Genomic DNA, 144,179 nt, shown 5'->3' with positions numbered 1-144,179 from the left:
TATTAATGTGTTCTAGACAAGCTCATTTGTCTGTCACTGCGCACGCTTGACTAGGAAAGATGGCGATTAGCGGCGTAACCCTTCCCTCTCCCTCCTTTATATAGCCAGCTTTGGTGTTTCTCTCAGAACGCGTACACGGCTGTGACCGTGAACCTGGATTAAGGAAGGTCCTTGAGAGACAAAGAGCTGTCGAAGAAAGAAGATTCTCACTTTAGTGTCTTTGAACTGGAACATTTTGAGGAAGATTGTGGATAGATTACTGCCTGCCAATGTATTCTTAACCTGTACAGGGGAGAAATGTATTACTGAGGACAGGCATGATCTGTTCATTGATTTATTGATGGGAATGAAGTATCGATGAAGTTTAAAGTAGGTCTAAATATCAAAGCAGTGAAGGCGCGATAGATGTTTGCTGTTTGGCAGCAACCATCATACGATAATAAGGTTGTGGTGTACTTTTGGATCAGAACACTGAACAAGCATGTCAAACATTTCAATTTCAACAATGATTCAGAGAGACTGTCTCACACTTTTGTCATATTTTACGAACGAAATACAATTACATCCTGATGTCAGAATCTGTCTGCCAGCGCCTCGATCAAATCCACCAAAATTGCCTTCTCCCACCAGTGTCACCTGTCAAGACACGGTTTCAGCAAGTCTAAAATGTCGTCTACTTTTTATCACCAAATTGCCAGGCTATGCTGAGGGAATGCTATAGAATACACCGCAGCGCATGATCTACCAAATTCACCAAACACACAAACTGGACTTGCCCCAAAAAATGAAGATGAGTCCGTTTTTACACCGAGTATAGTCTACATCTACTGGAATACCCAGCGGGGTTCAACTCAGTCCCAAACACGGGAAACTAGACTTGCACAAAAATGAAGGGCCCATATGCTAGAGATAGACCGATAATCGGGGCCGATATTTGACATATTGGTACATATCGGTATCGGTCTGTTTTATTAATCTGACGGCCGATATGAGCGATCCATTTAAAACTCTGTCTTTTCGCTTCGAATGCAGCACAGAGCGTCTCTGTCTGTTATGGAGTCCAACTCCAGCAATGTAACGCCCATAGCAGCATTTGATTGGTTAGCCGTGCAAGAGCCAGAACCAATCAGTAGTGTATGCCTGTATCACAGTAGCCGGTCACACACGCACCCACGGACACAACGCGACAGACACATGCTTCGAAGGTAAGTTAAAAGAGAAGAGACTCCGCCGATCGTTTCACCATGATAAGCTAAACACATTGAATTATGTTGTGTATTAAATGCACTATATGAATGGAGCTGCAGTGCCTTGCATTGAATCCCCGCTAGCTAACAGTGGTGTGTTCAGCTTAGCATGTAGGCTAACACCCAGTAGCTAATTCGCTACTCGGGGAGGGAATCACACACATTTTCACTTAATTAAGTAAATAATGTTTGTTAGAAAGGTTCCAAATATTAACAGTTGTCATTATTATATTGTCTAGTTCCATGTTAAGAGTAGAGTAATGTCATTATATTTACCTCTCGTGACGCACACATTGCATTCTGGGTCACGTCCATTACTTGTTGCATAGCGGTTATTATGCAGTGAGATGCCACAGTGACACGAAATAGCGTTTAGTTACTTTATATTGTGTTTATTTGTCGCACTGGTTTGCCATTGTGTGCCTTAAGCTTCGACGTCGATTTGATTGACAGCTTGTTGTGCACCTCGTTAAAGTCCGCTCCGTAACAAATTAAGTGTCTCAAACACCGTTTAACTACACGAACGTGTTCTCTTCCGTATGTTTGGCATTAGTAGAGAAGTGCACTAAAGTATAGTGTGCTTATTTGCTCGTTTTGTCTCTCTTTTCACGTCATGTCTGCCGTCATTTGGGACATTATCCTCTCAATGGATGCCACTAATATGTAACATCTACGGCCGTACACGGCTGCAATTAATGTTCAGTGATGTAATTTCATTACGTGCATCATACTTTGAATAATGAGCTCATGTTTGGTGTGTTGTATAACTTTCTCGTGTGTTAGTAACTATTCATGTGGACAGCTAAGACAGTGCTTGTTAATGTGAATTAGCAATGTTGCAGCCCAGTTATTACTTAGACAAGTACATCTGTGCCATTAAGTGATACAGTACAGTACAGTAGTGAGAGAATAGTGTGCTCATATACACACACGTGTCTATAAGTGTAAAATACATTAAACAGCAGAAACTGGCAGCGGTCCACCGCAACAATGTCTGTTTAACCAAGTTATTCTTACTATTATTATAACCAAGTTATTTTACTCGACCTTTTTCTGCGTTGATTGGGGCATCCTAAGTGGCAGTAAACTACATGATGAAGTGTCTTTTGACAGTTCTCTTGTAGAGAGGAGTAGCATGATATTGCTGTTCTCGATTTAAGATCCTCAGCTTATCAAAACTGTCTATATGGTAACAATAACAATAATCATAATAAGGTCTACAAGAACTGTATGGTGTTCAGGGATGAATAGTTTTTCTCATGGATTTTTTTTATTTATTTTTGCTGTAGTAATAAGTAATGCCACAGCTGATGCACATTTTGAATGACAGGGTTCCTCCTATTACTTCAAAATATAAAAATATAACATTTATAGAATAAAACTACAAGTATCCCAAATGCTATAAAAGGTAATGTCACATTGGCCCCCACATTTAACTCCCCCCGCCACCAACGTCTTATTGCAGATAGAAGGATGTAAAATGAAAAGTGTAGTGTGAGAATCCATTGTAAAGAACGGTTAGGGTTTGCATTATTCAAAAATTTGGTGCCAACATTTTAACTTTTACTGCAAATGAATATCGGCTTCAAATATCGGTTATCTGCCTCCTTGACTACCGATAATCGGAATCGGTATCGGCCCTGAAAAAAGCATATCGGTCTATCTCTATTATTTACACCAAGTGGACGGGCAGTTGTCTATGAAAATAGGGTACTTCAAGTGTCCCATATACTGAACAAGTGAACATCAAACCCTGCAATAGCTTTTGAACCCTCTAGGTTAGCGCTTCATCTTGAAAATATCAACTTTTTGTTGATGACACTCTTTCAGCGGTGTTCCCAAATATATTTATATTTAAATATATTTAACAGTGGCTGTCTGTCAAGGACTTCTCTGCTGGTCAAAACACATCAGTAGCTACTTGAATTCAACTATTACTGTAACATTTGCGGGCCGCCATCCATTCTTCAGCGGCCCACAACGTATACTAAAAATTACATTTGACAAGGCCTACAGGGCTCGTTTAAATGGGTGGGATAGTGGAACAAGGCCATCCCAAAATCTAGAAAATCTAGAAAACTATTTGCTTTGCCACATTAAAAAAAAAAAATTTTGTTTTTCAAAACAACTGAAAATATAAACAATAATCACATGCTTGCTTGCTGGGTTCCAGCATGTTTAATAAATGAAAGTCGAAATTCAAATTGGCCCTTGCATCTGTCCATTTTTCTGTATGTGGCCCTCAAATGAAAACGTTTGCACACCCCTGCCCTATGTGGGTTAAACAATTTTGCAAACTATTTGCAGATTTGACAAGACTCACTTTGTTTTTCATATCAAAACGTGAGGTCGAAGCGTATCAAAACATTTTTACAGGCAGATGCTTGTAATGATCAGCAACAGTCAAACTGGCAGCTTAATTGTTTTGGATGAGCAATTATATCAACAACACTCCCAGTGCTTCTTCAGCTTTGTGTTTCTTGTCTGGCAAATAAGTCCTGCATTGTTCATTTCCGTTTTCTTCCCTCCGCCTCGCCAGAGAGCAGGACAACCGCGTTGGCAGGGGAACTGAGCCAAGTGTGAGCAAACAGTCTCAGCATGATCAAAGCTGCTGAGTGGATGAGAACACGGTGTACAGTGTGGAGTGAGGGCGAGAGGTGAAGTTCTCCCACCCTGCGGTTGGCGGGATGTGATATTTTGCAGGTCTAACTTTAGAGAACGCCGAAACGTGACAGCTGTGGATGCATCTCATTTAATGGGGGCGACTGCGTCGTTACCCAACGCGCGAGACAAACACGCAAAACAAGATGTCAGAATAAGACAGGGTAACAACCGCCGTGCTGCGTCACGTTCCAAATCTGCCACCTCGTGCATGATTAGCACGTCTTTCCCCTGTAGCGAGCGTCGCCGCATCCCAGCGGAGGCACAAAAACATGCGACACCACCGAGCACTGTCATTAAACGCCACAGGGAGCCAAAGTTCAGCAAACGCCGTCTGCGGCGGACTAATGGTTGCCGATTGTTGGGAATGAGGAGCACAGCAACGTATAATTGCGTGGATGAATTAAAATGGAGGTGGTGCCAGTTACTAATCTGCGGGTACTTTTTAGTGATCAGATTTCGACTCCACACCGTGGGCACAGTTATTAGGCAAGGGAGTATTTTGACAATATCTTTTTGGGTATATTTCGGCCCTGAACACACACTGAATGGCCCCTTGATTAATTAAAAAAATTAATAAACACATTTTGGGGGTGATTTTTATTTATTTATTCATTTATTTTTTAACAAACCCAAAACTCTTCCTTAAACACTGATATACATTCAATATGAACTCGTAGGCAATTTTTTTGGGGAAAAAATCCCGGGTTAAAACAGAAAATATGTATGGATACTGTGTGGAATCTGCGAATCTGCAACTTGCGGGTGGGCGCCGAACTGCAAAGATGCATCGACTGTCGTTAAGTTGTAATATTACCATTCACCATTAGATGGCAGACATCTATTAGTTGTGCCTTCATACTGCCCTAGACTACAATGCGAGTATGCCTAATAATCAGAGGAGGGCATTCTGCCAATATTGATGTCAAAGGTCAGTCAAAAGACGGACAGCCATTTTGTTGTTTAACGATCGCTGGAAATGGGTTTTAATGCTCTAAATGCTGCCACTATCATGTGACCGATATAGAAATCATCAGTGCTCTCACAAAACTATAATATAACAGCATGCAACTGTCAAACATAATCTGGAACAGTTGAAAATCAGCATTTATCTAATAAATGTCAAAATTATAAATAGATGATAGTCATCAGAAATGTTGATTATTACATGTATTCATGTGTGCATATCACTCGAGACGTGTCAAATTTTGGTTGCTCTGACGAACCAGTCAAGAGGATGGTAAAACTGGGATGTTATTGTGGGTCAGCGGAACCCCTGAGGCAAATTTGAACTGATTTGGAAGAAGTTCAGCCAAGACAAACACAAGCAAATAAAAAGACTTCACTGTTGAAGAAATATTGGAATTTTGGTTGTAAATGTGTTTCTGGTCATATTCTAGGCCAGAAGAAAAGACCTTGCTGGCCCTCTCGACCCACTTTCTCACATTATCCAGTAGCTTGTCAACAACTGTATGTAGTAACTTTGCCTTAAAATAACTGCTTCATTATACACTCAGAATACCTTCACTCTTCAGTTTAGTGGGCTATAATCCTGGTGATCCAGCCCTGGCGCCGCTAATGCTGGCTGTTAACTTAACAAGTCGACCTAGAAAAACCCACTGCAGTTCCAGTCCTGCTGTTGTGAAATGACTACATACATGAGGGAATTCAGGCCTTTACATGCTGTAAAAGCACACACACCCATAATCTCTGTCTGCGTCTTTGGCAAGATGCTGTTCCCTCTGTATGCAATTAAAATCCCACTCAGGAATACGGCACTGCGTCCCTATTAAATGCTATTTTTTTTTCTTTTTTTCCGTACACTACTGCCAACAGTTCTGCAGCGCTACGACAACTCCTCCCACTGAGTGGTCTGAGTACCTGTTCCACATTTCCTGAGCCGCCTTCACTGCGTGCAGCCATGACCTTGTATCCATAGCGCTACCATACAATAGGAAAGGGCCGCTGGTGCGTGGGCCCCCACCATCGTAAATCCGGAACAGTCTAAAGCCGAACCCCTTTTGTGCTCGGCTAATGGCACTCTAATCGTCAGTACCACCACTTCCACCGTGTGGGGGTTGGTGGCTTTCGAAAGAGCAGGAGTCAAATCGAGCATTTCTATCTAAGCTCCAGTGAGCCCAAACTGATCAGCCAGCCTTTTTTGTCTTTCTTACAAATGTTTTAACAGTTTTAGAAACACTTCCTTTGTGGAGATACTCATATTAATCATTGTCTTAAGGCGCACTCTGGCACAACGGTAATATCCCCATGAATAAAATATAGACTTCCCATAAGGGATTGTCAAACCCCTGCTCGCATTTAGACGGATCTCATTGCAACCTAGTTACTGAAGTGGGTCTATGCCGTCTCACCTCTCTGCTCACCTGTAAGAATAAAAAAAAAAAAAAAACTGCCATAAAGCAGCACTGCTCACAACCATATCCAATTACATGTGCTTGGTTATATCCCGGCCCGCTCTGGTAACCAGCCCGTAACATGATGATTACTCAATGGATGTGACCAATAACAGGCATTAATGTTTACAGCATCTGCAATATGAAAAGATATGAAACTTAATGGTGATTCATGTTTTTTATGGCATGTATCAGCGCTTAATGGTAATGGCAAGAAACAATATGTAGTTATTTGCCCTGAAACCAGCCGCTAAAAAGTGTCTGTCGTTGCCATAGCGACCCTGCATCACCTATTTCAGCTGTGAAAATGGGTTTCAAAATTCATATTCACACTTCACAACTGTAGGAAGAGCCTGGATGGTAAAAACTGAAGAAAATTCTTCCTTGGTGATGATTAGCACTATAAATAACTGGACAAAAAAAAATAAAAATAAAAAAAATAAAAACTGAAGAAAATTCTTCCTTGGTGATGATTAGCTCTATAAATAACTGGACAAATAAGTAGTTCTTTGTTGTTTATTTATTTACAGTGAAAAATGTTTCGTAGTTGCATATTTGTATTCTCACAATCCATCAAAAATCGCTACCATATCAGTGGTCATCTGAATGTATTGCTAAAAGTGCTAAACAGCCAATGGAAACATTTCTATGATTCTTTTGATGCCCAAACTGAAATAACAAAACATGTACCGGTACTTCCACTTCCATTGCTAAGACAAGATCGAGCCAATACATTACATGACAATGGATGAATGTTGTGATTTACGAAGATTCACCTCTAAATAATCAATTACACTAATTTCAACAAACTTTGATGACATTGTGAGCTTTGTAGAAAGGTTACTTTATCGTGCTACCCAACCCTGACATGAACATAAACTTGATTGAAAATAAATGTCTTTGATAAACCTTGCAAATAAGAGCACTTAGCTAGCATTGTTAGCTTAGCTTTCCAGTGCCACAGACAGTAACGAGAACAACAGTAGCATTTTGGTAAAACAATGACCATCACATATTTCACAGCTAATATGAACATAAGGCTTACATTAGAAGAGACAAAGATGTCACTAGATTTTTCTGGGGATATTAAACTGACTCTGCAGATGACCGCATGCTACAATTTCACTGAAAATCAAATATACAATGAAGTGATCATCAAATTGGGGGGCCGAGACGGACGATGTGTCGAATCCCTCTCAGTGACGGGGTGGTAAAGTTGTTGGTTGTGTTGTCACTAGCTAAATACTATCTTGGTTGACAGTTCAACAGCGCAAAACAATGCAATGCACTCACCATAATCCAATCTTCTTTGCTTGGTCCCGGCAGCTATTGGAAGTTAGCTGTGCCATTTTCACGTCTGTTGCCAGCTTGCTTTGGGTCTGACCGGTGTCCGCTGTATCAGGCTAGTATGACTATTTTTCCAATTATTCTTACATGCTGAAGCAGGAACTATTTTTTAGTTCCGATATGACAAAAACACGCCTGCTCGCGTTCAAAATGAAAATAAGAACTGTAATGCACGGTGGCTGGACGGCACAGTGGGACAGCAAAAAAAACTGGAGAGCAATTTTTAGTTTATTTTTTTCATTTTTAGTTTTATTTTTTCCTCAATAGACCATTCCAGTGTGACGTCGTGTTGAAGTGCGCCCCTAGTGGTGGGGATCAGGGCGTCAATGCGAGTGAATTAGAAAACAATCAGTGTGAGCTAGAAAATAGGTCAAACAGTTGATAAATTAGCTACCAATACTATGGTGAAATTGTGCGTGGCCGACGGATGCTCTAATAGCTCAAACAGAGATGAGATCATTCTTTCGGCTGCCGGTAGCGATTCTAAACCAGACGCAAGACAGTGAGGAGTGAAAGACAAGCACGATGGCTAGAGCGACTGTGAGCGAAACTACGACGCAACTGCTTTGCGCCCACAAAAAGTACGAGGATATGCTCGGATCATTTTATACCAGGTAGTTTTTCTCTTTTTAGTATACAAGCTGGTCATAACATTAACCTCTGATTGTAAATTCGAGGCAGATGTGATGAATGAGCCATATTATCTTTCGTGAAACAATCATGCTTTTTTTGCACAAGTATTCAAGTCATTCTGAACAAAAAGTTAACGATTTAACACGATTATTACAATTAACACTTTAACTCAGGCTTGATTTCTGCTGAGGAATGTGTAGTAAACGTCTGTTTGTTAGCAGCTAGCAAGCTAAGATAGCTCGAAGACTTCGATATACAGCAAGATGACACAAACGGACACAAACGATTTCATGAATGACAATTTACACCATGAAAGTAGTGATCGACATACTGTATGGATTGTTTGACCACCAAGAGGGTAATCTGTCGCTAAGCATTCTGGGTAAAGTGATGTCAGCTGGAAGGGTCTATACATTTCAATGGACGTCAATTATGCAAATTTTGGGTATTTGTGGGCTGGGATCATCTGAATCGTCTGCGGAAATTGTGACTTAACTGTACAGGATATTAACAGGTTGTTTAAATGTCAGGATTGGTCCATCTTCGTATTGGATTGTGATTGATTCTCTTTTGTGTGTGTGTGTGTGTGTGCGTGCGTGCGTGCGTATGTGTTTTATGCTTGCTAATCAGTGACCGGCTCTAAAATCCTTTGGTGTTGATCTTTATCCAGAAGAATTTGTAAATGTGACATGCATTCTTGTCATGTTGAGTTCCATTTGAACTATAGTGGACATTTCTTTCAAGCTGGTGATTAATTTAGACACCAAATAGCAAGGGGACATTTAGAAGTCTTTTACAGTAACTGTCAAGTGCTTGCCTTTGTGTTGTGCAGCATCTTCTTTGTTGGGTTATCGAGAGAAAGCGAAGCGGGATAAGAGCATCCTGCAGTCTGTTCTTTTCTGGCTTGAGCAAAATTATTTGTATCTACCCTGTCATCCTTTCTCCACCTCGGCTTTGTAGGCGGCTCCGTCAGAACGTCTCCCACCGGAGTCGGTGGGAGTCCTCTCAAGTCAGGGCGAGCTTCCATTGGTTTCGCTCCTCTATCCTACCCACACATATTCAAAAAGCTGCTTTTGTCTCAGCCAATCAGTCCCCCAGCAAGCTTTGGCAGCGATCACAGCGTTTCAAACACAAAAGAAAGGAGTCCACCTTAATACTGTCTTGGCAGGCTTGGCAAATACAGAGAAGTGCCTCTGCTTGAGGCCCCCCCCACCTCTCGTTTCTAACTTCCCCACTCAGTCCTCCTCTCACGCTAGATGATCAAGCCTCGGAGGAAGAATTAAGTCAAGAGCCTGATGGGATTTTTTTTCTTTGGCTGCCAAACCTTGCACGGTTGCTGATGGAATGCAGCCCATAATTTCACATCAATTACACCATTTGGATACGTGGCTGTGCCCAGTGCGCGATGCCCAGTCATTTGCTTACAGAGGCCCACTTAACCGGGTTTAGGCAAATTCACAGCGAGCTTTTTCGTTTTTGAGTGACACATCATGATAGCTTTGAAGCCGCCGTCTACACAGCGAGTGGGTGTTTCCATACGGTTAAATGCAGTGTAGCGTTTCATTATGCATCTCTCGGCGGCGCATGTTTTTATTGACATGCAAATCACAAACGAGAGCTTTTTTGATATTGTCCTTAATAAGATGCTTTCTCTGATGCAATCTTTTGTGGACACACATTATTACCCCCGCGGCTTATGTTGTAATACACCAGAAGGCGTTGTGTCAGATATTCAGCCAAGGTAATTTCCAGTGCGTAAACACAAATGTCATCCTTGATAAGGTTGTGCCCATTAGTCCAGAAATGATGATAGATGGCCGCCAATGCACCCAACAATCCTCCAAACGTGCTCATCGGCCCAAAGCGACAAAATGAGCATTTGGATCTCATTGCTCTCATCAAAATTAAGAAGCGCTGTAAAATGTTGAATAGATGTGCAATTAAACACGCTGTGGGGATGTTGTTTGGGAATATTTGCACTCACGTGTATAATGGGCTTTGTTCAAGGGATTCCAAATTGCGCTTGTTGAGATTGTTAGTGTGCACCTGGCTTTGTGCTTAAGTGGTCCACGTCGAAGTTTACAACTAAGGGGCTCGACACACGTGAGGTGACGTCGCTCGCTCTCCATTCATTTCCTATGGAAGCAAGGCGACAAGGCGAAAATCGCCTTCCTCCCTCCCCCTCGGCGACACGCGATATTCGTGCATGTGAAAAATTGCGTGCACGTGTAGGTCCTCGACGCGATACTAGAAAGTTGAAACATGTTCAACTTTTGTCGCTGAGGCTTTCACCAATCAGCGAAGATTTCATTGACGAGCCAATGAACGAACACAGGGCATGCGAGGCAAAATGGGAGGATCGAGTTTTAGCAGTCCAACCATCCTGTTTTATATGATACTTGATGCAATGATTTCCGTGACGTGGAAAGGACACTCAGCAACAAGAGTTCAGTTAATTCCAGTAATATATTGTGATCTCCATCCTCGAACTATGTAGTGGAACGTCCGTTTACAATGATTCCCTCCAATTTAATAGCCAATCAAATCTGTTGTCAACAAGCCGCGCTAGAGGGTGACGTTAGGTAATTCGCTGTCGCTTGTCGCCTACCGTGCGTCGAGCCCCTAAAGCCTGGTTCACACGGTAAGATTTTAAAATTGTTGGACGATTTCTAAACTGCGAGACTCCACACATGAAGAGAAAAAAAAATAACGGCAGTAACAGTTGTACCATGTGTCCTGTGCAGCCACTCCGCACAATCAACACAACACACACGAACCGAGTTCATTCATGAATGTGACAGGAAGTCTCGCAAAACCTCTCGAGATGAAACGTGACTTCCGAGTCAAGACTAGTCACGATATGTTCTGGTTTTCAGACGAAAAAGTGGGATAAAAAGAAAAGGCGTTGTTTATAGGAGTGTAAATGGGCTCTGTGCGGCGAGGCTTTGCTTCCCACCCGGAGACCAAGTTTGGTCGTGTAGTACGTGTGTGTGTTTAAAAAAAAAAAAAAGTAATGTACGTAATAGCGAATTCATAGACTTTCAACTGCGTCGTGGCTGTTTTGATTTTGGATTCCCTTCCGTTTTCCTCGCCGGCTCACTTTCTGATTGGCTACATGGTGGTTTGTCCTCAGGGCAAAGTCGGGCCAAAACAATCCAACATGTTGAATATCCCCAATTTCAAGTGGGAGGTCCTTCCGAGGGCCGATATCGGTATGAGCCGTGCGTGGTGTCGACACACACGGCAGGTTTATCTGTTGAGATTATCGTTTGGATATCGACGCATCCGTATGATTGTCAGAAGGGGAAATTCAGGGCTAATATCGGGACAATTCTCCTGCCGTGTGAACCAAGCTTAAACTATGCTAATGTGGTCGTAGAGCTTCAATCTATCGCCGGGTTATCATTTGTGACCATAAGTTCATCGATTGAACACTTGCCTCGCTATTGTTTTTCTTCTAAGTCAGACCAGTTTAAAAAAAAAAAAAAAAAAAAAAAAGGGCGATGGGAAAGACAATAAACAGTAGCCAACAGCTTTGGTCGGCTATTCAAAGTGCCCCAAAAAAAGGCGTACAGTGCGTCACACAGTATAAGGAAACTCAACAATTGAAGCACAAGCTGCTGATTATAAGCTGCGATCACGAGGATGATGAAACGTCTGCTAAATAGCTACGTTAAGTTTTTCTTTTTAGTTTAAAATGACTTACATTACGAATTTATGAAGGTACTTGTTCGGTTTTATGTGAAAACCAAAGTTCCCATGAATATACCCTTCTTCTTCTTCTTCTTCTTCTTCTTCTTCTTCTTCTTCTTCTTCTTCTTCTTCTTCTTCTTCTTCTTCTTCTTCTTCTTCTTCTTCTTCTTATTATTATTATTATTATTATTATTATTATTATTATTTATTTATTTATTTATTTTTTCTTCTTCTTCTATGACTTGAAGACAAAGAAGAACGTCCACCCGAAGTACAAGGATTTACAAGGATTTATTTTGCATTTTAAAAGTTACATTTATTGAATGTTTTAGAAGGGTGGAGACCATGTATGGGAAGGGTTCGTAATGGCTTAAATGTTGTTGTGCTCAGGCCATCTGGTGGCTTTGTAGTGCCAAGGAAACTATTCGAATAAGGTGTGAAGCTTTATTTACTCCTTTGTTGCCATTTTTTGGCATCCACAGTCAATTGCAAACCCTTTTAGGGGAATACAAATATGATTTTTTTTTTCTCTCTCATTACGCTGCCATCCACTTGAAAGCAAAACATCAAGATTGTTTTAAGCACGTATTCTAAGCTAAGTGACACTTGAAGTGAGGCTCTGCTAAACATCTCCCATCAAAAATCCTGTACAATTCAGTAGCTGTCTCCAAAGCGCTGCATCAGAACTATCAGCCCATTTGTATAATGTGGAAAAACGTTGAAAGCAGCCAGAAGCATAAGAGAGCAGAATGAGAAAATCCGCTGAAGACGAGCTTGCATCCTCTCTTTACCTCCATTATAAAATGTGATTGATCACTGTATTACGCCATTAATGGTGTCGCAGCTCACATTGAGCCTGCGGGATAACAAGGTCACACCCCCCCACCTATTTTGTGCCGGCAGGGAGGCAGATCCGTCTCACGCCTTTGAATCAGACCAACTGCAGTCACAAATTTGGATACTTAAACCCCATTGCAATGTTCAAATTCATCCGAGAGCCAATTTTGCACATAACTGCTTAATGACTCGCTCCCAGCCAACGATAACCAAGGAATTATTGGCTTTGCATAGTCGGTTCTTGACTAATGTGCCCTAATGGCATCTCCATGGTTCCTATTTAAGACGCTAATTGGCAGTAATGCATGTCAAACTGTGGTGTCTTTTATTAAATTAACTATTGATCTTGGTCTCATATGCAACTGACGTCTCAGTCTATGGACACCTTGTTCTACATGTAATACTGCTGTGGTTTGAAAAGGCATGTCTGAAGCCAAAACGTGAATTCATGTGAATAGCAGTATTGCACATACTTTAGATGCAGATGGGGTTGAAATTTTTAAGCTCGACTTGTGTTCCATGCGCCCGGGTCATTTCAGCACAGCGCGACGATGAGTGCTGGCCTCTCCCCAGAGCAGTTTGGGCGTGCGGTCTCAAATTTCAAACACAATGTTAGTCAAGATGGGCAGAGATACAGCCGATTGTCATGCACGCAGGGTGAGTTCGATCAAACAAAAAATGGCCTTTATGCAGTTGCTCTCAAAATGAGCAATTTCTATCCTGTAACTCATTATTGTGTTTGTTTGCTTCCAAAAAAAAACAAAAAACGTTTAGAGTGAGTGAAACCGCAATTTAAAACCTGGTCTGTGGGATTTTAGTAAATCAGGCCGATTGTGTCTTGGTGGAGGATTACATTAAAATGTCAATTTTCCATTTTGTTCACTTAATTGCAATGTACCCAACTTGGCTTTCTATGGCTTTTTTTTTTTTTTGCCTCCAATCAAAATCCTTTCAAGTAAACTGATTGAAAGCAATTTTGAGTTTGTTTGGTTTTTTTTTCCCCTCGGGGGGGGCTTTGAAAGCTACAAGTGTAAATTTACTCCTTTTTGGCAAGCATGTAATTCTGTTCATAAACTAAACAGTTTATGTGCTTCTCTGTGAGGGAACCTCATCTATCAAACAGTTACAGTACCTTAAAAAAAAAAAAAAGATTGGGTGGGGGTGGGCAGCTAACAGATATTGTCTCTTTGAGTTCTTTTTATTTTATTTTTTAAACAAAGTATTCAGTGCCGTTAATGGCTTGTAGAAAGCTGCTATAAAGTCTGACCATTACTGGGTTTTGGGGCCAGTGTTTGACTGCCCTGTTCAATAAATGGCAGAAAGTGCATCAGCGAGTCAGTGTGTTTTACTTCACTCGAATGGTGATGTATCTGAAGCTCGCTCATAAAACACATTTTGCCTCACAACACAAATTGTATAACCAACCATGCGTCAGAGCTTGTAACTTGAAAAAGTACTATTGTTGGAAGTTTTTTACAATCTAAACTGTCATGGTGGGCATGGATCCTCACATTTCATTAACTCATTCACTCCCAGCCATTTTCCCGTTCGCTCCCGGCTGTTTTACTGGATTTTGACTGATTTTGCAAGTCCCACAGAATATTGTGTTCTATTGCTATAAAAGCATGGAACCTATCAAAAGAAAGAGAAAGTCTCTTCTTTCATCAAGAAGAAAAAGTATGTTTCTGTTTCCGTTTTGCAGCAATTAGCATTAGAAGAGAGCTAAGTTTCATCAGTTTTCACAAATCTATTCAAAATTGTAAGTAATTGAGCTTTTTTTCTAGATGGCCCTGGTTGATCTCCTTTGCTCTGCTGCCACCTGCTGGCCGTTTGTGTAATAACTACCATTTCTGCAACTGTTCTTTGCGGTTGAGAGGCTGCATCAAAGCCTTCTGTATGCTTTAGCATCAAAACAAAACGTATAAATATGTCTTTGGGACACTTATAACATAAAAAACGTATTTACACGTTATTGGGAGCAAATGAGTTAATAAGCCTCAACATATTTGTTGAGACATTTTTTTTTAATTTATGAAAACAAATATAATTATCCATCCATCAATCTATTTTCTGTACTGCTTATTCCTCACAAGGGTCACGGGGGTGCTGGCTAGCTATGGGCTATGGTTGCCCGTCAATCGCAGGGCACACAGAGACGAAAAACCATCCACGCTCACACCTAGGGACAATTCAGAGTGTTCAATCAACCTGCCATGCATGTCTTTGGAATGTGGGAGGAGACCGGAGTACCAGGAGAATTGCTAATGCAAGCACACATTGAGTTCCTCCACATATTGACTCGCTTAACAAGCGATGTTATGTTCATCTGACGATTAATGTGGATTTTAAACATAGAAGGGCCAAAACATGCCTTGTGAAAATTAAACTGCACTAAAAAAAACTAGAGGGTTCTAGAACTGCACAAATGGAAATTAACCTGGCTTTTTTTTTTTTTTAAACATGTTCTACTTTTAATATCGTAACATGATGACGATGATATATTGTGGCAGTTTTAATATCGCAATATCACAATATTACCGTTATCGTTACATCCCTAGTACTATTGTTGGTTTTAATTCGTGTATACGTATTTTAAATGCATGGACTACAGAAGAAGACAAGAAGAAAATTGTCATTGTATAAGAATACATCAAAATTTCATAGCGTTGCAAAATCACAATAAACAATAGTTACATGAATACTGTAAAATCCCATAAATAACACATACACAAAAAAATGATCTTAAATCGAGAGGAGGTATTATACAGGGGGCTTAATTAGAAAACAAAACTAAACAGTTGTTTACCAATATTTATGCAGTGCCCAGTTGGAATATATATATAAAAAACAAAACAAAACTGATTTATAGCTCATTTTATACACATCGTAACTCAATATGCTTCACAATACTATGATTAGAAGTACAACATATCAAATTATTTAGAGGGTTAGAGATCTAAATAAAGTTAAGGAATAAAAAAAATTGCTTCCCAAAAACAGGATGGTTGAAAACATGATTTTAAAAATACTTTGCAGGCATAGGAAAACAGCATAGTTTTTTTAACCTGGATTTAAAAGCATTTACACTTAATAGATCCCAGTACATTGCAGGACTGTGTTATACACAAGTTGGGGGAGGGGCTTTTTAAGTGTGATTTTGGGGGGGGGGCATATTATACACTAGTGGTTGTTATTCATGGGATTTTACGGTAGTTAGAGTTCCATTGCAGGTGCAGGCAATCATGTTTCAAGTAACTTTCAAGTAACTGTAGTCCCGTCTGCTGTTAATGCAGCTGGAGAATCAAATCAGGGTGGGGTCATCCTGAAGCTTTGTGGCCTGTAAGCCGTGACGCCTCGTATTTTGGGCTAAATTATTATGTCCCGTACGGGACCTTAAAAGTTCCGTAAAATAATTCTCAATTCTTACACGAAATGCAGCAAACGGCATCTTTGCCATTTTTGGACCACGGCTGCTCCCATAGGTTGACAAGTGACAAGGAAGTTGCTCGTAGCCAATAAAATGAGTGGTTGGCTGTGACGTTATTTAAAAAAAAAAAAAAAAAAGAGAGAGGGAGAGAGGCGCTTCCTGGTTTCGTCACAGCTTCATGTCACCTACACTACGACGTCAGCTGCGAACGTATCAGCAGAAACAATACAAGAATATATTCTCGTACTATTTATGAAGAAATACTGCGAGAACATAGTTTGCTGGCAAGTTTTGCAATCAGCGTTTAACACAGCAAACTGCACTCTACAGGTCCTAGATCAGCTAAAACGGCAATGTCATGAAGCACGGCACCTGTCAGCCAATCACAAGCATCGGGCATCGTCATGTTCATTTTGTTGTAGCGGCTGAGGCTAGAAAATAATAATAATAATAATAATAATAATGTGTAGTGTCCACTCGGCTAGAGGAAGAGAAAATGGATAAAACCGTAAGAAAGAAACGACTGTGCTGTTACAACAATTGTATCCATGGAAAAAGTAAATTTGATGAGTCATGCTGATCTTTTGCATTTTATTTATTTTTTGCACCTGTTTTTTTTTTGTTTTTTTTTAGGTAAAGAGACAAATTGTGGTTTGAGGTTTTGTATGAGGTTACATAATGATGGCCTGCAGTAAGGATGAAAGGGAATGTACAAACTTTGTGCATTTCGAATCTAATCAGAATATACACTGATTAGACACATCATGCTCACACCACCACGGCACCGTGCCGTGCACCTGCCCCTTATTTCGTGATGAGAAAGTTGGCAACCCTATTCACAGATAACATGCCCATACATGTTTTTATGTTTGTGCTCTGCGACTTTGCTAGCATCTGTCCTCACGGTGCGTTTGTTTACCCATGCATAATACAAAACATCCATGTTTTCAAACCTGAAACTCTTTGTGCTGCTACTCATGGTGCACTGTTCTAAAAATACATGAATGGAAAAACAGAAGAACCATTCCAAGAGTTTTTCGAAGTACTGTGAAAATGCTCTTATTTTACTCTGTAGGAACTTGGAAGTAGCAGGGTGTTGTCATGTACTGTATGTGAAAATAGTAAGGCGGCCTAAAAAGTCATTTATCTTTTTAATGGTAGACTGTATAGCGCGGACTCTCTAAAGATTTCATCCTCAACCGCAATAAAATGGAAGCCTTGTTTTTGTGTCTTTCCCATCCACAAGACGAATGCAAATGAGCCAAAGCCGCGCAGGTTTGCAATAATGCCCACTGCGACGCCTGTGAATTCTCCCCCGAGTGAAAATCTGTGCTCAAGACTGTAACCCGCTTGAAAATGTTTCCTGCCACACAGAGCGAGCATCATCGCGACTCCTCACTCTAAATTAAGGGGCGAGCAGTCACACTGGGAGGAGAAACCGTTTGTGACAAAGAAAGATGAGTCAGCGTGGGGTGAAACCCATTCGACATCATTCAACTCGCAATCTCAATGTGTTTTACACCTCCGCGGTTAGCCCGTCTCTCATTAGCATGAAAAAGCAATTTATTATAATGCGGGAATTCCGTCACTCGTGAGCAAAAGGGATTAGAAGCAGCTTATAATCGCTTGTGTTTATCACGACTTAACAGTTGATGGCTGCTGAATATGTTGGAGCTGACTAATGATTTTTTTTTTTGGAGATCCACTATCCGGTGTGGAACACAAATGGTGTGAAAGGAATCACATCTTCTTTGAGAAAGTGTGACTCAGAGTTGATGTTCTTTAAGACGACGACACGATTTTGTTCATTCCGGCTGATGGCCTGTCACTCTTCGCCGTGGGCTCTGGATAGCCTTGCCTGATTACAATAGGCTCAGCAGACAGGAAAGACTGGCCTACCCAGTGGCCTCTTTTCTCCTCCATGCGGACAACGCTATAACCGTCTTATTGTACTAACAGCGGCACATTGATCCAGGCGGCAACTCGCCTTAAGCACATTTATTAACCACTGATCGTCAAGTCGCTGACCAGACCGCCTGAGACCATCACGACATTATTTGTTCTCGTTGTAAGAAATTTTCCATTGTTGAGAATGTGACCGGGGGATCTAAACCCTTAAAGACAAGAGGGTGATGGGATGTCAAGCGTATAAAGGCATGAATAAATCTAAAAGCACTTCAGGGATTCAATAGCCTTTCTTTCTCCTTAGTGCCAGTTCATATATTTAGCTTGGCAGTAGAGAAATTATTTTCTCAGTCTTATTTCCATTTTCCGAGTTAGATCTGCTCACTCTTGATTCAACTCTTCATCGTGTTGTTGCTGGTACCAGAACTCATGAAGTAATTCATTGCCCTGGACTGGAATCCCTATTTTTTTCATTTTTACATTGAATTGCTCATTCAAATTTCAAAATGTCATCTCCGTTCATGTCGAAGGGGGGAAAAACACAAACATCTTACCAGCTAGACATGCACGAAGCGCCTCTCGCTGTTCAACATTCAACCAGGAAACGGTGAGTCATTCTGCGAGAACAGAATTAATTGCAGCGTCCATTCGTCCATGTTAGGTTTGTTTGTTAGCTCCGGTGTCAGCGCTGCTTCCTGGTTTCGTCACAGTTGCATGTTCCGCCCCCAAACACAATGTCGCTCTGTGATTGGTCCGAACCACCTGTCATGACTAGGGTCATGCAAGGGTTATGCCTACTGTGACTACGGTCATGCAAGGGTTATGTTTGGGTCATGACCGTGAGGTCAAGTGTCTGTCATCACAGTTGTGATGTTGCATCGTTACTTATAAAAACATTCACATTTGGATGTAGTACATTCAAGTTGTCAAGCTCAATCTTGGGATGATTGTGCTTCTCTTTCCTCCAGGGAGGGATGGCTCACTCAAAATGTTCCTGTAATAAGAATGTTTTCTGACAGCAAACATGAATATGGTTAAAGAAGGCAAATTCAGAAGCAGATTTTTGGTCTCCACCACAAAGGCATTTCTTTTAAATCTATTTTGCGCACACCGACCATTTTGTATGCGACTCGGGAATACAAGCACTAGTGGTGACTGGCATGCATATTATCGTCGTTTGTTGTTTCTTTTGCAGGCCCAAGTGAATGACAATTGTTTTGTCTTTTTTTTTTTTTTTTTTAAACCTGTCCAGCTGGGCTGCTAAGTCACGCTGTATGATGGATCGGTATGCCTTTTTACACCGGAACAGTTTTGTTGTGCAACAAGAAAGTTTGATATACACCCTCTGTTATTTGTATTGTGATGGATATTTATTGGAAATGCTGTCAGACAGAATGAGGATTGAGAGGGGACAGGCAGAAAGAAAAGAGAACACATACAAAAAAATAAATAAATAACAGAACAATAACCACAGATCAGCAATATATGGCAGCACTAACATTACTGTTATTCTCGGTTTGTGAAGTTACGGTTCAACATGACAGGTGAGAATCTGCCATTTTGTCAAGAACTGTATGAGAGTTAAGACCCCAATGCAAGTGAAAAAGTAGGTGGGCGAGGTATTTGGTAGCGATTTTTGCTCACCCTAACCAATTGCGCTAACGTTTGTTGATATATTGTTTCTACTTCTGTGGCAAATTGTCTTCAAGCACATCTGAAAGCTGGAAGCCCTGTTGTGTCCACATCAAACACTTAGCTGGCTGCTCTTGGAACTACCAGGGGAATGCTAAGCTAATTCTTGCTAGTTAGCGCAGCTAAACGCTATCCTTCCATGGTGTAGCGACGCTCCTTTAAGATCCTCACCTCTGACGAGTGTCTCAAAAGGAGGGCAAAGACTAAGTAACAATGCTAACTGCGAAGCTAATGTAAAAGCTAATGTAAAATGTATGAGTTTGGTGGTGCAGTAGCTACATGGATCGATATAAGAGAAAATATATCTGCCATCTAGTGATGAACAGTTATTATAGTTTAAAACTGCTCTGCAACAGTAAACATTTTTTTAATTTAAAAAAAAAAATCATCGAGGACCACTCTGAGGAAAGGAGGAGAGGCCAGACCGTGCGTTCTGTATGTGGTGAGACGGACATTTTTTTTTTATTTTTTTGTCAGTGCATTCACAATTAATTGAGTCTCCCATTCTAATGCTCAATTCACCTCCCACCGGATGTACTTTCTGCTGCCAGGTGTCATAAAGGGATTTCTGGTGTCCCCCCTGGGCTCTTTCCAGGAGCCACTGCCTTTTCTTTTTTCACCCACTCCAAATTGCTTCTCTTGTCACTGTTATGGCATTTCACATCGCTACATGCAGGGGGCATTAGTGCTTGAACGTCATATGCTGCACGTTGTCAAGCTCAATCTTGGGAAGATAGGATTTCTCTTCCCTCCGGGGACAGATCGCCCTCTCGCCGACCTCGCTGTCGCCACTGACGACGCCTCGCTTCTACCCTCTTGAGTAAGGCAACAACCAGCCGTCCTTGTCCGTTCACGTTACTCCACCAAGTCCTCCATTTTATTGCTCACAAGGTTCTGTCTGCCTCCAAGAAAAAATGGGAAGGACTACAACATTGGTTTTAATCTAAATATAAAACCTCCAGACAACATGAAAATGTGCTCGCCAGGGGATGTGTGCAATGTAGGTATGACATTTGAGCAATATCATTATGTTCTTTGGTGTAATGCCATGACATCATTGCTGCATCATTGCTTGTTTTCTGGTGATGATGTCACCTTCCTGGAAAAGTTCTCAGATTTGGGCACCAGTGCGTATTTGTCTTGGAACTGTCAGCTGAAAAGTTGTCGTGAAAGATGTTGTTCTTTGAGTTCAAAATTCATTCAACTATTCGGTATAGAATAATACACCCAAACAATTACTAACAATTACAATTCTTGGCTGGTTCACACATGTTGTTATATGTTTAAGACAGCAGCAAAAGACATGTCAGTGTACAAGCCTTGCTTCTGATTACATGTCCTTTGTGAGGCAATTCATGCGCGAGGAGTCAGCGTCAAATGAGAAATGACTTACTTAACGCCACGCTGGCGGTACAGCCCAAAGTGACATTGAATACACGACGCGCTGAAATCTGCCACCCAGCCCCGCGCGCATCATACAAAGGGAGCATCGTTGTCCCCCGGGGAGCCAAAACCGACGCCCTCGCTTTTTCCTCACGCTGCCGTTTTGCGGTCACAGTGTCACATCTGTGCGGACTCCGGGGGATGTTTATACAGGACTGTTTCAACAGACACTGGACTGGTGTTTTCAGTGGTGGTCTATCTTCTATCTATCCATCTATCTATCTGAAATGTTCAAATCACACATTTATGCTCATTTTTGTTGTGCCTGATTAATGCACGACCTTCATTAACTTTGTACTGGCTGCTGTACGTGCCATGACCTCTTGGGGGCAGTGTGGTTCATTCATGCCGATAACACACCTACTGTCTATTTATTTAATAGACCAGAAGAAGAAAGTCAAGCTGTAACTAGAAATATAACATGTTTTTCAGAGTAAGAAGGATAAAGTATCTATCTATCCGCATATATGTGTTTGTACAGTGTTTGTGATTTGAAAGTATATGTGATGTTATTAGCCTCTCAATAGGATTTTACATTGTGTGGTAGTATTAAGTTGGCAATTATTTTGTTGTAAACCTGTCTAGTGTCTTGGAGTGTGAATCAGTGGCGATCCTAAGCAACTTGGCACCCTAGGCAGGATTTCTGGGAGTGCCCCTCCCCCCAACCTAATAAGCGGTTGGGGGGGGATACAAACATCGTCGACTTCTACCTTCACCAAAATGTTACGATGGAAGCCAAGCAAGTCACATATGACGTCCAGGAATTTGGGTGTTGGAATGTCGCACCCTACCTTGGTCCTATGCTTGCCCGGGAAAGGGAACTACTTCATCAAATGATGTCAAACTTTTAATAAGAGTCAATAGGTAAAAAAAAAAAAAATGTACAGCTCGGAAATGAAAAACAACTTTACTCATATTGTATACTATTTATCTTACCCATCTAGAAATATGCATGTTTATATTTTGAAATATTTGTATTTTACTGCTGCGATTGCCTGGCAACCAGTTCGGGGTGTGCCCCGCCTACTGCCCAAAGCCAGCTGGGATAGGCTCCAGCACCCCCATGACCCTTGTGAGGAGCAAGCAGTTAAGAAAATGGATGGATATTCCCATTGGTCTACCGTCTTTGTTACGAAGCGTTACTATTGGCTGATTTATTTATTTTTGTCCAATCAGATTTCATCCTTTCTGTGTTGCCATGCCAGTACTTCAAATAATAGCAATGGCACTGTCAGATTTCAAACTAATTGTCATAGATGATATAAGCATTTTCCCTTTTTCTGATTGCTTTGTGATAGCAAAACTTGTTCGATGCACAAAAAATGCACAAAAAGTGAATTGGTTAAGACGCTCACAATCTTTCGATGTGAACTCTGCCTTCAAGATGTGAAATTATAGCAGTCGCAGCAAAAACAAACGTCAAGCAGTCAAAAGATATAAACAGACACGACTTTACTGTACATCAAGACATCACAAGGCAGAACTTTGAGCAAAAAAAGCAAACAAATTGATGGAATATTCCGCATAGAGGGAATGAACAACATTGATCTGAGCAGACTGACCAGGTCTAGACAGCAATAAATTAAAGACTCGCTGTGCCGGCGCTCTGCCATCTCGCCTACTTACTTATTCATTCAGTGGCAGTCTGCGGGGAGCCCACAAGAAAGACCGACCCCGCCCCTTCTCCCCCCCCCCCCCCCCCTACCACCACCACCATCGATAACCCGGCCAGCATCCGTCTTCCTGAGGCCCACCAAAGGTCAGCAGCGGAATAACTTAAGAGTTTTTTGTTTTTTTTTTCCCCAAGTCGTCACATTGTCGTGCGTATTCTCATGTTTACCGACGTAGTGGCTCTGTGGCACTCGCTTGCAAACACGCACACACGTCCAGGAAACACACATGCTGACACCGAGCGCTGATTTGCAATCGTGCAACGTGGCGAAAGTCGTGTTCGCAGTCGGTAGACGGGACCCGCGGGTGCTTGTTGGAACGCCAATCTGCGGGCTTCTTCCATGGACGACGTCTCCGGAGTGCCGTCGGGGGACAAGGTGACATCCTTCTCTTTATTTGGATTTTTTTATTTTTTTTTTAGTTTGAGTAAAAGTATGGGGGAAATCTTGCGAGTAGTTGCAGGATATTTGTCAACATTTATTTGACCAGCGGGAAAATTATTCTTCAACTAAGCTTTATGTTTAACTCTTTGACCGCCAAAAACGATGAATAACGTTTTGTAAAATCACCATGTATGCCACCAAAAACGTTAAATGACGTCAACTACGTTTTGTTTTTTTATCAATGGCCAGTGCAGCGTCTAAGTGCAGCGATCAATGAGTCAATGAGTTGTGAAATCAAAAACACCCACTAATAACTATGGCCAGCAGATGGCAGAACACAATATTCTGTTTGCCTTGATAGATGCTCAAACTCGGCTAGCACTGTGGGGGTTGTTTTTTTTTGACGTGGCAGTAAACGAGTTAATGGTATTTTCATGTTTTTAGTGGCATGTTCTACAATTCAAATTTCATCATTTTATCAAATTACATTCAAGTGAGTGATATTTAATATTTGGTGGCATTCATTAACTTGAGCATGTTGCAGTCTTCCTGCGTAATCCTTTCCAGGTCTTTACTGCAGCCTCTTTCCGTTCTTTTTTGTTTGTTTCCAGGAATTTCTCCCTGCAAACTCCTCTTCAGGATGTAAAATGCAAACTCTATTGGGTTCAGGTTTGGGACCTTCCACTTTTTCCTCTCTGATGAAGTCCTTTGTTGTGTTTTGTTTGATCGTCTTGTTGCATCATGACACTTCTCCTAATGAATTTGGATGCGTTTTTATCAATTTCCAGACAAAATGTTTATTGAGGACTTGAGAATCCATTCTGCTGCGACCATAGTGAGCCCATTCCAGAAGCAGAAATGCAAGCCCTAGTTATGATATTACCTCCGCCAGGGTTCACTGATGAGCTTGTGTGTTTTTGGGCCGGATTGGATTTTGCACACCAAAGTGAACCGCAAAGGTTTTGGAACTTTTATGGACTACTGAGACCAAGATGAACCTCTACTAAAGTGATGGTAATGTCAAGTTATGGAGAAAGAGAGGATCTGCTTATGATCCAAAAACATGTATTTTTATTTATATGTTTAATGTATTTATTTACACACAAAAAATAAGCATTTCTTGTATAATTTTCCAATAGTTTTCTTTATTCTTTTTTTTTGGGCGAGATTATTTCAATGATCTTTTTGTCTGGAGATTGTAGTTTACATTTTCTTTTGGCTTTTGTTAGCGCAAGTGTGCCTCAGTGTAATTGTGACGCTGCGTTTTCACTTCGGCAAACTGACTCAACAGCGCCTCTGCTGGTTGCACTCAAGTAGTGCAGCTCATGAAATAAATTCACAATCAGCACAATTCTTAACCATCAATTCATGTTTTAATGGAATATTTTGCCCCGAGCAGACAGCTCAGTTTTTTTTTCAGCGAGTAAGAGAGCCAAACAACAACAAAACCATATTTCTCATCAACAAATGGCACATTCATTATTTAGTTATCGCTACGTCCGAAGTTTGTTTGTTCTTTTTTTTTTTTTTTTTTTTTGTGAAAATGTGCATTTTGTAAATCAAACACGTCGGCATAAATTGGCAGATGAAACCGATGTGGTTCCCTTCCCACTTAATTAGCTTTGCAAATTATTTATTATGCCTCACTATTTTTATCCGTTTGTCAGTGGGAAGACGGCGATGTGCAAATGAGCAATTATTTCCGCCGCGCACGCCAAATAAGTCATTGCGACGACTGCGCTGGCGTCTGTCAATGTCAACGCTAATCCTCGCCATGCGTTGTCCTTTTAATCTCCAATCGATTGCATTCCGTCGGCCTCTCCGCTCGCTCGCTGTTAGAAGAGAGACGTGACCAAGTAAATGTAACCGCAGATAGGTTTGTTACGCTACATATAAAAAGCTGAGGACACTTTCCTCTCATTTTTTATGCCTTCATCAGATTTGGAAATGTAGTCTTCTCAATTTATTCTTTTTTTTTTGTATTCTAGAATATTTTCAAATAAACTTCAAATTTTTAAAATATGTTTAGAATGTTTTGTCTCATTTTTTTTTCTATAATTGCATTTTTTGTGTAATACTTTCATTTTTTACAAAATCTTATTTAATCTTTGCATATTTATCATGTTCATTTGTTTACTATTTGAATATTTTTTGTCTAATTTGTGTGTCATTTATGTAACATTTGCATTTTTTTAAAAATCTAATATTTGGCTTTCATCTAATCCAATTTGTGTATTTCTCCTACTTTGGGGATTTTGTTTGTTTGTTTTGTTACATGTGTTGTTGTTGTTTTTTGTTTTTTTGTTTTTCAATGTCTATTTTTTCAATATTTGCACACATTCTAATATTTTTGTAATATTTGTTTAATACTTCCATAGCTTTTTTTTAAATGTAATATTCACTTCTTCTTTTTTTTTGCTGTTATTGGCATATTATCGGCCTATGTGCGATTAGTTTCTGTAATATTTTATATATACCAAATATATGTTTCATCCGAATATTTTTCATGTAATGTGTCTTGAATTTTTGTATCTGTACTTTCTTTCATCTAGTATATGTGTGTTTTTGTCTATTATGTATGTACATTTTGTGTATTTTCTAAGTAAAATGTCTTTCTTTTATTATGTGTTATATTTACTGTACACTTTTAAATTTTGCATAGTTTTCATTTATGGTAAACTTGTGTATCTTTTGCCAAACATTTGCATGATTTCACCTCATGTTTATGGAGTTTTTGGTCTGTATTTGCATATTTCATCTCTTATTTGAGTATCTGTCGTATAATATTTAGTGTATTTGTGTATCTTTATTCTAATATTTTTATTTTTATTTTTTTAAGATGTAGTATTTGCAAATGTTTTGTCTTAAAGGAGTTCTCACAGTTTTGGATTTGTCATTCTCGTTACTTTTTGACTTTGGTGTTTCAAATTCAGTTAATTTTCATTGCTTTTTAGTGTGAATGTCAGTTTCTATTACTTTTGAAAATGCTTTGTTTTAGTTTTGTTTTTATATGTTTATATTAGTTTTTAATAGTTTTAAAACAAACATGGTGAAGCAGCATTTAGTTGTTATGTTGCAAGCAAATGGAATATGAAGTGAACTGAGCCTCGAATGTAAATGATTTTTAAATTCATTTTTTCCATAACATAACTTTGATTAAGGTCTTTGAAACATTTTAATTCAATTCATTTCACACTGCGGTCATTTGGTAATTATAGAAACCATACTTGTATTTCTTTCCTGTTTCAATTGTTAAAATATTTTTAAAGTCTCCTTTCTGTGTTTATATTTGTCAATATACATTATTTTTACAATTTTGGTAAGCTACCCCCCCCCCCCCCCCCCCCCCCACACACACACCTCTGTTTTGCTTCTGAAATTTGTTAGATGTGTTTGTAAATGATTTGAGGTTTTGTGTCTTTGCCTTGTGTATGAAATGTGCGAGTTAAAATAAAGTTGGCTTGCCTACTATTCGTTTTGTTTTGTTTTTTTAATTCCCAGCCCCTGCCAGATAAAATGGTGGCGACCCCTGACAGGGAAAAGCCAAAAGTCACTAACAGTTTTTCATCTAATATTCACGTCTTTTGAAAATTATTTTCATATTTTTGTGTATTAAATGCATTTTTTGGTGTTTATGTATCTGATATTTGTGTATTAGTCATCAAATATTTGCATATTTTTTCACATATTTGTGCACATCATTTATGATGCCTACATAAGCAATTCTCAATGTCAATGATGTTAATTCTCCTCATGTATTGTCCTTCTAATCGCCAATAGAATACAAGAAGGACTTTCTCTCCACTTTCTCAATGTTAACAAGTGCGCATGATAGTGACTGTTGTGCGCCTTTATGTTCTCTCGCTCGCCCTTCACTCCGGGGGGTTTGGGGGGAATAATCCGTGCTGTGAAATTGAAGTGCGGTCCCGAGATGCAAGTTATTTTCCTCACCTGCGACGCTTTCAAAGAGGCGACCGCTCGGCGCGGCTGACCTCCTTCAAGCAATCTCGACATTCACATGATGAGAGAGCCGCCATGTGAGATATTTGCGTCTTAAAATATCTGATGCTGAATTGCAGCGACGGTACCACTGCCTCGTATTATGGGGAAAAAAAGAAGCTCTGTTTATCAACTGCTGGACCTGCCAGGACACTATAGCATTAGCATAGGTGGTAACTTTCGAAGTTTTACGCAGTAGCCTGCTTGTAACTACTTTCCCTCATGGTAAAATGACATTTATATAGCATTAGTATTTCATAATTTCATTTACCGTAACTGTGGTAGCTTCAAAACAATGTATGCTAGCTTTTGGTTAACAAAATAGCAGTTTAGCTACTGAAATATCAACTGGTAATTAGGCTACTTACTGTTTGCTTATTACTGCACTGCTTTGTGATGATGAAAAGATAATCTGTTATTGCCATGACAACACCAGATTACATACTTCAGTGGTCTGTATTTTCAGACGTGACAGGACACCTATTGTGCTAAGGCTAGCATGATGCTAACATTAACGTTCACAATCGTGTGCATGACTCGTACAAACTAATGCTGCATACAAGGATGGTCGGAAGTCTGACCTTTCCAAGTCTAAACCAGGAAGTGTGTACGTTAACGCCCCCTTGAACTCGGAAATTCCCCTTGCGAAGTGGAGTACCCCAACTTCACTGACGGACTACAATCTGATAACACTTTCAATGGCGACCCCTTTGGAAAAACATACCGTGAATGGTAAAACACAATTACCTGAGTATAAAACTGGATAGCTTTTTTCATTCATGAATATTCAACATAACTTCACGTAACAGAACGTACGTGACAATATGCCGCTATCTCCCGGCATGAAATTATACAGTGAACTACTGAACTGTATGGAATGCTTATGAAATAAGATAAAAACAATAAATGAAGCAAAATTGCGAGCAGGTAAGTTTGCTGGAGGTCAAAATGAGTTAGGAGGACCAAATTAAAAAAATAATTTATCACTATCCGCCATTTTGGTTGTTTACTTTCGCCTGGAACGCTTTCAGGTCGGAACTGGGAAAAAAAACAAACTCGGATATACACGACTTCCGACCATCCTCGATTGCAGCATTAGTAATTAGTTTATACAAGGAGAGTGGCAGTTGATTGGTTACAACAATGAATATTGCTGACAAGAACAGGTGGAAACAGACCTAATGAACAAGACATGAAAAAAGGGGGTACAGGGAAAACATGTCAAAGCAAAATAAAATCTAATCTAAACAAAATCAACAAAAACACAGATGATGAAAATAAATAGTTTTTCAAGTTTTTATTAACGTAAAAATAATAACCCTGCCGTCTGCTCAGCAACACTGAAGTCTGACTTCAAAATAAAAGCTGATAACACAGTTTCACCACACTTTCCCATGTTTTTTTTTTTTTTTGTTTTTTTTCCAGTCACATCCAAATAAGAGACACGAAAATATTTGTGTGAATATTTGCTAAATAAGACAGCATAGGTGTACTGGTGTGGTTTCATTTGGAAAGTCTGACTTTTAACAGGATATGCCAGACACATATTTAGCCCATTTTGGGGCTCCCCCAGAATGAACAATAGCATCCCCCAAATTTTAGAGTATATATGTGGATTTTTTTTTTTCTACTCTGTGTTCTTTTTAACAACCTAGAAACGTCAGCTATAGAGTTAGAGGTAATATCAACAAAAAGTACACCCCCCATTTGATTGAAACAAAAGCTCCATTTCGAAGTATTTGTATTAAAGACAATATATAAAAAGGCAGACACAAATAGTGGTAAATTCAATTTGTTTTGTTCATGTTTTATACATGTCTGCACTTCAACCATTGTACATGCATTATTATTATTTTGTAGATTCAAGCGGATTTCTTTTTTGATGTGTATGTAACTTATATGTTTTTATAAGTAAAAGACAAAACAAGTAAAAAAAAAAAAAAAAAAACATTCTCTATTAAATTTACGTTTGGTGTTATATATTATCAAAGGAAGTACCTTTCCCAAGAAATTAGGGTTGGGATATGTTCATATTTTAAGTCCTTTTCTCCTTTGCATAACTTTTATTACATTCGGTTTATTCACTGACTTAACATCGCCTCTGCACCAACATGTTATCTTTGTATTTGATCTTTAAACCAAACATAATGTGTCAAATCCTGCGTCTTGAACTCTCAAGTCTTTTACTATTTGTCACAATTAATTCAAGAACTCCAATCTCGACAACTTGTCATTTGGCCACGCCACAGTTGTGCTTGTGAGTGTTTTTTATTTGCCAGATTGAGTTGTCCACTCGGGCGTTCGCGTGTTTGTCTCCAAACGTGTGATGTTGATCATTCCACACGGGGAGCCGAGCAAGTTCTCGGTGCGGCTCCTCCCACACGGACACACGCTTGTCATTCCGCTCCACATCCCCGCTCGCCTTCCCGGGGCCAGCATGCACACATGCCTTACAGACCCCCCCCCCCCCCCCCCCCCCCCCCCCACACACACACACACACACAATTTTCCTTTTATTTTTCTTCATTTTGAAGTCAAGTACAATCTGACCTACTGTTCTTTATGTATGGATGTATGCCGTCTCACAGCTTTCACCTTGACTCATCGTGGTCGCAAGAACATTTTTGTTTTCATCCTGTGGTCTGATACCTTTTTTCTTGATGCAATCGAGGGAAAATAATAACATGATGAAGGAGGACCTACAGAAATAAAACAAGTAATGGCGATAAAGCAACACTACTGGTGGTCATCTTCAACTGCAGAGGAAGCTCGAGCACTCAGTTATATGTCCCCGCAAGTGTAAACTGATGAGTTAGTGGGATAAGAAATAAGCAGATTACCGGTAAGCCATCTGTTTTCAACCATGTCGATCTTTTAACCAATCCTGATTTTAAAAAGCCATCACAGACCCCATCAAACACTCTCTGTGAAGGCTTTAGAGACCACTTCAGAAGTCAAATTAATGTATGAGGTCCAGTCTTTTAGTTGATCAAAATACAAGTTTTAATAAACCTGGACAGTCGCTCTTACCTGAGGAAACACTGGAAAGTTTTACCCTGGTTGTTGCAAGGACACTTGGTCGAGTTTTCTCCCAGGTCAACCCAACTACCTGCCTTTTAACTCATTCACTGCCATTGACGGAAAAAGACGTCAAATGATGCATTTTTTTTTGCTGGTCTGGCAATGAATGTGTTAATAAAAAAAAAATAAATAAAAAAAATAAAAATAAAAGTGGCCCTTGCAGCTTTCTACTTTTCTGTATGTGGCCCTCAGAGGAAAAAGTTTGGACACCCTGCTGGACATTATATCAACAATTGATAATTGGTTCATTGATTTTTACCATGTTTAACTGACGGAAAAAAAGACGTCAAATGATGCATTTTTTGCAGGTCTGGCAATGAATGTGTTAAGATCCGATTCCCACATCACTTTTTAAGACATTTTATGGATTTTTTTGATGAACAAACTTTAAATATAGTCATTTGCTCTCTTCAGATGGGTGTCTTTCTTGCCGCCTTTAAAAGGTGAAGCCCCTTCTGAAGAAAAGCAATTTGGACCCCAGCAATTTTAATAGTTACCAACCTCCCTCTATCCAACTTAGTGTTTTTAAGTACGATTTTAAGAAGTTTTTATTCAATTAAATTGATTTTTAGATACAAATAAGATTTTAGAGAAATCAGTCAGTCTGTTTTTAGGATGGACCACAGTACCGAGACTGCCCTTTTAAAGATTTTAAATGATAACAGATGTATTGGAGACCTGTAAAAGCTTACAGTCTTGGTGCTACTGGATTTAAGTGCTGCTTTTGATACCGTAGATCACCACATTTTATTAAATGGACTTAGAAGACTGGTGGGCATCTCTGGTATAGCTTTTAACTGGTTTTATTACTCTTTCACACACACACACCGATATTTCTTTGTAAGTATGGATACATGTTCCTCTGGAACCCATGAAATTAAATGTGGGGTTCCCCAAGGTTCAATCTTAAGCCCATTACTTTTTAATCTTTACATGCTTCCCCATCAGTTACGCTGACGATACACAGCTGTACATCGCCGTGTCACCTGATGACATGGGGGCCCTATTGATACCCTTTTAAATGGTATTTTATTTATTTTAAGTCATGGATTATAAATTTATACATTATATAAATAAAGTTTGAAAATTTCCGGAAGCTCAACCAGAACAAAACTGAGGTTTTCGTCATCGGTCCTGAAACTTTTACCAAAATTACAAGATTTTAAACAGTCGCAATGTGTGAAGAATTTGGGCGTCATTTTTGACTCCGTGCTTACTTTTATTCCTCATATGAAAAAATGTAGCCAAGATTGGTTTTTACCATCTTACGAATATTGCCAGATTCCGCCCGTTTCTTTCGCAGGCCAACATGGAGGTGCTGATGCATGCTTTTATTTCTTGCCGTTTAGATTACTGTAATTCCCTGCTCTCTAGTCTTCCCAAAAAGAATATTTGAAGCCTACAGCTACTTCAAAATTCAGCTGTACGTGTGCTGACGGGGACCGGAGGGTGGGAGCACATTACACCAGTTTTAAAATCGCTGCATTGGCTCCCCGTGCGCTTTAGGATTGATTTTAAGGTACTTTTATTAGTTTTTAAATGTCTTAACGGTCTTGGCCCATCTTATTTATCCGACTTGCTTTTACCCTATTACCCCTCGCGGCTCCTGAGGTCCTCTGGCAGTGTTCCAAGACATATGGTGAAGCTGCCTTTAGCCACTATGGTCCTCACCTATGGAATAGCCTGGTCTGCAGGGACTATTGATGTTTTTAAGAGGAGGCTCAAGACTCACTTTTTTAGTTTGGCATTTGAATGATCTCGTTTCATTTTAACCCCTTTTATTTATTTAGCTATTTTAATTTATATTTTCTTATAGCTTTGTTTTTGCGTTTTATTATTTTTTTCTCGTGTTTAACTGTTTTGTTTTAGTGTTTAAATGTTTTTTATTTGGTAGTTACAAAGTTTTTAGCTCCAGTGTTTCCTCATGGGGGAGCCTCCACAGTGGGAGGGATTGCTGGTCTTCTCCTGCGGGCGGGCGGTTGTCCTGGGGGCCTCTTGGACCCGGGGAGCCGTTGGCTCGCTTCAGTCTGTATGGAGCGGGCTGCGGTCACTGGGTGCCTTTCCTCACAGGGTTCTTCTGTGCCTCGCCATGTTGTGGTTTGCGTGTGTGTCTGTGGGTACGATATGGGGGGGAGGGATGGCTTTTTCTTTTTATTGTATTATGGATGTTTTAATTGTTCAGCACTTTGAGTTGCATTTGAATGTATGAAAGGTGTTATATAAATAAAGTTTGATTTGATTTGATTTCAGGGGGCAGCCATTTTGACATTCTCCCCTGTGCCCTTGGCGCACTTACCTTGCTCTGCAAGATGAATTTTCACGGTATTTGTGAGTTCACAAACTCCCAAGAATACATCTTGTACCGAGCCTGTTGATTTCCACCAGTGGTTCAGACCAATCACAGAGCGACATTGTGTTTGGGGCGGGACACAAAGCTGTGACGAAACCAGGAAGCCAGCGCCGACGCCGGGGCTAACAAACAAACCTAACATGGACGAAAGGACGCCACAATTAATTCTGTTCTCGCAGAATTACACACCGTTTCCTTGTTGAATATTGAACAGCGAGAGGCGCTTCGTGCATTTTATCTGGTAAAGATGTTCGTGCTTTTTCCCACCCTTTTGACTAGCCAAAGTCAACATTTTCATCCGTGGCCGTGATTGGTCAAAACAATCGTGCAAAATGCCGCATCGTCTAATCAGCTCCAAGTATTGTACAGAATAGCCCGCCTTTCCCAGATTGAGATTGTGGAAAACTCCCTTGAGTGAAGCGCAATATCAATCTGGCTATTGCCAGGTTTTTGGCTCACCTGGTTTCTGGGTTTTGTCATGTGACAATCGCAATGCGAGCCCGAAGGCACAGAAGCTGGTGGCTTTTCGGTTAATGTAATAATATGACCTGCGATTGGCTGGCATCCAGTCCAGGGTGTCCCCCGCCCACTGTCCAGATCCAGCTGAGTTAGGCGCCAGCACCCCCCGCGACCCTTGTGAGGAAGAAGTGGTCGAGAAAATGGATGGATGGACAATAATATGACAACATCAAACAATTGTCCTACTGGCCATGGAGGGGGAATATTGTGATTCTCGTATTCTTAGTGCTCCCAGGTTCACGGTCCGCCATTTGGCCATATAAAAACCCAAGATGTCAGTCAAGAAGAACTCAATAGTTGTCAACATTACCTCTATTTCATTATAAAGTAAAACTGTGAAAATCAGGATACGCCGCAGACATAACAGCAGAAGCCTCTGTATTTGACTTAAATACAAAATGAATCAACAAGACATTTTTGAGCTCCAAAACTGGATTTTTATTTGGATAGTTTGGGTAAGAGAGAGATAATCAGTTGAGCAGAACAAAATGCTTTTCCACACAGCTCAAGTCCAAAATGTTTTCCACTATTAAAGCTCAGCTTTAATAATCAGTGCCTTGCATGTTACACCCCCTCACCAACATTTTCTCTTTTTTTGGTACAAATTCAACAGTTGTGCTGACAAGACGACAATTTTTCAAATTGTTTTTTTTTCTATTCAAATTATATTGTTATACAAAATCTCTCAACTTCTACACATACACTGGCACCCAGGTTTTTTTCCCCTCCCTCTATCTTGTAATTAAATTTGGGTACCACCATTTCCATCCCCTGGTTTGTCTTCATGAAAAGATAAAAACATGCAAAAAAAAAAAAAAAGTTTTCGTTTTTGATGTCCAAATGAAACATTTACAGGTTTTGGAACTTTTTGCACTTGTTCATATACTACACCCAAAGAAAAGATAAAAAGAAAACAACAGAACAGTATGTACACACATCTTTTTACAGTGAAGTAAAAGTCCAAAATATCAGATGATGACTAAGGCAAATGAAGTTGATCAGTGAACATTGATCAGAACAGTTTTTTGTTGTCGTTTTTTTTTCTCAAATACTGTACTACATCACTCCAGAAAAAAAAAATAAAAAGAAAAGAAATCTGCTACAAAAGTGTGATTCATAACTCCCTTTAGCTGCGACCAGCTGCGAATCTGTCATATCTTAGTGGACAAGTCTCGCATACTATACAGTGCTGCTCTTCATTGTTCTTCCCATCCGGGTCGACAGATGATCCTTCATTAAATAAGCCTTCACAAACGAATGGAAAGAAAGAAAAGAAAAAAAAGAAGAAAAGGGGTGATCGAAGCATACCAGAGTGTCACATACTTTGCTTTGAAATCACTCCAAAAAAAGGAAAATAAAAAATAAAAAATCAGTACCATTAAAGCCTTGAACGTAAAACTAATCATTTCCATCCAAAAGAAATGTACAAAAAGGCACATTATATCCCAGTGCTTCTGTACTGTGAACTTCAAGTGTAACTGAGCGCATTCAATACTCACAACAGTCTTGAATGATGTGAGCGTCCACCGGCGCCGCCCACAAGCATTATGTACGCGGAGACTACAACAATAAGCCGAGTTGGTTGCTTCTTTTTTTTTTTTTTTTTGTTCTTTTTTTTTTGAAAAAAATTCTCTGCATCCTTTTCTCTCACAGTTCCATCGCATCATGTCCAAGTCCATCCACAAGGAACCTTTCCTTCATTTCGTCATAATCGTCGTCTTCTTCTCGTTATTCTCCTCTCGCGTCTTAGTCGTCGCTTCCGCCGTACATGTCCGCCAGTTTTCGGAAGCGAGGACCCCAGTCGTTAAGGTAATCGTAATCCTGGTCGCCCCCGCTGCTGGACGAGTTGAGCGAGCTCAGGGAGCCGGCGGTGGAGCCGCTGCCCTCGTAGTCGAACACTAGCAGGGAGTCGTAGGGGGGGGCGGTGGGGTCGTTGTCTGCTGCCTTCAGGCCCTGGCGGGGGGGAGGCAAAGCACGGTTAGATCAATCAAAATCAAAATTTCAGACTTGGATACTTTCACAGTTCCTATTCTGTGCTATTTATTGTTGTGATTCTGCATTATTGTGTGCTTGTTTATTTATTGTTGCCTTCAGTCCCTCTAGAGTGGCAACCAAAACCCAAAGAAGTTAACTCTTTGACTGCCAAAAACGTTTAATAACGATTAGTAAAAACAAAATGTATGCTGCCATAAATGTTAAATGACGTCAACTATAGTATATTGTTGTTGTTTTTTGTTTGTTTGTTTGTTTGTTTGTTGTTTTTTTTAAATCAAGGGAAAGTGCAACATATAAGTGCAGCGCTGCCTGGTCAATGAGTTGTGGAATCAAAAACACCAACTAACTGGCCAGCAGATGGCACCTTTGTATCTCTTTTCAATGGGCTGCCAGTGTATGGAATTACAGTGATACATGATGGAATCTGATGAAACCAAACGTTTTCAACGATGACGAGAATGATCAAATCCTTTGTCTCATTAAATCTAATTCGCAGAGCATCGCTAATCAAAAAATATTAGTGTCAAAGTCACTGTTGTGGAGAAAATGTATCTTTTTACAAAAAGCTTTGTTTTCTCCTTATCTTTTCAATTTTCGCTTAATGTTACTCAAATGACCAATTTTCAAGTAGTGATTACTAAAGAACGGAATAAGGTAGAAACATACTTTGTTTCTAATGAAAGAATAGAATGCCATCTTTCATTTGGTACCCACATTGTATGTCGTGAAAGCACACAATAATCTGTTTGCCTTGAAAGATGAGCTAAAATGCTCGAAATCGGCTGCCACTTTTCTTTCTTTCTTTTTTTTGATAACGTGTGGCAGTAAAACAGTTAAGAGCAGAAGAGCCAAGAATCAGTCATTGTGCTTGGCTGCTTGTCTTGGCTGTTTGCAGTTTGGTAATAAACCACTGTTAAGTTTGAAGATCTTTTACGATTGTCATAGAATCAAGAATCATCTCTTTTCTTTTTGCTTGTTGGGTTCTTGTCACACTCGAGTTGTCTTATGAGCTAATTTTGTGTTATGATGGTGATTCTGCATTATTGGGTGCTTGGGGTTGTCTGCTGGCTTCCGTCCCCGCACAGAGGTAATAAACCAACGTTAGAGGGGGAAACTTGTGTATCCCAGAAACAAGATTTTGCACTTCATCCTCTTCTTGTTAGCAGGGAGATCAGGTTCCAGTCATACTCAAGTATTCATATAAATTGAATCAGATGTATGGTTTTGGATTCTTGTCTGCTGCCTTCAGTCTCCGCAGATGTAATAAACCACAAAGTGAAGGACGATCAACCAACTATCATAGCGCCAAGAATCAGTGGGTCTTAAATTTGTTACGTTCTAGTCACACTTGACTCGAGTATGAATATATCGAGTTTATTGTATGTTATCATCCTGATTCATTGTGGTTGTCTGTAGGGGTGTGCTTTAAAAAAACAAACAAACAAAAAACGATTCATCTGTGAAAGCTGCTCGTTGCTGCGCCACACATTTTGGCTGCCAGAAAACCGGAAGAGCTGCTAACATTCTAAGAAAAAAACACACTTTTTTTTTGCCATCTAGCAAAATGTAAAATTTCATATTGCCTCTAAGGCAAAGTGTCACGCGATACGTATCACATCATCCCTGTATTGTGATACGCATTGTATCGTGAGGTTGTTGGCAATTGTCTGCTGCCGTCATTCCCTGCATAGAAGTAACAAACCAATCGGGTCAAGGTTGAGGCCCATTGATCCTAGAAAAAAAAAAAAACAATCAGTGGTTCTTCCTCTGCTTACTGGGACTGTGAGAGAAAATTCTAGTCAGGCTTGAGTTGTCATCAGACTTCATTTTGTTTTGGATGAATGCGTACGGGGGGTCGTCTGCTGCCGCCTTTGCACCGAGTAGCCGCTGATAGAGTGGCCAAGATGAAGTTTTGTTGAATCAAGAATCAGTGACGTTGTAGCTGTTATCTCAGATTTACATTTTTGGATTTAGATGATTACGTCTATTACATTACATTTTGGAGACCTGGAACGTCGTCTTTATCCCCCTGTGAGTGCAGAGCCCGGCCGCACCCTCTTGGTTTTCAGGAGATGTGAGAGCGCGTGGCAGCGATACCTTGTCATCTTTAATCTAGATAGCAATCTGGGGCTCATGAATAAATACTCATCGAGAGCACTGAGCACATCTGTGGCTTGGGCAGAAGGAAGAATGTGTTTGTCACGCACGTGTGCCTTTTATCTTGCGCTCGGCTTTGAAAGATGGCCCCCGACATTCCCAGAAATCTTCATCGCACTCTGAGAGCTCCTGACTATTGATTTTCAAGACTCGCCTCCCCCCAGGGTGCTCCAAGACTTGATGGATCGGTAATGTAGGCGTCGACGTTGCGCTTTGACCACTGACCACTTCGGATATGAGCCCTGTCGTTGCCAAAATATAACAAATGGATGAAAGAGCCGCGGGAAGCATTCTGAGTGCGTTTTCCAAAAATAGAGAGATTGATTTAAAGGGTCTAGACCAGGGGTGTCAAACTCACGTTAGCTTAGGGGCCGCATGGAGGAAAATATATTATCAAGTGGGCCGCATCGGAAAAATAACGGTATATAACTTAAAAACAATTGCTGTCATTTATACGCAGATTTTCGTGGACCAGACCTAAATTATGGAGCTCAATTGTAATCATATTGTTCTGAAAAATAACACAAATGCAAATAGAACACAGCAACACTTTGCCGGTATACATTCTGGACGTGTGAAATCGACCTGTTTTGCATATATATTGTTCCCAGAATGCACTGCATGGCGCAGTTAATGATGTTATAAGGACGTTTATCCTTGTCATATCTATTTGTGTTACCAGTAATTGAATTTGTGTCGTATTTAACACATTTATGTTGGTGTATGATTACAAAAAAAAATAATAATAATAATTAAACAAACTGTAGTTAAAGTTGTGTGTAAAATAATGACATCCCGGACGACGATTCCCTGGACAAGTTGCATTGGTCATCTGAGGACTGCTTGTGAAATTACAAAGTTATATGTTTTGATTGTGGCTGGCTGATTAATTAGTCGGACATTACAAATTTTTATTTGTATTTTTATTTATTTATTTATATATTTTTTTACTTTACAAAATTATCTCGCGGGCCGGATTAAACCCATTTGCGGGCCTGATCCGGCCCGCGGGCCGTATGTTTGACACCCCTGGTCTAGACAATAAGCAATTACTTCCCACTTGTTAGCCATTGTCAAGTGTTTGCTGCGGGCTTGATAATCTGGAGGGGAATATTATACATGGATCGTTCATTACAATTACAAGCGTAATTGCTCTGCTGGTTATAGCCCACCGCCCCGTCTGCAGCCAAAACGCCACGAGCAGCTTCATAAGGTTAGACAATCACGCGCTGCAATTTTATTCCGGCACAGTCATCCACTTGTTGGCTTGACTCACATCAGACTTTCTGCAGCCGCCACAGTGAAAGCCAAACAAACGGCAGTTAGGGGACTCGACACGACGACTCATCTACATCTCCTCCGCTAATAGGGAGGGGCTTCAAGTTTAGTCGTGCTCCAATAGTCATTGGAGTTATCCATCCATCCATTTTCATAACCGCTCAACTTCACAAGGGTCGCGGGGGTGCGGGAGCCTATCCCAGCTGGCTTTGGGAAGGAGGCGGGGCACACCCTGAACTGGTTGCCAGCCAATCCAGGGCACACACAGACAAACAACCACTCACACCTAGGGACAATATAGAGTGTTCAATTAACCTGCCATGCATGTCTTTGGAATGTGGGAGGAAACCGGAGTACCTGGAAAAAACCCACGCAGGCACGGGGAGAACATGCAAACTCTACCCAGGAAGCCCGGACTCGATCTCGTGTCCTCTGCACTGGGAGGCGGACGTGCTAACCAGTCAGCCACCAACAGCCAGCAACTCATTGGAGTTACTACGTTTTAAGGTAGAGATTCTGCGTTAGTTTTCTGCCATCAGTCCCTACATAGAGGTAATAAACCACCTTTAGAAGGTTTGAAGATGAAAAGTCATCTATCTACTGGACAATGGCAAATCAGTGGTTCTCCCTCTGGTCACGAGGTTCTAGTCACGGCTGAGTAGTCATATGTGGATTAATTCAGATTTAGGGTTAGCATTCTGGATCATGGGTGGTTGAGTGGTTAGCACGTCCGCCTCCCAGTTCTGAGGACTCGGGTTCGAGGACAGTCTCTGGCCTTCCTGGATGGAGTTGGCATGTTCTCCCCGTGCCTGAGTGGGTCTTCTCCGGGTACTCTCTGGGTCTCCTCCCACATTCCAAAGACATGCATGGCAGGTTAATTAATTGGGCGCTCCGAATTGTCCCGAGGTGTGCTTGTGAGTGTGGATGGTTGTTCGTCTCTGTGTGCCCTGTGATTGGCTGGCAACCAGTCCAGGGTGTACCCCGCCTACTGCCCAAAGCCAGCTGAGATAGGCTCCAGCACCCCCCGTGACCCTTGTGAGGAATCAGCGGCCAAGGAAATGGATGGATGGATGGATGGATTCTGGATTATTGGGTCCTATGGATTATCTGATGTTTTGTTCTCTCTGAAATAAAGGTCAAGAAAAAGACTAATCTATTGAGAGCCACTAATCAGTGGGCGTCTCGTCATGCCCATGTCATAGGTATTAGGGACCCGGTTGTGGTTGTCAACTGCCTTCAATGCCTTGCACTCTAAGAGTTTTTTTTGTGTGTTTTTAACTTTTAGTGACAGTGGAATCTGGGACAAAAAAAAAGGCAACATTCTCTGGGCACAGAGCTTTTCTGGGTCGCCACTCGCTTTGACTGCGAGGTCTTGTGAGGATCCAACAAAATGAAAAATGGTGGCGATTGCAAAGCATCGCTTTCCTCCGTTACGGGGCACAATGGCGACAGGTGAGGGGAGTGGGGGTGCGAGAGATGGATAGCCTGACAGCAGAGTGCTCATCTAAAAACATGGTTGCCATCTAAAAAGTAGGCGCGAACTGCGTTTATAATGCTGTGAACGTCACGTCTTTTGGAGCTGGTGAAAAATACATGACTGCGCTTTTCATTTGACATTCTCCCTTCAAGCTGGAGTCAATGACGGCCTCAGGCACTCTCAACATGTATTTTATTCCCCCTCTCTTCTGACACATCTACTTCTGTGGGGGGGAAAATAATCATTACATCTAAGTGTGTTAGCATCATGTTCTCTTCTTCCTTTATACATGTCTGAGTAGACGTGAGCAAGATTCCAAAACTTTCTTCTTTCTTCTGAGAGAACAATCGGAATCATTAATTGATTCTGTTTGAGGTTAATTTTCTCCCGAGTCGGCAACATGCAGAGTTCTATAAACCAAATTGTTTATTATCAGAAAGTTCCATAAAAAATTCAGACTTTCATTCATTTCATTATGCACCCTGGGATCTGATTTGCTGCTGCAGCAAAACAACCCATCTTTTCTATAACTTGGTACGGTTTCTTGCTCCTTTACACACATAAGCACTATTAGCATTAGTTTATCCACTGTTGGTTTTAACAAAGTGGGAAGAATACACAACACTTGAGACATGAATGCCGCATGTTATATGTCATTCATTATACTTTTAGATACGTATGTGAATGTTGATTTCAGTTTTGCTCAAAGTTGCAACGTTTCCTTAACATTCTCTAACCGTTTTCATGGTTTTTATTGTCACAAACAAATATTGAACAGGTTAAAAGAATCCTTTTGACAAGAAAAACCATTCCAACTTTCTAGAGATCCATTAAAACTGTTTGGAGAATGTTTGCGAACCTTGAACGAACCCTGACGAGAGTGTGCATTTGCTACGGCTCGTATCCCACTGAGGGGACGAACAATTGCGAATGTTGGCGAAGGTGACGAATGTGCGCTCCCCGCCAGGGTTCGTTCAAGGTTGGCTAAATATTAATTTTCTTGTTGCAAAGAAATTTTGAACTCTAGGTTTAGCAAACGTTTGCAAACTTGAACAAACCCTGACGTGAAATCAATATTCGCAAGCGTCGCAAATGTTCACCATTCAGTGGGATACAGGCTGAATAAATAACCAAGACATTACAAGGGAAAGATTTTGCAAACTGTTTAGTTGTTGTTTTTTTTCTTCTTTTTACCTCATTGATGAAGTCTCCAATGTCTCCGGGATGGGGGGCGGTAGACCTCATGGGGTACTGTGGCTCGGGGTGGAGGGGTCTCTCATCGAGACGTCGGATCCCTACGGGCTTGATGGCATCGGGTTCTAGCGTGTCCGGCTGCTGGAGCTGACTCAGGTCGTAATCCTACAGAAGGGAAGGAGGGAGGGGTGGCGTCAATGAGGTGTGTGATGAGACCACCGACCTGAGAGTGCTTGTTGTGCAGTCAGTGTAACGGAGCGTTCTGAAACGGTTACTGGAAAGCCGTGAAGTCATCAGACACGTCATACGAACGTAGCCACAGGAAGCGCAGACTAATCAATGGCCAGACGCGGCATGGTGGCTATGCATAAGCCAGGGCTAATCCTATTAACGTTACCAAGGCAACGCTAAGTCATGGCCGGGAGAGGGAGAGACGGGGCCGGATGGTATCAGCGCAACAGAAGATACGGCGTGCCTAATAAGCATGCGTGATGGATGGTCCCTAATCCGTCCATCTCTAATATCCCCTTTCAATACAGGTGTCTTTGCTCAGTTACTACACACGTACTTACAGCTTCTTGCCCACAGTGTGATGTATAAATGAAAAGTACACCTCCTCTCTTCCACACACATCAGTATCATCTGCTGTCGGACTCCATTACTCATGTGTGCGCTCATGCCAGCAAGCCCCGAGGCTGCTTTGGATCAGAACAGTGGTCATCACACAAGAATGTCATCTATCGTCTTTGGTTTGTTACAGACTGACTCCTGCCTGTGTATTTTTTTTAGGTCACACTCTAGAGGGGGTCATAGGAACTGAGACACTACCAAATTGTTGGCCATAGTAAGGCCTAATGAAAGAGTAAACCTCTTCAGGGACAAGACGTTCGCACACAGTCACCAGCGCTAATGACCCACATTCAACATGGCACAGTTTTTTAAAACACATTTCCATCATTTGTCATTCTTTATATAAAAAGGAATAATTTGGAGATTGTTGATGATGGAGTTCTGTTCCTGCGGCAGTGATGTAACCTGAATTTTTAGACGTCATAAGGCACGGTAAACGATTACTAGCCTATGCTAGTAGTAAAGACATAATTATAGTGAAAATATAATAAAAAACACCTCTAGAGAAATGCTTCTCAAATGGGGGATACACATAACCCCTAGGGTTAAGTGAAGGCACATTAAGGGGGTACTTGGCTGAAAAGGGGATTTATCTTTAAAAAGGGTTGAAGCACTGTTCTAGGCCAGAAATATAAAACAAGTGAAACACAGTTTGTACGATGTTTGTATGTATGTATGTAAATGTATTGTAAACCAAAATTGCTTCTGATTGGTTTATTTTATTTTATTTTTTCCAAAGTCGCCTTTTTTTTTTTTTTTAAGCTGACCACATAGATCTTTTTAAAAAATAGAGGTACATATCGGCAGCATCAGACAATCAGTACATTTTTTTTTGGCATGAAAAAGACAACAAAAAGCTTGCTGTTCAGAAACTTGACAAAAAACATTGTAAATGATATCAAATCCTTCCGTTTTGAGTCACGCATGAGCACAGTATGAGTCTCTGAGTTAGTATGCAGTCCGGCTGATCAGTTTGTTTACCACAACGCATGCTGGTGCTGCTATATAATCAGACGTTTTCTCTGAGCTCAACTTGATCATCTGTCTGCCTGTGATAGTGACTGCTTCAACTGTGCAGCAGCAGCTAAAATCATAGACTGTGAGAGCACCAAATGGACTGACACTTCAATTTCCTCCCTGGTGAGAGATAGGGAGAACAGAGGTGGGGTATTATACAGACCACAGCGCCGGGAAAGTCTGGTCCATTTTTTTTTTTTTTTTTGCCAATACTGACTGGACAGCACAGACGAGGCCAGTTTATCCTGCTGTCTTTTGCGCCATTTAGAATGGAAACTTGTTCAACTCTCAATAAAAGGCAGCTTGGACTTAATTTGCTTTTGAGCAGCGTTACTTTCCTTTTCGACACATCCTGTTCTACAAATTTTGTGCTTTTTATGTGTGGCCATAAACACACAGGCGGGAACACTCTCTCTCTGCCTGCAGATGTTTTGACAGTCTTGTAGTCATATTGTTACCTTAACACAGAGCTTCATTATTGGCGCACAGCAGATGCCTGTCTCCAAATGACATCAGCACACCAATTACAAGTCTCCGAGGCTAATTTGCCGCTGTGGCGGGTCAGAGCGGGGTCTTTCGCTTGTTTGTGCAATATGCGAACCGCTGCCGCACTTCAGCCGGCGAGAGAATAGCCTATGTGGAATAACGCTGCCTTTTTTTTCCCTCCATGAACTGATTCTGTTGTGCTAACAAGGGGTCATTAGGACAATTGAATTTGTGTCGCTACATGCCTGATCAGCGCGACGAGATGCAGAGATACGACTTTATTTATGCCTCGGGCGTTTGTCCAGGATGGGTGTGCGAGTGTTTGGGTTGTAAAGTGAAAAGCAGTTGCATTGGAGAACACATATCTAATATTTCCAGAACCTACTGGACTGTAGTGTGTTTAGATTATTGATTCTAATGTTCTGTATGCCCTTATGCAGAACCTTCACAGTTTAATTTTCAAACGCCCCATTTAGTGAAAGACGGCGGTGATGCAACAACACATACAACGCTGTAAAAATATCCTTGAACCCACCTTTAATATTTAGTGTTTTTTGTTTTGTTTTGTTTTTTTTCCAATGCAAATTTGATTAAACAAATTCAGTAGATCAACCCCCCCACCCCCACCTTATTTGTTCTCTTCTTTACTGCATAAACAATTGATGAATAGTACTGTAATTTAATCGACACCATCAAAATATTTGGAACAGCATTATAGTGAATGCATACATTATGATGTTTAAAAGACTTTGGCTTGGAGACATTTTCTAGGACCACAAAACAGACTTAGTCATCCTTTGGAGTGGGAATTTTCTATTGAAATAACTGATTGCTTGCCACAAACAAGTGGTTTAAGGGCTTTTCAAATAATCCACAGCATTATTAGAGGTTTTACTCTGTGTGTGTGTGTGTGTGACATCACTCCTACCTGATCCTCTTCTCCACCGCCTTCCTCATCATACTTGAGAATGTTGTCGCGCACGTCATCCTCGGGATCGATGAGGAGTTGCTTAGCCTGGCGTTCTTTATCGCGGCGCTTCATCCAAACCACAAAGAGCAGCACCAGAACTACAAGGCACACACACGTGGGGTCGTATTACCAAACGGAACCATGCTCATATTTTCATTCACGTGTAATCGGATCCTGTGTCTTAGCCTTTCAGGCCGGATGTAGACTATATATTTGTTTGATAATCCTGCGCTAATCTAATCATCATTGGGATCATGTTTAGCTGCTGTGCTAATCTGCGACGGCAGCGTTTAGGTGACACTCACTGAGGAGGATGATGATGCACAGCAGGATGGAGATGATGGCGCCCGTGCCCAGCCCGGCAGCCATGATGTGCTGCTGGTCAGTGCAGTCGCCGTTGATGTCGCACTGGCACACTTTGACCCTCAGGTGGGAAGTGTTGACCAAGGGCAGGTTTCCGGAGTCTGTGATGATGATCGGCAGGTGGTAAATGCCGCTCTCGAGGAAACCGATCTTCAGGCGCACCTGAGCGTAGTCACCTGCAGAGAAACATAAGAGAAACCAGGATGACTTACAAGTGGGCTTGTTTGCGTCATGCTCATTGTTGGACATTTGTCCACACACTTGATATAAATTGTAATACCATACTGTAATGATAATGCCGTGTTATTATTTAAAAAATATGTTAAAATAAGACGCCGACCCCTGCAGCTGAGTAAGTAAACACCCCTGGCCAATCTTTGCAGATATACACGTGCATATGTTCTGTACGATAAATTCCAAATTGCATTGGCATGTAAAATCCAAAACAAGGATTTTCGATTTGATGCTCATAAATCTACTGAATGACATTGGATAATGCTGCTTAAGCTTAAAACTCCTCGCTGCGATTATCCAAATGGTATTATCCAATAAAGATACATTGTATTTCAACACAGACTTTTCTATAGCCAGCACATTTCCAGTGTTTTTTTGCAGAATGTGCAGAACATTTCATTAATTAGGCCATGTTCCCTCCCCAGTTGTTAATTTTACTAATATTAGCAGCACTGCTTGCCTGGTGCAGTCAGCCTTTCAACGTCAAATATTCAATTTTGAGACAAGATGCTGACATGATTTTTTTTTCCCCCTTTAGAAGAGACGGTCAGCAAGAAAATGGGCAGTTGCAACGAAATCGAGAGTTGTCTGAAAACACGAACGTCCAAAACAAGAGGGTAAGCCAACTTTAGCATGTGTGGTTCTTTGGTGACCATTTGTGTGATAGTTAGGGCCCAATCCATTAAATCAGCCAATTATGACCCTTCAAACATCAACCAAATGGGCAATGCCACATAAATCAGACATAAATGTGTAAATATGACACACATTCATGTCCGTATAACGACATCATTAATGAAACTCATGTTCACTCAGGGGCGCATGGAGGAAAATATATTACCAAGTGGGCCGCATCGGTAAAATAACGGTATATATCTTAAAAACGATTGCCATCACTTATTCGCAGATTTTCGTGACCAGCCCTAAATTACGGAGCTCAACTGTAATCATATTGTTCCAAAAAATAACACAAATGCTAATGGAACATGGCAAAACTTTGCCGGTATTCGTTCCGGGTGTGTTAAATCCACCTGTTTTGCATATACATTGTTCCCAGAATGCATTGTGTGGCGCAGTTAATGTCGTTAAGAGGACGCTAATCCTTACTAGTAGATGAGTTTTTTTTTTCCGTATTTAACACGTTTGCCGGTCTATGATTTAAAATAATAATAATAATAATAATAATAATAATAATAATAATAATAATAATAATAAAAACGAAACTTAAGTTGTGTGTAAAATGACATCCAGGACGATTCCCCGTACAAGTTGCATTGCTCATCTGAGGACAGCTTGTGAAATTACAAACTTATATGTTTTGATTGTGGCCGGCTGATTAATTAGTTACATTACAATTTCTTTTTTTTCTTTTTTTTTTTAACTTTGCAAAATCATCTTGCGGGCCGGATTGAACCCCTTTTGCAGACCTGATCCATAGGCAGGCCATATGTTTGACACCCCTGCATTATGGGCACTGAAAAGATTTTTCTTTTTTTAACAATATATCTACAGTTAACCCTCACAATTTGCAGGGAATAGGCACCGGCCACCCTTGAATAGTGAACATCTGTGTATAATTGATGCCTATTGAAATGCATGGTTTTACTTAATCGGCCAATTAACCTGTAATCAGTATATCTTTCTGCCAAAAATAATGATCGGGCCCTACGAATATTTACTTTAATTGTGACTTTACTACTTCATTAGCTTAGGTTTGTGAATACTATGTACAAATGTGTTATGTTGCCTCTGTTAGAATGAAACTCATTTAGCTGCTTTCTAACATGTAAGAAAAAAAAGTGTGCATCGTCATTCCTACCATTGATTCTGGTGATAGTCCAGTTCCTCTTAACGTCGACTGGCATGTTAGCCAACTCGAACGCGAAGGGCCCAGCATTGGGAATCAAGTCGCCGTCGATGGCCGTGATGTTGATGGCGTTGGGCTCGGGTTTCTCACATATTTCCACTTCCTGGGGGAACACCCTCGGGGCGTTGTCGTTGATGTCCATCAAGGTGATCTGAAGAGTGCCTGTGCCAGTTGCTAAAGGGTTGCCTGCATTGCCGTGAAACACACATGCATACATACTCCTGAAGATCATGACAGCTGATGGTGGAATCATCATGCGGTGGGCAGAGAAGAAGAGTTGATTATTGTGTCTCCATACAGAGACGTACGTACTCCAGCGGGATTGGACCCATCAAACTGCATACTGATTTAAGAAACTAATCTCAAGTAAGGCGGCGGACAGAAAGAGTGCGGCATTTGAGCATTTGGATACTGTGAGGGTGTGCGTGCGTGCGTGGGGGTGCGTGCGTGTGTGTGTGAGAGAGAGAGGAGAACGCCTTCCTGACCAAGGACATAGGATGGGAATACTAAAGCAGCAAAACAGAGGCCACTGTCGCTCCTCTCAGGCTCCTCTCTATGTATTCACTGGGCTAAGAGGCTTCTTTACCATTCAGGCCACGCTCAAAGGAGCTAGTCATCCAGTCCTGACCCATTAATACTGAGAAACCTCTTTACTGGCAAAGTTTTAAGCCTGTTGGCCTACGCTATGCTCTGCAGAACAGGGTAAACCCGAACAGAGGTAAATCCTCTTCAGGGAAAAGGCGAATTTATCCATTCAGCCGGTCGCTTCTCAGATTGTTAACACATTAGCCTTAAGGTGAATGGTGGTCAGCGGTTGACCTTCAGGCATGGTGGATGTCACACAAGTCGCTCAGTTTGACATTGATCCTTCTAAAAGGCATCTTCTGATAATAGTATTTTGAAGCATCCTGACACAAGCAGCTAAAATCATGAAAGCAGTACATTTAAAGGAGCTTAACAATACAAACGTGCATGGTTACGTACCGTTGTCAGTGGCCAGGAATGTGGCATTGTACATGCTGTTCTTCACAAAAGGTGATTCTCTGTCCAAAACGGCAATTGTTGTAATTCTACCGTTGTTGGGATCAATCCTCAGCCAGTTGGCTGGATCGGACAGTTTTGTGTAGCTGATGAAAGACAAAACACATTCATAATCAGCTCATTGAACTTCCATCAAAGTTTAAAAAGGGCTAAGTCAAGTGAAACCTTCCATTTTGTGAAAAAGTACTAACGTTTGAGCAACTAAGCACCTACAGAAACTGTACAAAGATGCTCAAATGACAGGGCTCGACACTGCAACCAATTCACACGCAAATGCGACCAACTGTACAGCCCGTGCTGATAAAAAGTTAATCCAATCGCACGGCGCATTTAATAAGTGATGCAACGGCTCATCTTTGAGCCATGATCCGTTTGCATCAAGCGCCACGCTTTGGGTCGTAAGTTCGTAGTCTACAGAATGCGCTGCGGAGGCCAACTTCAAAATAAAAGCGTTCCAAGTAATACACTGACGTCGATTCAATTGCCTTGTCACTTGTATTTTGAAACTGACCCACGCAGTGTGCGGAATGAGTCGTGGCTCAGGGCGGCCAGCTTGACTAGTCCTCACGCGACTGTCGACTTCCAACATCAACGCAACGCCACCTTGAAATTATATTTAATTGCCAATTAAGGACGCTAAGAAAGTTAATTAGTCTGTCATTGTATGATACGACACAAGTCTCCAGCATTAGCAATTAGCCACTAACGGTTACGGGAGCGTAAACAACTGACAGCGTTCGGCGAGCCGCGAGATGCGTTCAAATGCAGTCAGACATTTCAAACTCGGACAGAAAAAAAATCGGTAACGTCCCGGAAAAAAAAAAAACATACCATATGTGTTACTCCGTTTAAATCTCTTACCGGATACTTTGCTGCATGTAGCGATCAGGGTCCTGCGCTGTGAACGTGGTCAGCATGGACTCCGGTGGCTTTCCCTCTTCCAGTTTAATGGATTTTGGGTTGGGATCAAAGTAAGGGCTCTCATTGACGTCGAGAACTCGTATGGAGACGGTGGCGGTGGACTGACGGGGAGAGTGGATGCCTCTGGCTAGCGGCACCTCGTTCTTTGCCTCCACTGTCAACACGTACGACCTGCCCATTTCATAGTCAATAGGCTGCGAAAACACAAGGGACAGAAATGGTGAGGCATACGTCATCATGTGAGTGAAATATGTTGAGCGGGAAGCTGGAACTCACATTTAAATGGTTGAAAATGGTGTGAGAGTAACTAGTAGAGTAGTAGAGTAGAGTAAATTAATTAAAGTGTTTCCCTTCCTCCTGCCTAAAACCCTTCCCGTGAAAGCCCACAATAGACTTGAATATTCTGTGCCTTGGTGAATTAATGGAAAGCAGCAAGCCCGCCAGCTTCTTATTAATTACCTTCTTCTGTTAGAAATACAAATGAGAAGACACGACTCAAATTAATCTGGCTGATAAACAACTATTATCTGTTAGACTTGTTCCTAAATGCCACTGAATGCTTGTATTGTTGATTGCTGCATTCATGCCTTGATAGCTGCAGTACATAATAAGACATTCCTGGATCCATCTGAATTCTCAACTGGTGGGCCAGGGTCAGCAGCACATAACTATCTTAAATCTGATTTATTATTTTTAACTATTTTTGTACAAGGGTCTTATAGCTGTGAACATTTGATTTATTCCACCCACGTTAATGGAAAAAAAAAATAAACTAAAATCTCAGCCACCTTGAAAAGTTGGAAATATAGAGGCTCTGTATGGCGTTTGAATGGGTGACCTTACCTTGACAACCGTCACCAGGCCCTCGTTATTGGTGGGATCAGTGGGCACGGAGAACCTGCCGTTGGGGTCCCCAGCAGTGATTTTGTAGACGGCGTTCCAGGCCTGAGTGTTGGGTTGGTCCTTGTCAGTCACCGTCAGGTTGGCCACAATCACGTTGACGCGGTTTTCGTGCACCTCGCCGAAAAACTGCATGAATAAAGCATGAGATGTAGAGGCGAGAGCATACAGTTAGTGATGCTGGGACCAGTGTTGGGTAAACAGACATGGAAGCTATCTTATCGCTTCATCATGGTCATTTCGTCCTGTTTTCATGTAACAACACAACAGTAACAACACGTCTCACTCTAAGTGGTTTTTGTGCTCCCCATTGTTGCATGTGTGTGTGGGGAGCAACGTCACGCTTGGCTGACTGCTTATGTAGCTGAACTTGAACTAAATAAGAGCCGAGCTGCCGCCGGAGCGCATACAACCGGCAGCCTGTCACCATGTCGTGTATCTCAGATAGGTGTTGACTGCTTACCGTCTCAGCTGTGAACTCTGGCGGGTTGTCATTGATGTCGGTGACTCTGATGACGGCGGTGGCTGTGTTGGAGAGGCCGTACATCGGGTTGCCCTCGGTGTCAGTGGCCTGGATGATCAGCGTGTACTGAGGCACTTTCTGCAGTGGAAAAGGGTGTATGGTTGGAGAATAATATAGCAATTGGGTGAAGGGGTCCTCAAGTATTTTGAGTACCTCAGTTACAAAAAAATGCTCGGCGTTTTTTCTGCTTTGGATACCCACTTATATACTGTCATGAAGTAGTAGTCAATCCAAATGCAGCAACAATTATGCAGAATTTGCATGACAGAAAGGAAGTGAGAAGACAAACTTCAAAATAAAGCTTACCTTAACAAATAATATATGGACATTAAAGCCTTTGTAAACTTGTATTTTGAAGTTGTTCCTGGCAGCGTGCCATGGCGTAATGGCTTACTTGACTTGTCTTCAAAACTATATTTGGTGCGTTGATATTAGGATCACAAACTCTTGCTCCTGACATCATCAGCACTTTCTGAACTCAAGGTGAAGAGAGCCAGATTCAATGAAAAGGCTACTCTCCCTGTTGTCACGTTTTTGAAAAAAACTGCTATTTTATTTTTCAACAAAGAAGGGTTTGTTGAGTGCGCATAGGAAACTGGGGGGTTCAGTGCCTCCAACATGTTAAGAAGCACTGCTCTACTATTTCCAACAGGAATAAAAATCCAACATTACAAGAACAGATTCTGTTTCAATTTGGCGATCCCACAGTAATCAAATTAACAGCCAATTAGTAATATAGACTGTGGAGCATTTTCACTGTAGCAGGCTGATGAGGCGGCATAGAATCATAAAAAATGTACACAACCAAATTGAAGCACAGTTAAAATGGCTTCCTTATTCAATCCATCCATCCATCCATCCATTTTATTGACCGCTTATTCCTCACAAGGATCGCGGGGGGTGCTGGAGCCTATCTCAGCTGGCTTTGAGCAGTAGGCGGGGTACATCCTGGACTGGTTGCCAGGCCATCGCAGGGCAGGTTCCTTATTCCTATGACTAGTATTGATTTACTCCCCGGGGAGGGAAGGCGTGAGTTGCAGCACTGCTACACTTTACTGTACACAGCACCAAGTTGACAAATGACTACTTGCACATTAACAGTTACTCAGGTGATGGACTAGTCCAGGGATGGGCAATCTCGGTCCTCGAGGGCCGGTGTCCCTGCAGGTTTTTGAGGTTTCCGTTTTCCAACACAAGCTGATTCCAATCAACGAGATCGTTATCCCTCTTATGCAGAGCTTGCTGATGAGCTGATCATATATCAGCTGTGTTGGAAAACGGAAGCCTCAAAAACCTGCAGGGACACCGGCCCTCGAGGACCGAGATTGCCCATCCCTGGACTAGTCACTCGGTAATGAGAATAGGGCAAATTACTTTCACGGTGGCGAGTGTCGCACATAAAACGGCGGCCCCAAGGCGGAAGTGATTGAGCAGCAAGTAAGCCAGATTGCCCTCACTAGGATTACATCAACTGGCATGCGCTTTATATTTCATTTTATTTATTTCCTCCCACAGCTCTGTGAGCCAATTAGAGGGAAAGGTGGTTGTTTACAGCACAAAGGAAGGATAAGTAAAAGACGTGTGCTTTGGAAATGAGGACAGAGAATGTGAGGGGAGGGGATTATTAAAATGATCGGCGATGCGTGCAACATTCTTGTCGGATTAAATATGTGTGTGGAAAAAGCCAAGGCCAGCTCGACTTGTAATTTAGGTGGTAATCAGCAAACGTACTTTGGCTCATTGGTTCTATTAAGCAACATGCCCAAGTTGTGATTGCCATTATATTCAACAGACACTTGACTCATTTATGTAAAAACTGTTGTGTTGTGTATATCAACAAACATTGTACAATTAAAAGGAAACAAAGAAAGCATAGAGACTGGAAATAACCACAACACATTATTATAAGCACCTTATGTAAAAACTGTTGTGTTGTGTATATCAACAAACACTGTACAATTAAAAGGAAACAAAGAAAGGATAGAGACTTTGGAAATAACCACAACACATCATTACAAGCACCATCAGTTGACTCTGTAATGCTACGTTGTTCCTGTAGAGGCAATGGTGTGTTGCTGTAATACTGCCATGCATGCAGTGAATGTTATTTCACTGGCCAGCACTTAAACACAACATTCAGCCTTCTACTTAGATATCGCTGGTGTCAGGCCAAAACCTCATAAGTCACAATTTGGTAAAACACGTTTGTTTAAAATGTATACTTTTGGTCTGATATTATCCCCAAAGGCGGAAAATTGTAGCTTGGATCTGTTTACTGGTTTTCTGTCAGCATAAAATGAGCTAATGTAATGTAATGTCTAAGTGTTGTGTAATAGTCAAGTTTTCATCACAACAAAATTTCCGGTGCTCCTTTGTGTTTTGCTGTATTATGTGGCATACTGTATAGTTCAGTCATTACAGTTAATTTGTTTGTCCAAGGCAAAAACAACAAAAAGCATAAAAGGAGAAAAAAATGGAAGTGAAAGAAAGCAAAAATGGTACCCACCTCTCTGTCCAAGCCTGCTGCCACAGTAATGATGCCTCCAGTTCTGTTATTGATGGTGAACATGTTGGAGGTGGGACTGTCTGGGTTCTGAGACAAGATCTTGTAGCGGATCATCCCATTAGCAGTTTTGGGATCGTCTTTATCGACTGCTGTTACCGTCATGACAAACGTGCCTTTTGGACAGAACGACAACGATGTATTTTTACGTAAAACAAATCAAAATAAACAGTGCGATCGACTCGTTCTATACACTGTCAACGTTACCTGGCTTGGAGCCCTCAGGGACGGAGCCGTTCCAGATGGGGTGGTTGAATTCGGGCCTGTTGTCGTTCATGTCAATCACATTAATCACAATGTCGATGGGGTTTTCCACTTGGTTGCCGTTCAGGTCCACCGCATGAGCTCTCAGCTGAAGGAAGACAAAGCCACACGTGAGTAGTGATTCTTGATTTTTTTTTAAATCTCACCAGTCCATGCCTCGAGCAGAGTTTGTAAACTAAGCGACCAACCATTACTATTGGTGTGCCAAAGGCAATTTTTTTTATTTTTTATTGATGGTTCCTTGGCAAGCTGCTTTTTGAGTCATGATTGTTGTATTCATATATTACTGGACAGTATGTCCACTATAAAACCTGATATCTAAAATATCTAATCTTGAAGATTTCTAGCTCACCAATATAGTCATCTTGAAGGTTTAAGAGTAATAATAATAAGTCAGTAAGTGCGATTCAAAGACCATACACTCAGTGTCGGGTCTCCATTGATCTTCAAGGTTCTCATTCATCCACGATTCCTTCTCATGCACATGCACAAAGCTATCTTAAAACTTTATTGCAATGTCATCGAAGAGCCACTGCAGTCGAGAGTGCTGCTTGAGAGCTGAGGATTATCTTAATGTATCTAACACACACACAAATACACACAAAATCCTTTAAATTCTCAGACGGATAAATCCAGTTCTCTTCGTGCCACATCACGCCACAAGTCTTTATTGAGTCTGAATAGACTGTTTAGGCTACACATGACCCTGGAGCGCATACCAACCAGAGGGAAAAGTATAACATTGCCATGAGAGAGAACAAACAGGCAGATCATAAGGAAATCATTAGGGCTTGACTTACATGGAAGTTGGGAATATGCTCTCTATCTAGCGGCTTGTTAACCGAGAGCTCTCCAGAGATCGGGTCGATGAGGAAGATGCCAGTTGGAGGTTGGTCTGCGCCAGGACCTGTCACGCTGTATCTCAGAGATCGGTTCTTGTCGTGGTCCGAGCGGATCTGCGGGTGGAACGATTTGTTACAACAAAAGCCTAAAAACTTGTCTGATCATGTGACCGATACTGTGGTTTTGAAGCAGATGTAGTTTCTATGTCTGATACAATCAACATTTAAAAACAAATATGCAAAATTAAAAATACATATTTTAATATAAATTAGTTTATGTTTATATTTGTCAGTTTTTCATTATTAATCAAATAGTCTAATAATCAAATTTTCAAGTGAACTATTTTTAAACCATACAATTGTATTTGAAATTGAAATAATGGGGACATTTTTGAATACTCTTCATTACCCAATGTGAAGCTGCTGCAAGAATGATCTCTCTTTAGGTTCTGTTTTCAGCATGTTTGCATCTTGATTGTTTGGTGGTTATATCCGCATCGTGTTTGAAGGGTAAGGACAATTTTTCCTCTCAAAATCTATATATATGCATTACATTTCTAACAATTTCTAAGCCACATATCAGACACTATACCCAGCATGCAACTCTATTATATATTTTAATAGTGTCCTGTAGCTTGAGTGTCTTATTGACAAGTCTTTTCAATAGCAGGGGTAATAATGATTTATGTGTGGTATTGACATTCTGTCTCAATGAGGATATTTTTTCACTTTGCTGTTGTAAGTTGAGACCCTCTGCACCTTCTTGCTAGTCCACACTGAGCATCTCATTTTCCTCCTGACAATATTATCCACTAAACCCAGAAATATAACATTTTATGCGTCATCCATTAATATAATGCATATAAAATGTGTGTATAGGACTTGATAAGAGATGGAGCTTAATATACTGAGTAAGATCTCCTTAAGTGTTCTGAGGAGTGCTTGTCCTTTGTCAGCCACCCACACCAAGTCTCAACCACAAGACTGTTGTCAATAAAAGGCAGTTGAATGTGTCCTTGAGCCATGATAAAAGAACTATAATAACTGAGGAACTACTGCGCTGGTGTGCACTTCAACTTTCTCTCTGCCGTCATACGATGGCAGGTTGTACTGTATGGCCCTTAAAAACAAAATAACGCAAGGGGCGAGGGTGACCTTCAGCAAAGAGCTGTAAAAAAGAAACATTTTCTTCAAGTCTCATGGCTGTGACCTTCTGAATGGAAGCTCTGGGCTATGGGGGAGCTACAAGGTTGTCATATCAAGCAAAAAGGACTTTTCACACAAGATATGAGTGGAGAATGATTGTGTGTGTGCGTGGGCATGTGGGGGCTTACCCGAACAAGCTCTTGTGGGAATGGACCTCGCGAGTTCTCCGGGACATTGATTGGGGGAATGACCCAGTCTCTCTTCATGCGTTTCAGCTGGCTGTCTAAGTTCCGTGATGGAAATATTATTTCCTTCAAATCCTTGGATGTGGCTGGACCAGAAGCGCGTTCCATGACCTGGAATAAAAAAAAAAGATTTGCTACATAAGCTCATACAAGACTCTAGAAATAAAACAGACATGACAGGGTCTTTGTTTTTGTTTCTACGAAGACCATAGAAACTGATTTTACATGCAAGTCGGGAGCTGCCATAGTCATACAATTAGCCAACAGCCATAAAACAAACAAATAAAAAAGTACTTACTTCTTATTGAGTTGCACTTGCAACTTGATTTATTAGTTTAATTTCTGGTGTGACCAAGCTCCTAAGTCAGCTCATCAGTTTGTTTAAATATAAATAATACCCATTGAAATTAATGAATCATTTTCAGCAACCAATTTTTTTTTTTTGGTAAGGGCTTTTCAATAAAGAAACATGGCACTGCACTGTTTACATAAGATAATATAAGAAAATAAACTGCATGTACAAAAGTCACATCAACAACTACGGGCCTGAGCACTGTGCCTTATAAGTGGGCGTGGCCTAGTGAGTAACATCAAGAACATGGCTGGTTAGCCTCTGTCAGCTTCTGTCAGAAAGCAGAAAATCTACCACGCTATGGCCTCAAAACATATTTTCTTATTTGCACTGTAAATTGTGGACCCCTTCGACAATCATTTAGCGTCCTGATTGACTCAATGGGTTATCCGTTCAATATATGACAACAAAAACATGAATTGTATTACTTACTCCGAAGATTATTCAATTGACAAATCCGAGCTTACATCACAAGTCAAAATGGCAGTCATCTCGGTGAAAGGAAGCTCTCTGCTCATTGAAAAGTATTGGTCATTGGATTGCTGTAATGGGGTATGTGCCACGGAAGAGGCGGGACGTGATTTTGCACATCAGTTTGGTTTTGGTCCGGGTTGCGAACACGCAAACGAGGGGCACAAAGTCGGAAGCACAAGTATTTTGATGCAGCCCACATGTCGCAAACCGAACCGGAAACAAACTGATGTGCAAAAACAGTCCCGACTCTTCCGTGGCATATACCCCATTTGATCTGTGAGGATTAGTTTGACATCAAAACGTGTTTAAATGTCATTAACAATCTGCTTAGTTTGTATGCTTGTCACAGGCAAAGCAACATAATATGCCATTTGTTTTCACCATGTAAAGGAAGCATTTGCATTGCAAAAATATAAGAAATGCCTGGATGTTCAGAATTTTCAATTGTGTGAAAATTCTTAATTAATAACACCTTGAAGCAACATAACCAACCTGCAGCAAGCTAATGGAGGGTTGTGCTACATACAGCATATTCTGCTTACATTATTTCCCCCCAAAGGATACTGGCATTTGAGAGCAGTTCAGAACATTCAGATAGATTAATAGATCATTAAATTTCCTCAAAATGTAGTCAGACACCATGCCTGGTTTCACCAATCAACATTACAGCACTATTCTCCTTGACATGATCCGATGTATGCAGTTAGTGCAGCAGCAGTACACCAGCAGCACCGCTTGGCTTTAAATGGCAAACCTCATCTCATGTCCTGATAAAATGCACCCACACAGGCACAACCGGCTCCCATAATGGATCTGCCATCCTCCCTCAGCTGTAATGAATGAGATTTGAAACAAAGGAGGATGGTACCTGCAAGCCAGACACTAAACACACAGATGGCTCAAATTGCCTATGCTGCTCCAGAGACATGAAGGAGGGACTGAAGTAGTGCCATGGAAAGTTACAATAACCTTGAACACAATGCGGGAAAGAAAAACAACAATAAAACAACATCATGTTAAATCAGTCAATGTGGGTGATTGTTATCTGGGCGTATCCATTGAAGTCTTACTAAACCAAGGATGGGGAACCAACAGAATATGGGCCATATATGGGCCTATGAGAGAATTTGATCCGTGCAATTGTAAAAACAAATAAAACCAAAGAGGAAGTGTTATAAAACCCAGAAAATATAGTATAAAGTTAAAAAATAAAAAAAATAAAAAAATTGTTGGGGATTGCATTCCCCACCCGTGCTACACGCTGCCTGCTTTGACTGTCCAAACAGTGCTCCATGTAACCACAGAAATGAATTACCACTTTGCCACTCTATAACGACCCAGAACCTCTTACGCACACACACTGACCACTGTCAGACAGCTTCCACTAATCATGTTTGAAATTTGATTATAGTGCTTTCACACACTACGCAAGTAACAAGTCAAGCAGACAGATAGAGAAGCTGTGTGTGTGCTTTAGAAATATCTGTTAACCTTATTAAAATGGGCATGAGTGAGAGTAGCAATTATTTGCAACCTGCGTTGGGAATGATGAATGGCGTGCTGGGAGTGTTCACACAGACACGTATCTTTCAGTGAAGCCCCAAACCACACACGCACACTGTTCTGACAGCTTCAGGGCCTCAACATTGAATTGTGATTTACCCTTTAAAAAAACTCCCTTGTTTGCGCTTCTTAAGTGTGGCTTTGTGCTGCAGAGTTCTATTGGAGGTAGACATGGTTTCATCTTAATGAGGTTATTGTTTAGTTGTCAGTGATTAAAATGTCTCCCCAAGGCAGGAACATTCACGGAGCATAATAAAAATAAATAAATAAAAGTAATCACTGATGTGATTAAGAAATCATCATTGGATGCACACGATGCAGATGCATAGCCTGATTTATGTTGCAAAAAAAAAAAAAAAAAAAAAAAAAAAAAGGCTGACAGTTTAGCTGTTTGGCAAATGTATTTATCTTACCAACAGCAGTGACTAATAGTGTCATTAAAATCCTATACCTGCAGTTGCATTTGTGTGTGGCTAATGATAGTGCTTGGAGAGGCTGTGAAATCATTACTGGCTAAAACTTTAATTTAGTTCCTAGCAAAGAGATGTGCTTGCTCGCCCCAAGAATAACCCAACTGTTTCTTTTTATCTCTGACCACAGAGAAATAACACATTCCCCTTTCATGAATACATATTGATTATGTAAATTAGAAAGATTTCAGATTTTTCAAGTCTGATTGTGCCATTCGAAACACTGGGCCAAATAATTACAAAAAGAATCAGTAGACTTGTAATAGAATTAATAGTTTTGAAATCCAAATCAGAGATGAGCAGCTGTTTTTGACTTTGGCGGTAGGTTAAACACAAGAGGACTGGCTATGGTCTAGCATGTAAAGCTGAAAGAAAACATGTCTGTCTGTGTAGTCTTGCTGAGCAGGATCACATAATTCTCTGGTACTCAAGTTAAAATCTACAATCCTAGAAAGCCTTTAGAAGTTTCTTTCATTTCCTGACTACAAGAAGGACCGATATGGCATGTGAACTTCTTTAATGTGAACCTTCTCTTATCCTCGGCCAAAGACAATGTTGACATATGAGCACTTGCACGATGTAATTAATCGCAGACGACTGCTTGTCTTGTCCAGGAGAGCTCAAACAGATGCTTACTGTCTCGCAGAGATGGCGCGGAGGCAATAAGCTTACAATCACAAGACGCGCTCACTGAAATCTATTTTATGAGCAGTCGTTGCGCATCTGCTCTCGCTAGACGCTGACCGTGTTAAGTATATGTTTGTGCTCCAACTAAATTGACACATTAACTTTTAATTAGCAGGCATCCATCTTGTCTCATGGAACACCTGCTACAATTTGGGAAACTAGTCAACTGTGAATGTGCAGTGCGGGTAATCAGTGCAAGTTGATTGACGCAAGGGCAGAATTGATCACTCCGGCTTTCTATTGTAGTAAAATACAAGGGACCAACAACAATAAATAGTAGATTGTACGGATTCACTTGATCGCTTGATGACCTAAAAGGAAATTTGATTCAAGTTTTTTTTTTTTTTTTACTGAGATGGGTGAATCTTTCTGAATGTCCAGAACTCCTGTTTTAATACCAGACGTTTTTTTACACCAAAATACATCAGACAAAATCAACAGTGTCTGTTCTGATTGAGCCAAGTAATGCACTCCATCCATCCATCCATTTTCTGAACCGCTTGCTCCTCACAAGGGTCGCAGGGGTGCTGGAGCCAATCCCAGTTGGCTATGGGCAGTAGGACAGAGACAGAGACCAACAACGATCCACACACACAAGCACACCTAGGGACAATTTGGAGCGCCCAATAAACCTGCCATGCATGTCTATGCATGTCTTTGGAATGTGGGAGGAGACAAGAGTACCCGGAGAAAACCCACACAAGCACGGTGAGAACATGCAAACTCCACCCAGGAAGGCCGGAGCCTGGACTCGAACCGGAGTCCTCAGTACTGGGAGGCGGACGTGCTAAGCACTCATCCACTGTGCCGCCCGTAATGCATTCCATTTTGTATTAATTTCTATAGGTCATAATTAAACACCATAAATTCCACATAAATATTAGGTTAATTATTATGCCCATCAATCGTTGATTTGTTGCTTACTCACCTGGTGGTTGGAGGGTGTCAATCTGACATTGGTTATCCATTGCTGCGGAGTAGTGCCATCAATGGCCTTGATCAGCAGCATTGACGTCTGGAGTCCAGACAGCTGCTGATTCCTGGCAGCATAGACCACCCCGTTGGCTTCTATCCGGAAGTCCTCTGGGTTGCTGCATTCGAAGCGCACCAGACCCCCACGGCTGCAGTCGACAAACGTCACTGCAAGAGAGAGATAAAGTTAAGAATGTCCAGTGGTGAAAAACAATCCTTAAAAAGGACAAAGACAAAGGAGGTGGGAGACAGACAGCTCGACAAACACACAGTGCAACGGAAGGTCCACAAAGATTTTGTGATTCCCTCCCTCCTCATGCTCATAAATTATTCACTTCAAGCTGTGCCCCAAAGGTATCGCTCAAAACAGGTGCACAGGAATATCGAGTTTGAACAGGAGGCAACTGAAATTGAACTTTAAGAGCTATTACAGGAGGGGGGGAAAAACGAAAGACAAAATGGTATATCTGGAATATCATGTGCAGATTCATGTGTCTAACATATGTAGTGTATAATCAACCTTCACAATGCTAGCTTTGTGGCTCAGAGCATTCAGAGATGTCTTGGATGGATGAATCCTCCACGGGCACAAGTGAGGCCTCGTGATGTTTATTTCATCACAACATACGCACAACACACAGATGTGCAGAATCACCAAAGACAGGTGTCTCACGGGGGATCCAGTCCAAGCGAAGGCCTCAGAGGCAAGATTACAACATTGTGGTACAAGTGAGTGTCAGTCTAGCATCGCAGAAATGGATGGACAGACAAACACATGACTTTATTACAATGTGATCCTTTTGTCTTGGCCGGCTTGCCCGGCTAGCAACGCTCATCTTTACAGTGCACTCAATGGCACAAAGGTAACGATAGAACCGGGTTTATGGTTTGTGTAGAAGGTCTGCTATTGCTGCTCTGAATTATTCAAGCAGATATAGTAATTATTTAACAAAAGCCTGCAAGGGGGCACCTCATCTTTCTTTCTGCCGCTACCTTGGGGGCCCAAGACCCTCTCTTTGGAGAATCATTTGCACTTGGATGAAGTTCCTCTGGGCTTGAGCGGAGGATGTAGTAGATCAATTTGGGATCATAAGTTCAACCTCTAGGCTCTAATTGAATAGCCAGAATGTTCTACGCCCTGTTTGTAATAAAACCGTGATGACAGAGATGAATGTTTACTTTATTACTTGGCCTGAGTGCAGCATACTCTACACAACCTTATATGTATATATATCCATGTGAGATGTGCCTTCTTTAACTCTAGTGAGCCCGCAAAATTGGTGTGCCAGAGCCAGTACATCCATAGATATTGCCGCAACCTTCTGCATTTTGGTGACAGAGCATGCAACGGGAGATATTTTGATGACATGAAAGCTAGTGTACGTTGTGATACTTGTCACTTGTACAGCAACAGGTTTTCAACACAACAGGGTAGGTGAAGTGAGTGTCAGCTATTAAACTTGTCATCTTGGCGTAGCAGAATTCCACAGTCACCATCCCACCTCTGTCACACCTCTGATGCTACCTCCAAAGGGGTAAAATTGCCAGTTTGACTTCATCCCCAGATTCTGTCTGTGCTGTTTAACAACCACATGGGAACAAAATCTGAAAATTTGATATTTTTGGACTTGAAGACCATGTTTTCTGTGTCCTAGCTTTTGTAAAATGCAAGCAGTGAATGTTTAGCAGTGAATTAATTGCAATGCGCCCCCCCATCCCCATGAGTTCTGCTGCTGAGCTCAGCTCAAACTCTTGAACATTGTCTGAAATTCGGAGATCACAACATCCCAGTGAGGCTCCACATTCCACAGTCACACCACATATTCCCAGCAAACACAGCCATCTCCAATGATAATAAATGGGACTGTCCCTTGTGTGTGTCTTCATTTATCAAAGTTGAAAAATCCAATGTGTCGGTATAGCTATTCCAATCTATATCTAGATGCACTGGCTACCCACAGTACAGGGCCAAATGAAATCATGGGTGCCACGCCCCATCAGACATGTCGTCATGGGTACAACGATAAAGGCTTCAGTGCGGAAAGAAATGCCGATGCAGCAGGGGAGGAGGGGGTCCATGGGTTAAAAAGGAGGGGGGTGGATGCGACAAACAGGCTTGTCAGCAGAATGGACTGTCCAACAAATGCCCTGCACTGGGGCCCGGAATTACCTCCGACTCAATGATCCTATTCAATGTTTGCATGGCCTCCATCGGTGACAAGCAACACAAAAACCCTGGCTAACCCCAAGTGCCATAGTGCCTCTATTGTTTGCTCCATCACGTGAAAACGCACACTCTGATGCACACAAATGGTTAGCGAGCAATATCGAGAGATGCATTTAATTTTCTGACGACAGATTGGGAAATGAATGTATTTCACAATCTCCAAGTTTGTAGGCCTGCTCGACTTTTGCAGTCCCTCGAGTTGAGAATTTCCGTACTCTTTCCAGCTACAGATACATATTGATCCAGGAACTATGGACTATATGCACAAAGCACTTCCGCATTCTATGTCTTAACGCACTCAACCTTCCAGTGCGGAGAGACTTCAGCGGAGCGCACTGTTGATGTGGTGTAAAACTCGAAGCCTAAATCCTTAAACCACTCAATAAGAACAGGGGCCGCTCCTTGCTTTAATACTAAGTCCATCAGAATTAGTACATTAACATGATATAATTAATAGGGAGTAGGACTAGATAAGTTATCGTGCTTCTTCCTACTCTCTGTGAACATGTAAATTATGACATTATTAGTGAATTATTTTCCTTCTTCAATTTTTCATTTTAACTTCAACATATATTTTGTAATGTGTTTATATGTTAAATAAACTAGCCAACCAAGCAACAACAACTCTGGCCTGTGGTTTCTTCGGCCAACAGTATCCGACGATCTCTGCCTTGTCAAAAATGTGAAGCAGATGTAAAATCTCTACTGTTTAATTATTTATAGGTAAGCCCAAGATGACATTTTTCTTAATGCCTCTGCTGAAATGAATAATGATTCATAAATATGTTCATGTTTTTTAATATAATAAAAGGACAGCATAGGAATATACATACAGGTAAATGAGAAGTCAAAAGGCTGTACTGTAAACACAGTAAAGTTTAAGCTTCAAGATACAGTACAGCTCTGGTTCTAATAAACGGCGCCCTTGTGTGGTCAACGGATGGACATCAGCAGGAAGAAAATGCCGAGAACACAGCACTCTGGTGCTGTCTCGAACGCCAGAGTTATCTTTTTGAATATTAACAACCAACTCTTCTCCACTGGTTAAGCATAAGAGAAAAAAAAGGCAGAGTTAAACCCGTGATTGCTTGCTCGTCTCTCCTCTTCTTCCAAGCCTTGACAAATGCACGCAATCACACTCATAAAAAATATACTCTAAAACGCTGACAACTGGTCGAGGTTCTCTGAAGGGAAACAAACAGTGATGGCCATACCGGAAAAGGCGGTGCAATATGAGATTTTCCTTGAAACACGTCACGGACATTTGTGCAGAGTCAATACACCAAAGACAAGCAAGCTATCCCCCACCATAGCAAATAGCACAGTACACCTGACTAAACATGAACCAACCAAATTCAGAGGAATTGAGATGATGCAAATTAAAGCAGATGATCCCACTGGGTGTGTTGCGTAAAACCTCCAAATTATTGCATGAAGCCATACTTCAAACTAGTGTAATCTGCAATTTTAACTGCATTTAAACACCGTAACAAGATTTCTGCTGCTTTGCGAAAATGTAAATGTTTGTTATTCTTCCCAGATGTAGTTTTCTCTAATTTGCAGTTTCTGAAATTAACAGAGAGCTGTACCTAGATGACTTTAGTCAGGGCGATGCGGCTCAAAGACTTACAGAATATGTTAATCATTTGTAAAACACAAATATTTACTGATTCTGGTCCATTCCCTTTTCCCAGAAAACTCAGTATTCTTGAGACAGTCTGCTGCTGGAGGTAAAGCTTGGTTCTGTAAATAAGGACATTTGCCTTTTGCCAGACTAAAGTCCTTGAAGGCGTTCTAGTAATGGACTTCAAAAGAGCAAAGCGTTCCACACATTTATAGTTGGTTTGAAAATATGCAATGGTTTTACATGAAAACATTACATTAAGTGTTTATGTTCAATTCAAGCATAACCTTTTAACAGTTCATAAAAGTTCAAAGGGACATAACTTGTTTTGTGTGGTAAAGGCATATTCGTAAGAGTTGTTTTTCCGCATGAAGTCTGAGGAATACGTTATGAGGATGTCCCCTAAAAGCATTCCGATATGACTTTCTCTTATCACACTCATCCACATTGCAATACAGTGATAAGCACCATGGAAGAACGAGTGGATAACACAGATTTGGATGCTTCATTGATTGAAGGAATCTGACCCTAAGGATGTCATTTTCACATTGTTACTTTGTTAGTCATTTTAAGACTACTTGATAGCTATATTCACAAGACAAGAAAATTCCTGAAATAAATTGTCTTCTTCAACAGTGTTTCAGTATTTGCATAGGGTACAAAGGGTGTGTGCCTTGACCAGGAGGAAAATACCATTGGCACTCTCCATCGGTAGTCTAATCCCACATAAAGTACTAAGTACTGAAGCTAAGCAATAGATAGCTTAACGAAACCATCCACTGTGAGCTTCTTACAGTGACATTTAGTGATAGCCCTTATTCCCCAGGCAAATCCAGTTTATCTGCAAAAAAAAAAAAAAAAAGAGAATTCAAGTTGACAGTCTTTTTCAAACACTTTGAAACTCAGGACGTCTGCGGGTTAGCTGTAGAAGACGAGCTCTGATGGTGGTTATTTACAGAGGTATGTTAGGCAAATACAATGATTTTAGAATACAGTACAATCATAGCCAAGCATTGTGTGGATTACTGTGTCACTGGAGCCGGGAGCTGATAAAGCTAAGCTTCACCTTTCAGCAGATACACCAGGGCATAGCTGTGCTGATTTTGTTGTGCAAGTTACTGAGGCGAGTGGTTTGATACTTCAGTGAGGCATTAAACAGTTAATAAGGTGTCTAACAGGCCTTTTGCAGAGCTAGCCGGAAATATGTAAATGTAATGAAGAACCATGATGAAAATATGATTTAAAGAAAAATGAATCATGAACAATCTCTTTTACACATTCACCCCACAGAATTGCTGCATCATGGCCACAATTGATAGCTAATTTATCCACTTGGTTGTTTTACATTACACAGAATTCAGCCAAGTGCTGTACTTCTGATACCATCTTGGATCTCAGATTTGAGATGACCATTGTCATATTACAGAAGCTATTCTTCCATTCAGACTGTCTATGCACAGTCCCATACACACATTGAAAGTACCGTGATGAAATGACAGTATTGGTACTTTCATCAATGAAGTAACTCTTTTTGATTATCTTATAAGACTTTTTGATTTTAGCCGTTGAAACGTTCCTCTATTACATTTGCTAAGAGAGGAAAAGCAGAAACAAGCATAAGTGTGCCAAAGGTTTCCCCACAGGAACCATCAGCGTGCTGATATTTCTTCTTTTTTTTCAATGGAAAAACAGATTAGGTGACTTGTGCTGTGATGTCAGTCCCTCAGTTCTCTTTTTCAATATGTGGGAAACATAACCATGTTCTCTGTACCCACAATAAATATCATCTGTCATGTGCTGCTCTCAATTCAATGGCCGGGAAATGCTCGTTGTCTTAAATAAGAAATGAGACAACTTGACAAATCAAATAAAGGTCGTGTGATCCAGAATCCTAGATTTAGCACTTATTTGGGTTGGGATGTAAATCACTGCGGTCAAATAATTCAGCCCAGTTTGTCTGCACGAAGGAGTGGAGACATATTGTTTCCATTAAATTCCTGACAGAATGCATATTTGTCATCTGTGCAGGGAGCAAGTTACAACCCAGCCACATTCTGGCAAACAGATGGACAGCAAATAAAAGTTCCAGAAGTGGTTTGAGAAATGTATTTGACAATTTTGATCATTAAAAACCACAAAATAGTTTACTTTTTTATTGGCTATAGGCATGGAGAAGAACACAATTGGTTTGAGGATTCAATCAGATGTAGAGTTGATGTCCAATGTGAATGTGATACTGATGTTCATACACTGATAAATGAGATTAAACTGGGAGCTTTAAATGGAGACAACAAAGCGCACAGTTCATTACAGCTTTGATTTCCACAGACCAAAGGTTGTGCAAATGAATGTGCGGGAAGACAAAGCCATTATCCACAGAGACTGACCGCCGAGGAAACCGCATGTTATCAATTTTGATGAAATTGACGTGTCGTACATTAGAATGTGATTAAATTCTGACAAACTGTCAAACCGCCCGCATGATCACTCGTCTCACCGTTCACTTAGTAGTGCAAGCACCAGACCAGTGACTATTATCATTATTCCAATCATCATCGTGCATTACAAGGAGCCTTCAAATGTGATGTGCTTCACAAATAGTAGCACAGGGTGTAATGTTAATCCTCATGTTTCCAAGGGATGTCATGCGATAACCATCTTGGCGCCTCATATAGTAAAGATAATACTGGTTCACAAATGTGAGCATAACATTTTGACAATTCCACTGACTAGGCTCAAGTAAAATGCTCCATTGCTTGCAATTACAAACACAAACGTGCGTTGAAAGACAGTTTTGCAAAGAACAAAAATGTATAGGCTTTGAAGGCCATTTTGGAGAACAAAGCCAATACAATTCTGGCTTTTCTTTCTTTTCCATTTTGGATAAACCGGTGCATGAACAGGAGGCATGTGCATCCTCTCTTGGCCGAGAAACAAAGCAGCAGACAAAAGACGAGGCTGACGGACGCTGGAAACCACTATTATACTGTGTGTGATAGCATCTGAGACACGCTCAGGCACCAGACATTGTGTGAATTTTCTGGTATCGTTTCTGTGCTATGTACTAATTTATTGCACACAAGCCTCTAAATTCTAGAATTAATTTTAAAATTCATAAACTGTAAAGTGGCTGAGATGTTGAAAAGCTTCTTATTAAGCTAAACAAAGCCAATAAGTCGGTGGTGTGTTGCAGTCACAACTACTGTACACACAATTTACTTCTTTTATTTATTTATTTTTTAATTCATGTGCCCTGTACCATACTTAAGAGAAATACTGGGAAGTCTTTCTCTAAAAGCCCTTTATGATAACAAAACGAACCAACCCGAGGCTACACAGACACTGCTTCTAGTGAAAGGCTGTGGGGAAAGGGGGGCAAAAAAAATATATCGAAAAACAATGTGAGCAAGGAAAAAGAAGCCTCTTCAAAGCGAAGGATTAGGGCAGCTGCCAATACACACTGTGTGTGTGCATTTGCTCATAGCACGTTTGAATCAATACGTGTCAAATTTCGCTTGAAACACAATTAGTCGGCGCTTCACAAAGAAAGAAAAGTGGAGAAACATAGTACAAAGACAAGACCAATGTTGCTCTTAAAAGCTTTCAAGCTTTTCTACTTTGACAGCTTGTTGTGTGCCGCTTGACAGACAAAGCAGACGGAAAGCATGCAACTGTGCATGTGAAAATATCGTCTTGTAGCGTCAGATGCTTTTTGTCGATGCGTCGAGCTACAGTTGAGATCTTGCCACTAATCTACTTTAACCTGCTTGACCTCCCCCACAACCATTACGAAGAAATAAACAAGAGTGAAGTAGGAAATGGTTGCTGGTGAAAGTCTGTGTCTCAAGGATGAAGGTATCATGATTTTAAATGGACGACAAAGTTGTCTGCCAACTACAGATAAAGAAATCCATTTAAAAGCTTTTGTGGATGGTGCGAGTTGCACTGACCTGGATGTCCCAACTGTTGTCATGGTAGTCAAACTACAATGTAGTTATAACGTTACCCCTAATAAATAAAGGTATGAATTCCATAATTGTTCTTCCTTATCATTTGTACACGTTTCAATTAGTACATAGGTGGACTATATCATAATGAACCATTTCTCCCTAGTTAGGGCAGTTTTGTAAGCACCTTTCGATATTAATCACAAATCTGTTCGTAGAAACATGTTTGGCGATACTAACGAGGTCAAGAGTCATATTGAGCCACGTCACCATTTTTATGATTAATGAAGAAATTCTGCCTTCCAATTTGTAAAAGACACACACCTTTCTATTAGGACTGCTCTCTTTCACATGCATGAATGCATTTTTTATTTCAGCGCTGAAGCAATTCAGCACCATCCCGCCACCCAAATTGAAACACTGCAGCTACTAGATCTCGTCTCACATAATGCACACAGGATTACGCTGCATGGAATTGACAAAGTACAGTGAAACCTCCCAAGAATTTTGAGTTGAAAGTACATTGCTAATTAAGACATTGACTGTACCGTTCATATGGGGTATGTGCCACAGAAGAGGCGGGACTTCCGTGTTTTAGCACATCAGCTTTGATTCCGGTTCGGGGTGCGACGTGTGGGCCGCGTTCCAACAATCGAATCCCACACCCCTGCGCCCCCCAACCGCGTGCTACCGTCGATGGGCGGGAGCGCGCAGGGCGTCTCAGCTCTCTGAAGTGCTTCGGACAACTGACAAACACTACACACTCGCACCCGTCGACGGGAACGCACCACCGAGGGGCACAAAGTTGGAAGCACAAGTATTGGGACGCAGCCCACACGTCGCACACCGGAACCGGAATCAAAGCTGATGTGCAAAAACAAGAAAGTCGGAAGTGCCGCCACTTTCTTGGCATATACCCCATAGGGTTTGTAATGATTAGTTCTTGTCCTCAAATCACTGTATTAGACAAAAACTGTTAAGGGACAATTACCTCAAAATTTCACAAACATACAGTACTGCAAATCTTCACAGTATTAGAGCCGGGTTTACTAAAGGCGTGGAAGCTAATGCAATGACACAGCACAACCAGGACTGTGTCAAATTAAATTGGTGTGCAGCACAGTTTGTTCTGCGTGTTGCTGGAGTAGGAGAGTAAATGTAAATACAGATTAATTAGACATGCGCATGACAGTGGCCCAGTGGCCACTCCATGACTGGTGGCTAGGCCACCCTAAGTTCACCGATGCTGGCGGCCTGGTGAAATCAACACATTCTTGCTTTTGTAATACAGTGGTACCTCTTACGAAATGAATTGGTTCTGGAAGAAAGTTCTTAAGTAGAACATTTTGTAAGTAGAGACGCATTTTCCATGTAAATGCCCTAATCCGTTCCATTCCTCCCAAAATCAGACAGAAATGTTTTATAAAGCATAAAAATGCATCAAAACATGTAACAAATACATGTTCCAATTAGATTATTGCACAATAAATAAGAGTTGTGCATAATGTAAAAAAAAAGAAAAAAAAGAATAAAGAATAAAAATGATGGTTATTTACCTTTTTAACTACTGTCCTCATCGTTTTTTGCCCTCTTTGGTTCATGTTCTCTCTCAGAAGTGTTTTTTGCCTGGTGTTTTGTAAAGAACTGATCCAAGGATGTTTGCCTTTTTTATTTTTTCATTTTTTTTTTTTTTTTTTTTTTTAACAATCCTTCGGAAATGTCCAAGGCAAACATCATCTTAATGAGCAATCGCCCGACTGGTGAACACTTTTTCTGGGTGATTTTTTTTCAACAAATTCCAAAACATGATGGAAACTTCAGGTACGGCGAGGCATCTTTTTCCAAAAAAGGCCCATGTCGTCGCAATTAAAAACTTAACTGTGCCTCCATCAATCACCAATTGTTTGAATTTTTGCACAAATTCGTCGGCCATTAGTTAATATATTTACGAAGAACTATCAGAACACCTCATGACCCGAGGGATGAATGACGAGGACGCTGCATAGACACCGATCTATCTATTATCTACGCGCATAGATACATACGGTCAAGGTTCCTCTTAGCCAATGGGATGCCAGAAACATGCATAGACACCAATCTATTAACTATCTATTATGTACACTCATAGATACATACGGTCGAAGTTCCTCTTAGCCAATGGGATGCCAGAAAAATGCTAGGTTATAGAAAGTATGTGGCGATACTGTATTTTTACTTTTCGTATCATGAAATTTCTTTCGGAACAAGAGGCAATATTTTCCTGTTGAGGCGTTTCGTAACTTGAAAGTTTCGTATGAAGAGACGTTTGTAAGTAGAGATAGCACTGTATTTAAAATTCTATATTTTATGTCACTTAAATTGATCAATCATCATTTATCTTTTTTCTACGCTGGTTAATTAATGATAAATTTTCCAGTTAAATTTTATACCCCAAAAAAGGCTAACATGCAAAAAAAAAAAAAAAAAAAAAAAAAAAAGACAGGGGAGTTATACACAAGTCAAATAAGGCTTAAATGATTCAGTATAAAGATGCTATGATTATGAAATAATCATTAAAACGTAATTGTGTTATATTGTTATAGCATAATTGTACAGGCTTAATGCCGGTTCTGGCAGGAACACTAACCAAAATGTTGGACCCTGCATGCATAATGTGATTCATCAAAACTGAGACGAATTGCAGGGGCTGTGTTTTTAAATGGAGTGTCAAAAAGGTAGGCACAATCCAGCATGCAAAGCGGTGCCAGCACAGGCCAGGTAAAATTTGAGTATTCAGATATTACTTTTCCACTTGTGTAATCATTTTTTTAAATGTTCACAGAAATAATCACAACCTTTGAATGATTTAAGGACTGACTTAACCTTATCATTCCGGCAATTTTGCAGATAAAGCCTTAAAAAAAGGTGCATCCAAAGTAAGTTTGAAGTTGTTCCTGAACCATTTGGAGTATCGGCATAGTATATATATATTTTTTTAAATTTGCCCACCGGGTGGCCGTCCGCATGACAAGGGGTTTTAACCCCTTCAACTCTGCATTTCCTTGCATCTGCATCATTTCAGCGGTACTTTGACAATTGATGCGGCCCTCTCCCAAAGCAGACTTTTGTGTGTGTTGTCTCAAGTTTTAAAAGCAATGTTACACGGGATAGGCAGATGCATCCAATTGCCATGCACTTGGGATAAATGAAATCAAACAAAACATGGCTTTTATGTGGTTATGGGCTTTCACAAAATTATTGCTGCGCTAGAATTCTGTTTTGTAACAGTAGTTTTGCTATTTTTTGTCTTACACTTCAATCGTCATTTTGCACTTGGGTTGCTCTCCAAAATGTTACATTGTGAAAGCCATCAGAGCTTCGTAAGGAAACACACTTTTAAAAAAATAAGGCGTCTCCCAACAATTTTGCATCTGTGAGAGAGTGAACACTTAATTTAGTAGCCGCTATCACAAACAGCTATGAAGACCACAATCATAGCAGCTCGCGTACAACACAACCACCATCAGTGTGCTCATTCTGTTAGCGCAAACGTGCAATTTAGCGCCAACTATGGGATCTCAGTAAATCAGGCCCTTAGTGTTTAACATCATGCACTGTGCTTCTGCTGCAAGTACACCAGCACAAATGCAACGTCAGGTGTCAGTGATTAGTACAGGCATGAGACAGACATATAGGAGTGGGCCCTCTAACGTGTATTATCTGTGTTAAGGGAGCATAGCTGTGTGACTGGACTCTTACTCCCATGTAATCAGCTCAACTGAGTGGGTGCAGAGAGGGATGTGTGCAGCTGTGCTTTATTACAGACACAATGAGTCCCAGATTAGGGGAAGTAGAAGGAGGACGGAAGAGAAAGGGGAATCAAGAAGGGGGAGGAAGGAATAGGGGAGGATCGGGGTGGGGGGTTGGAAATGACTCCAAACACATCTGTCCTCAGTTTGTCTGGAGCTATAACATAACAACGAACCACAAGCATGACCATGTACAAATCTGTCTCTGCTTGGAAAAACCGCCTGTGGAAATGTTTCCAGACCTTGGGGTTTTTAATGTGAGGATTGATGGAATGTTGTGTCACCTTGCAGTGCCAGCCATGTTCATCCGGGTCACAAAATATACCAACAGCACATACTATAAGGTGGCAGTCTCTGTGCAAACATGGAAAGGCTTGGTCATGTTGTTCAGTGTAAACTCTACAGATTCATCCCTATGGCCCTATTTAAAGGTAAAGAGGGGTTTGCAAACGGGAGATATTTTTCCACGGTTTGCCCTTTCATCCACACGTCCGTGGGGATTTTTTCATTAAAAACGAAGATTTCCAAAAACTCCGGCCAAAGTGAAGATTTGCATATTTCTCCGGATCCGCGTGTGTCCGTCATGAACGGAGTTTTACGTCGATGCTCTGCATGTGTCACTCAGACACATACCTCAAATCGTTAAAAGAGAAGAAAAAGCAGGCAGTGTGGATTCGCTTCCCCAACCAGGAGACCATGTTTGTATGCGTGTGTGTGTGTCTGTTTGCGTGAGTGAGTTGGGGGGGGAACTTATGGAAAAAAAAAGAGAAACATGAAGCTTTTTAAAATGTTGTATTTATCCTCTGTTTCCCTCTATGCTCTGTTTATGAAGTACTCACTCTGTTTACAAGTATTTTTTTAATTACTAAAAAAAATCAAAAAAAAAAAATCATATGTGCACTGACATTCCGTGCTTGTGTGACATATGGTGGAAGTAACGTCAAGAGGTGAGCTGTATTTGGCTAACTACTGCCACCCAAGAGGCATTTGTTAAGTGTTAACCGATCAGATGTGGTCAGAAGCTAGAGAAACCAAACCAGTCAACAAGCTGGACACCGACAGAAGTACATTATAACATCCATCCATCCATCCATTTTCTTGACCGCTTCTTCCTCACAAGGGTACATTATAACATCATATCTGGAAATTAACATTATCCTGTTCCTTTGGCTATCTAAATTGTAAAGTGTTGCTTTGAATGGTTGACACTGGCAAAAGCTTGGTGCTCAGCTCAACTCCGGTTATTATTGACTGCTGCTTGGTAGCCTTGACAGTAGCATGTTGTCATTATTTTGACATGATAATCATCAAAACAATTATTTTTAAGCTGGTAAAATGGCTGCATTGTTGCTATAAGCGCGATAACTGTCTGATCATGCTCTACTTTCAGGCAGGACAGCTGCAGTGTCATAAAAGTGCACACAAAAAATAGAAAAGCATGATACTTCGCTGTGTGTCACCCTAATCAAGCCGCCGAGTGTAGAGCAAGAGATGAGAGGCAGAGGAGAAATGGGGTTCTGTGCTGGGTCAGTCCTCTCCTATCATTCTGCTTCAGTGGAGACTCTCAGGGAAACACACATTTGTGTGAGTTTACGGTGTGTTACTTCAACAGAGGCAAGACTCACCAGAAGGACATTGCGCTTCCATTACAGCTTACTGGAAAGCCATTCTATCTCCCTTTTACACGCCTTATGCACAAGGAGTGATTAAACATCAAACTGTTTCCGCATAATCCGCCACAAACTCCTGATATGCCTCTCTGTTGGTCTTTCTTTCTTCCACTGACAAACTCTTTCCTGTCTATTCTGGATTAATCCCAGACTAAGACATTTGATGGCAGATGGGTAGATGTTTCTTTGTTGCAGATGGTGCCAGCAATACAGGAAATGCTTCAATGAACTTGATGGAGAAAAGACAGACTAGCTTTGATGCATGTGAAGATTTCCTTCTCATTACAAAGACCCAGTCAGAATTGGACAAATTTATAGTTGGCAGGCACATTAAACAGACACTTCTTCCTTGTTGGAAATGGTTTGGGAGATTAAATTGTTCCAGGTGGTATGATTTGCTCTTTAAACTTTGTATTACCGGAATTGAGCCTTTTCCTGAGCCACAGAACGCAATGTAAGGTCTGTGACTAGTTTTATTTCTTAATCAAATGCTAATTGCAGGCTGTTATCCGCTCTTGACCACAAGATTGATTCAAGATTGGAGTTGGTGAGAAAATGAAAGTACAGTATTGTGCAAAACTCTTGGGTCACCGTAGGATTTGTTAATTTAGTAAGGCCATTCCACTACGTAGCGCTTCGAGCGGAACCCTTTTATCTCCGAAATCTTCACTTTTCTGGAGACCCCCCCCCCCAAAAAAAAAATGGTTGTTCAACCATTAACATTGCATCGTCAAAGAGATCAAGCCATTTTCAATACTGTATATTGGTTAAGAATAGTTTGTATAAATAACACATTATGTGTGGACTGATCAATAGTACAATTTGTGGAAAAAATAAATAAATAAAAATGGTGTCATGGGAGGTTTTGGCCCAAAGCCAGCAATATGTAGGTTTAACAGGTTATTCCTCGTACCAATGTGATTCTGGAGTTGGACGGCTTCGATGCAATTATAGTGACTCACATGATGAATCAGTGCTCCCTTTTGCAGATCACCACCAAAATGGATCGAAATATAATTGGTTGCTGAAAAGTAGTTGCTTTCTCCTCCATGCATAATTCCTCTACAAAAATTGTGTGGACAAAGCTTGTGTATTCATTAGTGTTTAAATCTACTGTGAAAAAAAAAAATAAAAAAAATAGTGGTAATCTCAGACTACAGTACTGTGTACATGGCAAGGGAAAAAGCCCAAGACTGTTTTATTAGTAAATGTTCTTTTCAGTGCAATGGACGCACGCATAGGTGATAGCAATTTATAATACATCTACAAGATCATTAACATTGTTTGTACTTTGTGTCTTTCTGAACAAATTGATTGTGCAGCAAGCACATGAGCAGACTCAGCTGGATGGAGATTCATACAGGAATGCCATGATTGCGATGATATCTATTTCTGGCAATCATAAAATTTTACTTGTAATATCTTCAGAGGTCAGGGCATGACACATCTGCTTATTAGCCAATGTGATCCTCTAGGACCAAACCATCCAGATACCGTGACATGAACACTAAAGATGTACAGCTTTTATAAGTCTTATTATATGAGTTCAATAATCTGCAGCCCTGCTTGTTGTTGATGGGGAGCTGTAAAACAAACTTTAATATCCCACTATGTTGGAAGTGCTAATGATCAGTGCTGAAGGCGGGTGGGCTGTAACTCACTGTCCATAGCCAGCTCACTGCCAATCTGGAGCATAATTCTGCAAACCCTATATTGGAGCATGTGACCATAAATAACATTCATACGATGTCAGCAATGAACCCACCCACCAGCTCATTTTACTTCCTTGGGCAAGCCTGGCCAGGCACTTTTAACGAACATTCAACAACAGCACGTCATCGGAGGGCAAATAATTAGCCAGAGGAGGTCGTGCTTTGGTGAGCTCGACAACATCAGCAAAAAGACAGCGTACAGGCTTCGAGATCACAAGACTGTCTGTCAGCCAGCTGTGTCTGTTGATGCCGCACAACCCTTTCATTTTTTTTTTTTTTTTTTTTTTTTTTTTTTTATTTTTTTTTTTTTTTTTTTTTTTTTTTTTTTTTTTTTTTTGAAGAGCTCAGAATTGTTCATTCGGTAGTCTTACCGATTCAACGTCTTGTCATCATTGCTCTTTTCCTTTTTTTTTTTTTTTTTTTTTTTTTTTTTTTTTTTTTTTTTTTTTTTTTGTGTGTGTGTATGTGTGCGTGCGTTTGCGTGCGTGCGTTTGCGTGCGTGCGTGCGTTTGCGTGTGTGCGTTTGCGTGCGTTTGCGTGCGTGCGTGCAAATACGTATAAATTTATACTCATTCATTCACCTAAAACCTTATAAATATCCCATTACCCTTCGCCTTAACCAGGTACTTCAGAATCTTGCCAGAGTCGTGAGATTTAAATGGTCAGGAGACCAGAGAAAAGGTCAGAAAAAAAAGAAATAAAGAGAAAAGAAAGGTAAATCAAAGTGACATCCAGCACCGACCAAACACTTCCTGCCTTCCCCATGATTACAAAATCAAAGTCTTACGCCAACCCCGGAAGCCTCTAAATTCCAGCAAATTTAGCGAGATCTCAAGAGCCCAGAGGAAAAACTAAAGAGAGGAAGGAGGGAAGGATCGATAAGGCAGAGTGAGATCAATAGAAGCCAGTACATCCAATCCATCAAAGTGAAGTCCAGCACCAACAAGACCCCTCCTGCGTGGTTACAAAACCGGAGTCTTATGCCAACCCCAGAAACCTCATACTTCTAATAAATTAAGATCTCAAGTGACCAGAGGACAACCCTCTCAAGTCTCCACAACATATGGTTCGAATCACATACATCTGACTTGTACTGAGCTTTATAAAGAAAAGGTCCTGAATTCATTAAAACACATAATAAAACATATTTTGTCTTGTAGATATACGGACGCATAACTCAAATCAGTTGTTTGAAATTAAATTGTAAATCCACTCATGCTTGGACACAAGTCACCTTCACAACTGAAGTCCTACGCTTATGAAAACAAAGCAGTTTGAATTATATTCTGCCATCAATGCCGATTTTAATCCACACAAGGAACATTGTGGTTTAGAAGACATCACAGTATTAAGTATAAGTAGATCACACAAGAAAAGCAAGCCCCCACCACCTGCTGCACAAGTAGACTCTTACACACTAAAATCCTCCCAATACTCGGACTTGCAGCAGGTCTTGCCTCTGGAAGTGTTTTTACAGGCTAAAACACAAAAGGAGTGATCAGTCATTAGTCGGAACAAATAGGTGAAAGCAGTGAACAAATTCACTGAGTGGAGACAGTGCTCTTTGGCAGAAAATGACACACAAAGATTCAAACCCAAAGGAAACCACACAATATTAACAAGTAGCAGCCAGTCATCTATTCCCATCTCTTTGGAGTGAAATTTGATGTTAAACTTCTTCCTGAAATAGTCAACTAATACGCGCTGATACAGTCTGGGAAAGGGCGTTGTCCATGAACCTCATCGTGCTGCTCCGTCTTATATTACACATCCCCCATCCTTTGTGCACAGGGACAATAACATCGCTTAGGAGGGGAGGGGAGAGATCTGGTTACCTTACCAACCACTACCATAACAACATATGGAAGGAAGCGCCATTACGAGACAAAAGGTTTGTCTTTGTCCTTTTTACCTATGCTGTCTAAATGGTTTACGACTGTCCCTACAGATGGAATCGTCCATATAACATGCTCAAGTACTTTTATGACCAATATCAACATATTTACTCAAAGTCAACTAAGTGCATTTCTGTGGAAATAACATCATTCTCCTTGTTTTCTGCACACATTTACATAATGTAGGCGTTGAGGGGGTCAAAGAGCATCCCCATCACAAATCCCTTTGAGCGAGGTCTCACATCAGGCATGAGCTGGCTGCTTTTCGCCTAGCGGCAAAGGGGAGAGAGTCTGCTCCCTTGCTGCTCGTTTTCCCACTATGCCTGTAGCCACACCTCTACTATCAGCACCGAATTTGAAAGCAAGACTCCTGCAACCTGAAGCAGTAAAACACCTATCAGTTTTCAGACCACAGACAGGGGAGTTGCAAAAGAAAGAAGCAGAAAAAAAGAACTGAGTGGGGTTGGGCTAGTGGACGAGGTGCTCTGTGAGAATCTGCTTCATTGTATCCTGATCCATGAGAGGGGAATGGAGGAGGAGGGGGCTTCCTTCTTTCAGCCTTCACATTAAAAGAACCATCTATCAGAATCTGGGGTCAGTGTAGCCTCTGCAAATTGGCAAAAACTAGACACTTCACCACTGCGCTGGCCAACACTACGGAACACAGCAAGTGTAAATAAGATTTGCATTGGCTCTCGGTATGACCAGCATACAAACGAGGTTTCAGTGTTCCACTGAGAAGCATGAATTAAATTGAAGACAATGTGGGAGTAGAATACAATGTACGTACATGGTGCTACCCAACTTTACAAACGTGTCTACAATCACAATGTGGGGCCGTTTACATGATACTGATTTGGCTGATGTGAATTAACATTTTTGAAAACGAGAGTGTTAAAGCTATTCTGAAAACTATCTTTTGTGGAAACTGCAGACATCACCAAAGTATATTAGCCTGACGTGCCTATTAAAGCGTTTTTGTAGACCAGTCTGAATAGAGATCACAAATGTGTCATCTACATTAAAATTGTTCACGTTTATGTTGTTGTCATGTAAATGTCACCTTTATTTTGTGGAAGCTCAATGATCATATGAAGTATGAACTCTTCTGTCAAATAACACTAGATATAACTTAAGGGCCTGCCTGTAAGCAAGTAGATATTATGTTGCATTCTGAGCTCAAAAGGCCTGGGCCACAAGAAAGGATAACATGACAGCTGCAGCAACCCGGGATACCGGGAAGACCTGGAAGCACAAACATTTGTCTTTCTGCTTCACTGGAATCCACATTAGGAGGTCATCAGCATTGCAGGAACCTCAAGATGTGCTCCCATAGCAGCTGTGCATCAAGTTTTACTGCCCAACACAAAGACAATATGGCGTGTCCAGAGAGGGGATGGATGCCGCCATGCATACATAAAGTGAGACAGACATTACAGTATAGTGAATGTGCTGGGACCTAAGTAAATTCTCAGGTAAATTTACTAATGAGAAATAGAAATCCCATATATCATTATAGATCAATGACAATACCAACACCAAAGTTGTATGATTTTGCAAATAATATTGTTTGATGTCCTTGCATATGTCCACCACCTCAATCCAACAAGGCTCTTCTGCTCAAGTGGACCAGTGGGAGGAGGCAAGCTTGTAGGATCATAGCAGCCAACAGAGAGGGAGTGACACCCATGGGTTGCATTAAAACATGGTCAGACAGCTGGTGCCATGAGCTATGACAACAGATCATTCTTATGGAATTCAATTCTCTTTTTACGGCTGTGGAGCTGTGGGCAAATTGTGGCTGCTCTTCTGCTAAGAACATTAATGCGCTGTTTTATGGGTCTACTCTAGCGGCAAGCGGGTCACTTTAATGAGGGACAGTGTCCAGCTCATGCTCCTCCTCACTTAAAAAGCCAATGCTGGACCCTCAACCACATAAGGGACATCTGGCCCCTTCATCTACAAACATGGCCCATAATGGCCCATTACAGAATACAGGGCCTGGGAATGTGCTTGAATTTATAGTATGATTGAATCCAAACCCAGAATCCTGTCTATCATGGCCACAATGGTTTATATGAGACAGGAGGCCCATCAGACCTAATAAGGCTTATCGCTTCCAGAGAATGACTTTTAACGCCTCTGCTACAATACCAGTGCAGCCCAGTGAATTAAACAAATGAATGTTGCCTTTGCTATTGCAATTAAAGTGTAGAATAACACGAAACTACGAAACTCATTAACGGTACATTCCAAGCGGGGCACCAGGAAAGTTCATTATAAATCACTTACATATAAACGTACAGTATATTGTTTGAGCCAAATAAGTATTACTCATTCCTACTCATCTGCAGTCTTGCTCCAGAGGCTTCTAGAGGGGAGGGCGAGGTAGTTGCCCCTGGCAACCTATTGGCTTTTCCCAACTTGAGCCCTCTTCATTTCAGTCGTCTTTATTTGGCTCTTTCTCCCGCTTTCTTTCATTTGTGGGTCTCTTGCTTTTATTACATCCCTTCCCCCCTCACGCCTCAAAACCCAAACGCGTTATCCATGTCAAATCCATTGGAGACAGCCGGAGGAAGTCAATATGGAGCCAATAGATTCTCTGCTGGGACTATGTGGAACTCCCGAGGCAAGGCAGGCAAACGCAAACTATGATGAACAGTTCAAAAACATCTGTAACACTAACGCTGCTGTGTGTTGCTCGGAGCAAAACTGCCAAAAAATGTATCACAATAAAATGTTTTGTTAGAACCGAGATAGATGATTCCTGCTCACTTTGCTATTTTGACAAATCAAAGGGATGCAATTCATGACAGTTAGACACACCCCCACACACACACACACACACACACACACACACACACACACACGCACCCCCACACACGCACAAAAACAAGCATATAGCCATCCATCCATCTTCTTAATCGCTTACTCCTCACAAGGATCGCGTGGGTGCTGGAGCCTATCCCAGCTGTCTTTGGGCAGTAGGCGGGGTACACCCTGAACTGGTTGCCAGCCAATTGCAGGGCACACAGAGACGAACAACCATCCACACTCACAAGCACACCTAGGGACAATTCAGAGCGCCCAATTAACCTGCCATGCATGTCTTTGGAATGTGGGAGTAGACCGGAGTACCCGGTGAAGACCCACGCAGGCACGGGGAGAACATGCACACTCCGCCCAGGAAGGCCGAAGCCTGGACTCGATCTTGCGTTCTCAGAACTGGGAGGCAGACGTGCTAACCAGTCAGCCACTGTGCCGTACCAAGAAAGCATATGTGGTCATAAAAAAACAAAAAAGGATTAACAACATTTTCCCCCCTATCAGCATTTAGAGGGGCCGAAGGAACGTTAACATCAAAACTAAGCTGGAAGAAAAAGGAAAAAGATTTAAGTTGTTGCTGTTTGGGCTGAGGCAATAAATAATAAAGTAACAGCAGCAGCCATACAACTAGCATGAAAGGAGGTATGTGTGATATGATCCTAACTATTAGTTTACAAGAGGTCTGAACTTAAATACTGTCCAGACATACGAGGTTTCGAGGCTAGCTTACACAGCAGCGTAAGATCGTGTCATCAGGCGGCACATGAAGGTAAGAAGTGTTTTTCATACAAATGTTTACTTCAAGTATGAATTTACTAGTATATTTAGGTTAGAGATACTTAGGACTGAGTGTTCTAACTTGTCCACAGATTTGAGTTACATCGCCTCCATAGGAATGGAGCTATGTCGTAAATAGGGAACTCCCTGTATATCTACATTATACGTTGAGACAATATGTATTCAAGTCCCAGGGAGGAATCAAATTTCCATATTGGGTCATGTGTTGCTAAAATGTAGTCTGTTTTGCTCATAATAATAATAATAATAATAATAATAATAATAATAATAAAAACACAACAAAAAAACTTAAATAAAGTTACAACCGTATTGTATGGTACTGTTCACACTTGACCTAACAAACCGCACATTTAAAGCACCAGAGCTTATTCTAACTCGTGAATACAGACTAAAACATACAGTCTAAATGAATTTTATAAGCCCCACATTGCTTAACCCATGGGAGGAATGGAGATGCCACAAAAACACAGAGCATCATGCCCTGTTTTACAATTGCAATTAACACCTGCCAACATCCTGTCATGAGCCGCAGGTGTGAGGAGAGCAATGTGTGACCTGATGAAAGACACACCGCCAGTGCAGTGCCAAGTAGTCATTTCCCCTCACTGATAGTCCATTCTTTATTTAGCATAGCCTAAGGAGGTTAACAATTCCACACACCGGCACAGGAGCTAAAAATACAACATTACCAACAGTGCAGTTTACTCGCCACATACTCACCACACTGAAATATATATTGCCCGGCTTGTATACAATACTGGTTCTACGGAATTTAAACACGTGAGGGACATCACAGGTGAAAGCATGAATCACCAACTGTACATGCCCCACTCCCACTGCCCACCCAGTGGCAGGAAGTCTGGAGGAGACAGTGAATACTAACAATGTAGCCGAGTGTCTCCCGGGCCCTCCTCCGTACAGCAGGCGCAGCGTGGAATCCTAAATGAGCGACTTTGACAGAAAACACATAGGCTTATCGGGAGGGGGAAAAAAATGGAGTGACGGATGAGCAAGAGAGGAGGCAATGAATTTAGAAGTTGAGGGAGGGGGGCTAGTTATTTTTTGTCAGCAGCAAGCCCTTCACTAACAAAGGCTCTTTCATATTTCCCGTGAACAGAGACAGAGACTCCCATTAATCCTGGAGGGAGGCTTCTCCTTCGCACATAATTTACTCATCTTATGCTTGTCCTTCCATTACTGTTTACAACATCAATGTAGAGGAGTTTGGTCACTCTTAAAAACAATCACGTTGGTGCTAAGGGCTTGATTCTCAGATGTCTCTGAACGATAATCCTGAAAGATTGTCCTGTTATGTAGGTTGGTGAAGAAGAGTGATTTTTCCACCCTGATTTCCTTGGAAATCAGTAAAGGCCAATGGTTGTTACAGTTGGACCTGTTTAATATTTACAATAGTAAATCTTTATGCATGTGGTCCAACACAGAGTTGGGCCAGGCCTTGGATTCCGGGATCGTGACATGAAAAAGAAAAATAACCAATTAGGCAACCGGTTGTGTTGAATGTTGTGCAACACATGCCTCCCCAAGTCATTCAACGTAACAAAAATGCAGAGATGGGCACTTCCGTTGTTATGTCAATCCGTTATTGACGGATGCCTACCTTTCGGTGAGTACTTCCGCATTTTCAGTGAGCGCATTATGACACAAAGCCTTGAAAAAAAAATACACTGACTGAGAGGGTATACATCTGTACTGACCCGGATTGTCATTCTTCATTCACTCACTCACAATCACTCATTTTCTTTGTGGCACCATGCTGCCTCTCACAGGTCTTGCTACTTCAACAGCCATCTGGTTTGGAGAAGGAGACTGAAAACTGTCGGTGAAGATATGGTTAAAGGGATCGTCCGGCTTTTTTAACATGAATCTCAATTTGACCCTCACCTCCCGTGTGACTTACCCCTGACAGCGTTCTGTGACACGCGTTCTGGTTCGCCGTTGGACGAGAGGAAAATAGTCCAGCAAGCTGGCTGGGGTCTCGGAAATAAAGCGTTTTTCTTCTAAAAACTATTTGTTTTCAAAAGCGTGATACATTTCCATCACAATACTCTTTTTCTGAATAAAATCAGACGCCATTACCGCCAGCCACTACTTTTCTGTTCGTTCGTATCACTGCGCGGCGCCCTGTAGAACGCTAACCGACGCACTGCAGCCAGCTAGCTGATACTTCCGCCAAAAAGGCAAACAACTTCAGGCGGAAGTATCATCTAGCTGGCTGCAGTGCGTCGGTTAGCGTTCTACAGGGCGCCGCGCAGTGATACGAACGAACGAACAGAAAAGTAGTGGCTGGCGGTAATGGCGTCTGACTTTATTCAGAAAAGAGTATTGTGATGGAAATGTATCACGCTTTTGAAAACAAATAGTTTTTAGAAGAAAAACGCTTTATTTCCGAGACCCCAGCCAGCTTGCTGGACTATTTTCCTCTCGTCCAACGCCGAGCCAGAACGCGTGTCACCGAACGATGTCGGGGGTAAGTCAGTGCTGATCGCACACACGGGAGGTGAGGATCAAATTAAGATTCATGTTAAAAAAGCCGAACGATTCCTTTAAGTATGCGGTATGCTGTGTTGGCCATCTCAAGTACACCTCATACTATAAGAACAGTAATCACACATGGCTATTTCTTTCCTTGTAATGTGTGGGGTCCCTCAAGTTTTAAAACTGTAAAAGGTGTTTAGAATTCTGTGTGTAACCTGCTTTAGTCATAATATACATACGTAGCTAATGCTACATGTGCCGAACATTTGCTTCGCTCCAAGGGAGGGCCAGGAATCTGTGGCAACGCCGCTCCTCGCGTGCTACTTTCCGGTCTCATTTGATTGAAAATTGTCCGCCCAGCTGTCCATTTTTTAACAGATGAAGCTCACTCTGATGGACAGAGAGCACGCCAACCAAAACCCCACCCCCGCCTCTCCAACTCCTTCCACACAGCTGCCAGTGTTCACATGCTCAGAACCTTTGGTGGTCAGGGAAAAGGCATGATGAGCAGCTAAGGAATCGACCTCTAAACTGCGCAGCTCACAAAAAGTGGTTAGACATGAAGTGCTAGAAGAGAGGAAAAGCACAAAAAGAGGTCTTAGCATGTGGGCAGTGTCTGGATCTCCTTTATTTCAAACGGACACAAATCAATGTTGGTGCAATTGCATTCTCCAAGCACACTGCAGACAGACCAATAAACGATCAGCCAGATCAGAGAGCAAGCGAGAGGCGATGGCGACCGGGGCCAAGTTTTCATAGGAAAACTTCTCCAAGTCCTCATTCATTCATGCATCCACACCCTGTAATGTGTTCAACAGCCCTGCAGCATGACAGCATGATCTGCTTGATGATATAGCACTATTAAAGGCAACACTATCACGGCTCAAAAATGCAACTGAGTCATGTCTATTGAAAAGTCTATCATTACATTACAACAGACATGGAGCACGACATGAATTTGAAATTACAAATACATGCCTTCGACATTTTGTGAGAGTTTGAATTTCAATGCTACTTTCCCAAGCAAGGTACTGTAACTACATAATAGAGCTGCGACACAATATTGATGTCATACAGAATGAATATATGCTTATTCTCAACGATATGTACAACGATATGTAGGAATTGGGAATTTAAAGAATAACCAAGATGAATCTTAAAGAAAGAAAGAAAAATCACTTTGCACATAAAGTTGTGCTTAGTTATTGAGCTAACAATTGTATGTTTAAATTAACGGTGTTTCTAGACTAAATTTAAATATAAACAGTAACATATTGTTTTTTTGTCTTTATCACCATATGGTTATATATCATCATCGTCATATTAATTTGATAATATTGAATTCTGTGCACGACAAAATTTGACCCGTTCTGCTTTATATTTTATTTTACTTTTAGTAACCATGACAAATGTCGCCCACAACAATACGAGTACGTAGCTCCATGATTCAAGACTGAAGACAAAAAAATGTGACAACAGCTCTTGCATGCATTTATATCGGTTATGTTCAATGCCAAACACTAAAGTGGATTTTGTTGTACTTGGGCTTGCGTCATTAAATATCAACTACTGAAGTGCCAAATATCTTTTACACACATAAATATTAAACAGGTGCATTTTAACAAACTACAAAAAGTATTAATTTGAATATGATACAAGCCTAAATTATAATACCAGATTTCAGCTCCCAAATGGAAATCTTGCATTCTATTAAACCAAACTATAAATCTTTCAACAGCTACATAATGGAATAATATGTGCTGGTGTTGCCCGTTACAATCTCTCAACATGGAGTAACCCTGACAAATGGAGAACAAAGCCTTGTTTGTGCCTTTTGACCTCATCTCCATTGGCCCACACATTCTTGGTGGAGGAATTCTAAAGGGTTCGCCACAGTTGCTTATCCCGCTATTTATTTCATAAGAGCTCGTGTAAAAAAACAATACATGTTTGTGTCCAGATGGGGCCCTCTCTGAACCAACAATAATTAAAAAAAAAACTATGCCTATCAAGTTAATTATTGAGCAAATTTGACTGCTTTGACTATCCAACAAATGCTACGACCATCTGTCACTGGAGTATAGGGGATGTTCCATATCATACATTCTACAATATTACCGGTGAATTTTTTGGAGTGATAAAAAATTTGAAATATCGCGAAATTGACGTGATGACGTAAGCCGTAACGTCATACGTCTTCGTGTCCATTTGGACGTACATGCGTCGTTCGCTGCTGCATAAAAACAGTCGGAGCGTGGGAAGCTGTGAGCGGCCACTTCTTTCGTCATGTGGAGGCGCAGGCTAAAGAAACGAGGACTACATGGAAACAGCTCGTGCTGTTCGGCATGAAAGTGAACAAAAGTTCATTGCTGGAGCACGTCATTAGAGCACTCCTTATGAAAAAGAAAAAGAAAAAGAAAAAAAACAGACGGTGGTTGGATGATACTGAAGCGGCCGCGTATTGTTTGCCAAGATAAGCAATCCGTGGTGGTTATTTTACCGTGACCAGTAACTTGCCACCTAGTTGACGTAACTTTGTGATGCTAACCGGCCGCTAAGCTAATGTGCTCTCGACGAAACGGCGTGCAGGTTGGTATCGCGCAGCTAAAATAGAAGTGCACATTTGTGTTATTCATACCTGCTAGTAATGTCTACAAGCAATCACGGCATTTTCTCGTTCCTCCGATTGACCAATCAGAGGCATTCATGGCAAAAATAACGCTGGCAGTAGGGTTAACAGTTACACTAAAATTAAATGAACCACTGCCTAAACAATCTTAGGGGAAAAACATTTTTCAGCAATTCACTTGCGATGTACAAAGCATGACGCCACAAACTGGCTGCCACTATAGCACTGGTGAAGATTTTTTTTTTTTCTCATCTACAACACAAGGATCAACCACAGAGGAGAAAATAATGAACTTTCTTGACTCATGCATTTTGCCGCTGACTTCTGAAGGTTTGTGTTTTCTTTGTATTTGCTCAGTAAATGTGCTTTATGTGAATTAAGCAGTTATGTTACAATTAGACCTTGCAGGGTAAACACTACCTGGCCTCTTTCTATTTCTGGTTCATTCCATTACGATTGCTATATTTCCACTTTGTTTACCTTTCAATTGTGGGGGGAAAAAAGGTGGCTTAAATATTGTGTTGCATTAAAAGTGCTTTTATTCCAAAGCACCAATCACAAATCTGTTGTTCAGTAATTATTACCAATATCGTCCAAAATATCGTAACCGCAAATTTCTTTGCTATATAGTGATATAATTTTTAGGCCATATCACCCACCCCTACTGTAGTACATTTGTTGATTGTACTTGAGCTTTTGGATGACAACCATGTTTGGTATTAGTGAAAGCTATGGTCTCACGAATACCAAACTTGTTTGTCTCAGACTGTGTAGTACGAGCTGACCATCAACTGCTGCCACCCACTTCATGCCCACAGTCTCTACTTGAATGTAACATCAAGTTTTCTGGTCCAAAATAGCCTAGCCGTAGTACTCCTTATGGCCTAGTTACCCCCAGACACTTTCCTCCCTTTTTTTATGCGTTGTATTATTTGATGAGTACCAGACGTGCTGATGAGTCCAGCAAACTAATGTGCGCACACCCCCACACAAGCTCCCATTCTCCTTGTGCATAAGCCTTTTGCTGCATATAAACAAATACTTCAACGACTCCTTATAAATTAACATGGCTGAGACAGCATAGATGATGTGTGTGGATGTGCGTGCGCGCGTGTGTTCTTGCTCACTAATTGAGGTTATGGCAACATCCAAAGCACAGCATGAACAAAGCAAATGTACAATATTAAAAATGTGCTTTTAAGTTTGACCTCACTGGGGACGTCCTCTAATGGCAAAACGCATTTATAGAGCAACGTCTGTTTGTGGCTTATTCCACTGAGGTAGTGGTGCTATTCACAAACAATGCAAAGATATGCTACTCCGGAGTCAATAAAAATGGTCAGTCAAGCCCCATAAGGGACTGCTTTTTGATTATAAACACAAGTAGTGTGTGTGACTGGCCAAAAAATAAAAAATAAAAATAAAAAAAGACACCGTGGCATGTTGATCCAATATAAATGCATGCCTTCCTAACCCCCCACCAGCTTTTTACAGGCGGGGGAGCGCAAGGGGAGGACAAGGCTGCAATAACATGAGCTCAGTCTTCTTGACCCAAAGCTCATTCCTCTGCCGTCTACATTTTTTTCCATGTCTCTTTTCTTTTCTTTTTTTTTTTTTTTTAAATTTAAGTACTTATGTGTCCGATCAGATTCCTCCCATTGCAATGTATCTACAAATAGACCACATTCAAAATAAGCCTGAATTAAAACCGCAAAGACAATCTAGCATTGAAATGTTGAAACGTGAAGCAACTGAATGTTATCAGGGAAAAAAAAAAAAGAGCAATATTTTAAGCCACAGTGTGAGAGGCTTTTGATACAGCAACCATTTACATTTAAACCATTTGTAACCAAAAACCAGTTACGTGTTTACCTTTTGAGATTCAAGCTGGAGTCATATTTGATAATATTATATATTATGATTTGTACTCCGTCATTCTTGTGTTACGATACCCCGTTCAATTCATGCTGAATTGGTTTAACCATGATTGAAACAAAAGTAAAACACAAACAACTTTACATAAGCTGTCAACCAAGCCTGGGCTCTATAATAAGCCCAATTCATTTCTGTACGTGTCTATCGCACTCTATCACAAGGGACAGGCGTGAAAGGTCAATAACCTTGGCTCGCAGCCTTCATATGTTTAGCAATGCCATAAATTAATGGCTGAGGCCGTTATTCCAAAACTCTTTAGCTTATCTTCTACAAAGGTCAGAATGCTTAGAACACTTAGTGTGAGGGTGGCAGGCTGACATTGGGCCTATAGAAGATGGAGTGTAGGCCAGCATGCGGAAAGGTGACAGTAGGCTGGTGGTGGTGAGAAAACGTCACAGTGGAGTGAGATTTCACAGTGCAACGATTGTAAAGAGTTGCATGTGCGAAGGGGAAATAGAACCGTACCCGCTTCACAGATGTCACATAAAACACAACTATGAAACAGTATAAATGTTTTGAAAAGATTACTTTTTCGCCTCTGCGAAGCAGTGATTTTCTGCTAGCCTTTTATGGTCTTGACTGCTTCGCCACATTGTATCTGCTTGTTGTGTTACTTGTCAGTGCAACATCCATATTTTGACTGCTGCGTGAATGTGACTGCTATCAACCAAATGTTGTGAATTACAGGTTACCCAACTCAACATGATTTTTTTATCTGACATCCGATGGGTCTTGTTGACATTTTGTATTTGTGTGTCCCGAAAGAAATCTATTAACCAATGTTTGGAAACAGATTTTCAGTCTACCTAATCTTTTTAACCAAGTTGTTTTGCTTTTACTTTATCTCCTTAGCTTCAATGAAACATTTTTGACAACCGATAATTTGGTATCCTGTTTGTACATTGAAACAATTACCGTAGTTTTAATCAATAACAGGAATATTTTATCCAGTTAATTTAATGGATTTTACAATACATATTGTGTGGTATTAATTGTGCCTTTAAGCAATTGTTTCAGAATGACAACAAAGACAACAGAGTGCTAACTACTCATCCATTGTGATGTGAAAATGTGACAACACAAAAATAATAATAATCGTTTCATCATAGTCTCTTCAATACCCAACGCTATGTGAAATATATTGGCCACAATTGAAGTTTGTTTTTCTTATGCAAATCTATGATACCAGAACTGAAATGATTACGCTTCATTTTCTAGCACCTCATGCATATTTTCCGATCTCACAAGGTTATTTTATGTGAAACTATGTATAAAAATGTTCAAACATTCATCCTTCAGTTATATTCTATCCTTCAGTCAGAATATACCCCTCCCTGCAGCCTCATTCCTGCTGAGCCGGCAGTGCTGCAGGAAATAAAGTGGTGACATGCCGCACGCTCTTTAATGCCTCAATAAATATCGACAGAGGCAGTGATAGTATAAACTCAGACAACGTCGGCCACCGAGCGATATGTTGCTTACTGCCATGGTGTGCACTCAAACTGAGACTAGAAATTGTTTCTGGTCAATCATAATATCTGTATAGTATGATGGCAGGCAGGCATGCAGGCACTGGTGTCAGCAAGGTCTCGTCACAGTAGATCACTTGAGACAAGTAATATTGGTATGCATATGCTCACAGTGAGACTAGTTTTTGGGAGGCACATCATGTTCCTAATCACATATCCATTTGATATCAAACAAAAAATCCCATATACTACTCGTCGTTAAAGAAATGAAGCATCAAAGTCATTTTGGAGACATGAACTGAAGATGTAGAATAAAGCAGTTCCATCCTTCCATTACTCAATTAAATCACATCCATCATGGGACAGACAGGAGCAATGGGAGCTCCTCCATTTGAGAATTTGTGATCAGGGGAAAGGGGGGGGGTCAAGGAAAGAAGGATGAAAGGATGATGCATGCGCAATGTCACGAGATACAACCTAGTGAGTCATCAAGAGGCTAGTGTCTAACGAAGCGCTGGTGCGTTGAAATTGAAGCCTCTGCCGGGAACACAATAGTTGTCGTGGCCCACGGGAGGTTGCCGCCTCTTTGTGAACATGGTTACAGTATCTGGGTCAATCAATGTGCCCCGGCTTCAAATTTTCTTTTTTTGTCAGAGTTGTGATGGTGAGCCAATTTGTGTTGTCTCGTCATGTGCCAGTGTGGGGTTTTGAAGTGGGACTTTTGAGTGTGGCGTAGATAAAGCAAAACATGGATGCTTTCTAGTTTCTACATGCAGCCGACTGTATTATTCAAGCGTTACTCCTGGTGTAACCAGTGCGAGTACTTTAAAATTCAGTCTGGGTATGTACGCTGCACCCTCTAAATAAAAAATGTTTAAACGTTAAGCATAAGCCGCATGCATTAGACATACTTACAAATACAAGAGGAAACAAAAACTGCCAACCTCACTGTAGGAAATAAACATGTTTGTGAGATTGTTTAGTTTTTTTTAAATGGCCAAATCAATCGCCTTCAAATTGAAGAGATTAACGTCATGCAAATGCTTCAATTCGTTCCAGAAAATTGAGTAGTTACCAGTTCAAGTCTCAAGAAAAAAAATAAAAAAAATAAATCATCGACAGTAAACACAATTGAGGTGAGTTAATGTGAAGTCAAGAATAGAGGGGGAAACCTGACATTTCCTGAGATTGTAAAAGTCCCCAAATAAGCTACATCAATGACTACATTTACATAGTCAATAAATCCCTTTCAAAATCCGAATGTTGGAAATATTCAGGTTTTGAACAGCCATGTAAGCGCACATGCATGTCAACGGGTTATCTTGAATGTTGCAGAAAACAGAATTTTGACCATAACCCGAATATTGACTGCACCTGAAGGTAGTCATTGTTTAAGATGCAGGGCTTTCATTTTTTTTTAATTTTTTTTTTGGGGGGGGCTGCCAATATCATGGGCTGAACCACTCCAGAGTCCGCTTGCAATAAGACCATGCTCCACAGATCAGATAATGTTTGCATGTCACCAATTGAACCACATTGTCAGAGCAGTTGCACCAGAATGTTTTAACCGATCTAAAGCTGTCAAGTGTAAAGACCGCCTTAAGAGTAGCGAGAGCTGCAGCCAGCAAATGCACTCTTGTATAAAAACAACACAAGTGAGCCTGAATATATTGCCTACTGCACCAAAGATTTAATGAGACAGAGAACATAATGGGTATGGGGAGTGGCTCCTTCACATGCCTACTGATGGAAAACGTAAGGATCTTCAAGGCCCTGTATGCTCTGATTCCGTTTAACCTAATGAGAAAAAAAAGGCACAACGGGGAGATAAAGAGCGGTCGAAATCAAATGTCAGTATTGCAGAATAAGCAGCTGGGCTGACTTGCAGAACAGAGGCTGTGTTGTAGACAGGATCCGTGAAAGAGATATGGCGTTGTTTGCTTTAGCCGCCAAAAAAAAGCTCCCCTACAGAAGAAAAATGGCTCCGTGATCTACAAATCAGTCACAAGAAGAGTAAAGAATTACCTCAACACTGATGCATTCTCTTCTGGATGCAAGCTGGCATTTTCTTGTCTAAAATCTGATTTCACTGGTGAAGAATACCAAGCCACATTATATGTAGCCATATGTGTTAGAAAGTCAGGTCAATACTAGTTATTTATACATGACCCCAATGCACTGAATGTGCAATCACTGCATGTTTCCCATTAAATCAAAAACAAATTGCATAAAATCCTCCTTCAATCCTTTCATGCATAACTCAACGTTGCGTGGACAAATGAACAAGTAATTTCACATTGGCTGGACCCAGATGTGATCTCAAACCAAATAGGCTATAAACCAGCCCCAACAACCCCCAACGCCCCCAACCCCCCCATCAATTAACAAAACCTGTATGAAGGAGCAATTCAAATTCAAGGCTTTCCAGTCTGCTTGTGGATCCACTGCAATTGTAATTAGGATTTGAAAATACATGGTGACACACATGCTACATTACAAAGTCAAAAGCTCCTTTCGCATTGCCTATGAAAGCTAGCATTCCCAGTATGAGCACAAAGGCAGTATCAGGTAGAACGGCACCTTTGTGAAAATGAATGCTGGAAAGCAAAAATGAGGTTGTGACGTCATCCACTGCCCTGCTGTGTCAAAACAAATTGTCGCTAGCCGACGGACTTCATCTGTACATGTCAGGCAAAGGCTGGATCTAATGCACCAATTTTGCGTGATCTCTTAAAAGTGAGAGGCGAAAGTTCAACCAGGTAGCGTGCATATTTATTTGAATCAAAAAGTAAAGATTTCCTTTGATTGAGGTTAGACAGGTCAAAATCGCATTTATTAACCCTTGGCTACAGATGTGTCACTGTTTGTGCCTTTGAATTGAACAAGCTAATTATATTCGAAGGACAACCCCCACATGACAGAGGTGACTGGCCAATGTCAGACACTGCTAGGTGCCAATAATAGAGGGCAAGGCCTGTAGCTGATAACTGCGATATGAACAGAGGTGATGAGAAGTTATTGGCACCATGTTAGCTCTCTACATGGTAATCGTAATGGTCTTAAGGCATTGGTGTGCCTGCACATAGTGAGGGATTATTTTCAGACAGCCCTGAGTTAGCTAAGAACTTACAGCCTAAAAAGGTCAGACATAAATAAATTATGCCTTATCCCGCCATGCCACCCAGCAGGCTCAGAAACGCACCCACCAATTAGCCACAGATGGGTGCGCCAGCTTTAATATGCTAACGTTATTATTATTATTCCACGTTTATGCTTTTGCCCTAGGACTGCAATGGAGCTTGTCAAGAAAAAAAAAAAAAAGATGGTGGCCTCTGTACTCGACTCACACCTCTAACTCTGCTTCCTTGTTACATTGTAGGGAAATTGCATCAAAGGTTATTTTCCACAGATATATTCTGTCAGGATTCAATCTACTGTCACAATTTGTGTTTGTTATCTAGGCCATGGTGCTCCCAGGAAGAAGAAGAGAAAAGATTCTGTGACGGCAGATGAAAATAAATTTATGCAGGGTGAAAACAATAAAAAGAATGAAACCTATTCAACCCCAACCCGCCAGTGACGCTTTAGCTGGGAATTGGAGCACTGCCTTCATTACATACATATTGATCACTGTAAACAAAGATCTGCAAGTATTGATTTACTTCTGGAAAGAAAAATAAGAGTATGAAGGCAATGGAGTGATGATATGAGCAAAGTGTTAAAGTGAATAGTTAAATAAAAGGGAACGCAAGATGTCATTTGAGGGGGAGGAGGACTGGCCATGGGGTTGTTTTACTCTTCATGTCCTACAATGACAGAGAATAAGTAAAACGCAGCAGGGCCCACACTATTTAAAAAAAAAAAAAAAAGGAAGAAGCCTCCCGGTGCTTCATGTTGCACTTTATATTTCTTATATGTGCACAGTTGCACACAAATTTGAATACAAAAAATATTCATGTTTGTCGACAGAATTACTCAGTGTCTGAAAAATCCTGTCAACCTGAACAACATCTTGTCTTATGAACACTCAATATGTTATCACAAACTCACCATTATCAATGATATAGATTTCTCCAAAAGTCATTTTTACGCTTTTCCAATATACCACTCAGGCCATGCTTATCCTTAAATACACCACTTAGGCCAGCCAATCACAAACATCATTTCACGCTTACCAGGGATTGACAGCAAAATCCAACCAATGGCAAATATCCAAGGTACTGCCCATACATACACAGCTGGGACATTATAAAAAGAAAAGTGTGTGCGTAAGATAAGAGTGCTGGAGAATCTGCGCATTTAACAGATTTGGTTAAAAATATTAAGTCATCCTTCATTATTTGGAGGAATTTTAGATAAAAAAAAAAAAAAAAAAAAGACAATCTAAGCAAATGTGTGGTGTTGTGCAGGTGGTGCTTGGCAAAAATATGTACGACGCGATCAAGATCAGATCAAGATGGGGTTTTGTGGGGGGTTTTGTGACACATTGTGCAAGAAACTTGAGAAAACTGGCTGAATCTCTGTGGTTTGAAGTTTAGTCTCGCAGGTCTGTACTTACAGACATCTGTTTATCTTACTTCCCTTTCATTGGTATACTGTGGGCAACACAGTGTCCCCGTGGTTTGCACATTTGCCTCACAGCCGAGAGGTTCTGGGTTTGAACCTCGTCACAGATCCTATTGTGTAGAGTTAGCATTTCCAACACAGACATTCTGCCACATTCCAAAATATGCAAGGCTTCCCTGAAGTTTATAAAATTGTCCAGAGGTGTAAATGTCAATATGAATGATGCTTTGTCGGTACAGTATGTGTGACTGGCTGGTGACCATTGGTTATACCCCATCTCTCACCCAGTCAGCTAGGATATTCTATAGCTTACCGCGACCCTGAACAGGAAAAGTGTGATAGAAAAAGGATGGATGATTGGTACACTCGCTGTGCTAAAGACATTTTCCTGTTTTACAATAAATGGGAAAGGGCAAGTTTGATTGGCCGTCCCTAAAAAGCTATTCACATTTGTCGACCATGCGTGGACATCACTTGTGGACACGCAAATCTGTCGCACTGGTCTGACATGTAGCATCAAGCTATGCCCGCCCGCCGCCCATGTGCCTGACCTTGTCTGCACACTCGTCCGTTCATTTAGACATGACCAAGATTGCGCGACTAATGTCACGTGCACTCTGCGAGCAGAAAAAGCACTCGAGTAGCTCGATGAGTACTTGGCCCAGTTTACAGGACAGGACAGAGTGGGGTCATGTCTCACCAAACACGGGGCCCCTTAAAACACATCTAAGTAGCCACAGCTGTACACGTGGCCATCAGAATTAACAGTGGGCAGGAACAACTGAAAGGTGGGCCCAGACGGTGCAAAATGAAGGATTTGGGGGGGTGACGTATTTATTTAAATGGTTTGCCTTGCATAAACAATGCAAAGACAAGCAATTTTACTTATTGATAGATTATTGATGAATTGATATTATTGATCTATTTGATGCTAGCACATGTACAACAGCATCTCTATTTCTGAGACAAATGGTTCAAATTTTCATTTCATTTCATTAACCTGGTCAGGTGTAAAAACCCCTCCTCCAGTTCATGACACCGCTACAATGAAAGCCCTTGCAGAGATGCAAAATCAGGCAATAAACATACTGCGTTTCCACCACAAAAGCTTGCGTAAGTAAGGAAAGCAGAATGTAGGAAGGGATGCAAGGGAAGTGTTTAAAGCACAATTAAGGCTTTTGGCCTTTTCATTAACCCAGTTTTTAGGGCGGGAAACCTCTGCTGAATAATGCTTCGACTCACTGGCACACTTTCTCTGCTTTTAAGGCCCCATCTGGATAAAAACAGCACAATGCACATCAGCTCTCACAAGACACCAGAATCCCACTGAGGCGCAAAACCACCCGCTGCCACAACCCACCTGAAATTGAATGCCGTTTTGTTAAACACGTCGCTTAATCAGGCAACTACAAGATAAGCTATCTTTGTCTGTAGAAGGCTTTTAATAAATAACTTGCTTTTCGTTCTACTCTCTTCACTTATCAGGCCAGAGCAAACATTCTATCCTTTAGAAGGAAAGGTCATATAGACAGAGAGCTTGTCATGGTTTTGCATCGGCTAACAATGAGCACTACCTCCTTTTACCGGACTGGATAGCAAGTTCTCAAAAAAGAATAATTGTCCTTCCTGTCTTTTCTTTGCGCCCCTCTGCCAACTAACTTTGAAAAAATGCATTTTTATTGAAAATCAATATAGCCTCACTTGGCCGGCTGATGGTTAAAGTCTAGAGGACGCCCCCAAGGAATGTGATTAAATCTTACAATCAACTGTGCTAGGCCAGCCACCCTTTGCCAACATCAAATCAACAGGAAGTCTTCAATTTAGTGCATACAATGTGCGCTGTTTGCAAGTGAAGTAGCACCATTTCCACGTTTTTACACACCTCCGGCTGTGTATTGCCTTCATCTGCCTCAAAAGGACAGACTGCAATTAGACGGGACAAATATGCTTAACGGTTTACCTTCGCTTTGTAGTTTGCATGTGTTACACAATGCAATATGGGCAACAGAGTTATGTTACTGAAACTTAACGCAGGCGATCCCATTTCAAATTAGTAAAAGCTAAACAGAACTGTTGGAAAAAAAGAGAAGTACAGCCTGAGTGGAGAGAGGGCCCTGACATGCCTAATACAAATGCCTCTTAATGCTTTTTATTCATCAATGAAGCCCTTTCAGGTGAAAATTGACCAAGCTAATGAAATGTGAGGGCACATGACAAGGCATTAGCCTGCTACACTGTGGTCAAACACAATATCCAAACCAGCATGGTCAGGGCAAAATTGAAAAACTCGGGCAAACTCTTCACACCGCGGGGGCTTTTTGTCTCTCCCAAAACACGGCAGGAGCCTTCCACTGGAGAATGCACTTTCATTAACATCATCCTACGCTGCTGAGCTGCTAGGCTGCATTACAATGACACAGGAGTGCCCCTCTCTGTCAAGGAAATCTCCATCCAGTACAACAAGCCGCTGGGGAGAGGGGACGGCACGGCAGAGCAAAAAAAAAAAAAAAAAAAAAAAAGACTAAGGGTGGGGGTCGGATTGGGGGGTGGGGGGGATCTGAAATAAAAGGAACCCGATTACCCGCGGTCACGGCTCATCCACAAGCCAGCAGAGGGAAATCCATCACCTGCAGGATCAAACAGAAACTTGTGCACGAGGTAAAGTTCAGTGAAAGCAGCAACCACCCGTCCAAGCAGTTTTCCTCCCATCTTGTCATTTCTGCCTCCCTTCCACCACCCTCTGAGTCACACCAACAGTGGTGTGCAACTTTTAGGCACACACTGTGAAATCCAACACAAGCGAGAATGTTTTCTGGCCCAAATGACCTCAAGGCTGTAACCTCGCTAATGGCACACTGGTGTTATATTCCTCTTTTATTACTGACTGTAAGACCAATGTGTGGCTTCACAGTAGCCACATCCTTGTTAGCCAGTAATAGCAGCACTGGTCATGCCGTTTTTGAGTTCAATACGCAACTGCAGACAAAGATGGAAACTTTTTCAAAGATCTTGATGTGAAAGTCTACTGAAACTGATCTAATTTAAACCACCAGACTTATGTTGTACAACAAAGGCGAATCGGGGCCAGACCAAAACAAAAAGAAAAAGGAAAAAAACTGTGCTTTTTAAAAAGTAAAACCTGTACTTTTATAAAAAGTAAAAGGCATACTCCTATGGGATAAAGTTGCATTTATTTTAGGATAAAACCAAATTGTTTAAAAGCCTTAATGTTCCATGCATACATATTTTTAGGAAAAACATCCAGACAAGTTGTAATTTTAAAGTGGAAATCAAGTAAAAAAATGTTCTTTACTAGTCTAAACACGGTATTCTGAGTAATAATGCTTTTGTGGTATATGAATGGGGTATATGCCACGGAAGAGGCGGGACGTGATTTTGCACAACAGTTTGTTTCCGGTCCGGGTTGCGAACCCGCAACCGAGGGGCACAAAGTCGGAAGCACAAGTATTTTTGACACAGCCCACACGTCGCAAAACGAACCGGAAACAAACTGATGTGCAAAAACAGTCCCACCTCTTCCGTGGCATATACCCCATTAAATTAAAGAGGAAGTCAACCCCCAAAGAAATTCTTGACAATAATGTGTTATATTTGACCTCACTTGTCTAAATTGACAGTCTGATTAATATTACATTTGTTGAATATGAGTTAAGCAACAAAATTCAGCCGTTTTTATCCATCTCAGGGGGCGGCCATTTTGCCACTTGCTGACGAATGAAGATGACATAAACGTTGCTCAGGTCTCAAGTAACAACCAATCACAGCTCAGCTTCAGAAAACAGGTGAGCTGTGATTGGTTGCTGTTGCCTGAGCCTTGAACAACCTTGATGTCATCTTCAGTCGACAGGAAGTGGAAAAAAATGGTCGTCTTCCTCAGATGAATAAAAACGGCTGGATTTTGCTTCATAACTCCCATTCCACAAATGTAATATCGATCAGAATGTCATGTTTAGACTAGTGAGGCCGCATATAACATATTGTCAAGAAATGTTTAAGGTTGACTTCCACTTTAAAATCATGTATAAATTATATGCTTTAATGATGTTTACTGGAGGAAACAGTTATACATGTAATTCAACAAAAGATGCCTCTGCCACATCTAATATTGAGGTCTATTGAACTGAGCGATAAAAGACAAAAGGAGTCTTCAAAACAGTAAAACAAATAGTAAATAAAAATAGTAGGGGTGTTAAAAAAAAATCGATTCGGCGATATATCGCGATACTACATCGCGCGATTCTCGAATCGATTCAATAAAAAAATCGTTTTTTTTTTGTTTTTGTTTTTTTTAAGAGCTCAGAATTGTTCATTCGGTAGTCTTACTGATTCAACGTCTTATCATCATTGCCTTTTTTTTTTGTTTGTGTGTGTGTGAATCGATTTTTAATCTTCCATTTTTAATGGAAAAATATTCAACAAAACGTCTGACTTCGGGTTAGGATTCGCACCTTGAGCATGGAAGAATGTTATATGAACGGAACATTAAGCCTTAATATTTTATTTTAATGCTGTTCAAACATGAAACAGATTACAACCTCTATAAGACTGAAATTTCAGATAAATAAATAATACATTTTCATATAAATCTTACACTCTACAAGCTTACTGATTAGTATTTTCTAAATTTGAATGAAAAAAAATCGCAACAATCGACTTATAAATTCGTATCGGGATTAATCGGTATCGAATCGAATCGTGACCTGTGAATCGTGATACGAATCGAATCGTCAGGTACTAGGCAATTCACACCCCTAAAAAATAGTAATGGCTTCGTACTTATCACCACTTCACGGCTCTTGAAAACTGTCTTTGACTGTATTCCTTCTTGTAATCTTAATCCATCTTCTTACATTACCACCTTTTAAATTGCAATACAATAACTATCATCAACAACTTACAGTATTTCTGGCAAGATAATGCATTTATTCTTAAAACCTTAAGACACTTGCAATTTTCTAACTTTTTCCTAATGACAATACAATTTTATTCTCGTAACATGACTCATTTCTTTGCACTGAGGTCCTAGTGCTACACAGCCAACGTTTAGCCACATTAATTGCTTGATTAAAGTTGCATAGGTATTGAAATGTGTGCGATGGATTTTCTTTATCTGCCCTGCAGAGACCCCCAGTGAAAGATGCAAATTGCCGAGGGTGTTAGCCACAATGTATGCTTTCACTTTTGACTAACAAGCTGCACTCTGTACACAGACAGGCCTCTGCTCACAATGAAAAAAGGGGAACATGTAAGCAAATGGGGCGATATAAATGTGAACCACATGTGAGCTGGTTTATGAGGCAAACAACATGGCTCGTAGCTAATCGGGAGGTAATTTTCAAAAATGTTGAGCTTGTTCTGCTCAGGAATACCATGAAACACAACAGGGGAGCACACAGACATGGGGGGATGGAATCAACACTCACCAGTAAAAAGGGGCTGTCCCTTCTCGATGATATCTGGCAAGCTGACCTTGTATACATCTTCAGAGAAGCCAGGCGTGCATGGTGGGATGACCCCGCATTCTGCTGCAATCTGTGGTGGAAAGGAAGAAGGTGAGGGGGTGTGACAATGACTCATAAATCAATCCGCAAAAATGCACCCCGTGGCCTCTCAAAACCTCTTGCCCACGTTCTGAATCCCCCGCCGCCCCCCTCCATCACCACCTCTCTCAGTTGTACAAAAGCATCTGTTGTTTTTATAGCAGGCGCTGCAATTAGGATAATGAGGCCAAAAGGGTTAAGCATTAGCCAAAAAGCATGGCTGGGCAAGAACAAGCTCCATTTGTCCCAGTGGAGGGGCCTAGGCACAGGCGGGTGTTACTGCCAAGCCTCTGTGTCGGCCTTTCTGATCCACAATAACTGTGTACTTTTCAAGAACAGAAACACGGCCACGGAACATACATACCAACAATCCGCTATTGTTACCATATAAAGGGGTGGAACACCCAAGAAGCAAAAAACCCCCCAAAAAAACCTAAAGATTTAACAATGACCAACTGTGGATTTACTGGAATTCGGATGCCCCCCACACATGATATGACTCATTGCGATAAAACAGAACACTTATCTTTTCAAAAATGTTAAGGAGTACTGGCCTGACCACTTCTCAGAATTGGCAAGAAATGAATCACAAAGGGGTGTGAAGCAATTCTCAAAAATAGTCTACTACTCCCTAAACATAGCCTTAGTCTTGATTCTGTTCCTCATCTGCCAAATTTGACCCCGTTTCTCATAGCATGAACTCTGGGAAGAATGCAAAAAACAAGAGAAGGATCCCCTGGCCTGGAAAAAAAAAAAAGAAGAAAGAAACTGTGGGTATTTGTGCCGCTGTCGAATCAGAGGAATTTAAATTGAACATGCTTGGGAAAGGGGGGAGCGGAGCTGGGATACTAACGGACAAGGGTGGGCAACCTTTTTCTTATCAGGGAGCCGTTTATGACATTATTTTGAGCCTATTTGTGGGTTACATGCATTAGAATTGTACTGCGGATCATGTGAAATGCTTTCACTGGGACACATATGGACCATGAGCCATCGGTTGGCCTCCCCAGCAGCATTATTTAAAATAAAATAAAATAAAATAAAAATAAAAAAAGAGTAATTTATAACTATACCAGCTTGAAACCCTGTAGTATTAGTGCTTTGTGCTTAATAATGTCCCCCTGCTGTGTGTGCACTCATTTTGCCCTTAAGCCTCATAAGCCTCAACCCTGTTGCGTGTAGTGGGGTAACAGAGACCACAGTTGAATGATTTTGTATATATGTGAGTCGCACGCTGCTAGTTCAAACATACTGTATATTTTTATTGTTGGATGGTACTTATTCATCAACAACAGCAAAAAAAAAAAAAAAACGCTGATGAGAAGGTCTTAATGATGCAATCAACTCACCCACACTGCCTGAGGCACGGACGTTCATATTAAACTTAAGCGCTCTCAAACTAGGTTAACCGTGTATAACGTCTCAACTTACAAAGACGAATTAAACGCTAAACATTCTATCTTTTAAACGCAAAATTTGCAAATCATGTTAACAGTATAGAGCTTTTAAGATTTTGTCATAGTTTAAACACACGGGAGGGCGAATCGTAAGCTAGCACCAACGGCACTCAACAGTCGCGTTCATGTCTTATTAAATAGCGTTGCTTATTAAAAATAATAAAGAAAAAGAGTTTCTTTAACGTGAGATAAAGTAGCGGCATCACGTTTAAAACAGCGAGGATCACACAATAAGACAAAACGTGTCCCGCTCGGTTCTCGGAGATTACCTGCAGTACTGCCAAGAGCGTCAGCAGAAGCAGCTCGCCGCTTCCCTCCCGTCGTCGGTACATTTTTGTCGGGTTAAATCCTCTTCCGAAGAACAACCACAATCCCACACGTTGGTCAAAAATCAAAACGGGGGTGAAATACGCTTCCTCCTTCTCTCTTTTTCGAGACGAAAAGCTGGGTCGCGTCTTCGGCCGAGGCAGCCTCCTCCGTGGACTGTTATCCGGGAGAAGCACTGGCTGGTACTGAGGCTGCTCGAACTCTCCTCCTCTTCTCCTCCTCCTCTCTGCTTTGCTTCCTTCACTCCAACGCAACACAAAAGACGAGCCACTGGTCCACTCCACTCTAAAAGCGCCTCTCACTGTCTCTCCCTGCTGGTCACACGTCTCTAAACTAGCCGAAGAGCGAGCTTCCCTTAACAAAATAACGCCCACTAACCTGCCCGGTGGGGGTGTGAATTGCTGTACACCTCTTTTAAGTTTAAAAAGTCCTTGATGAACAAAGAGGTTCTTCAAAGGATCAAAGAATGTACCAAAAAAAAAAACAAAGAGACATGACGTCAAAAGACTTCCAACTGTCCAATCAGATTACGCCGTAACGATACTATTCCTTTACTAACCGACAGGGGGCGACCTAGTAAATACCGTTTGACAACTGACACAAATAAAAAAAAAAAAAAAGGTTTTGAGTTTTAAAAAACAAACTTGATAACCAGCTACAAGTTGTTGTTTTTTAAAAGTGATTTTTTAAATGAAAATAAAAAATATAAAAATATATATAATTTTCAAAAAAAAATTTTTGCCATTTAAAAATCTCAAATGATCCTGAAATTTGTGTTTAAAAAAAAAAAGAAGTCAAAATCTAAAACGAAACTGTTGTTTTTAATTTGGTGTATTTGGTGTACATTTTTTACCTTGGTGTATGAAAATACATTTCTTGGAGTAGTTATTGATGACAAATTATGTTGGAAGTCACAAATAGAAAATGTTAAAAAATGATAGGGATACACTCTAAAACTGAGGATGTCCTGAATAAGAAATCATTATACACATTATACTGTTCATTATTATTACCATATCTGACTTATTGTGTGGAAATCTGGGGAAACGCATATACAGTAAAACAAATACCGACCCTGTTTTCAAATTGCAAAAACGAGCCACAAGAATTATCAAATGATCAAAATATAGAGAACCAACACATTCACTATTTATTAAATTAAATACAATGAAATTTTATGACTTAGTTGAGTTTAAAATAGCACAAATAATGTCTCAAGCTTACAACAATCTCCTCTGCCACACACAGTAGAGAGTCCTTATGACATAAGGGGTACAAGTGTCTACATACAAAAAAATCAAAATAAGAACAAATATTAAGTGATGGTGTGTTTCTGTAAGAGGTGTTAATTTGTTGAATCATTTTGGTACTGACCTTAAAAGATGCAAGTCAATTGCTGAGTTAAAAAAAATGTTTAAAAGCAAAGTTCAAGACCATTATTTAAATCAGACATGAACTAGTAAAATTGCAGAAATGTATTTTTTTCGATGTACCAGTATGAGTGTAATGAAAATTGTATATGTGAGTATGAAGATGTATCATTATTGCGTATGCCTATCAATTTCAGTACATACGCTATTGGCAAATGTACGTATATTGTAATACGCTGAGGCTGAGTTGCCATGGACGGCACAGCGGGACAGCAAAAAAAGGAGAGCAATTGAAAACCACTAGTTTACATTTATTTACAACATTTATTCTAAAGAAACAAAAGGAAAAGAAAAAGCGTGGGCTCGACGCCACAGCATGTTACGAGCAGCATGTACCGTTCTCGGCATAAAAACAAAAACATTCTTCGCCAAAAAGGAAAAAGAAAACTACTTCCACACAAAGAAAAGAAGCGACACCTTGTGGCGTGGTGCCACACTGCCGATTGTTACAATATGTCAAAGTGCAGTTGTATAGTCCCCTTCAGTTTGTAAGCAATGTGACGCAATTTAAAGGGCGGGGCTTAGCTGGAGGCAAAAACACCTCAGTGGCGTGTGGTTCTTACACCGGTCAGCATATTTTCACAACTAATTCTAGCCCATATCATTTGTCCAGGCTGAAGCTGATAGTTAAATCTTACCTGATATGAAGTGTGCTCTGCAAACACGAGCATTGTTGATGATAGTCTCAGACAGTCCAGTCCTTTCGCCTAATCGCGTTTAACCACAGCCGTCTGCGATTATTCTGACTGGCAGAGGTTGGGATGAGATAGAATTTCAAGTTTTTGTTTATCCACGGTTCTGGCAACCAAAAACACAACAAGACGACATTTTCTACAGACAACCAGTGTTGTTTACTTCTAGCTGCACTTCACGTTGCCTCCAGCGGCAAGTTGTTTTTTGCCTCCAGTAAACAACGTGACGTCGGCCATTTTTATTTTATTGAAATGTGTTATCTTATTGTATCAATAATGAAATAAGTCAAAAGATACAAAGAATAAGGGGTAGGACTAGAAACATTTTCAACTTCTTCCTACTCCCTTTGAACATGTAAACGATCACTAATGATTGTATAAGTTTCTTCTTTCTTTTACATTTTTTTCTGCTACTTGTTTATGTTTATATGTTTATATGTTCAACAAACAAACAAACAAACAAACAACCTTTTTAAATGACACAGATTCTGAAAGTTGAGTAAACAAATCTTGGTTAAAAACAAAACGAAACATGTACAGTTTGTTATTATTGCCTTTGACCAAATAAAAAACAAAACTTTGAAAGAATGTTATTAGAACTCCAGTTTGCAGGATGGTGGTTAGCATGCTAACCAACTATTTCTTTTTAAATTTATATTATCACTATGATCATTATTATTTCTCCAGTCAAGCATTTTCTATACCGCTGAGCCTCGCTAGGGTCACAGTGAGCTGGGGCCTATCCCAGCTGAATTTGGGCAAGAAATTGAAAGATAATTAGATAGATGGATTGATGGGGTGTGCAGGCAGGATGGCAATAGGTCAGCTACGTAAACAGTGTGACATCACAGCAGTGCGTCACAGCGTTACCAGCCAACGACTAAACAAAAAAGAAGGAATGTGACAGTTTACAATGGACAACAATGGAAGATATTTTGTGGCCTTTCATCTTGAGGCGTGGCTGTTAGCTAGTTAGCATTGGTAAATGGCAGGGGAGGAAATGTTCCAATGTCATTCTCATATTACATTATTAATAATGTGGATGACTAAGAAAAAGTGTTGCTACTTTAAGCAATGTTTAGCACTGTTACTGGATTGCACTTCCTCTATCAGTTCACACTGCTGTGTGACTTAAGAGTAAGATCACTGAGTAAAGCTTGTGGCTGGTTAACTGCTTCATGCTTGTCACTCAACATGCATTATATCTGCGTGTAATGCGTTACACTCATACTTGTACGACATTTTTTTAAGGCTAAAATAGACTACACCAGGGATGTCCAAACTTTTTCATTTGACGGCCCCATACAGAAAATCAGAAGGACACAAGGGTCACATAATGTTATGAAGAGAAATTGTGTTTAGTCCTAAAAATTGTACGAATAATTTTTTATTTATGCTTTTGTATATTTAGAAAAATGCTGCAGTATGTAAACTAATTTATTTGTAATATGGCAGTAGGGTTATTATAGTTTTGGAATTTTTGTATTTTAGTTAGTTTTTATTAGTTTTCAGAGAGGTTCTTTTAATTTTTATTAGTTTAGTTCTTTAAAAAATGCTTAGTTTTAGTTTAGTTTGTTAGTTGCAGTATTAGTTTTGTTGTTGTTGTTGTTTTTAAACTGTATTACTTGTACGCAATATTTAAAAAAACATCATGGGCGCAACATCATCTGAAGGTGCTTTTCTATTGGCTGCTGCTAGATGACGTCACTTCTGTGTGACATACTTTCAAACGTCATTATTCCGGTTTATATCAAAATATATCTACTAAAAATCACATTTGAAATCATCCCCAAAGGCTCATGCATTAAATTAATTACTAAAGACTCAGTTTTCGTTTTTTTAAAAAGTGTTTTCGTTTTTATTACATTAACAATATTGTTTTTTGAATTTTAGTTTTTTCATTAGTTTTAGTTAACTAAAATAACCTTTAATGGCACCTGTTTTTCGATACCCTCCCTTCTTACTTTGGCCATCTCCAAACGTTTTTGTTTTGTTTATTTTATTTGAACTGAGTCAAATGCCATTCTTAGCATATGTCGCGGGCCACTGAAAAATGGACGGTGGGCCGCAAATGGACCCCGGGCCGTAGTTTGGACACCACTGGACTACACTCTCTCATACCAATAATCACACCAAATGTTTTATGTGTGCTTGTTCAAAAAAAGGCTCAAAGTTGGATGTTTCCGAATGAGCAAGGCAAAAAGACAACAAACACTATTTAGACAAAATAGAGCCACACGTAGACACTCTTGCGTCATTCATTGTTCCATTTCCTAACCCTTCGAAAACCAAACGTAAACTTGTTGAAAATAAATATTTTATTGTAGAAACTGACAATTTTTAACCTGTGTGAACTTTAAATTCACCCTGAGCTTTTTATTCACCGTGAACTTATTATTCACCAATCACCATAGAGTATCTCACAAAAGTGAGTGCACCCCTTACTATAGGTCGCTTGCACATCGTAATGCATCATGGGAGTTTTTCCTTCGGGCGCCATATTGGGTGTCCGCCGGTTCACAAGGTACACTCGCGAGTTACACGGTAGAGCTCATCAACCTGATGTAATTTTCGCAGTATTTTCACGATTTACCGGAAGATCAAAAACAACGATACAGGCAGAAGGTGTCTCTGTGTGGCGGGATTGATCCTAATTACGTCCTGACCAAGGGTGATTTTTTTTTTGACGGAGAAAACTTGCTGGCCAAATGTGACATCTCTGGACATCTTTCCCTACCTCGTGTTGACAACATGCTCCATAACACGCCAACAAATCCTTGGAGGCTTACAATTATTTTGTAAGCGGGTGGATACAGAGTGTAAACTTTAACATCGCATCAGAAGAAACTGTTGCTGTTGCACGTAAGTAAACCACATGGTGTTGGTAATTCTGCACACAAAAATGTTGATTTGTTCTCAGGCTTCCTGTTATCATTGTGTTTACATGCACAGCTAGGTTTACCTGATGTGGTTTTTCTAATCATTTTATAACAGGCAAATATGGCAGAGCGTATAAGAATAAAAAGTAACTGCACAGCCTCCCCGTGGCTTAATTAAATTTAATGTTACTCTTTCACTAGTTACATGTTACTTAATCAACTTATTCTAAATGGTTAAGGTTAACCACTCTCAGAGGACGTATTTTTAGTTTCAGTTTCCAGTACAATAAAACGTGTTCATGGTAACTACTGAGCATACTGACAGCTTTTCTTATGATCTCACGGTTAAGGAGGCTGTCACAACACCCAATTTCTGTCTGGTGCCAGATGGCAACAATTCCCATCACTTGTCACGACAACACCAATAGTATTACCAGGTATGTATGGCTTTACTTTTTGTAGTTTATTTAATTTTATGTTTCATATTTTCATTACAATGTTTGTCATATTTTCAGATTCAGGCACAGATGAGTTTAACTGGACGGGACTTCTGCGACTTTGTGGTGTGGACAAAGTGTGATTGAGCGAGTCCACCCAGATCGCTCGTTTTGGCCAGCTGGAAAAGCCAGAGTTTTTTTTTTTCCCCAAAGGCCCCTCCTTACCTGAACTGCTCGGGAGAGCATTTACTAGATCAGCAGTGGACTTCCAGTGTTCCTGCTCAGCCGCTGTCACCTACCACTTGCTCATGTACTTCAAAGATGCGGAATAAAGTAGTTTTTTGTGCTGCAGCAGATTGTAAAATCAAATGATATCACTTGAAGTGTGCCAATCTAGACTGCCAAAAGGACAGTGGTTTTGTGACAAGTGTGAAACAAGGATTATTAGGAAAACTGTAACACAGTACTGGTACTTGTCTTACATTAAACAAATTTAAAAGAGAGCAACTTTTTCCTCTGTACATAGCATAATGAAAGTCATTGCGTACCCCATCAACATTACATCATACCGTCATCTCAGGATTGTAGGCACCTGTGCTAAAATAAACTACATTAATTAACAGTTCAATTTTTAACCCTGAAATTACTACATCTAATCATTATTCACTTCATTTTTTGTGCTTTTAGAAATAATAGAGATTTATGCCATTACTTTAAGAGGGACCATATTGCACATTGAGTCAAATCCTGTCATTTGTATTATGTATAGCTTTGTAAACAAACCCAACAATAGAATTTGTATAAACGCTGCCTTTATTAGCGCCAAACAAACAGTCGCATGTTGTCCTCCTCCAATGCTTTGATGCTCGCCTTCGTTTCCATCATGTCATTGGCAATCAAGTCGGTGTGGCATGAGATCCCTAAAGAAAAAAATAAAGAAAAAATCACAAAAAAATACGGTACCAGTAATAGGTTTAATATAGTAAAGTAGTATAGTTTTTTTGTCAGTGTAAAAGAAATGTACACATTTTGTTGCATTTTTTAATGTATGAACATTGCTACAGGCAAATACTTATTTCTATAAACACTTCCAAATGTCTCTAAAATATAAGGTGCGTGTACACACACAAACATAAACACATACATTCACTCATGCATACAATATATCATGTAATGAATTCTGAGTGGCATACCAGAGTCAATGATGTCAGCAGTACTTGAGGGTACAGGTTACTGGAGCCATCTGGCTGCATAACTGCAACAAACTCTGCCACTTCGAGTCGTCTTTTCTTTGCTTGTCCCTCCTGTGCACGTTCATATCTTGGCACCGACTGGGCTGAGACATAGATGTTGTAACTTGGGACCCAACTTTAATGTTGGAGCCCAGTCGGGATGATTGGACAGAAAAACGGGCGCAGGGCGACCTGTTAAAATAAACAAATAAAATATGGAAAGACTGGTTATTTTACCGCAGTAGGGTGGCCGTGAATAAGTTCTTTAGCATGATGTGTAGGCTACCGGGGGTCTGTTTTCTTGCATCACCCCCGGGGGTCTGTTTTCTTGCATCAGCCCCTTCTGTCTCTTTTTTTTTCTCCAAGTTTACATTTTGCCACCAAAAAACATGTTATCGGCATTAAAAGCCCAAGACTAATCAATCCAATTTCAGCAGTAAACACTTTGCACTGGCACTACTTGGGTGAAAATGTTCGATGTTAGCTTTCGGCTAACGTCCGCTAGCCAGCTTGTACTACCGAACTTGCTTGCTCATGAATCCAAAACATAAGCAACTTGCCCATATATGGGCGGTCGAAACGTTATTAATCCTCATGCATTAAATAAAGGTAAACAAGCTTACCGCTCACAAAGTGATCGCTGCACACACGAGCCCAAAGTAACGACTTCCCTCCGGAGTCCGCACTCCTCTGTCTCCAGGCCCTGGTTCCTAATTATTTTCGGAATTCGGAAAAAAGACCGACCATTTTCCCCCTTGGCTTTGTTCGAACAGCCAACGATGCAGCAACAATGTACCATTTTAAACGCAGAAAACAAACGTGATAGATACGTGTTAGACCGAATCGCTACGTAAATGGAGGCCACCCAGCATGGCGACTACGAGAAATCCGAGGCGGAAGTGACGACATGTGCAAGCGACCTATTATGCAGATAATTACGTCTTATCATGGGACAACACCAAAGAAAGGACACATTGACCCAAATGAAAAGTCGCCACTGCGTGCGACGTCCTGCATGTTGTGATCAACTGCTGAAAGGAGACTGATTCTCTCCTCTTTCATCTATAACTGCTTCAAACATCAAAGCGTGTGAAGGAACGGGAAAAAAAATGGTGGTTTGTTGTGATTGTATTATTGTTAATGTTTTATGTTTGTTTTATGGTGTGTTTTTCTGTAAAGCGCTTTTTGACAGCTATGGCTGTTTGAATGCACTATATAAATAAAAGATGACTTGACTTGTATAACTGTAAATTAGTTGTTCCCTCAACTTAAAATACAGCCATTAATATGTTGCTACTAAACCCCGGGCAACATAAGTGAATACATTACAATGTGAAACTACCCAAGACGTCACTATTTTGTGTGACCACCATTATTTCCCAACACTACCTTAAATTTTTTCTTGGCTTTGGATAACCACGCAATGCACCATTGGGAGCTGGATTGCTTTTGTCCGCAGGAAAATGCACGTGCCGTCGCAGATATGACGTCTTGCGTGTTGATTGGTTTACTAGGTCATGCTGGCGTGGTTTAAGGTCAATTAGATCCTCTTCAGTTTACTTTTCAATCAGAGACAGTCCACCAGTGCCAACATTTCCACTGAACAACATGGTGCTGTTGCAAAAATACTGCCCAAGTAGATGCAAAAAACGAAAGTGCCCGATGGCCGTAAAGCTGCAACAGCCAAATAACGCCGCCATTGCCTTCAATAGAAAGCGTGACAATGCAAGCATGTGCTGGCGAAAAGGGGAAACAATCATGCACAGATATTCTCCCTCAATGAATGTCATGGTCGAAAAAGTTTAAAATAGTTAACAACAGGTCCATACGATGCAGACCCGTCACCAGAAAGAAATTGTGTGGGGGGGGGGGGGGGGCATTACCTTTTTTTGGGGGGGCACACTTCATCAACCTAAATCTAATGTTCATCAGGTTGAACAGCGGCATTGTGACAACTGCAAAAGTGCTCAGAAATATTTTCTGTCACTTAAAAGCGGAAATCTGAAATCTAAAAGACAAACTGAAAAAAATGTGTAGTTCATTTTGCATTTATTCAACTCAAAAGTTCAATTGAAACAAATCCACTCTTCACTTCTATAAACAACTATGTCCGAATGAATGACTGCAACCCAGCCCCTTCTATCTGGAATTGGCTAGCAGTTGCCTTCATTTGCATGTTGGAATAGGGCTGTACGATATGGATATCATTTTTGCCAGACATCTCTATTCTTTGATCTTTGACTCAGCATGAGACTTCACATCATTTTACTTTTTTTATGGTGGCTTCTGTATTTTGTGTTATTTTATTTCTATACTTGTACAGATTTTTTTTTTTTTAGTATTTTATTTGGGTGTATACTTATCTACTTATATTTACTCTAATTAATTTTATTTTGTGTTATTTTATTTCACTTGTGTCTACTAAAAGACTCATTTCTATTCCATGCACAGCACTTTGTATGCAGCAATTGATGTTTTAAAGTGATTTAGAAATAAGGTTGTTATGTCGATGATATACAGAAACAACATATGGGTTCAATAACAAACTAAGCAGAATATCAATCCAAAAGGATGTGTAAAGTGCTGTTTTTTTTAAATTAGAACTTAGTGACAGTCATCAACATGAACAAACTTGGCAATAAAAAAAGAGAATTCAACTCACATTGTACTGCAACTGCTTTAGTGATAAATAATTTGATGCTCCTTAGTTGTTGTTGTGTATGTGTGCTTGGGTCTGTAATGTGTATTGCTACAATTCATCCGTGCTGTGTGGCTTGACTAATTAAAATAAAAGTTTGCCACTCACTTGTAAACGTAACCAGTGGACTCAGGATTCCCAATGATGTCAACTGTGTCATCCTGGATCAAGGTTTGGCGTTTGGTGGCTCCCATTAAAGCCGCACGACGTGCTCACTGCTCAGTCTTTATGCCAGCGCCAGCCGGCAAATGCGCACTATCTACCCGGAAGTAGATTTGGCTAAGGCACGTCTGCAGAGCGCGCGTCATCCCCCCCACCCCACGTGATCCGGATTGTAATTGGCTAGCCTTAGTTGTCAATCAAAGCCAAACTTGAAAGGAGGTATGTGGTTGCCTGGCACGCCATGCTTTACTTGAACCAGAAGGCTCAAGTTTACGTGACTGATAGGACGAATAGTTGGTGAGTCATCTTGCTAGGGCGGGCACGGCTGACTGACAGGGCGGGCACGGACCCCCAAGGCCCGCCCATGGCGACGGGACCGATACGATGTACAATAAACATTCAAACTTCAAAATGGAAAACTACAACTTAAAATGTAAAATTAATGGAGTGCTAGATGGCTGCCAACTCAAAGGCGGCATCTTTAAACTCCTTGATTTGATTTTTTATTTATTTATTTATTTATTTTTAATGCGAATGCTAATACGGTCTTCTGCTACTAATATCCATCCATCCATTTTCTTGACCGCTTACTCCTCACAAGGGTCGCGGGGGGTGCTGGAGCCTATCCCCGCTGGCTTCGGGCAGTAGGCGAGGTACACCCTGAACTGGTCACCAGCCAATCGCAGTTTCCGAGGCGGCCGGGCCGCGTTGGCACCGGCAAGGGGCTTTTATTCACAAAGCATCACCAATTTTATTGTTATGTGAACATTTTGACACAGATCGATCTTGGCACATCCAGTGTTGCCACAGTTACCTTGAAAAAGTAACTTAGTTACTTTACTGATTACTTGATTTTAAAAGTAACTAAGTTAGATTAAAAGTTACTTTTTTAGTTACTTTCAGCAGCTGCCGATAACACCATCTCAACATAAAAATAATGCAGTAGAAACGGAGTTCCAAATACTTTATTGAAAGTGCATTTTTAACATGAAAATAAAGGTTTTTTTTATGAAAAACAAAATAGGCAGTCTCTCTTGACTTCTTGTAACGTAAATACTTTTTATAAAACAAAAAATAAAAATCTATCCAGGTTGAAAATGAAAATTCCCTAAATTCCTCTATTGTTTGTTTGTTCCGCTATTCCAGTGTGTACACATGTATCAGTTTAAATATTTATTAGTAGTTATTGACAGTTATAATTGTTTTTTGGTTTGTTTGTTTTTTCTCTTCAAAATAAGGATCAGGAAAACAAAAGGTTGATAATTTAATGTTAAATATAAATATTTAACCTTTAGACAGACACCAACACAATTAAACAGAATATTTGCACATTGTGAAGTATTTCAGAAACATAAATTTAAGACATGAAATAAACCTACCGTCCAGCCAAAAGAAATATGAAGCCACCTTATGGAACAATAAATCTATCAAACACATTTTAACCACTTAATATATGCAAAAATATTTCCAAAAGTTCATTTCCCTTTTTAATCAACAATTTTTGTATTTAACATTTTTTTTTTCTTTTGTCATCACTTTCATTTTTGGTTAATGTATGACATCTTTTTTTGTTTTTTTAATCTGAGACACGATGATGACCACAGAATCACTACTGTTTATATTTTGTTTTTTGGGCTGTCGTAATCGCGGGCACGTCTCAGTTCTCCTATCTGCTGCTCATGCTAGTTGTAGACATTGACAGGGAGCCACAAACTGAGAAATGAGATACTTGCAGTGTGCTTTTAGCTTAGCTGGTGTGTTGGCTGTGGGACATACCTGTGTCGTTTGAATCCATGCATTGGATCGTCACGGGAGTTATTCTTTTTGGCTCGCGCGCAGTACCAACGCCGGCCCGGGACATCCAAGTGCACCGAGAGGACTCGATAGCCATGGGAAATACCGAGATGTACGGCACCGGCTTCTGCTAACTGTCTCCATTTGTATGTTGTCACTCATTGCGCGCGCGCGCGCCGTGTCGCGAGCACGGAAACACGGAAGTAGCTTGAATGGTGATGCTACTGAAATGTAAACAAAACAAGTAGAGCACGGCGCAGAACTCTTGCTATTGTTATGAAAACCATAAAGCCTCACTCGCAACCGATACGGTCGTGTAGCTCCCCTTGACGAACGATGGTTCGGTCGAACGAATCGTTTTTTTGTTCCACCCCTACTGAAAACGTAACTTGTCTGACGTCACTCCCCCTGGCGAGAGGGCGGAGACGACCTCATCCCATAATGCTTCACGGACCAGTTGAGGATGGAAATAAATTATTTTTTTTACCACTTTTATGGTCCATAATGCACACTTTTTTTGTTGTGTTGTGTGCCTGTTGGTTAATAAAACTAGTAGTAAAAGTATCATCACTTTTGTTTTGAATGTGCAAACCATTCATGACCAGACCATGGCTGAATTCAGTGTGGTGATCAATGACTTCTGCCTCATCTTCGTAGTGAGCAGTAGTTGTTTGTGACTGTTACAACAGTGAGATAGCGTGCCTTCTTCATGAAAAATGTGGAGTAACGCATTGATTCTCTGGACAGTAACTTTAATCAGACTACTTTGTAGAATAAAGTAACGCGTTAGACTATTAGTTACTTTAGAAAGCAACTTTTTTGAGTAACGCGTTACTAAGTAATGCGTTACGAAGTAACGGGTTACCGGGCAACACTGCGTACATCTAGTTTGGGAAGAAGACTACGATTGTCAGTAGCGGTGTGGTTATGTGTGTGATGTGCTGTGTATGTGTAAGAAAACACTGGCTGATTTTTTTATTTTTTCATGTGTGGGGTTGTTTAGATTTTATAAATCACTCAATATATATTTTTTTAAATCAGCATGTGTCTACCCTTCTTAAAATGTTATTTTACCACAATGCCTGCACAGTTAATGAATTTTTCATGATGGTGGTTTTAGATGCTAAAGTTAATGAAAATGAGAAACGGCTAATGAACTGTGGTTATTTTGCAGGCTGCATATCAACATTCTTTGCTAATTAGCTTCAAATCAATGGAAGCAAATGTGATTGTTATCGGCCAGTTTGCTCCTGCTTCTGCATGAAGACGAGTAGGCCAGACTATTGATCATCAGGTAGGAGATTTCGTCACGGCTCCCTGCGCTAATTGCTCTTCACTTCTACATTTGATCTCAAGGATTATTAACTGTCACTGCTTTTGTGCTCATGTCTGTCTCTTTGGTTTTGGCTAATAAGCTCTCATTTTCACAAACGGCCTGGCCACTGCAGATTTTTCTTCTTCTTCAGTTTTTGCATTCTGTTCATTCACTTAAGTGTTCTTTTTTCATGTGCTGCTAAAATATTCAATGAATAATTCTACTTATATTATAAGCGCACAGCTGATGAAGGTTAAGCTACCTCAGTTGTGCCGCTGACACCTAATTAACTACTAAGGAACGGAATGTATAGTTCGAAACCAAAAGATATTTCACTTTTAGGTAACACACGTGCTTTATAACCACCTTCCAAGAAACAACTAGAGCTGACTTTTGGTTCACCTGTTCCTCCAGGGTAACGTGTTGTTCTCCGCCTTTATTGGAATATCATGCAGGAAGGAGATGGGTGCAATGCTGATCTGTTCTTCCTCCTCCTCCTCCTCCTTACAAATCAAACCATCCGCGCCCGTGGGTGAATTGTAATTGTAAGCAAACAGCCAGTGCAATTGCAGCCCACTTACAGGCTCCACGCACAGGAAGAGGAGTGCTCATTGCTTATAACAAGTGATTTGTGCTTCCTTGCACCCATGTCATTGATTATCACACCTGATGGTTCATGTTTTGAAATAATTAGGGGTACACTTTGATGCAAATGAAGCTTGTGTGAGAGGCAAATGAAAACTCTGCGTAAGCGCGGAGACGCATGTTGGTTTTTAACAACTTAAAAATGTGACAGACTCCAAAAATAATGAGGGAAAAATTGGCATGTACTACTGTATGTTCTTACTGTGTCTCAAACGTGATGTTTGTCATTGTACCAAGATTGACCTGTGAGAGGCAGCACCACTGCCAGAAAATATAAAGACAGAGCAGTAGTAGAACGGGAATAGGCTAATGCTAACTGTTAGCTTGACACATACGGTAATTGAAAGTAATGATTATTTGTCTTCACACACTGAATAAAAAAACAGGAAGTCAAATGGAAGTACATCACTCCCCACCCCTCCACCTGAACACACTCAACAAACATTAGTTCCATGGGGGAATTATAACGAGCACCACACAACCCTGATTTAGAGTCTCCAATGAACCCAATGTGAAGCCCAATTCACACTGACTGCGGAACGGACGCGGTGCGTTTTCCGAACGGCGGCCGTACGGACGACGCAAGGACTGCAATTCACACCGCGTGCTAGGGCTGTGCGATATGGACAAAATTCCATATCTCGATATTTTTGCCCAACATCTCAATAACGATACGATAACGATATTGAGGTTAAGCTTTTTTTTTTTTTTTTTTTTTTTTTTAAAATAAAGAAACAGCTAAATATCAATCAAAAGATGTGCCAAGTGTGATTTTTATTTAGAACTTACTGGCAAACGTTAACATTGACAAAATAAAAATAACGAAACATACATTGCAGGTGCCCTATATGAAAAGTGCTGTTTTTGTTTAGTCACAGTAAACATCAACATTGACCAGCTCAGCAATAAAGATCAAGTCAAAAGTGCACTTTTTTTTTTTAAATTCTAACTTAGTCAACATTGACAAGCTCAACAATAAATAAAGCTTATTTGGAATGTGCTGTTTTTTTAAACAATAACTTTCTCATAAACATCATTGTCATAAACATTGACAAATTAAACAATGAATACAATGAATTCTACTCACATTGTACTTGCAAGAAATAACAAAAACAAACTATGATGCTAGAAGAGGCATTTTTATGTGTACGACACATTAATCTGTCTCTGTCTGCATGTGTGCTCTATTATGTAACTTGACAGTGTTTCTAAAGATTTTTTGCCAGGAACACCAGTTTGTTTACCATGTCTGGCTTTAAGCAGGACCTCTCACAACTAACAATGTTGCCTGATGTACTGAAAATTCTCTCTGATGGAGAGCTGGTGGCCTGCACACACAAGTACTTTTTTGCCATCTTACTCAGTTGAGGAAAGTAGATTTTGTGTGTTTTCCACCACATGAGGGGGTCGTTTTCTTTGTTAATTGTGGGGGACTGTGTATAGGCACTTAGCTCAGCTTCCATGGCAGTAGAGGGATCTGCTGGTACTGTGACAGTGAAATTTTGGAAGAAGCTTGCAAAAGACTTCTTAGCCTTTTTGGTAGGTGGGGGCGACTCACATTCCACACTTGTGCACTCAGCAGAATTCTTTATAAAAACAGTGGGAAAAGCAATACATGAAATTAGTTTTGTTTTGAAATAATAGGCGTATCATAAAGTTTTAGTCAATCCATACTAACCTCTTTAGTCAACACGTCATGAGCCAATGCCTTCATCTCTGACACTAGTCTGGTTTTTATGATGGGGATGTTGTTGACACTAATGTATTGTGTCTTGTATCTTGGATCCAAGAAGGATGCCACATCCAGAAGCATTTGTGTGTCTTCATCATTGTACTTACTATTCATGTACTCCAACATTTTCTTTTTTATGGATTTGGTCATGTCAGTGTCCTCCTCTTTTGGGGCCAAGATGGTTGTGTTAAACAGGGTGAGTATTGGCTTGATGTGTGAAACACTGACATAATCCTCCGCTGATAAAGCGTCTGTAAATTCATGCAGTGGTCCAAGTGCCTTGCTAACTGACTCCAGCACATCCAAATCTTGATATCCAAGAACTAGGTGCCGAGTGCTTCTGTCCTGCGATAGGACCTCAGACAGTGCTTTCTGTTGCTCCAGAATCCTGTTAATCATGAGTAGTTTAGATCCCCATCTAGTTTGACATTCAGTTATGAGTCCATGGACTGGAAGGTTAAGGTGCTTCTGAGCTTGCTCAAGTGCTGCTTTCTTCTTCCAGCTGTGTGAGAAGTGGCATACCAACTTTTTGCAGACACCTACTGCACGGTTGATCCGGTTGTCACCTCTCATTGCATTTTCTAGTGAAATAAGTTTACAATAACACATAAGTAATATAAGGCTAAATAATTACATTTAGCATTTTTCCACCTCATGTTATCATTTGCGCTCTCTAGTACACATATACACTCGCGCGCACGTGCCGTTGTTTTTTTTCCCCCTCCCAAAACAATATTGGACGAAATAATAAAACGTACCGATTGCCAGGTGTAGCCTGTGTCCAAAGCACTGAAGCCGCGTCCAGCCATTCAACTCCAATGCCTTGATCATGTTGGTTGCGTTATCAGTGGTCACGCAAACCAGTTGGTTCTCTTTCAAGTCCCACTCCGCTAATGCGTCTCGCATCTCGTGGGCGATATTCTCCCCAGTATGATCCACAGGAAAAAAGGACGTCTGTAGACATCGGGTCTTGAGTTCAAAGTTTGAGTTAATAAAATGGATCGATAAACTGATGTACGGTTCAGTCGTCCGGCTTGACCACAGGTCCGTGGTTGTGGCAAAATGATCCATTTCGCGGAGCTCAGCTTGAACGTCCATTTTACTTTTGTTATAAAGTTGTGGAATGGCCACTCGATGAAAATGTGATCGGGATGGCAATTTGTAACGTTTGTCCAGCGTTCGAACCATTTTCTGAAAGCCCACTTTTGTAACCGTGTACACGGGTACCATGTCCTTCGCGATGTGGTAAGTTATGGCATCCGTAATTTCTTTGTGCCTGGTTGACGTCAACTCGTATGGCGTAACGCTACTAAATGCATCGGCAATAAAACTTTGTTTGGGCTTCACTTGGGAGGATTGAGAAGTCCCCACGTTTGTTCTCATTTCACAACACTCCTCATATAGTACACGGTGGTGTAGTTTCAGGTGGTGAAACATGTTAGTTGTGCTACCTTGCTTCGTAGCAATTCTCACCAAACACGTCCGGCCCAAAACCACGCTCTGCTGCTCATCATCTTTTCTAAATCCAAAATAGTTCCATATAACTGACGTATACTTGTTCTTAGCCACTAAAGTTGTCGATGACGCCATTGCGCCAGTATCGCCACTTGCGCTCATAAAACAAAAAAAACCCTCGTCTTTTATTGTTCTATTTCCTCGAGCGCGCACACGTCTCTTCCGCCCTCCCATAGTTAAATATCATTGGCTGGGTATAGCTGTCAATCAACGTGAAAGCAGGAATATGGTTGGCTGACTTTGTTAGCTTGACTGAACTGTAGCGCCCCGCGAACGTGAAAAGTCCACAGTTGACTGATATCGTCAAGTTTTAAATATCTATTTTGTGAATGTCTATATCTCGATATCGATACGATAAAGATATATCGCCCAGCCCTACCGCGTGCGTTGCGTGTCCGGAAATCTGCTCCCGACAGAACACAAGATCACGTGGGGTTCATGCTGGAGAGTTGAGTTTACCCAATAACAAGCGTGTATATGGAGTCCTATTTGTAAACAAAAGCCACGCTTGCCTTTTGTCACATCAAAATCTGCTCCCGAAAGTCCACAAGATCACGTGGGGTTCACGCTGGAGAGTTGAGTTCACCTAATAACAACCGTGTGTATATAGAGTCCTATTTGTAAACAATAGCCACACTTGCCTGTTGTCACATCATTATGCTTTTTGCACATTATTTCTGGGACTTCTACCATGGCTGTTCTACCATGGGTAAGTACGTTTTGTGTTTAAATAGTGTCATTTTGTCGTGTGTTATTTATTCTGAGCTCATTTTTTTGTCTTAAATGTCCAACTGATGTCATGCTATGTAGTTAGCTTGCTTCACTCCCCCCAAAAAAACAAGTTCGCAAACGGTTTTATTTTTAAATAAACCGGATTTACCTTGATGCGAGACGCCCGATTTCCTGTCCGGCTCGTGTAATTTCTTCAGCTTCATGAAATTCCGCATGCGGCGTCCGGAAAAAATAGAACGCTTGCGGAAACCTTCCGTATCGTCGCGGTCGTTCCGCACCACAGACGCACCGCACCGAAGCTGGTGTGAATTGACACGTAGACTTAAATGCGTTCTATCCTTGCGGCGTCCGTACGGCGGCCGTACGGAGAACGCACCGCGTCCGTTCCGCAGCCAGTGTGAATTGGGCTTTAGAGTAGGCCTCTTTTTCATATATTAGCAAGCTGAATTGCGGTAGGCCGTCATGTCACTGTGACCTTTATCCTGGCTCTGCACTTCAAACCAGTTAAGACCATAAGAGTCACAGATTGTCACATGGGCTAAGCAGAGCTGTTGTCCTGTGTTGGTGTGGGCCCAGGGAGTATAAAGAATAGGAATCATCTTGTACAGATTAGACCTTCTTCCACATCCAGCAGAAAAATGATCCACAGCGTCTACTCAATATTTCTGGAATCTGTTATAGTTCAACTGAGAAAATGTAGTCTTCTGGTTGTTCGTGTTAGCATAATATTGCAAGCATTATAGATAAAAGAACTGGTTTAAAGTTCCCACAGAACACCCACATGCATATTTTTGAATATGTGGGGAAGCCAGAGTGCCCATACACAAGCACAAGGAGAACATACATAATTGAGACAGGAAAGGTGGAACCGAGGTTCAAATCCAGACTCTCAGAACTGTGAGGCAGATATGCTATCCACTAGCACATCGAGCTGCCCGAACATTCATACAACATACCGGTAACAGTAATTGACACAAATTTGAATAAATTCAAAAACAACCTTGCCGTCTTTATGTAAAGCAAAGCAACAATCTGATCATCACTCTTACCCTTTACGAGAAGACATGGTTGCCATAGTGTCTATATTTAAAGCAATTACCAAACAAGACAAGGGTGTGTTCTTTGTCAAAGACGATCATATCCAATGCGGCGAGCAGCGAGGAAGAGATCAAATCGAATGACCTGTTGAGAATTGATATCACATTTTGAACAAATTCTTCAATTTATGTATTCTAATCTAATTGAGAGCGGGATCAAACCGCTTCATCTCTTTGATTAATGTCGAAGGAGGCTATCTTTCATCAGCGCCTGTCTCGGCCGCGAGGCGAGCAGGCGTCCGTCGATCCAATTTGGTGTCAGCGTAGTTCAAGCCGTACGGGGCCATGTTCCATGTTTCATAAAAAACAATTTGGTGTAAAATGTCCAGTCAAAGGAGGCGCCAAGGTTGTTGTGCAGTTGATGGGTTATATATTCTCGCACTCGCGCCCAGACAAGATAACGTCATTGGAGGCAGCCGTGTGATTCATGTCGGCCGCCGTGCTGACGCTCCGCTTGACTCTCATAAGCGAGGGTGTCCGAAGGTCCCGGAGGGGCCTGTGGTTGAGCCCCCGAGCCCCGCCATTGTCCTGCAGCGTGCAGCACGGTGGCCTTGATGACACTGGAAGAAAACACAACAAGGTCAGCAAAGCTTTTACATTCGCTCCTTCATGCTGACTTTTTGTTGATACAGGAATATCCCACAGGTCACACCTCTCTTGCGCATGCTGCGAAGCAAAGCAAAAACCAAATATAGATGAACTTCTCCTATAACAAAGTATGCACACATCCCCTTTTTATTCTGCTGATTTCATGAGAAAAGGACATGGTAGTCGTAGCATTCTGTCATACAGCAGGTCCGCCAATGTCGAACACCTTAAAACTCATGAAATACGAAGTTTCTGGGGAAAATACTAAAGTCATACCAATCATGACCTCGAACTGTCAAAATGCATGATGTTGACACTCCTCGGTAGACCTCATTTCAGTCAGCATCAAAGGATAAACCTGCATGTGTGTTTTGCTTTTTCTTTTGGCTTTTTGTGACTTCTGTTAAGTGATGTTTGCCTCTGTTACTGCTGATATTTTGATAGGTTTCTACTTATTGGATTTTTTTCCCACTTTCCCAGTGGCTCAACAGGACTCTAGATCAGTTGGATAAAACATTTAATTGTGAGAAAAAAAAAGGTCTCGTGATTGTCTGTGGCTGGTTTCGTGCAATTGAATCTGTCTGTGCTATTTGACAAGGAGACAAGGAGTGTGAAGTGAAAATGTAGACCACTACATATCTTTTCATGCTACCTGCAGACTGGCTTGAAGTGCTAAATATCAGTGTTAGATTTTTAACGCTTTACATTCCATTAGGTGTGTTTCAGTTTACCAAGGCTTTAGTCAAATCCACCTTTGTCCAAGTCAAGTTTGAGTCACAAAGGTTCGAGTCCAAGTCAATTCCGAGTCACAAAGGTCCGAGTCCAAGTCAATTCCGAGTCACAAAGGTCTGAGTCCAAGTCAATTCTGAGTCACAAAGGTCTGAGTCCAAGTCAATTCTGAGTCACAGAGGTCTGAGCCCTAATCAATTCCGAGTCACAAAGGTCCGAGTCCAAGTCAATTATGAGTCACAAAGGTCTGAGTCCAAGTCAATTCTGAGTCACAGAGGTCTGAGCCCTAATCAATTCCGAGTCACAAAGGTCCGAGTCCAAGTCAATTATGAGTCACAAAGGTCTGAGTCCAAGTCAAGTTTTAGATAAGATCAAGAGCAAAGGTTTGAGTAAGAGCCAAGTCCAACTCACGAAGGTCTGAGTCCAATTTAAGTAAAGGTCCAAGTCACAAAGGTGCAAATCCAAGTACAGCCCAAGTCACAAAGGTGCAAATCCAAGTACAGCCCAAGTCACAAAGGTCAGAGTCCAAGTCAAGTCCAAGTCACAAATGTCCAAGTTAATTCCGAGTCACAAAGGTGCAAGTTCAAGTCAATTCTGAGTCACAAAGGTCAGCGTCACAAAGGTCTGAGTCCAAGTCAAGTTTCACTCCCCAAGGTCTAAGTCCAAGTCAAGTATGAGCCACAAAGGCCCGAGGCCAAGTTAAGTCTGAATCACAAAGGTCCGAGTCCAAGTCAGTCCAAGTCACAAAGGTCCAAGTCAAGTCCGAGTCACAAAGGTCCAAGTCCAAGTCAAGTCTGAGTTCACAGGGTTCAAGTCCAACCCCAAGTCCAGATGTGATCAAGAGTAAACCATCCATCCATCCATCCATCCATCCATCCATCTTCTTGATTAAGAAGAAAAATACTATTTTCACGAGCACAAAATCAGAGAAATTTAATTAAGCTCAACACTCTCTTCTTTGACGGCATGGAACCCTTTGCTTTATTGACTGTGTGTGCGGCTATAACAACAAAAACAATTTCAAAACCATTGTTGCTTTATTAATGGTGGTCCACCTGGAGCCGTCTTACAGAATCTTCTCATTGCTTTGTGCATTTTTTTTTTTTAAGACATTGTGGCTAACCCCAGTTCTCGATGGTTGGTAAAACCAAATTTTATAACCCCGCTGTTGGCTGACATGACTGAAAGAAAAAGACTGCATGCTTTGGAACTCGCGGTCAGGTTTTAACCAATCAAAAGGCTATTTTGATAGTCTGAAAAACTTAATTTCAATTTTCTTTTGATGGAGAATGTTTTTCCATCCATCCATTTTCTTGACCGCTTCTTCCTCACAAGGGTCGCGGGGGGTGCTGGCGCCTATCTCAGCTGGCTCTGGGCAGTAGGCAGGGTACACCCTGGACTGGCTGCCAGCCAATCACAGGGCACACAGAGACGAACAACCATCCACACTCACACGCACACCTAAGGACAATTCGGAGCGCCCAATTAACCTGCCATGCATGTCTTTGGAATGTGGGAGGAGACCGGAGTACCCGGAGAAGACCCACGCGGGCACGGGGAGAACATGCAAACTCCACCCAGGAAGACCGGAGCCTGGACTCGAACCGGAGTCCTCAGAACTGGGAGGCGGACGGGCTAACCACTCGTCCACCGTGCCGCCAGAGAATGTTTTTAATGAGTAAAAAAAATAGTTGGACTCGGTCGAGTCGATAAAAATATAAGTCTAATGGCTGATTCCGTTTGAGTCAAATGCCAGAGTTCAAGTCAAGTCTGAGATAACAAAAAAGGTGTCAAGTCCACACTCGAGCCCTGCTTAATACTAGTACAATATCCATTAATAAGATGTTTTTCATCACTAAGTTGTGAAGATAGTGTAGTATTGTTTACTGACTTCTGAAATGACTAATATTCAAAATGTTATCTAAGACATTGCCAGATAAAGTTGATAAAGGTTTTCAAAGCTCATACAATGTCTCCTAACATTTGGAGATGCAAAATGTCTTCAGTACATTGTTGAGTTCCAGATTTAGAAATTTACTTGTTCAAATATTGACTTTTTCTTTTTTCCTATGACTTGAACCTTAAAAATATAAATTTTTCCTATAAATAGACATTATTCTTACAGTATTACGATCTCAACAAAGTACAACTTTTCACCTCAAAACTGTATACAACATTATTCACGTAAGATTACAATTTCAATCTCCTGGTATGTTTTGTCCCTCTCCATTGTGGCTGTTTGTAGCAATGTATTCCCTTTTGGTATAAACACACACATTTTGACCCCACTCAACACTTGTCTAATTACCTTGTCATTGTCAATCCCACACACGTCAAAGGTTGCTTTGAAACAAATTGGAGCGATGGTTGAAGCGGCCTATTCTTCAGAGCCATTATCAATTCCAATCAAGAGTCATTGTTATGCATTCAATAAGGCGTCTCCGAAGACCAAATTAATACTCTGATTACTTGGCTCTCGTGCCAAATCAGTCCTTTCAATCTCATATGCCGTTGGAACAATTGAGCTGAATAGCATTCACAACGTACAGAAAAATAGTGTTTTACATGCTATATTTTAGTGCAGAACATGAAAAGTGCTGTTTCCTGATGAAAACGTCATCAAAGCAGCTTGGTGCCACTCAACCGACAATAAATTAAGGCTGCTTTGTAAGATCTAGCGGCATCTCAGGCAACGTTCAAAGTACTATTCTCGTGCCTGTCTGCACCAATTTAACTGTTTTGATATTGTAGCCTTAGCAAGGAGGAATGGCAGGGCACACATCTGCCTACTGCACTCCGTTACATGTCGCCCCCAGATCTAATTATGATTGATTGCCTGATTAAGGCAAATTCGTGTTGAACTGCACAAGCCGTCCAATAAGAGGGGAAAGCATTATTGGTTCATGCTTGAATTAATAATGTATATTGATTTCAAATAGCACATTAAAGTGGTGGGCTACATTTTCTATTGTAATTTACTTTTTGTGTTTTTTATTTTTTCCCTGAAAGTTTAAATCTTTTTGACACTTCAACAATTTTAGCTGCAGCAACCTATGGAATGTACAAACAGTACAATAAAATATATTTATTGATCGTACAGAGGGACAAATTATCGTACAAATACGCTAATTATCGTACATCTGGAAACACTGGCGGTCACTGAACGCACCTCAAGTCAATTGCCGAACACGAGTGAGTACAGTGCTTGCTAATTCTTTTGCTTCTCCAGGCAGCTTTCGATCCTTATTTTCAAGGATAACCACATTGGCACAACAAACCTCACGGTCCCACATTCTAACAATGGAGAAACTCAGCTGGAATTGTGTCTGGCTATATTTACCATGATTCTTAAGCCCAATTCACACTGGCTACGGAACGGATGCGGTGCGTTTTCCATACGGCGGCCGTACGGATGCCACAAGTCTACGTGTCAATTCACACCAGCTGCGGTGCGGTGCGGTGCGGAACGCCTGCGGCAATGCGGTAGGTTTCCGCAAGCATTCTATTTTTTCCGGACGCCGCATGCGGAATTTCAAGAAGCTGAGGAAATTACACGAGCCGGAAAGGAAGTCCTGCGTCTCGCATCAAGGTAAATCGGTATATTTCAAAATAAAAACGTTATCGAACTTGTTTATTTGGGAGGGAAGCTAGCTAGCTATGACATGAGGTGGACATTTAAGCCTTAATATTTTATTTCAACGCTGTTCAAACATGAAAAATGTTACAACCTGTTTGTGAAATACAGTGACTCACAGTTATAAGACTGAAGTTTCAGATCAATAAACAATACATTTTCATACAAATCCTACAGTGTACATGTACTCTACAGTGCGTCAATTCGCCGTCTACAGGGCGACGCGCAGTGATACGAACGAACAGAAAAGTAGTGGCTGGCGGTTATGGCGTCTGACTTTTTTCAGGAAAGAGTATTTGTGACGCAAATGTATCACTCTTTTGAACACAAATTGTTTTTAGAAGAAAAACGCTTTATTTCCGTGATCACAGCCAACTTGCTGGACTATTTTCCTCTCGTCCAACACCGGACCAGAACTGGTGTCACAGAACGCTGTCAGGGTTAAGTCAGTGCTGATCGCACACACTGGAGGTGAGGATGAAATTGAGATTCATGTCAAAAAATCCGAACGATCCCTTTAAGGTAAAGCTTTGTGGTGAATGTCTCTTCCTTGCGGGTCACTGCAGGTGGAACCGCACGCGTTATCCATTTGTACAGCCAAAGTGGCTGCAGATCTGTGTACACCTGTGGTATTTGTAGCTCGAAATGTGTTGAATTTCACTATCGATCGGCAAAAAGGCCAAAGTATTCGCTCCGCTGCGTTCGTGGCCTTTTCCAATTTAGGAGTGCACAACTAACAGCCTGTCAGGGCGCCGGGTCCTTGATGAATTTGTCCGCAACTTTTGTAGCTGATGATCCACTCCAGTCCACCCTTGTGACTCATGACTTCAGCATGGCCTTCCTTTTTTAAAGCACGTCGGTCGGAGCCTTGATGCTGTTTTTCACATCGAAGACTGCGGCTTTCGTTAATAATCTTAATGGCAGGGATATTTTACAATCGGAAGAGCAGTTTTTAATGCAAGCGGCACAGGAGCTTGTTAACAATGTGTGAATAATGACTGCCGTCTTAAAGTTGTTTGCTCTCCAGGTTTGCCAGATTGTGAAGATGCGCAGTGTTCCTCATTAACAGGATTAAAATCGTGACGTCCATAGTAAATGAAACCAAGATTACATTATTATTAAGTTATTTTGAGCACCAGGCGGTGCAAAAGCACTCGTGGAATGGCTGTGTGTATAATTACTCTTCCAATAAATTAATTTTCTTTTAGGTTTTCTGAAAACAAGGGCCCAAACTCACTCAGTAGTGCCCCCTGGAATGTTGTTAATTTTTCTCGTTACACATTGATCGAAAATTCTTCAATTGCTGCACTACCTGAAAATCAACATGTCTGTCTCATGGACGCATTCCTCAAATTGAAGCAGCCATTTTATGTGAATTCCAAAGCTCACAATTGAATAAACTCCTACGAAGAAAGAAGCCTCAGTGGCAGCAGGCGACAGATGGACAGTGCTAAATTGCGAAGCTTTGTTTCCCCGAGGCTAACTAACGTGGATAGAACATGTCATCAAATTTGATGATTATTTGGTGGACTTGCCGTGAAAATTGCCCATCATTACTGCTTGCAGCTTTAATTACTATTGATGTGTCGATTGATTTTGAAATATCGATATCACCGATACGAAAAGTATGTTTGCACTTACTATTTTAATGATTTTTTAAATTTTTTTATTTTTTTTATAATGAATATATGTTTGCACTTTACCTTTTATTGTTGCACTGAGGGTGAAAGAGCCGACACAAGTTTAATTGTTACTTCTTATCACAATGACAATAAAGGTAATAAAAAAATAAATAACAATAAAGATAATTTCCTTCGGCGTCTCCTTTCCTTCTAATCCACAAAACCTTGATGATAATAATAATAATAATAATAATATATATATATATATATATACGCATACATTTTTATTTTTATTTTCCCTACCAGACAGTCAATAAGTGTATTTGGAAAACGTATCGCTAATATCAGCTTGGAATTTTATTCAGTATCAGATGGAAAATTAAATTGGTGATAATTGGTATAGTTTATTGAGCTAAAAAAAATGAGTTAGACGCATATAATCTCATATTGCAGTAGACAGAAGTGTTGATTAGCCACATATATTATGCTTTAATGTGATTACAAGATTGCCGTAATTGAATGTAATTGCTGTGGCTTGATATTCCACATTCACCGGTAGGTGTTCATATCTTTTTTCTTTCTTTTTCTTTTTTTTTAAATGAGCGGGAACAAGATTATTATGTGGTGCATAATGCTACCTTCACAGTTCATTAGCAGTCAGCAGGTTAGCAAATGATTCACATTCCGCTTTTCTTGTCCTCATTTGATTTCTGTAATCTCTGTAAAGAACAAGACAGAATAAATTAAAACACAACTTTCATTATAAATATGACATTCAAGTAGATTCCTGGCATCTAATATAAAGTGGACACGCTGAATTCAAACAGCACTTAAGTAGTGCAATTTGGAACTTGACAATTTCCAAAGGGGGGTGGACTAAAAATCTTGTGAGACATCAGTATATTAAGTAAGTCGATATCAATAGGAAAAACTGAAGTGTCTCAATGTGAAAGACTCACCTCCCAGGCACACATGCAAAAATTAATCTCTTTAATGATCTTATAATTACGCATTTTCTCAATACAACAGTTGAGCTAACCTTGCTCTCTCTAGTTGAATTCTCGCGGTATTTGTGAGTTCACAAACTCCGAAGAATACATCTTGTATCGCTCCCGCTGATAACCGCTGTTCAAGAACCACTGATGGTTCGGACCAATCACAGAGCGACATTGTGTTTGGGGGCGGGATATGCAACTGTGACGAAACCAGGAAGCCAGCGCTGATGCCGGAGGTAACAAACAGACCTCACATGGATGAATGGACGCTACAATTAATTCTGTTCTCGCAGAATCACTCACAGTTTCCTTGTTGAATGTTGAACAGCGAGAGGCGCTTCATGCATTTCTAGCTGGTAAGATGTTCGTGCTTTTCCCCCCTTCGACATGAGCAAACACGAAATTTTCACCAGTGGCCGTGATTGGTTAAAACAAACATGTAGAATGTTGCATCATCCAATCAGCTGAAATTATTGTACAGAATGTCCCACCTTTTCCCAACGAAATTACTGTGGAGAGGTACCATATTGCCAGGTTAGAGTATAGCTATTTTATCATTAAAAAACACATTATATATTTTCTTTTTTGGGGATCCAGAACAGATTAATAGCGCTTCCATTCATTGCAATGCAAAATGATCATTTGAAATATGAGTAATTTGAATTTGAATGAAATTAAACTTGCCTCTTAAGGCATCCAGTATTGATTTTTCAGTTTTTTTAAACAACCCATTTATTGTATTAACTCTTAGAATTATTATTTTATTTTTCCCCCACATTTTTATTGTATGTGCTTGATGCCCGCTGCAGTGCCTAACAGTATGTAGCTTATATGACTTATGAAAATCGCATCCTACGCCAATATGGCAGATGTTAGTGGCAGGTTGCTCATTTGGCTCGCTCGGGAGGTGATCATGGGACATATTGCATTTTATTCCCTCCCTTTACACACACACACAGTCACGCATACACCCCCACATGCACTCTTCACCGTCAGACCACATGACCGGAATGTCAAAAAGTCAGTGGAAGCAGACAAATCTTGAGCAATTTCCCGCTCATGAGGCTGGATTTACACTGCATGGTTCCGGTGAAAAAATTCTGATGTTTTGCTCTCAAGTGGCGCAAGTCGGATATGTGTTACGGCAGTCTAAAGAGAAATACAAACAAACAATGGCAGATCCGAATCAGACTGCTACCAAATGTGGGTAGTCTGTCCATGTCAGCTTGACATCAATGACGTACACCGGTGACGTACAGTATGTATTGTAGTACACTTACTGTATATAAAGACTCACAAACTGTAAAAATAAATACATAAACACATAAATAAATAAATAAACAAACAAATAGAGCAACCTCCGCTTCCTGTTCTCCCCCAATAATAAATACATACATAGATTCAATTGTATACTGTAAGAAAAATAAATAAATAAACAAATAAATCAATGGACAATTGTAAATAACGGAATAAGTAAAGAAATAAAGAAATGTACATCCATCTTCCCTCCTTATTAAGGTGGTCAGTGAACTGGAGCCTATCCTTGCTGACTTTAGACTGAGACTCAGTGTACACTGTACACCAGGGATCTTAAATGCTGAAGGCACAAAATTTCATCAGCGCTACTTAGGGGCCACATAGGACCACACACTTCCTCACCAGTTGTATGACAACAATGATATTTTAGATATGGACAAAATATGTGCATATGTGCAAAATAAGTGTATAAAATATGAAGACATTTCATTTTTCATAATTCATACTAGTGTTGTTCCGATACCGATACTGGTATCAGCAGAGGTGCCGATACTGCCTAAAAACAGTGGTATCGGTGACTACTCACAAGTAACATGCCGATACCATTAATTCCAACGCTAATATAGGATTTTGGATGCAGCATCTTGTGACTTGGTCGTGCACAACATTCACTGATATATAACATGTTCACGGCATGCCGATCTATGATATCCTATTGTCCCTTGAATGCTCTGAACCAATGGCAGGACAGCTTTTTCATGTTGAGGAAAAAAAATCTTAAGTGTCGGTATGGTATCGGTATCGGCCGATACTGCAAAGCTGGGTATCGGTATCGGGAGCAAAAAAAACGGTATCGGAACAACAACTGATTCATACACTTCCCCATTCCTGATTAAAAGAGACACTATCCTAACCTAACAATAAAGGATTTGATGCGAACAATAAAATAACCACATACTGTTTCTTTTTATTTATTTATTTATTTATTTATTTATTTATTTATTTATTTATTTATTTATTTATTCTCAAGCGCAAAGGGCTCTCTTGCATAATAATTACAATTCAAGGATGGCACAAAATGTCTGAGCAGCAATTGAACATTAAGTGCAAGAACTAATTTCAAAAATCAACTCACTCAACATTTTAATATTATTGACTCATGTAGTTTAGGGCCGTATGAGACCAGTATGAGTGTATGTTCAACTAAGACGCGTTTGCCATCTAGAGGTGAATGGTGAAATTGCAACTTAAAGTTACAGTTGATGCATATCCTATTCACAGTTTGGCAAATTTGCTGATTTTTCTGTGATTTTTTTTTTTTTCATGTTTACCACCTGATTTTTTTGTGAAAAACGTGTATGAAATGTTTATCAGCATTTTCACAATATTTGATTATAGTTTGTAAAAATAAATAAAACTGCCACATGCGCTGCCAGTTGCCCATCCATGGTTAACCTCTCACACTCACATTCACACCTTCGGACAAATTACAGGCTTCAATGAATCGAACGTGGATGTTTATGTTTTTTGGAACATGCAAACTCGACACAGGTGGGCCTGTGCTGAGATTTGGACCTCTGGACTGTTAGACATACAGTACCTGTTAACCATGACACTATGTTGCCTATATGAAAAATAAAGAAAGAAAACTATTGGTTTCAGGTGTTCAAACAAAATCGATACTTTTTGGATTGATCCGAAATCGATAATGACTTGGTATCGATAATATCGATATTTGTATCGATCCGCTCACCGTTTGGCACTCCTTCCAGGTTGCGTAGTTCAATAACCTTTTTCAGATCATCTTTTTTGGGTTTTTTTTGCCTCTCTCTTTCATTGCTAGAGGCTCAATTTCTCTAGCACCTTTTTGGTGGTGTCTAATTGGCTTCCATTGACTCACTCGGTCACCGCGGTGGCTTGGCCTCATTCTCTGCTGACCCTGCAAAATCCAGCGAAAAAAAATCAGCCAGTCTGTCTAACAGGCTTTGGCCCTGCAGTGCGTGCATGCGCGCACTGACACACACACATACAATTCCCAATACAAGCAGTGAATGAATGTGTCAGTGAGCTGGAAGTGAGTCAACCTGCCCCTCATTGTTAGTGTTGCTCAAAAAACAACAAAAGGCTCACGGTGCGTTTGGGTCGCCCGCTGTTGCAGTGGGGGGAGGGTGACGGGGCGGCCAAATGGCGGCTCATCAAGCGGGCCGAGGGACACGGCCAGTCAGCCACGTGTCACCTTGAGCTCTCCGGAGGAAGTGTCCGGAAGAAAACCTGCCGGGAATAAAGTGTGTGAAGGATGAAGTGGCAGAGCAAGTCGAGCCAGGTGTCCGCTTGTCCATATGCGACAACTGGGATTCTCAATGAGGACTGAGGGATCGTGTGGCCATTGTTTTTTTTCCGATGATCACTGAAGCTGATGCTCGATAAATCTTGACACACTGCCAGTCATATGATACATTCACAATATGAATAAATCTACTCCTGATACCATTGAAATACAATATGATTCATTCCAGTCAGAATACAATTCACTCCAATTCTGATAGGATTCATTCTAATTATGTGATTCATTCCAATTACAATATGTTTACGCCAATCACAATGTACAATTCACTTTATAAATAGGATGTTATTCATTGAAATTACGATACAATTCATTCTAATGACTATGAGATGCCATTTAGTTAATTTTAGATGCAATCCACTCCAAATATGATACAATTCATATCAATTATAATATGAGAGAGTCACTGGAATTGTGAGATTATGATTGCCTCTAATTATGGAATGATACTATTTGCTCTTATTATGATACAATACCATTCATTTCACTTGTGGTACAGTAAAATTCACTCTCATACAGCATGCAATACATTTAATATAATGCAGACTGGCCATCGTAAATTTTTGTAATTTTCCAATGGTCAGTCCATTTTCAGGCCAGTTCCCTCGTCAATCAAGATTAGTTGCCGCATGTCACCTGCGCACTTCCCCTAGCGAAGAATGACGAATAGGAATCACTGGATGTCGGTCGTCGTCCTCACCTCATGTTAGCCGTCAACAAGTGTCACGAAGGTGTAGTGGATGGACCCAAAAGCGGTGGAAACAGGCGGGAAGACAGACTGGTACGATGAGGTAATGAACTTTATTGATTATGACGGGGAAGGACTGGATGAGACGGAAGGGGAGTAGGCTGGGATGGACGTGGACACAAATCATGGCGGAGACTTGGCGTGGCGTGATGCGGAGACTTGGCGTGGCGTGATGCAGAGACTTGGCGTGGCGTGATGCAGAGACTTGGCGTGGCGTGATGCAGAGACTTGGCGTGGCGTGATGCAGAGACTTGGCGTGGCGTGATGCAGAGACTTGGCGTGGCGTGATGCAGAGACTTGGCGTGGCGTGATGCAGAGACTTGGCGTGGCGTGATGCAGAGACTTGGCGTGGCGTGATGCAGAGACTTGGCGTGGCGTGATGCAGAGACTTGGCGTGGCGTGATGCAGAGACTTGGCGTGGCGTGATGCAGAGACTTGGCGTGGCGTGATGCAGAGACTTGGCGTGGCGTGATGCAGAGACTTGGCGTGGCAGACTTTGAAGACTTGGCGTGGCAGACTTTGAAGACTTGGCGTGGCAGACTTTGAAGACTTGGCGTGGCAGACTTTGAAGACTTGGCGTGGCAGACTTTGAAGACTTGGCGTGGCAGACTTTGAAGACTTGGCGTGGCAGACGTAGCAGACTTGGCGTGGCAGACGTAGCAGACTTGGCGTAGCAGACTTGGCGTAGCAGACTTGGCGTAGCAGACTTGGCGTAGCAGACTTGGCGTAGCAGACTTGGCGTAGCAGACTTTGAAGACTTGGCGTGGCCGACTTGGCGTGGCAGACTTGGCGTGGCAGACTTGGCGTGGCAGACTTGGCGTGGCAGACTTGGCGTGGCAGACTTGGCGTAGCAGACTTGGCGTAGCAGACTTGGCGTAGCAGACTTGGCGTAGCAGACTTGGCGTAGCAGACTTGGCGTAGCAGACTTGGCGTAGCAGACTAAACATGCAGGTCTTCAAACAGCAAACAAACATCAAACAATGCTCCCACACCCGCGTGAGACAAACACCACTCCCTTATACTAACACTAATGACAATAACAGAACACACCTGGGAGACACAGCAGGGAGGGGGAAACCAATCAGCAATACACACCAGGAAGGGAAGACACAAGCAGGTGGACAAGGTTAACCATAACGAGACTGGGGAAGAAGACAGGAACACCCAACAACCAACACTCACCAAAATAAAACACAAACCCAAACAAACTGAAACGTGACAGTACCCCCCCACCAAGGGACGGCTCCCAGACGTCCCAAACACAACACAAGCCAAAAAAGGGGAGGGCGGGGACGGGAACGGGAGCAAAACACAGCCCTCAACCAGGGTAGGAATAGGAGGACACAAGGGGGCGAAAAACGGCCTCACACAATGCCATAAACTCCGCATCCGGGGGTGGCCCAGGAGGAGGCAAAATCATCGGCCCAGAGGGCTGAAACTGGGGTGGCTCCGCCAAGGGCCGGTCCCCGTGGTGGGCCCGTCTTCTGCGCCGCCTGGCGCTAGGTCCCGGATCGGCCACCATGACCGCACTGCTTGGGGCGGGCACCAGGCCCGGAGACTTTGATCGTGGCAGAGACGAGGAAGCTGGGGATTTGACCTGGGGCAGAGACGAGGAAACTTGAGACGTTGGCTGGGGCTGTGACGAGGAAGCTGGGGTTTTGACCTGGGGCAGAGACGAGGAAACTTGAGACTTTGGCTGGGGCTGTGACGAGGAAACTTGAGACTTGACTTGGGGCAGAGATGAGGAAGCGGGAGAAGGCGGCAACTCTGCCGTGACGAGGGGACCTGAGATGCCAATTGGCCGCGACGAGGGGACCTGAGACGCCAGGGGCTTAGGCTGCACAGGCGCTGCGGCCAGGGGCTGCGGAGGCAGCGGCGCAGGCGTTGCGGCCAGGGGCTGCGGAGGCAGCGGCGCAGGCGTTTCGGCCAGGGGCTGCGGAGGCAGCGGCGCAGGCGTTTCGGCCAGGGGCTGCGGAGGCAGCGGCGCAGGGCCGGGCGCCGCCGGAACTGGTGCCGGCGATGGCGGCCGCCGGCCGGGCGCCGCCGGAACTGGTGCAGGCGATGGCGGCCGCCGGCCGGGCGCCGCCAGAACTGGTGCAAGCGAAGGCGGCCGCTGGCCAGGCGCCGCCGGTCGAGGAGCAGGAGGCGGCGGCCGCAATCCATGCGCCGCCGGACGAGGAACAGGAGGCGGCGGCCGCAATCCATGCGCCGCCGGACGAGGAACAGGGGGTGGCGGCCGCATTCCGTGCGCCGCCGGACGAGGAACAGGGGGTGGCGGCCGCATTCCGTGCGCCGCCGGACGAGGAACAGGGGGTGGCGGCCGCATTCCGTGCGCCGCCGGACGAGGAACAGGGGATGGCGGCCGCATTCCATGCGCCGCCTGACGAGGAACAGGAGGTGGCGGCCGCAATCCATGCGCCGCCTGACGAGGAACAGGAGGTGGCGGCCGCAATCCATGCGCCGCCGGACGAGGAACAGCAAGTGGCGGCCGCATTCCATGCGCCGCCGGACGAGGAACAGGAGGTGGCGGACGCATTCCATGCGCCGCCGGACGAGGAACAGGAGGTGGCGGCCGCATTCTGTGCGCCACCGGACGAGGAACAGGGGATGGCGGCCGCATTCCATGCGCCGCCTGACGAGGAACAGGAGGTGGCGGCCGGAATCCATGCGCCGCCTGACGAGGAACAGGAGGTGGCGGACGCATTCCATGCGCCGCCGGACGAGGAACAGGAGGTGGCGGCCCAGGCGAAGCGGCCAGGGGCTGAAGCGGCAGCAGCGGCACAGGCAAAGAGGCCAGGGGCTGAAGCGGCAGCAGCGGCACAGGCGTGGCATTCATGGGCTGCCGAGGTGCCGGGACGAGGGCCTGGAGCCGGCGGGGTGCCGGAACGGGGTCCTGAGGCCGGCGCGGAGCCGGAACGGGGTCCTGAGGCCGGCGCGGAGCCGGACCGGGAACTTGAATCCGGCGCGGAGCCGGAACGGGAACTTGAATCCGGCGCGGAGCCGGAACAGGAACTTGGAACCTCCGCGGAGCCGGAACGGGGACTTGGAACCTCCGCTGGGTCCGGGTTGGTGGGAGCATTCTGTCACGAAGGTGTAGTGGATGGACCCAAAAGCGGTGGAAACAGGCGGGAAGACAGACTGGTACGATGAGGTAATGAACTTTATTGATTATGACGGGGAAGGACTGGATGAGACGGAAGGGGAGTAGGCTGGGATGGACGTGGACACAAATCATGGCGGAGACTTGGCGTGGCGTGATGCGGAGACTTGGCGTGGCGTGATGCAGAGACTTGGCGTGGCGTGATGCAGAGACTTGGCGTGGCGTGATGCAGAGACTTGGCGTGGCGTGATGCAGAGACTTGGCGTGGCGTGATGCAGAGACTTGGCGTGGCGTGATGCAGAGACTTGGCGTGGCGTGATGCAGAGACTTGGCGTGGCGTGATGCAGAGACTTGGCGTGGCGTGATGCAGAGACTTGGCGTGGCGTGATGCAGAGACTTGGCGTGGCGTGATGCAGAGACTTGGCGTGGCGTGATGCAGAGACTTGGCGTGGCGTGATGCAGAGACTTGGCGTGGCGTGATGCAGAGACTTGGCGTGGCGTGATGCAGAGACTTGGCGTGGCGTGATGCAGAGACTTGGCGTGGCGTGATGCAGAGACTTGGCGTGGCGTGATGCAGAGACTTGGCGTGGCGTGATGCAGAGACTTGGCGTGGCGTGATGCAGAGACTTGGCGTGGCGTGATGCAGAGACTTGGCGTGGCAGACTTTGAAGACTTGGCGTGGCAGACTTTGAAGACTTGGCGTGGCAGACTTTGAAGACTTGGCGTGGCAGACTTTGAAGACTTGGCGTGGCAGACTTTGAAGACTTGGCGTGGCAGACTTTGAAGACTTGGCGTGGCAGACGTAGCAGACTTGGCGTGGCAGACGTAGCAGACTTGGCGTAGCAGACTTGGCGTAGCAGACTTGGCGTAGCAGACTTGGCGTAGCAGACTTGGCGTAGCAGACTTGGCGTAGCAGACTTGGCGTAGCAGACTTGGCGTAGCAGACTTTGAAGACTTGGCGTGGCCGACTTGGCGTGGCAGACTTGGCGTGGCAGACTTGGCGTGGCAGACTTGGCGTGGCAGACTTGGCGTGGCAGACTTGGCGTGGCAGACTTGGCGTAGCAGACTTGGCGTAGCAGACTTGGCGTAGCAGACTTGGCGTAGCAGACTTGGCGTAGCAGACTTGGCGTAGCAGACTAAACATGCAGGTCTTCAAACAGCAAACAAACATCAAACAATGCTCCCACACCCGCGTGAGACAAACACCACTCCCTTATACTAACACTAATGACAATAACAGAACACACCTGGGAGACACAGCAGGGAGGGGGAAACCAATCAGCAATACACACCAGGAAGGGAAGACACAAGCAGGTGGACAAGGTTAACCATAACGAGACTGGGGAAGAAGACAGGAACACCCAACAACCAACACTCACCAAAATAAAACACAAACCCAAACAAACTGAAACGTGACAACAAGTATGATTCCTTCCAATATGGAATGATACCATTTACAGGGAGTTAAGGCGCATTCGACTTAAGGTGTTTCTACTTTACAACGGTTACGCCTTGTCCACTATTTTGGCCCCGTCTGCCATTTTGGCTCCTCGTCCGCTATTTAGCCCTTAGCTAGTGCTAGCGCTAGTGCAATTGTGGGAGTATCTTTGGCTTTTTTGCCCTCCTTTTTCCACATCAGCCTCCCCCTTCTTTTCCATCCACCTTGAAGCAATAATGGTAATTACAGCATCATATGTTTGTTTGTTTGTTTTTTTATTTTAATGTATCTTAGATTTTTGCAAATTGCAAATTATTTTGATGTTAATATTGACTTTAACTCTTTGACCGCCAAAAATGTTTAATAACGATCAGTAAAATCACGACGTATATTGCCATAAACGTTAAATAACATCAACAAATTTCTTTTATTTTTATTCTCAGTGCAACGTCTAAGTGCAGCGCTGCCTGGTCAATGGGTTGTGGAATCTAAAGCACTCTAAACTATGGCCAACAGATGGAAGCTTTGTATCTCTTTTCGTCAATGATCAAAGCCTCTGTCATATCAAAGTTTTTATTTGATAACGTGTGGCAGTAAAAGAGTTAATGGGGAAATTCTTGGGTTACATCATCGCTAGTGTGGGAATGGAACTTGATGGTACTTGAGGACTCCCTGTACTTTCATTTCGATGTAGCATCAAATACACTTCACCTTTTTGATATGAGTCACTTGGGAGTGATTAGAATTACAATGCACTATGATACATCGCAGATATGATTCACTCAAGTTCCGCAATAATTCCATCAACCCCCCATGTAATAATTTGCAATAATTTAATTCGGCATGTTAACAAATTTTTTTATAAAGTCTAAATCATAAGTTCGAGTTACAATATTTGTTTTGGACAGTGCCGGTGTATATAGTGCAATAAACATACATATACAACGTTGCATTACGTATACCATGTATCTGTATTGGGCTGACGCCCGGCCTTATGTCAATATATCGGTACTCCTGACAATCGCTTATACCAGAATCGGCCGCCCTCTTGTGGCCATTTTACAATCAGGAGCTAGAAATTAAAATGAGATTAATAGAAAATTGCAGTTCATTTCATGCAATTTGAAGGAAAAATGTTATATTGGGATATATAGATCTTTCTTTAAAATTATGTTTTTGGGGGAGGTAGGAAATTTCATGTCTCAAGACTACTAGTGGTATCAGTACTTGGTATCGGTGACTGCTCAGGAGTTGAGCACTCGCTCTAGATTCAGGTTGAAAAGAAAGTGGTATTGAACGTCCCTAGTCAGATATATACATATCATTAACTACTGAGATACATTGCAGGGATCTACGACCATTCATTTCCACCTTCTGCTTGTTATGCTTGGTATTTGAAAAGGCCACACAATGCATCATTTCAAATGTATATTTGTGCAATCAACAACACAACACTTATACACCCACAACGAATTGCATATTTCAGTTTATACGTTTATCTTGGCTTCCCTGGGCCGAAATCGGATAAGCGTTATGGAAATGGATGGATACACGGTAAAAGGTTTAGGAGGGCCATGACTTATGGGGCCCAGTTGGAATATTGCGGTTCGAGTGTCGCGTTTCCCAAATCCGTCCTTGGCTGGGTGGTTAGCAATGCTTCCCATTGTGGTCGCGTGGCTTCCCTCTGTGGTTTCCTCACAAGCATGCATGTTGGGTTAATACAAGATTAATTTGCTTGTGAGAGTGTGCTAGTCTTGTGATTGACTGGTAATTAGTTAATGTTATTAAAGATCCCCTCATATGAAATGTTCACTTTTTGGGGGGTTTTGGTCATTAATATGCCTTACTACAGCCTGACAAAGTCCCCAAGTTGTAAGATAAGCGATCCATGTTTCCCTTTCCTATGGCCGTTTGTATCAAAGTAGGTCAAATAGCACTCTCAAATGGGCTGTTTTAGCATGTCGGTTTTACACGTCACTAACCCCACCTTTTTCGGTTTTATACGTCACTAGCTCAGCGCCAACTCCACCCTCACAATTTTCAACCCCTCCCGCCGCCGGAGATTTCCAACCCACGAACAAACAGCAGCAGCAGCAGCAGGAGGACAACATGGCAGCAAAACAACCCCATAGGAACTGCTCTGAACCAGACTGTACAGAGGACAACAAAAACAATTTTCTTCTGCCATAGAAAGGCTTGTGGTTGGACTTTGTATTTATGCATTAAAAGCAACTCCCAAAACGTGTTAGTTCCCGCGAGTGGGGTGGCCGATTTCGCGGGCCCGTATCTCCGGCTCGGAGGGTTGTGGAGGGCCGGCACCGACGCCGATGGAAAGCCGAGGTTGACCCGGTTCCGGGGATGTGTTCATTTTCTCCGTATGGTTCGACCGGTACGGGGGTGTCAATCCCAGTAGCTGTATACGGAAAATGTGGAGGATCAGCAGCGCTGACAGTTTGTGGCAAACATTTTACTGCTGACTGCTTCAGGAATTTGGGGCAATACAAACGTAGATTAGCAGAACATCTTTCACTTACCCCGGGATCGATACCAACTATTGAAAGTAAAGTATGCAAAAGCATTGCCAATATTCCTTCAGGTGCAGACGTGAAGACTGTTTGTAAACAGGAGCACACAAAAGATGAGACTTGGCCACGCCCAACTCATTTGTAGTCAAAAAGTCTGGCGAGCCTTGGCCACGCCCACCAACATCCACTCGTTTGATGCTAGGCTAACAGTAGACCTTTCTAGTGGAGACTGCAACTCAACAACAAGGTACAATTTCGTGAACATTTCTTTTGATACAGTATTAGGGCGTCCAGAGGATGGTTGGTCTCATTGCTGCAAAGGTGATCTTTTAAAAACAAAAGATTTAAGGGTGAGAATTATGCTTTTTTTCTCCCCTTCAATTTCATTACATTACATGTCTAACATGAGCAGGATAAATATAGAGTTGATAACATGCTAATCGCTAGTGGGTGTGTCTGCATGACAGTGTATCAATTCATGTGGGTGGTTATAATGTGAATTATAAGTACAGAAGTGCTTGCTCACAGACAAATGTTCACAAATAGGCAGCGAAAAAGAAGATTTACAGTACTTGGTTGTTTAATTTCACACTTGATTGGTGGGCTTGCACTCCAGAGCCAACGATTTGTATACGAGCCATTAAAAAGTCAATTTCTTTAATATGTCCCTTTTAAGTTTCCATTCAGTAATGAGGCTAAAAAAAAAAAGGTGGATGAAAAAGCCTAGCGATGGTGTCCTCATTTCCTCCTGTGGCCTGGCGTCCCCCTTCTGCCGCACATTATAAACGGCTGATGATGACAGCGTCAGCTCCTCAGGTGTGCGCTATGCTACATTTGCTATTCGGCTCACAGCCGTCGCCGCCTCGTACCACCTGCCTGGACACACACAAACATGGACGTGCGACTCCCGCACACGCAGGCAGAAGCCGTGAACAAATGCATTGCTCACAGCTGCTGTGTCAGAGCAATGGCAGAGAACTGACAAGAATCAGACACACTTTTTTTTTTTTTTTTTTTTAAGATGTCAATGGACCACCATCATCTTGTTTCATCACCACTTAAAGGAATTTCATATTTGGCGTATACTATCACATTTCAGTGGACATAATGCATATCTGGGGCACATTAAGGCCAATCACTGTACAAGGGTGGAGAGCAATAAAGTTTTTATAGCAGAGCAGACAATAAGGCAAAAGGCTTTACTCACTGGAGGGTAGCGTTAATGTCTATTAATGAATAAACTTTATCTACCGCGATGCTAATTATTTAATGTGGGCCCCTATAAACAATTCACAATATGGCACTTTGTATGCTCTATATGGCGTGTGCAGCATCTGTTTTTATATTAATTAATGAGGGGTTAAATGGTGCATATCTGTTAGGAGTCTATTCCCATGAGAATTTTGCACAAAAATAAGTGCATTTGAGCCAGTGTGTTGCGTTAGTGGAATATGAGTTAAACAGAAATCCAGCCGTTTTTATTCATCTCAGGGGGCGGCCATTTTGCGGATTGCTGTCGTCTGTAGATGACATTATTGTTGCTCAGGTAACAACCAATCACAGCGCAGATTCAGAATACAGGTGAGCTGTGATTGGTCATTGCCTCATGAGCCCTGAGCAACTGTGATGTCATTTTCAGTCGACAGTGACAAAATGACTGCCGCGGCGCCACCTGAGATGGATAAAAACGGCTGGATTTTGCTGCATAACTCATATCCCACAAATGTAATATGAAAGTCATGTTTAGACGAGTGAGGTCACATATATTGTTGTCAAGAATTGTTTAAGGTTGACTTTTGCTTTAAGTTTTCTACTTGGCAGGCCTGGCTGATGCTAGACGTACATTTTTACGGGTTGCTCATTGGTCAAGAAGATTTGTGATCTGAGGATAGATGTATATAAACAACAACAAAACCCCACAGACGTTAATGTAAGCTTTCCCTGTTGGTGTGATTTAGCTCTGGATGTTGCCATATCATACTCTACAATCTCCACAAGGCTGCTGGGGTCTGTTTTCATTATAGAGAAACAAAGTTAACACTTTGGTGTAGCGCTAGCTAACGTGTCCTGCAATTGACTGGTGACAAGTCCTGGGTGTACTCGTCGTTCACCCAAAGTCAGCTTAAAAAAAAAAAACAACAACAACAACAACAACAACAAAAGAATAAGAAGAATGTTTTTTCCATGGCTGTGAGAAGAAAATACAGGAGACCCTCATTCTCCTCCATTAGCGCGTGATGTGTTCAATGCAGCCTGTTTTCCAGTAAAAAAAAACTGTCCACCATTATTTATGTAGTTCTGGTCCAGTGATGAATAAAGTTGCTTTCTCTTCACATCAGGACAGCAACAATGTTCTTGAACCAAAAACACTGCTCAAGGAATTTTTTAATTATTTTCTTAACATGCATAGGCAATTATCTTGAACAAGTAACTTCTGTGTTTGCTCATATGCTGGCCACGGCCATATGAGATGAATGCAATTAATGGATTTGTTTACAGCTTCTTTTGAAGGAAGTTATTTTTATTTGCTTGGTGGCTTTTGTATGCTTTTATTTGAAGTTTAAGAAAGTGACCTTAAAGTCACCTTGAAATGTTTCTACAGATACAGCATAGCCAGAGTCTGGATTGAAGACCAGAATAATGTGTTTCCAGCACATATTCCTAACCTCAGTGGCAACATGAAGACTGTAGTTGGCCGAGTGACAGTTGAAAGCGGTTCCTGGAAAACAGTTGCTTCAAAAGCAGAAGTGAAATTAGATTTGCTTAATAGTTTGTGGAAAATATGTGAGACAAAGCAATATTTATGATAATTTACTCACCACAAAGTTCCAGCTTCACAGTTGGACACATTCAGTGTCATATCTTTGCAGGAAATTATTACATTTTTATGATCGAGGTAAAAATAGTGATGGTTGGATGCTGCTCTCATCATCTAATTGTATCCTTGTCACTATGGCTGGGTTTACACTGCAGGTAAATCCATCCATCCAGCCATCTTTGTGACCTCTTACTCCTCAGAAGGGTTGTGGGGGCGCTGGAGCCTATCCCAGCCAGCATGGGGCAGTAGGCGGGGAACACCCTGGACTGGTTGCCAGCCAATCGCAGGGCACACAGAAACAAACAACCATCCACACTCACAAGCACACCTAGGGACAATTCGGAGCGTCCAATTAACCTGCCATGCATGTCTTTGGAATGTGGGAGGAGACCGGAGTACCCGGAGAAGACCCACGCGGGTAAGGAGAGAACATGTGATTGTAATTTGTTTAATGAATTGATTTCTACAATGAGTCAGAGGGATTCTCTCACTTTGTTATCATATTTATGAATGAAATGCAGTACATTAAATCAACCACACACATCAGCAGAGCACCAAATCGGTCTGCCTGTGCCGTGAACCTATCAAAATAGCGTTACACCACCTGCACCACAATTTAGACCTGTTTTTTTTTCAGCTTAAAATGTAGTCTCATTTTTTTGTCACCAATTTTCCTGCTGTGCCGTGGAGCTCTGTTTCGCCGGAACACCCACCTAGGCGTAGCACGGTCTGCCAAATTCACAAACACGTTAAACTAGACTTGGCCTGGCACACATTGAAGATGTGCCCGTTTTTTGTTTTTTTTGTGTGTTTTTTAAGGGCACTTTCTGTCAGCAAATTTCCAAAAATGAACTTCATTAACTCGACGTGCAATTTCTGGAGAAATTGTATGTGAATGCTGAAAGCTGAATGCTCGTATTTGCCATTATTTGAATGCATGTGGAATGCTTAAAAAAAATTAATTAAAGGGATCGTTCGGCTTTTTTAACATGAATCTCAATTTGATCCTCACCTCCCGTGTGTGCGATCAGCACTGACTTACCCCTGACAGCGTTCTGTGACACGCGTTCTGGTTCGGCGTTGGACGAGAGGAAAATAGTCCAGCAAGCTGGCTGGGGTCTCGGAAATAAAGCGTTTTTCTTCTAAAAACTATTTGTTTTCAAAATCGTGATACATTTCCACCACAATACTCTTTTTCTGAATAAAATCAGACGCCATTACCGCCAGCCACTACTTTTCTGTTCGTTCGTATCACTGCGCGGCGCCCTGTAGAACGCTAACCGACGCACTGCAGCCAGCTAGCTGATACTTCCGCCAAAAAGGCAAACAACTTCAGGCGGAAGTATCAGCTAGCTGGCTGCAGTGCGTCGGTTAGCGTTCTACAGGGCGCCGCGCAGTGATACGAACGAACGAACAGAAAAGTAGTGGCTGGCGGTAATGGCGTCTGACTTTATTCAGAAAAGAGTATTGTGATGGAAATGTATCACGCTTTTGAAAACAAATAGTTTTTAGAAGAAAAACGCTTTATTTCCGAGGCCCCAGCCAGCTTGCTGGACTATTTTCCTCTCGTACAACGCCGGACCAGAACTCGTGTCACAGAACGCTGTCAGGGGTAAGTCAGTGCTGATCGCACACACGGGAGGTGAGGATCAAATTGAGATTCATGTTAAAAAAGCCGAACGATCCCTTTAATAATAATAATAAATAAAAATGCTACTACTAATAATAATGTGAAATGACATTGAATATAATGGATATTAAATAGTTGGCGAATGATTATTATATAAAATTGAAAGTGGACTAAAATCTGCTCTAACCGTGATTCGAGCTATTCAGTAGTCATTTGTTTTAACCACTGCACTATTGAGGAAAATCTGTGCTTTGCTATATGTTTGTATTGAACAATTTAAGTTGAATTGGTATATTATGCGTTGAATCATTTAAGTGAAATTATAAGCACTTCCTAATATGATAGTAAGTATATTTGTGTATCGCAAATATGAGCCCGGGTTGGGTGGCATGAATTTTTGGAGCAAGTTGAAATTGGAACGGTGTAAATCTGATCTTGTATGTAGGAATTGAATGGGGGGAAAAAAGAGGGGAATAAGTGAAACAAAGTATCCAAATAACGATAATAATGCTTTCAAGAATCACACAATTAATCTTCCTTTGATTAGGCTCATCTGGGAAATTAATTATCAAACCTGTTTGAGATTGAACCAGTGATATATACAGAGAAGAGATGCAGCATATACAAAAAACTCCTCCCAAAAACAAGGATTCAAATGTTTAATTTGCACAAATTCTGTATGCATAATAATGTATTTACAACACAGTGCATTGTCCTTATCATATGCTTAGATTGTAACGAGACAAACAAACAAATCGAGCTTGTCTTTCCTTGCCCCGTTATACACAGAGCATACATTAGCGAGTTGTTGATTTTAGCTTTTCTTCCCACTTGGCATTCGCTGAAGGGTCTGTTCTTTCGCCGACGCTCACGGCTCAGCTCGCTAATGCGCTCCAGCCTGCGCTTCGCTCTACCATGTAAATGCAATCAAGTTGCTGACTGAGTATTTCTGTTGGCAGAGCCGGCGTCTGTTCTCCACATTAAAAAGAACTAATAAACAAGTAGGCAAGTCATCTAAAAATAGAAAGAATAATCAGTCTTTAAAAAAAACACACAAAAAAAGATTTTCTTCTACGCTTTTGTTATTACAGTTGTGTGCCACAAGTACATTTAACCTAATTTAACGCGACAAGGTTAATTTTGTGCCTCTCGGCGTACAGTAAGACTGATTGCTGACCTTTGGACGCGCAGATTCATGGTCAACTTTTAATTAAGTTGCCCCACTCACTTTAGCACTTTGCTTTTCCATTCGCAAAACCCACATATATTAGATGTGATGCAGCTTGTGTAGGTTAAGTAAGCGCTGCACCCTCGCCTTGACGTTACTGCTGATTGGCCTCACATATGAAAAGGTTACATCCACCTTCAATTAAATTTCCCCTCCTATATGTTAATGCAAATGTTAGAATAATGGTAGCCAGGTCAAGAGACAGGCTACTAATGCCCTGGTGCCTAATTTACTTTGTTTCCGGAAGGATCAGAAATGACTTCTCAGAAACGCATCATTACGCCTTTACTTCACTGCTGCCTC

The 144,179-nt window shown here is 41.4% G+C and overlaps 2 protein-coding genes and 2 long non-coding RNA genes across 5 annotated transcripts; 1 reads left to right on the top strand and 3 right to left on the bottom strand.

Moving 5' to 3' along the window:
* Window positions 1–33,716: 33,716 nt before the first annotated feature.
* Window positions 33,717–101,319, bottom strand: cdh2 (cadherin 2, type 1, N-cadherin (neuronal)). Its single transcript, XM_077520178.1, has 16 exons — window positions 100,803–101,319; window positions 98,960–99,068; window positions 59,890–60,101; window positions 55,359–55,526; window positions 53,983–54,138; window positions 53,126–53,270; window positions 52,862–53,034; window positions 50,296–50,433; window positions 49,776–49,961; window positions 48,873–49,126; window positions 47,955–48,097; window positions 46,923–47,156; window positions 44,812–45,045; window positions 44,465–44,604; window positions 41,404–41,568; window positions 33,717–35,255 (listed from the first exon to the last, which is right to left on the bottom strand). Exons 1-16 carry the CDS (start codon window positions 100,863–100,865, stop codon window positions 35,049–35,051), a joined length of 2,727 nt encoding a protein of 908 aa, XP_077376304.1. The 5' UTR covers window positions 100,866–101,319; the 3' UTR covers window positions 33,717–35,048.
* Window positions 101,320–105,435: 4,116 nt separating this feature from the next.
* Window positions 105,436–106,500, top strand: LOC144018116 (uncharacterized). The gene is made up of 3 exons (XR_013283345.1): window positions 105,436–105,844; window positions 106,212–106,298; window positions 106,377–106,500. It is a non-coding gene; the product is annotated as an uncharacterized LOC144018116 (long non-coding RNA).
* A 593-nt stretch (window positions 106,501–107,093) lies between these two features.
* Window positions 107,094–110,528, bottom strand: LOC144018100 (uncharacterized). Of its 2 annotated transcripts, XR_013283336.1 has the most exons (3): window positions 110,337–110,528; window positions 107,492–107,722; window positions 107,094–107,218 (listed from the first exon to the last, which is right to left on the bottom strand). It is a non-coding gene; the product is annotated as an uncharacterized LOC144018100 (long non-coding RNA). The 2 variants fall into 2 exon arrangements; XR_013283335.1 differs by lacking the exon at window positions 110,337–110,528 and having other exon boundaries at window positions 107,492–108,147.
* A 4,371-nt stretch (window positions 110,529–114,899) lies between these two features.
* On the bottom strand, window positions 114,900–117,355 carry LOC144018077 (E3 SUMO-protein ligase ZBED1-like). The gene is made up of 3 exons (XM_077520214.1): window positions 116,635–117,355; window positions 115,823–116,457; window positions 114,900–115,730 (listed from the first exon to the last, which is right to left on the bottom strand). The coding sequence occupies exons 1-3, from the start codon at window positions 117,311–117,313 to the stop codon at window positions 115,353–115,355; spliced, it is 1,692 nt and encodes a 563-aa protein (XP_077376340.1). The 5' UTR covers window positions 117,314–117,355; the 3' UTR covers window positions 114,900–115,352.
* Window positions 117,356–144,179: the final 26,824 nt, after the last annotated feature.

Source organism: Festucalex cinctus, chromosome 1, assembly GCF_051991245.1.
Source record: "Festucalex cinctus isolate MCC-2025b chromosome 1, RoL_Fcin_1.0, whole genome shotgun sequence".
NCBI classification, from domain to species: Eukaryota; Metazoa; Chordata; class Actinopteri; order Syngnathiformes; family Syngnathidae; genus Festucalex; species Festucalex cinctus.
This window is presented reverse-complemented; position numbering and strand designations above follow the sequence as displayed.

Coding starts and splice junctions, on each gene's coding strand:
- LOC144018077 (XM_077520214.1), bottom strand. CDS start 117,313: ATGTTTCACCACCTGAAACTACACCACCGTGTACTATATGAGGAGTGT. Junction 116,458..116,634: donor CAGGCTACACCTGGCAATCG/GTACGTTTTATT, acceptor TTATTTCACTAG/AAAATGCAATGAGAGGTGAC. Junction 115,731..115,822: donor ATGACGTGTTGACTAAAGAG/GTTAGTATGGAT, acceptor GTTTTTATAAAG/AATTCTGCTGAGTGCACAAG.
- cdh2 (XM_077520178.1), bottom strand. CDS start 100,865: ATGTACCGACGACGGGAGGGAAGCGGCGAGCTGCTTCTGCTGACGCTC. Junction 54,139..55,358: donor TCCCACAAGAGCTTGTTCGG/GTAAGCCCCCAC, acceptor TTCCACCCGCAG/ATCCGCTCGGACCACGACAA. Junction 41,569..44,464: donor GCGGTGGAGAAGAGGATCAG/GTAGGAGTGATG, acceptor TCCCTTCTGTAG/GATTACGACCTGAGTCAGCT.